The sequence below is a fragment of the Heterocephalus glaber genome, unplaced genomic scaffold (assembly GCF_053883595.1).
Source record: "Heterocephalus glaber isolate CG9 unplaced genomic scaffold, H.glaber_assembly_v1.0 deba00001472, whole genome shotgun sequence".
Taxonomy (NCBI): domain Eukaryota; kingdom Metazoa; phylum Chordata; class Mammalia; order Rodentia; family Bathyergidae; genus Heterocephalus; species Heterocephalus glaber.
This window is the reverse complement of record NW_028258315.1, coordinates 69,908,545-70,024,161: the sequence shown is the minus strand read 5'-3', so window position 1 is coordinate 70,024,161 and position 115,617 is coordinate 69,908,545. Positions and strand designations below refer to the sequence as shown.

The following is a 115,617-nucleotide window of genomic DNA, read 5'->3' as shown; positions in this document are numbered from 1 at the left end:
CGTGGACTGAGTCAGGACTGCTCGGTTCCAATGCAATGCAGCCTTGCGCCCCCGGGAGCGCGGGTTTTAACGCAATGACCCCAGTGTGAACTGGGCGGGGTTGGAGCTGTGTCCGGGGCGCGCCGGGCTGGGGCTTATGGACTACATGTCCCGACATCCCTCGGGCAGGGGTGGGGCAGCACGGGAGCAGAGCCGGAGGCCAGCCAGGGCCAGGCGTGCGCAGTGGTTCTTGGGAGTGGCAGGGCGGGTCCTCCGGGGCTGTCAGCGGTGGCCTCCGGCGCCCGGGCTGGAGAGGCGGTGGCCATTGGCTGAGGGGTGGGTCGGTGGGCGGGGCCGGGTCGTTGCTAGCTAGGCTGAGCGGGCGGAGGCTGGCAGCCGGTCGGGGAGGCACGGTCCGGGCTGCTGCATTTCGGCCTGGACATGGCAGCGACGCCGCTGAAAGTGTGCATCGTGGGCTCCGGGAACTGGTGAGCTGCGGCGGGCCGGCGGCGCGGGCTCCGCCTCCAGGAAGCCCCATTTCCCGGCGGCCGAGTGCTGTGCGTCCCCGCCGCGAAGTGGACACCGGGCACCGCGCTCAGGGTGGCAGGGCGGGCGACCTCGCAGCCAGGCTGGGCATTGCACACCTGGAGAGGCCGGGAGGAGGCTCTGGTCCAGGAGGCGCGGGCCCACTGAGGGCAGCGTGGAGGGAAGGCACCGCGTGCCCCCGAGCACCTGTCTGCGCCCTCGCAACCGCTCAGCGAGCGCACCGGGGACACCAGCTCGCCAACCCCGGGTGTTTTGCGCAGCACACTAAGGGCGTTCTGCATTCTCCTTGGCCGATAGCCTGGGTCGAGTGATTGAAGGAGACGCGAGCTTTAGTTTTGGTGTTAGGGAAACCGAGGCACGGAAGGCTAAAAGGGCTCTTGTTACCCTGACCTCAGACGGAGTAGGAGCTGCCCTTAAAGTTGCGGGTCTCACCTCCGCTTCTGATATGTCCAGTATCTTCATATCTTAGTAACGTTGTATAAGGAAGAAAAATCCAAGTTCCAACAGGCCTTGCTGTCAGGGACACTGAGCATTCTCCCCTGGGGAGATGTTTGCAAAGCTTTTCGGCTCCCCTGGGCTTTGACTTTAACATTTATAAAGCACTTGTGCCAGGTGTTCTTCCAAGCACCTTATAAATGTCAGCTCTCTTAGTATCCTTTATCAGACGTACATAGGGGATTCGTGGTATGTTTGGGTGAATGTAGAGGAACGTGGGGAGGAATGGAAGCAGAATATAGCATTGGCATTTTCAAGCTTCCATTATTGTGCCCTTTTGCCACATCCGTGGGAGTGGTACAGAACAGTTAAGAGTCATGATGTTCTTTCTCTTTCTGTGCATCTGTTTACCTATTTTTCTTCCTGTGGTTTGACTCGTCACCATTCAGGTTGCTGGGAGTGCTGTGGGAAATGCTACTAGGTATTTGGCCTTAGTCTTCCTGCTTTAAGACTTGGCCCAGAAAGTACTTCTTGGAGGAACTACCTGGTTCTCCACTTTCTATCCAAGCAAGCCCAGTGACCTCTCCCTGGGCCCTTACTGTTGTTTTCTATCTATATATTGAAATGATTTATCTAATTATCGGTTTCTACTCCACCCCACCCAATTGTTGAGACTGGCATCTTACTGTAATGCCTGCAATATGCTAAGTAATATTAATAAATGTCTGAAAACTAATTTTACGGGGGTGCTTGGGATTGAACCCAGTGCCTTTCACATGCCAAAAACATACTGTACCACTGAGCCACATCCTTAGTCTTCAAACTAATTTTTAAAACTATAATTGCATTTGATTACATAACACATTCACTCTGTGTGTGTATATCTGTACTGGTAATTGAACCCAGCACTCTGTCACTGAGCTGTATCCCCCCAGTCTACATTCAAAGTTGTTTTGTTCATTTGTTTATTTGGTTTTTGTACTGGAAAATGAGCCCAGGGCCTTCACACTGAGGTACAATCCCAGCTCTTTATTTTTTTTAAATTTTTAAGACAGAGTTTTACTAAGTTGTTTAGGCTGAGCTTGAACTTGCTATCCTCCTGCCTCAGCCTCCTAGAGTGCTGAGATTACAGGTATGTGCCACCAGGCCCAGCTAACATTGATGTTTTTAAAAATCAAAAGATATCCAAAAAATAGTGAACCATCCCCTGTTAACATTTGTCTTCCCAGCTGCCTTTTCTGAGAATATCAATGATATCAATCTGTTCTGTCCTTTCTGGAGGACAGGTTCATTAGGTGCCGCATTTATGTTGACATATTCTTGTCTCTGTCTACCCTGCAAGTACAAGGGTATTACGTGCTTTTGGAATGCTAATTGTTGGACCACAACAGAATGTTCTGCACAACATTTAATGAAGTTAGTATGTGTCCACTGCAGAGTTTCATTTGACTTTCAGCTTGGCTTTGCCGGTTTTGATCTCAAGGTTGCTTTAGTGAGATGTCAGCTGAGCTTTTGGCTGTTCTACTGGAAAAGCACTTATTTAGGACATGTTCTTTTAACATGTTTACTCTCCTGTAGAATTCCACAGACAACAGTCCCTTCTAATTTGCAAGGTACAGGTAGAAGTACCACAGCTTTGCTATGGTGGATATGGGCCTCAGCAAGAGTAGTGAAACAAACTTCTGCACCCTCCACTGAGATTTGGCTGCCCGCCCAGAGCTTCTTCGTTCGGATAGATTTCATTGTTTTCTTGGCCCACTCCAGTCACAGCACATGGAATAGAACTTGGCCAGTGACACTGAAGCAGAGGAGTTGAGAAATGTGCTGATGAATTGGGCTAGCTCCCTGGCTCCCTTAATTACCAGATCTGATGGGAACTGTTGTTGGCTTCTCTGTCGCTGCGTTGGGTCCAGAGCCACCCCAGTCCTAGAGAGGATCACAACCTCCTCAGAGAGATTCAGAAATGTAGGAACATAGGAACATAAGACAACATGGAGTGTTCAGCTCTGACTTAGTAGACATTTGGGTGGTCACCCAGGTAGGTACTGTGATCTTCAAAGATATACAGGCACCCCTAACACAGTCCCTGCCTTTGGGCCACCCACCTTCAGGTCTCAGATTAATTGGAAGATCAAAAGAAATACAGAGTGGAATGGAATATTCATCACAAAGTTAGACTTTACATTGTAAATAGTATTTCTTAAACAGTGTCAGAGACTACTTATCTCAGAGTTGTCAATGAGAGTAGACTTGCTGAATTGAATTCCTAGAGGGTGGGACAGATTTTTGTCTAAGGCCCTTGAGCCTTTTGGAAGTTTTAAAAACACGTCACCACAAGCTGGACCTACCTTCCAGAACTGGCCCTTACCTCGGGAATGCAAAGTTGCCTAAGCAGTATTTACACTTGGGACTCTGAAGTAGCTCCCAGTGCATATGTAAATAAAAATGTTGTTACTTATAAGCTCTGCACACTGAGTACCCTCCCATGTCACCTGTCATCTTTGGCGATAAATCTAGCTGCTTGCCAGGGAGCCAGGAAGGACCTGGGTTGTGTAACATGCCCTTGTTCTGTCCTTTGGCGAACTTCCTTTGCTCTGGACAGGTCAGAGAGAGGAGGCCAGAGGAGCTCTGGTGCCTGCAGCTGAGTCCTGCCATGCTGTCCACTGCTGGGGTCTGGAGGGCTCTGCCTTAACCTGCCTGACTTGTCATGGCAGATAAGTTGAAAAGGCAACAAAAGCTTGGAGGGTTTCTCCAAAGATGTCAATTCTTTTTTTTTTTTTTTCAGTACTGGGGATCAAACTTGGGTCCTTGAGCTTGCCCAGCAGGTGGCGAAACCACTGAGTTAAATCCCTGGCCCTCTCCAAAGATGTAACAAAATTTGTTCACCAGTGCCTTGGGAAGATTACTCAGAAACAATGCAGATTCAGTTCAAGAACTAAAACCTCAGGACCTCTGCTGGATCCAAAACTACACCTCAGGCCTCCTTTGGTAACAGGGTAGGGCAGTAGCAGAAGGAGGGGCTTGAGAACCCAACACCCTGGGTTTCTCCCAGGCTTTGGGCAAACAACTTTTCTGTATGATTGGTACTGGCTGCTTAGGATTATTATTAGTGTTACATGAGTGATCTGGGAAGAGTACATGGTGTTAGCACTCACTTTCCGCATCTGTGACCAGAGCTATCATGAAGTCACAAAATGGACCAGGATGGAGTTTGGCCAAGGGGAGAAGTAGAGGATGGGAGAGAAGAGAAAACACAATGAGTGGCCAGTTGGCAGCTGGAATTTTCTGGGAGTTGCTGTCTCTTTCCCTCATTTTCACATCAGCCTTGTACCCTGACATTTTCACTGCACCTGAAGGTCAGGAGAACCTTAGCCCACCTTGTGCAGGTGCAGACGTGGGGCGTGTGACTTGGCTGGGACTCGCTGAACGAAGTGCTCTGGCTCTTCACCCACCTCTGGGACCCACTTGCTTGTGCTCCTCACTTGCCGTCATGCTTCTTGCTGCACAGATTGCTAAGAGCAGTCTGAGAGATTAATTTAGCTCCTCAGTGGAAGAAATAATCCCTTCCCTGTCAGCAGGCGGCAATGACACCCCTCTGCTGTGGGAGTGGGGGGGGGGGGGCGCGGAATTTGACACTGAGCATAGGTTAGACCCGAGCTGGGAGAAGGCTCAGAGTTACTTCTGGGCCGGGCTGGGAACATTTGTATAATTAAAAGCAGAAAGTGCTGCTTCATCCTCTGTTTCCATCACCTCCCCATTTGTTCAGTGTAAAAGCCAAGAGGAATATTCTAGGAATACTCAGGACTTGCAATTTTCTGAACCCCAGCCTTCTTCATTTTTTTCCACTTTCTGTTCTCCCTACCAGGAATAATAATAATAATAATAATAATAATAATAATAACAACAACAACAACATCCACCACTCACAGATTGTCTTTTGTGTGGCAGATATGTACACATTTTACTTAAACCTCATTACAAGCCTGTGTGATACAATTATTATCCCTATTTTAAATGGCAAAATTGAGATTAAACTTGCTCAAGGTCAAAAGTAAATAAAATGGAGTTCAAACCCAGATCCTTCTTACTCCAAAGACTATATTTCGATAGATTACTATTGTTTTTGTGAGAAACATACTTTTACTTGAGGCCAGATCTCATTTACGTAAAAATGTTGCGTATCTACTCTACCAATAAAATCTCAATCTAATACTCCACTTATGAGAACTAAAATTGAATGAAGCCTTAAAAATAGTTGTTCAGTTTCCCTCCAGAGCAGATACTGTATTTCTTCTCCTGGAGACGTGGCAGATGATGATAGTTTTCTATTTATCTATCTTATTTCTTTGTTTCAGTGTTTTTCTTTGAGATAGGGTCTCACTATGTAGCCTAGACCAGCCTTGAACTCTTGGTGATTCTCCTGTCTTAGCCTCCTGAGTGCTGGGGTTACAGGCATGTGCCACCATATCCAGCTTGGTTTTACTTTTTATTTTTTTTGAGTCAGGGTTTCACTGTGGTTCAGGTTGGCCTTGAACTCACTATGTAGCCCAGGCTGGCCTCGAATTTGTGGCAAGCCTCCTGCCTCAGCCTCCTAAGTGCTAGGATTTTTTTTGTTTGTTTTTTTGTTTTTTTTCTAAGTGCTAGGATTACAGGCATGTACTACCATGCTTGGCTCCTTAGTCTACTTTCTTATGACAATTTATCTTCTTTAAATTAATCTAGCAAATTAATTTAGAATTTTATTTTTTTGTGTGGTAATAGAGATTCAGCCCAGGACCTCATGCATGCCAGGCAAATGCTCTACCACTGAGCTAGATCCCCAGTCCTTTTTATTTTTTATTTTGAGACAAGGTCTCACTAAATTGCCCAAGATGGCCTCAAATGTAATGATCCTGCTGACTCAGCCTTCAGAGTCGCTGGGGAACAACAGTCATGTGACACAACACCCGACATTTAATGAGTTTTTGAGTGTTGTTTATCAACAATAGATGGCTTATAAGTGAAATACACATCAAAATGATTTTTGGAAAGGCAAATGCACCACATGCACACACTAAAATGCCTTGTTCCAGATTACTCTGAAGCACAGACTTTTCCATTAGGACAATTTATCCTGTGTCCATGAACAGCAAGGGATAATTGATATAAAAACCTTATTTTTGCGTTAATCTCCAACTTTTACCTGTTAATCTCAGTTACACCTAAGCTGGGTGGACCTCTTAAGTCCCCTTGGGTGGAAAATTTATATGTCCACTAAAGCCTTACATGTGTTGGGCCAAGTAGTATCCCCAGGTCTCCCGGGTTACAAGAGGGCTGTGTTTTCTCACTGGCTAGGCCACCTTTTCCCCATCCCACCCCCACCCCTGGAGACATTGAGAACTAAGGTCAGTGTATGGGGAGTCTCTAGGCTCAGTTCCTTCCAAACTGGGAGTAGGAAACAATCAAGTATCTATCACTGTTTGATGATCTACCTCCAGACTAGGTGGCATCAACAGCAGTCATTAATGAGCTTGTGATTTGGGGGGTCCACGGTTTGGGCTGAGTAACCTGGGTAGGTCATCTGTGGGTCTGTCCTGGGCTAGCTCACGGCTGGCCATCTGAGGGGTAGCTGTGACACTTGGTCCTAGATGGCCTCCTCCCCATGCCTGGCAGTGGATGGACGGCTTCAGCCTGAGAGAAAGGAGGGACCAGCCAGCCCTGTGTCTTACCTTTAGCAGGCTGCTTGTGCTTCTCCACGTGGTGGATGGGTTCCAAGGAAAACAAGAGAAGAAAAACCTTAATAAGCTTAATGAGCAACTTTCAGGCTTCTGTCTGATGCTTTTCCAGTCTGAATTAGTGAGATTCATGGTCTAAATTAGTGGCTTTAAACTTTGTTTGATTTACAACTGACATACAATTTAATCGAGACCCAGCATACTTCATATACAACTAGAAACAAAATGTTTCACAGTAGCAGATGTTATTGGGGTGAAGTACTCAGATATTTTCATTTCTCCTGTTTCGTTTATTTCAGTACCTGCCTAACCCAGTTTGAGAAACACTGTTTTACTAAAACAGTTTCTTATTCTCCTCATTGCAGCAGGAGTGCTTCCCCAGGACACATGTATATTCTAAGAAAGCTATATCCGCATTGATTATTTCTACAGGGTTTTCCCAGAACTGCAAAAAGGAAGTGGTTTGCAAGGGTTAAGAGCAACAAAGGACCAAAGGTCTAGAATTTGTGTTTCTCCGTCTACAGAGGAGAACTCTGATTTAATAACTTGAACACTGGTTGTCTGTACAAAAAATATCCTCAGGGTGAAATGAGTAATTCCTGATAGAAATATCTTCAGGCATCTGATTCCTTTTTATCTACATTAGATTGAACCTTTGTAACCTGGGTTTCTTGAGTGGATCCACTGTTGTGCCCAGATTGTGAAGTCCCAGAGACCACCAGGAGACCGTTTCCGATGTAAGCACACAAGGGTCGTTTATTCAAGCTTAAGCAGGGACTCTCAATTGTCACCGACGCAGCGGATCGAGATTGAGAGCCCCGAGCCTCAAAACTAGCAGGGTTTTTATTGAGTATACAACAAGCTTTGCTTGTTAGTAGCCAGGTGATTGGTTAATACTAAATACATATGAAGTGTAGGGTTTTGATTGGTTAGGCTTAGGGGGGGTTAAGGGGGTTACGTATAGATTTTTGTGAGGGAGAAAAGGGGCAAAGATTAACGGCCGGTTGTTACATACTGATCGTTAGCAGACCCACTAATGGCCGCATCTATCTTGTGTGGACAGTCAGCTCATTAACTGCTTATCCTACAGATAGTGTGCCTGGAACGCTCTCTCCCCGGGTACACAGGTGGTTGGGTAATAAACTCAGGAATTTCAAGTGGTGAATTCCTAGTTTAAGCACAAATTTGAGAGAACAAAGGAGACGGCTCCAAAATGGAGTCATTTTGGTCCCACATTCCCCCCTTCTCATGATGCTATAGAGGGCCAATCATGGGCCTCTGGGGGTTAATTTTATCAAGTCGGTAGGAATTGGCTGGTATTGGGACCTGAGCACCATTAACTGAACAGCGTTAATTTGTTTTTTGATGAACGAAACTAGTCTATTGAGTATACAAGGTCTAAAGGTCAACAGTAGTAACACGATAAGCAAGGGGCCTAGCAGGGTAGAGATTAGGGTAGTTAGCCAAGGGGAAGAATTAAACCAAGATTCGAACCAGTTTTGAGATAGTTCTCTTTCTCGCTTACGTTTGGCGATGCCCTCCCTAACTTTAGCCATGGACTCTTTGACCACTCCTGAATGATCTACATAGAAGCAACATTTTTCACCTAAGGCAACGCAGAGTCCTCCCTGTAGAAGGGGGTGTCTCGTAATATTGCCCTGCGAATTACATGGTTGTAACCCAGTGTTTGTGAATTGACCGGGGGGAGGGTACACCCCTTTTTTGTTTCCCCACATTCAGGCCTTCCCCGTGACTCTAGGCTCCAGTGTCCGATATCCCAGCTGCCAGTGGCTAGCCGACAGAGATCAAACTCTAGAGCAGGCCACCAGGTTAATGGTGGGCTCACTTTGGACGAGCTGTTAATAATGTCACCTGTGGCGGTATTGATGATCATCCAGGTCAAATTTAGGGGAGCATGTGGGTTCTGTCCTCCTAAAATCGGTGTCAAAAGTACAGTTACCACAATCATGACCGTCGACGATGCAGCTTGAGTTTGAGGGGATTGTCTTGGTCTTTGGACACCTGCCATGATGGAACGAAGTCCTCTAGGACAGCGTGAGGATCTGCAAGGCGAACGTGGGTGTAGTGCACCCACAAGGCAATCCCGTCGACCTTGAGAGTGGTGGGCGTGGTCAGGACTGTGACGTAGGGTCCTTTTCAACGGGGCTCAAGGTCCTTTTGTTGGTGTCTCCGGACGAAGACCCAGTCTCCTGGTCGATAGCGATGGGGCTTGGGAGGCAGTCCAGTTTGATATAAGGCTTCTAATTTAGGCCAGATATCCTCGTGCACACTTTGGAGGCTTTTTAAAGAAAGTAACAACTTTTGGTCATCAAATTTAACAAGCACATTTGATTGAAGGTTGGGAATAATGGGAGGGGGAATTCCAAACATGATTTCAAAGGGAGTTAATCCCATCTTATAGGGTGAATTGTGTACCCTATAGAGGGCGAAGGGAAGGAGAGTCACCCAGTCACCGCCAGTCTCTAAGGTTAATTTAGTTAAGGTCTCTTTTAATGTTCTATTCATCCTCTCTACCTGTCCTGAACTTTGGGGTCTGTATGCACAATGTAATTTCCAATCCGTCCCCAATATCTGTGCTAGGGTTTGACTCACCTTGGAAATAAAGGCGGGTCCATTATCTGATCCTAGCATTACTGGAAAACCATACCTTGGCAGGATGTCTTCTAGCAGTTTCTTAGTCACACTTCGCGCTGTTTCATGTTTGGTAGGAAACGCTTCTGTCCATCCTGAAAAAGTGTCTACAAAAACTAACAAGTATTTATAACCATACCTTTCAGGTTTTACCTCGGTGAAGTCCAATTCCCAATAGGCTCCAGGTCGGCTTTTCCTCAGCCTATTTCCTGGGTTGGCCCTATTGTGGGTGGCATTTGTCAATTGACAGGCTTTGCAGGTAGCAACAATATGTTCAATTTTAGAATTAGCATCACGGATCTTAATTTCAGCATGTCTCAGGAGATCTTGCATTTTTCGAGCGCCCATGTGGGTGGTCCGGTGCACCTTGGAGAGAACTTGTTCTCCCAGCGCTTTAGGCAAGATGACTTTACAATCAGAAGATTTCCACCACCCGTTGAGGCACTGAGGCATAGGTAATTGTTTTATCCAATTTAAATCTTCTTCAGTGTACTGGGGTTTTTTTGGTAGGGCTGCACTTCCCGGATCGGGCAGCTGAGTGGCCAGTGTCAGATTAATCTTTAAGGCTATTTCTCGGGCTGTCTGGTCAGCTAAATTATTTCCTCTGGCAATTGGAGTGTCGCCTTTTTGGTGTCCTGGGCAATGGATAATGGCTAATTTTTTAGGTAGCCAGAGGGCTGTTAAGAGGGCAAGGATCTCCTCTTTGTTTTTAATAGTCTTTCCTTCAGCTGTCAGGAGTCCCCTTTCTTTGTAGATGGCCCCATGGACGTGTGCAGTGGCAAAGGCATACCGGCTATCTGTGTATATATTTAACTTTTGGCCCCGTCCTAGAGTCAATGTCTTGGTCAGAGCTATGAGCTCCGCCCGTTGTGCTGAGGTCCCGGTGGGCAATGGTTCTGCCCAAATGACCTCAGTCTCTGTCACCACTGCTGTTCCTGCATACCTGCGGCCATCACGAACAAAACTGTTCCCATCAGTGTACCAGGTATCATCTGTATCTGGCCATGGTTGGTCACTCAGATCTGCTCGAATTCCATGTACCTGGGCTAGGATGTCTGTGCAGTCGTGAAGCGGAGCCTCCAAGTTCGGGTCTGGCAACAGTGTGGCTGGGTTCAAAGCAGCCGGGGCCTGAAAGACAACTTGGGTTGGATTTAGGAGTAAGCTCTGGTAGTGGGTCAGGCGAGCATTACTGAGCCATCGATCCGGAGGCTGTTTTAGGACTCCCTCAATAGCGTGAGGGGTGGTCACACACAGTTCTTGGCCTAATGTCTAACTTGTCAGCATCTTTGACCATTAGAGCCACTGCTGCAATCATTCTTAGACACGGGGGCCATCCTGATGCAACTGGATCAAGTCTTTTTGATAGGTACGCCACTGGGCGGCGCCATGGCCCTAGATGCTGGACCAGGACGCCCTTAGCGACTCCTTTGTTTTCATCAATGTAAAGGTGGAATGGCTTAGTAATATCGGGCAAGCCCAAGGCTGGTGCCGTCAGCAAGGCTGTTTTAATTTGATCGAAAGATTTTTGTAGCTTTTCTGTCCATTGAAAAGCCTGATTGTCTTTGGTTGCCTCGTAAAGGGGCCTTGCGAGCTCTGCGAACCCCGGTATCCATAGGCGGCAGAAGCCCGCCGATCCCAAGAACTCTCTGACTTTTCGAGGAGAATCTGGTGTGGGTATCTTAAGAACTGTCTCTTTTCTAGCATCCGACAGCCATCTCTGTCCTTCCCTAAGCATGTACCCCAAGTAGCTTACCTCGGGTTTGCAGATCTGGGCCTTTTTGGCGGACGCCCGGTACCCCAGTTCTCCTATGACTATCAAGAGTCTCTTGATTCCACTTAGGCAGTCTTTCCGCGTTTCAGCTGCTATGAGGAGGTCATCTACATATTGTAACAGAGTTAGTTGGGGGTTCTGGAGGCGAAACTCACCCAGGTCTTCATGTAGGGCCTCGTCGAAGACGGTGGGAGAGTTTTTGAATCCTTGGGGTAATCGGGTCCATGTCAGCTGTCCGTTGAGGCCTTGTTCTGGGTCACTCCATTCAAATGTAAAGATGTGTTGGCTTTTGGGTGCTAGCGGAAGGCTAAAAAAAGCATCTTTGAGATCCAAGACTGTGTACCATCGGTGGCTCGGGGTAAGTGAACTCAAAAGGGTGTATGGATTAGGCACTGTGGGGTGGATGTCCATAACCCTCTTGTTCACTTCCCGGAGATCCTGCACTGGCCGATAGTCATTAGAATGAGGTTTTCGAACTGGCAACAAGGGGGTGTTCCAGGCTGATTGACAAGGCCTAAGGATCCCCTGAGCAAGCAACCTCCTGATGTGTGGAGTTATTCCCTTCTGGGCCTCTAGGGACATAGGATATTGGCGAACTTGTACAGGATCTGCCCCAGGTTTTATTTCCACGAACACTGGTGCTCTGTGTGCAGCTAACCCCATGCCTCCAGTCTCTGCCCATGCTTGTGGGAACATGGTGAGCCATTGTTCCATGTCAGGATCAGGAGGGGCCCTTTTCTGATGTAGCAGATATTCATCTTCTAGGTTTATGGTTAGTACCTGAATGGGCCTTCCCTCCTGATTAAGGACTTTTGTGCCCCCGGGTTGGAAATGAATTTGAGCCCCTAATTTAGTCAGTAAGTCTCTTCCCAATAAGGGGTAGGGGCAGTCTGGTATAATCATAAATGAGTGGGTTACTTGGCCCACTCCCAAGTCTACTGTTTTTTGGGTTGTCCATGAATACTTTTTCATGCCTGTAGCTCCTTGAACCCAGGAGGTCTTATCAGAAACATGGCCACATGGTTTAAGTAGGACCAAATGTTGAGCCCCTGTATCCACTAGGAACTCGATAGGTCTCCCCTCCACTTTTAGGGTTACCCTGGGCTCGGGGAGGGGTGCCGAACCCCGTCCCCCCTAATCATTTAATTCATCCATAGCCAGGATAGGGGCCTTGGGGCGTCCTTCCTGTTGTTTCTTTTTGGGACAGTCTCTGGCCCAGTGTCCATACTCTTTGCAATGAGCACATTGATTTTTCCCCAACTGGGGGCGCTCTCTGCGTCTCTCTTTGTTTTCTCCTTCCACCACAATCTTTCTTAGTCTACGTTCACGTTCCTTCTGTTCTCCCGCAGTGGCAGCCAGAAAGATCCGAGCTAAGTTTCGGGTCTGGCGGTCATCAGCTTTTTCTCGTTTCTCCTCTGTGGTTTCTCTATTGTTATACACTTTCTCTGCCACTGCCACTAAGTCCTGAATACTCTTTTCTCCTAACCTATCTACTTTCTGTAACTTTCTCTTAATGTCTGGCACCGCCTGGTTGACAAAATGTATTATTACAGCTGCCTTTGTCTCAATTGCTTCTGGGTCCATAGGAGTGTACCTACGAAAAGCTTCCTGAATTCTTTCTAGGAAAGCAGCAGGGCTTTCATCTAACTTTTGTTGTATATCCCCTACCTTAGCCAAATTTGTAGGCTTCCTCGCTGCTGCTTTCAGACCTTTTAATAGAGCCTGGCGATAGACCCAAAGCCTCTCCTTACCTTCTGCCGTGTTGAAGTCCCAGTTGGGTTGGGACAGAGGAAAAGAAGTGTTGATAGTGTCAGCATTGGTGGTGGGTTGACCATTGTCACCAGGAACCAATTTCCTGGCCTCATTCTGGATCCTCTCTCGTTCCTCAGTGGTGAACAGGACCTGCAGAAGCTATTGACAGTCATCCCAAGTGCGCTGATGGGTAAACAAAACAGTTTCTAACAGGTTAATCAAATCTCTAGGGTTATCAGAAAAATTGGCGTGTTGTCGGCGCCAATTATAAAGATCACTGGTAGCAAAGGGCCAGTAATGATGAGGCTGGTTTCTATGTTCATCAGGGGGCCCTATTGCTCGCAGCGGGCAGACAGTTGAGTCTGCCGGTCCTGCCGGCGAGGCGGCGCGCCGGTGACGAGTATTTTGGGCGGGACCATCATGGTTGTCGGCGGCGCCCCGGGCGGGCTCCCTAGTCCCGGCTGGGACTGGGTCACCTCCTCCAGCCTGCTGTGGCGGAAGAAAGGGGAGGGAATAGGGGGGAGGAAATATAAGATCTTCTTCGGTCCCTCCCTGGAGGACAGGGTAAAGTGGCGCGGTTGGCTTGGTTTCGGTTTGTTTTTCATCCGCGCGCTTTTTAGGAGCCTTTTCATTGGCCGTCAGGATTAACTCCGGTTGCTGCTGCTGTGAAGGCAAAAAAGGCTTAACCCATGGGGGTGGGTTAGAGATCAGAAATTCCCAAATGGCAATGTAGGGTACCTGGTCGGGATGAAGGATGGCTTTACGAACTCTGCGTATAATTTGCAAATCAAAAGTTTCCTCGGGGGGCCATCCTGACCCAAGGGTGGGCCACTCCGAGCTACAGAGGGTGATGAACTTAGCCTTTTTAATTTTTAAACTTAGGTTACGAGCGCTCTCCCTAACTTCCTTGAAATGATCTTTCAGGAGGGAAAGAGGGGTAGTCACAGTCTGTCCCATCGTCTCAGTCCAAGTCAGTACAACACACAGACAAACACAACAGAAAGAAACACGAGAGACAAAACCGTCCTCCGCCTGATCGGAGGCAATGCAAATGGGACGACGGCCTCGTGCCGTGCCGCGGGAGCGACCCGCACCGTCCCTCCAGGAGTCTCACTGACTCGTACTCTTGGGGCACTCCGTCCCCACCAGCGGAATCCGGAACGTCTTCCAGGATCCCGGGTCGGCGGCCCTTGCAGCGCGTCCGCCTAGACCGTCTGCCGACCTTCCCAGAAAATAGGCCCAGACTTTACAAACACAAAAAACACTCACCAGCCGGCATTGACCCTCCGGTACGGGAGTCCTGAAGGTCTTGGGATCCCGGACGAGCCCCCAAATGTTGTGCCCAGATTGTGAAGTCCCAGAGACCACCAGGAGACCGTTTCCGATGTAAGCACACAAGGGTCGTTTATTCAAGCTTAAGCAGGGACTCTCAATTGTCACCGACGCAGCGGATCGAGATTGAGAGCCCCGAGCCTCAAAACTAGCAGGGTTTTTATTGAGTATACAACAAGCTTTGCTTGTTAGTAGCCAGGTGATTGGTTAATACTAAATACATATGAAGTGTAGGGTTTTGATTGGTTAGGCTTAGGGGGGGTTAAGGGGGTTACGTATAGATTTTTGTGAGGGAGAAAAGGGGCAAAGATTAACGGCCGGTTGTTACATACTGATCGTTAGCAGACCCACTAATGGCCGCATCTATCTTGTGTGGACAGTCAGCTCATTAACTGCTTATCCTACAGATAGTGTGCCTGGAACGCTCTCTCCCCGGGTACACAGGTGGTTGGGTAATAAACTCAGGAATTTCAAGTGGTGAATTCCTAGTTTAAGCACAAATTTGAGAGAACAAAGGAGACGGCTCCAAAATGGAGTCATTTTGGTCCCACACCACCCAGTGATAGGAAGTGCTTCGTGTAGACTGGACTCCTTGACTCTCACCGGACTCCTTGACTCTCACGGTGTGGGTTACCTGTTGAGACTCTGCACGTGCAGTTGCTTTGAAAACTGTGAAATGTAATATAAATGTTAGAAATTACTATGGGTGAATTTGTATTAGCACGTATAATCAGGTGAGCTGGCATTCATGTTTCCCTGACACAATGATTTGCATCCATTCTGGTCTCGTTGTTAATAAGCTACCCTTTTAGTCTCCAGAGGATCTTGTTTTAAACAGTAAATCTTACAGTAACCTACTTACAATGAATTCTTGTGAGTCTGGGTAACATGGTTCTATCTTCAGAACCAAGACCAGTAGTGATGCCGAATGGATTTCGTCTCAAATGCTGGTTGTGGTTGTTCGGTGATGGCCCCATGGAGTTGAGTGTTGAGAAGGATTCTGAGGTGAGGGTAGCTGTGGCAGCAAAGGGCACTGGGACCTGTCCCAGTGGCAAGCTAGAGAGGGGTTAGTGTGTGGCCTGGTAGCAGCTATGCAAAATTAGTTTGGACTAGTTTACTTCTATTAATACTTAATACATACTTTGTGGACTAAGTTACTTTTACCAAAGTAGAGCCTATCTGTGAGGCCCTCCTTGACACAAGCCAGTTCATGGCTAGTTTTTTTGTTTTGTTTTTTTGCAGTACCTGGGATCCAACTCAGGACCTTGTGCTTGCAAGACAGGCACAGTGCCACTAAGCTAAATCCCCAGTCCTCATGGCTAGTTTCGAGTCACAGCTACACAGATGTCAAATTCAGCCATAAGGACTAACACTGTTGGACCCTTACCATAGACCAGGCAGTCTGAGCACTTTGCGTGTCACCTCAGTGAATCCTCACAGCCTGAGGTGTTGTTGACTTCCTAATTTTATGGACAAGGAGCCTGAATCAGAGGTCATACCATGTGCTCCAAGTCATACAGCTGCCAAGTGGTGGAGTGGTTGGATGTCTCTGCTTTCCTACACCCACTGATTTATCTGTTTATCACTATGCAGCCCACAATGACCTTGAACTCTCAGGGCTCCTCCTGCCTCAGCCTCCTGAGTGCTGGGATTACAGGTGTGTGCCACCATATCCAGCTACACTCACTTGAAATGTAGCTATTGGGACTTTTTTTTTTTTTTGGTGGTGGTGGTGGTGGTGGTACAGGACTTGGGCTTCACAGATGCTAGGCATGCACTCACCACGCAACCACATCCACAGTTCTTTTTATTTTGAGACAGGGTCTTGTGAAATTGCCCAGGTTGGCCTCAAACTTGTGATCCTTCCGCCTCAGCTTCCTAAATAGATGGGATTACAGGCATGTACCACTATCCCCAGCTATTGTCACCTCTTGATAGACTTTTGGGTGTTTCTATTCTTTTGCAATTACTAATAACTGTTAACAGTTTTGCAGTGAATAACGTTGTACTCATCCATCTGCAAATATGTCTGTAAAAGCCAGAACTATTAACACATGAGAAGTGACTCAGTTTTGATTTGTTATTCTAGTTTCTATTTTGTAGTCAGTCAAATACATACTGGGAAAGTGTCTCGAGGGTAGCAAGGGCTGGAGAAGGGTTAGGAATGTACACAGAAAGAGGTTTGTTTGCTCTGGGTTGCCCAGCACTTCTGGGGTAATGCTCAGAATGGAAAGCTGAGATTTTGCCTCATTGAGACTCTGGTGGATGTTTGGAAATAGTTTCCAGTGATTCTTGCAGGGCAGGAACACATAGTCTTTCAGTTATTGTAACAGACAGCAGGTACCAGGTGGCTATTAGAATTTGCACTGCATGGTTCCTTTTCGTTATTAAATGAAAGACCTGCAGGATGTTTTACCCACAAAGCTTCGGCTACAGTGTACAGTATGCTTGTTTGGAGCACCAGGAACGAGGTGATTCTCTGCTATCCACCCTTAAGAGTAGTGGTCCCGGAAGGCAGTTTATGAGACCATGACTTACACATTCACTGCAACCTCATGGGTTGGGTTGCCCTCCTGAGCAGGCCAGGGGAAGGTTAGGGTTAGGTGTCTCCTGCTACATATGCCTTTGATTCTGTGATTTGAATGTGTCACTGAGCATTCACTCAGATAAGCATTTTCCCCATAGTACACAGAGTTGATGGCATGGCTGACCAGGTCACAAACAGATGTTCTCGAACAGCCCGATGGAGGGACAGGCCACCCAGATTGCCTCCCTCTTGGTGGTTCTGCAGAAACATGGAACTAGATATTGACTAAAGTGCGACTTAGCGAGGTGAATCTGTGGATTCCATTTCCTCCTGTAGTTTGTATTTGCTGATTGGCTAACAGGCCTGCTGAAACTTGTCTGCTTTGGTTTTGGAATCTGTTAAAGTATTGACAAAGATGAGAATGATTTATAGTCAAAGTGTTAGCAAACTTCAGTGATACAGATCTATTTTGAAAAACAAAAGTAAAAGGAATATTATAATACCGTTCACTTGTAACCCTACCGACAAGAAAGTGATGTATTCCTTCAATACTTCTCCAGCTTTCTTTTCTTTTTGTAGTACTGGGGATTGAACCCAGGTCCTCACACATGCTAAGCAAGCTCTCTACCACTGAGTTACATCCTCAGCCCTTTTCATTCCTTCCCCACACACCAGGGATTGAACTCAGGACCTTGAGCTTGCGAGGCAGGCAGCAGAACCACTGAATTAAATGCCCGGCTCCCCTTTTCATTTTTGAAACAAGGTCTCATAAAGTTTCCCAGGCTGGCTTTGAACTTTTTATCCTCCTACTTTAGTTTCTTAAGGAGCTAGGATTACAGGCATGTGGTTTTTGCTTTTTAAATTCTGATAAAATACATATAATATACAATTTCCCATCTTAACCATTTTTAAATGTGCAGTTCAGTAGCATTAAGTACATTGATATTGCCATACAACCATTATCTAGGACTTTGCAAAACTGAAACTAAATATTCATTAAACAACAATTCCTCATTCCACTGTCCCTTGTACACCAGCAACTACCCTTCTACTTTCTGTCTCTATGACTTAAAGTAAGTGTCCTGTACATGGGATCATATATCACTTGTCCATCTGTATCTGGCGTATTTCACATAGCATGTTTTCAAGGTTGTACCTATTATAGCATATTCCAGAATTTCCTTTTTAAGACTGAATAATGTTCCAGTGTACATATTGTATGTGCCATATTTTCTCTGTCTGTTTTTCTGCTGATGGCCACTTGGATTCTTTCTACCTTTTGGCTGTTGTGAATAATGCTGCTTATGAAAATGAGCATCAAGTATCTATTTGAGTCCCTTGCTTTCAGTTCTTTTAGGCATATACCGAGAAGTGGGATTGCTAGATCGTATGGTAATTCTATTTTTCATGTTTTGAGGAACCACCATACTGTTTTCCACAGCAGCTCTACCTTCCAGAACTATCAATAGTGCCTAAGGATTTCACTTTCTCCACATACTCAAGAACACTTGAGGTTTTGATAGTAGCTATCTAGTGACTGTGAGGTAGTGTATTTGTTAACTGCAAATGATCACATGGCCTGTACAATTTTGCGTCTTGCCTTTTGTTAAATGTATCATTCTATGGTAAGCATTTTCCTCTATAATAGACTGAAAGCCTTTTTCATCTGCCTCCTTTTTAAGTGAAGTTGTTGACATTGATCTTTTTCCTCTGTAGTATGGAAAATAACTTTTCCTATGATTTTAAGCTTAGAAAGCTTTCTATCCAAAGATCAAATGAACATTCACCAAGTTGAATCTATTTTTAAAATGTTTCATTTTACATTTGCATCTAATTCTTTGGCATTTGATTGTACTTTAAAAGCCCTTTAACTGCAAAGTATTAAACAAAATGTTCACAGTGGTTCTGCCTGGGTGGTGAGATTATTCATAATTCTTTTTTCTTCTTTTATATATTGCTTTTATGAGAGAAAGAATAGATGTTATTTAGGCAAAAATTGGCTACCTTTTTCTCTTACCCATGCAACCATAACCCAGATTGGCACTAGGAGAGAAAGAGGCATGAAATGCGGAGAATTTGGCTGAGCCCTTGCTAATTCTCTTTCCTGGACCTCAGTTTCCTCCTAGGTAAAAAGAGAGATGAACTGGAAGGTCTTTTCTGACCTTGAAAGGTTCTGCATCCTGTAAAGACCAAGGACCACTGAAATTTGTTCTGTTGGGCTTGGGCCAAACTTGAGAGGTGGGCGTTCCCTGGCTGATGAACGCATCTGCTACTACCTGATCACTGACCTTGGTTCCAGAGGCTTCCTGAAAATCTCCTCAACCTTTCCCCCAGGTAAGGCCCACCTGGAGGCCTCACCTGGTTGTAGTACATAGGCAAGGCCAGAGTGATAGAGCAGCCCCCTTCATACAGCCTTGGCTCTGTCTGCTTCACGACAGTAGTTACTTGCTCACTATACTTTCTTCAAAGTTTACTTTAAAACAAAACTTAAGACCACTGCAGTAAATACTACAAGTAGAAGGTAATAACAGCAGCAAAACTTATAGCATGAAAACAGAACATTGTGATTAAACACTTGCCAGATAACTGCTACCTCCCAAAGCTCAGAAACTGAGGAGGCCTCTTCACATGTTGTGAAGAAGGGAAGTTACAAGTTCTGGGGAGATGGTGACGCATCCCAGCACTCACCTGAGACATTCTTCACACTCTCAGGACCATGAGAGTTGAAGAAGTCACAAGTGAGTCAGCATCATGTGGTTCTGTGTGTACAGGTAGCACTCAGCTTTGAGGGAACCCCTGGTTCCTGTTCTTCCTTTGAGAAAATACTGGTTTCAACCAAAAACCTGGAAGGGAACTTAAAGGTCATCTTCTCTCCTGTCATTTTGTAGATGGATGAGCTGGGCTAGGTGTAGAAATGGCAGCTCATGCCCTTGACCCAGGGATAGAAAAGTCCATGCTTGACTGTACTTCTACAGTTTCACCACAAGTAGCTGAAACATGGAGATTCCACCAGTGTGGCTGTGGGACATCATGGCTAATTCATAGATAAACCACCTTCGAAGACTGTCTGTTTATCTATTATGTGTATGTATGTGTGTGCATGTGTGTGGTGCTAAGGTTGGAACTTCGGCCCTCATTCTTTCTCCTTCCTGGTTTTATCAGTAACTCCGTTCATCACTCATTCACTCATTGTCTCAATGGCAAATACTTCCTGAGCACCTGCTGTACACAATGGTATGGATTCAGCAGAGAAAAGGCAATGTGCTCATCACTCTCAAAAGCTTACCACAATGACTTCTGACAGACAGCCTAAATAGTATTTGGTAGACCATCACCTACAGGACAGACAGAATGTGACGCTGACTCCTAATACTCCTAATACTAACCATGATTATTGGAAAAGGTGGCTGTTCTCGGGTTATGCTTTATATTTCAAATGTCCCTATATCCAGAAAGGATTTTAATAACTAGGATTAAGACCTGCTACTCCCACTTCAAGATTAGTATACAGCTAATATTTTGGCTGTTACCCTCCAAAGTCTGCCAGGGTCCAGTACATGATAGGACCCTGCAACTCTGGTGAGTCAACCTACCCACCAAGCAGGAGGATTGCTGGATCCCAAATGACAGGAGTCAACTAATGTGCATTTTGCAAGAAGGAGGGTCACTAAAGAGGGAAATGTTCTCCATGCTTCCAAGGGAAGCCATATGGTCAAGCAAGACTGTGACCCATCCTGGCTAGTGGCACAACTGGTAGAGGGAAAATCTAGAGGAGTTGGGAGGTTCTTCACATGACATCTGAGAAGCTTTAACTGACCCTGACAAATATAAATACATATATACATTAATTTTGATTAACACAGGTCTTTGACTTGGTTTTAAATATCCAGTAGGAAAGTATAATAAAAAGGAGTAATTAATAGCAATCTAAAAACAGACAAAGTTAGGTTAGATACAAAAAGAGACTCCAAACACTATGCCAGTCCCTACTGCCAGTCTCCAGCTGCATCTGTAACATCTTAACCTACAGCCATAATAGTTCATGATTCCCAGTCCCACTACCTCTTCCAAAAGTGTGTCCTTCAGCCTCTCTTAGTTTATTGCCATTATATTATTTCAGTGTACTTTTAGGTACCCTTCAAGTGAAGATTTGGCTTGTATAGATGCACCTATGGGATAAAATGCCAATATAAATATTCTAGCTACTAATGTTTGTTACCTTTGAGGTATGAACTTTCTGTTACTGATTTCAGACTTTATATGTTTACCTTATCTGGTACTGGTCACTACAAAAAGGCCTTCAGGTCTACAAAACAGAGGCCAGATCAGATTCCATGACATATGGAAAAAATTTTAATGGCCCAAAGGTCGCAAAAATGCAGATATCTTAATTTAGTTTTTTCCTTTGCCATTGTTATAATTCAAATAGGAGAGATGGATTTCTTTGACAAAACAGGGAAAAGTCGGTATGCTTTAAAATTTCACCTGTTGCATTTAAATTAACACCTCTTGTTCTCTCTTTCAGATAATCAAAGGATGATGGTTCATCAAACAAAAAACCCATATTTTTATGCCTCTTTTAGATCAGTCAGAGTAAGACTTTTGACCCTTGGGTAGGCAGCCTGAAACAGCCCTAAGATGATGGACCTTCAGCCCCTTCTGCATCCTTAAGAATAAAGGATCAAAGCAGGAGGAGGCGGGAAGAGGTAGGATAGAAGAAATAAAAGATGGTGGAGGGCCAGAGATTTAGCTCAGTCATGCTGCCCCCTGCCTCACAAGTGCAAGGTCCTGAGTTCGATCCCTGGTACCAAAAAAAAAAAGATAAAGATGGTTGAAAGGAGATAAGGACTATCATAATTTATAAATTGTACATTAAGACTGCAACTTCAGGATGCAGAAACAACGCCAGACACACTCAGCCTTCTATCTTTGATAAAGGAGCCAAACACCCTCACTGGATGAAAGATAGCCTCTTTAATAAATAGTGCTGGAAAAATTGGGTTTCAACTTACCAAAGATTAAAACTAGACCTATATCTCTCGCCATGCACTAAACTAAAAAAGAAATAGATTAAAAAATCTAAATATTAAAATAGAAATAGTGAACCAGTTGGAACAGAGGTTAGGTAGAACTCTTGAAGACATCGGTGTAGGAAAAGTTTTTATGAACAAAACCTCAGATGTCCATGAACTAGCACAAACAATCAACAAGTGGGATCTCTTCTTATTAAAAAGCTTCTGCACAGCAAGAGAAACCACCAGCAGTGTGAAGAGACAACCCACAATGTGGGAAAAAATCTTCACCTGCTTTTCCTCAGACAAAGGTCTACTATCTCAAATCTGTACAGAACTTAAACAAATCAGACCTCCCAAATTTAAAGACCCAATCCAAAAATGGGCATCTGAAATGAACAGACATTTCTCAGACAAACAAGTAGAAATAGCAAAAAAAATGTTCAACATCACTGGTCATTTGAGAGATGCAAATGAAAACAACGCTGAGATTCCACTTCACTCCAGAAAGAATGGCTGCTATCATGAAATCAACCAATAGCAAATGCTGGCGGGGCTGTGGGGAAAGAGGAACCCTGCTCCACTGCTGGTGGGAGTGTAGACTGGTGCAAGCACTGTGGAAATCAGTATGGAGAGACCTGAAAGACCTAGGACTTGAAGTCCCATTTGACCCAGCTATTCCACTGCTGGGGATCTTCCCCAAAGAATTAAAAGAATCATACCACAGTGATATATGTGCACCTATATTCATAGCAGCACAGTTTATGATAGCTAAAACTTGGAAACAGCCCAATTGCCCATCAACTGGAGACCAGATAAAGAAAATGTGGGTTTTAAAATAAAATGGAGCACTACTCAGCCATAAAAAATGAGAAATTAGAGACATTTATAGCTAAGTGGATGCACATTGAGGTGATACTCTTAAGTGAAATAAATAGGACACACATGTATAAATACCGTATAGTTTCTCTGGTGTGAGAAACTGAAAATGTAAATAAAGACTAAAAGTTATAATAGGTAATGTGAGATAGGAAGAAAAGGGGCAAAGGGGAAGGAAGTGGGAGGGGTAGGGGAAAGGAAAGAAGGGAATGGAATTAATATGAGAAAATGGAAAAATAGGAAGAAAATCTTTGTAAATAGGGAGGACTGGAGGGGTTGAAGGGAGGGCTGGGCAAGGGTGAAAATAAGAACCAAGCCGGGGATTAGCTCAGTGGTTCTGGCACCTACCTCACAAGTGCAAGGTCCCGAGTTCGATCCCTGGTACGAAAAAAAAAAGAAAAAAGAAAAATAAGAACCAAGAGAGATTATGTAAAGGTGCAATGACGAATGTCATTATATTGTATACCTAAAGTGTACCAATGATTAGAATGAATAATCAATAATGCACATAGGAAGAAAAGGTCCAGAGGGGTAGGGGTAGTGGGAGGGGCAGGGGAAAGGAAAGAAGGGAAAGGAAAAATGATGAGAAATGAAAAAAATGGAAATAAAGTCTTTGTAAATAGGGAAGGGTGGAGGGGTTGAAGGGAGGGCTAGGAATGGGGAAAGAATAAGAACCAAGATGCATCATGTAAAGGTACAATTCCCAATGAGAAATGTAATTGTGTTGTATACCTAAAATGTACCAATAAAAAGAATTTAAGAAAAACAAAAAACAAAAAAAGAATTTCATAAAAATATATATTTCGGGGGCCGGGGATTTGGGTCAGTGGTTTCGCCGCCTGCTACGCAAGCGCAAGGACCCAAGTTCGATCCCCGGTACCAAAAAAAGGGCCCTTTTTGTGGCTGTTAAAGTGTAAAGATTGAAATGCTAGGATGAATTAGCATTGGGTTAGAGTAACAGATGCATCAGGGAGTAAGGACAATTATTTTAACATGTTCTGCATCAGCTTCTTCCCCATACCACTCCACCCCATACCCCGCCCCCCATCTCAAACTGTCTTGAGAATAATTGTTAGAAAATAGGTACAACAAATGCTCTAACTCTGGAATTTGTAAGATGCTCTTTCTGGCATGTCTTCATTTGCTCCTCACACCAGGAAGGTTTGTTTGTTTTTGCAGTATTGAGGATTGAACCCAGGGCCTTCACACTGAACTACATCCCCAACCCCTTTTTAAAAATTTTTTATTTTGAAACAGGGTCTTATAACTGGCCACTTAAGTTCATATGCTCAGGTTTGTTTGCTTGCCACTGACCAAATAAAAAGAGGCCATTTATTCTGGTGAAAGGGAATAAGGATTTATTCATAGTTGGCTCTGAGGAGATGAGGGATTCATCTGCCTTGAATCACTGTGTCCTGGTGTGTCTAGGGTCTTTTAGAGCAAGGAATATGAGAGAGGAAATACAGTCAAATAATAGGCCTAATCACATTGGTTTCATCTCTTTTAAAACCCAAACTCCTGTGTCCAGCACCTGCATGTCATCTAGGCTGAGTTGAGGGGTGGATGGTCATGCTGGAGGAAGCCATTTGTCTCCAAAGAAAAAAAATAACTTAAAAAAACAAACAAAAACTTTTCAAGTTCCATTTTGCTATCCCAGTTACAGTCTAAGTTGCTGAGACTGGCCTCAAACTGGAACTCCTCCTACCTCAGCCTCCTAGAGTGCTGGGATTACAGATGCACACCACTATAAACAACCACAGCAAGGTTTTGTAAAAAACCAGAATTTCTCAGTTCAGGGTCCTGAGATGAAAGCTGACTGGCTCAGCTGGCATTAGGTGGCCCCACCCCTGTCAGAAGATTGGGATAAGTTTTATGAGGGGGGCATAAGACAGAGCTGCCACCTCTGCCTGCAGCAAGGAATCATCTGAGGACTCACGCTAATTAGTTAGATTGCTCTGCTTCCCTGTGGCTGTGGAGAAATGGCCCATTATCAAAACTTGTTAGCTGAATAGAGATGCAGATGAAAGGGAGCCAGGGCTAGAGGCCTCCTGGATACTGGGAGCAAGGAGGGTTGCAGACTGCTCAGGACCTGAGCTTCAGCTCTGATTTTGCTCCTTTCTGGAATCCACTCAGATTCTTGTCTGCCATTGTGATTCCGCCTTGGGCCTTCTGCAGTTCAGAACACAATTTATTTTACAATGGCTGTGTTTTAAACTGTTTGATGAAATTGAAATAGCCTGGTTTCCTTGGAGGATTCAAAACCCTCTAGAATCTTTTTTATACTTCTAGGTCAATTTCTCTTCTGCCTATGACACTCTTCCAAGATAGGTTGATTCTTCCTGGTCTTGATGAGTGGTGCATCATGCCAAATTCTGGGGCTTTCCTGGCCCCAGAGGGGTGGTATTTCTTGGTGAGAAGTAAGTCGTAAGTGGCTTGAGCTTGACACACATCGTACTTTGAGCAAGCTGAGTGCCTAAATCAGAATCAAAATGCACATCTTTTGAATTTTAATCAAATGCCTTTTTCCTTTGGCCAAAATGAGGTTAATTTTTCTTCTATCCCATGGTTTCTTTTGTAGGGGTTCAGCTGTTGCAAAAATAATTGGTAATAATGTCAAGAAACTGCAGAAGTTTGCCTCCACAGTCAAGATGTGGGTCTTTGAAGAAACAGTCAATGGGCGAAAATTGACAGACATCATAAATAATGACCATGAAAATGTAAAATATCTCCCTGGACACAAGCTGCCAGAAAATGTGGTAAGACTCTGGGGTGGATAGTACATTTGCTTCATTCTGCAGGTTATGCTGGGTTGAACAGTACTTGGAGTCTGGTCATGGAGAAGCTATTTCTCCTCCCCAGTTCTTGTCTACAACCAAATACTTGGTAGACTGGTGTTCTTGACTCTGAAAACAGACTGCTTATTAGTTTGCTAGGGCTGCCATAACAGAGTGCCACAGAATGGATGGTTTAAACAGCAGAAATTTATTTTCTTATAATTCTGTAGACTTCAACAATTCTGGAGGCTTAACATCTGAGATCCAGTTTCTCCTGGGCTTGAAGATGTCCTCTTCTTCCAGTGTCTTCACTTGGTCTTCCTCTGATCCTGTAGCATAGCAGCCTCTTCCTATGAATCATACTGAGTTAGGATGTACCCCCACTGACATCATTTTGAGTTAATTACCTCATTTTTTATTCATACTGGCAGTTGAACTCAAGGCCTTCATACTGAGCTACATGCACAACCCTTTTTATTTTTTATTTTTTGAGACAGGCTGGACTTGAACTTGTGATCTTCCTGCCTCTTAATCATCTCTTTAGATACAATCACATTCTGAGGTACTGGGGTTTAGGATATCAACATATGAGTTTTGGGGCTAGGTAGTATACTCCATAACAGATTTCTTCCTTGGTATTCAAGGTACAGGCCACATCAGAGCTAGAACGAACAAGTTTGCCTTCAGCTGTGTGTGTTCCCCAAGTAGCTCCTTTTCTAAGAGCGTGAAACTTTGATTAGCTCCCTGTGCACTGGACTGTAATTAAAATCAGGGATACAACAGAGATAGAAGACAATGGGAAACTATAAGACTGACAGTTTAAAATTTAAGTTTATTAGGTCTGGGAGAGAAAAATAGGTTATTGATTGTCCTTGATCTACAGATTTGCAGGGGAAAAAAGAAATGAGCATGGAAAATGCCATAGGTGTATGCCCTGCTGCATGTCTGGGTAGAATTTATGAACTTTGTTGCCAGATTCACCTCTTGGGCGCTTTCTGTAATAGTCCATTTGAAAACAAGATAACTATGGCTACCTGATGCCTGTGGGTTATCTGAGAAACTTACCTCCTTTGCTATTAAAACACCTTTTGCTGCATATCGTACCAGGCATTCATAAGCATGTCCTGTGCATGAAAAACGCAGTGTTGGATGCTGGGAATGGAAAGAGGGAGATGATGACATTGCTTTCCTCAAAGAGTCAAGCTTGGAAACTTGTTTGTAAGCCAACACATGTGGGGAAGTTGGAATTAACAAGGCCTAGCTTCCTGAAGATTTTTATTTGGTCATTAATGATACAGTCAGTGTTAGTTAGTACCAGGTAGTACATATACTGTCCATTTAATCCCATCAACAACACTCTGAGGTTGATAGTGTTAGTTTTCGTATTGTAATGATGATTATGATTGCAGAGGGGAAAAAACCAGTGGACTTGCTCAAGGTCCTATAGCTAGGGCTGGTGGTGGGATATGCTTCCTGATGGGCTCATTGCTGAACGTGCTGAATCTGTTGGCTTCTAGATAATAACTTTCTCCTCTGTGTCACTGAAAGAGGATGAGCCAGCATTTGCCCCCAAGTGCACCCTAAGGGTGCAGTTGGTGGGGGGAAGGAAGAGTCCCTAGGACTGTGAATTTGGAAGTTGGTTAAGTGTCCGATGGAAATAAAAGGCATTGAGGGTCACTGCTAATCCATCCTTAGGGTAGAAGTTCTTCAGAGCTTTACTTTTTATCATAGTTTTTCCGTCTTTTCTGTAAACCATATACCTTGTGATGTCCTTTTGTGACAGTCCCCTGTGCATCTGCCTGCCTGCCTCCACCCAGCCCACATGTGTGACCCTGATTTTCTAGTTCTTTCCAACTTTCTAGGTACCTATGGTACCTAGCCTGATGCTTTTCCTGCACTTGATACTCAAGCAAAATCAGAGGAAAAGACTCTGCTGAGCAGTTCTGTGAAGCTCAAACTCGTGCTGTCCACAGGGACAGTGAAGGGGAGGAGTCGACCCTGAGGAACCAAGGACCAACATCACCACTGACAGATGGAAGGGAAAAGAGAAAGGAGAGGAAGTCCACTCCCAGGACCCTAGTGATGTCCAAAGCCTTATAGGTTCATGAAAATGAATATATTCATTCTCCAGAATGGACATTTGTGTGATTCCCAATTTTTGCTGTTATGGACAATGCTCCTGGGAACTACTTGGATGTATCCTAGGAGTGGAATCCCAGGACACAGGAAATGCAGTCTTCTACCCAAACTTCTGCTAACCACCTAAAAGGCTACCTTTTAACCATTTTTATTCATGTGAATTCGAGGAGAAGAGGCATGCATTTCTGTCAATACCGGGTTACCATTTATAATATCTGTCTATTAATGTGCTGACTTGAGATTATGATTCTTTTCTGCTTGGAGCCCCCAAACTGCTGCCTACCTGACTCTTCCCCAGGTTCACCCTTATTGTGTGACCCCTGCCCCCACAGGAACTTTCTGTAACAATGACTTTAACACTGTCCTTGACTGTGCACTGAAAACAGGTCTGGTCTGAATTTATGATTTCCCCTTAGACCTGAATGGAAAGAGCATGTGTTACTTACTGTCATTGCAAGATGAAGATTGTTGATCCTATTTTATAGCTCTGCATCATGAGCCTGTGTTTAGAGCTCATCCAGATAGAGGCTCTTCTGCCTTTTTGCTCCAGCTTTAACCAGCCTCACTGTGACAGTAGGATTTATGATCACAGCATCCTCTATGAAATACTGTTGCCATTACCTCTCATCTTTGTCTTCTGAGCTCTGCCATCATTTTAAAAACCCATTTTACTGTGATATAATCCATGGACTAATTGATGCAGTGTTATTTGGTTTTATTTTGTTTTGTTTGTTTGTTTTTTATATATAGCTGTGGGCAACTATCATCAGTCAATTTTCAAACATTTTTATTACCCCCCAAAAAAACCCTTTTATTCTTTAGTAGTCACCTTTGATTTTTCCAGTTTGCTCTCCAGCTCCATAGATTTTCTTTTTTTGTTTTTCTCCTGGCACTTGCATTGAACCCATGGCCTCATGTATTCGAGGCAAGTGCTGTACCACTGAGCTACATACCTAGCCTGATTGGCCAGTTCTTGACATTTCATATACAGTAGTTGGTGTCTTAAGCAGTTATTTCTCACTGCTGGGATGAAATATTGGATACGTACAAGTTAAAGGAGGAAAGATTTATTTTAGCTCACAGTTTGTCAAGGTTTCAGTACATAGTTGGCTGGCTCCAAGGCAGAGTGACATGGCAGAGGGGAGTGGTAGGGGAGAAACAGTCCATAGCATAGCTGGAAGGAAGTGGTAGCCTTCCTTCTGCTTTCTCCTTTATTTCATACAGGCTACAAATTTGTTGGTGCCACTCACACCCAGCATAGATCTTTTGTCTTCAATAAATCCATTCAGCCACACCCAGAACTACACTAATGTAATCAGTGCACTAATCCAGTTATCACATGCCCATAATCCATATTCACACACCCTAGATCCAGCCATCTCAGAAAAGCCCCACCTATGAGCATATGAGGCTTTGGTGGGAGGGCATCTAGATAAAAGACTTAATTGATGGCATCACACAATATGTGGTCTTCTGTGATTGTCTTCTTTCACTTAGCATATTTTCATTCTTGTCCATTTTGTGGCATATGGCTGAATATTATCCTATTGCATCAGCCTTATTCCATTTTCTGTTGCTATAACAATACTGTAGACTGGGTAATTTACAAAGAAACTTATTTCGCTCATGTTTCTGAAGGCTGGGGAGTCCAGGGACATGGGAGCATCATCTGATGAGGGCCTTCATGCTACATCAGAATAAGGCAAAGGTGAGGGGCAAGTAGGGGTGCACTTGCTTTATAGTAAGCCTTTCGTAGTAAGTGGTGCACTCTCATGATACCAGCATTAATCCTTTGTGAGGCTCTGCCCCCAGGATCTAGTCACCTACTAGGCCTCACCTCCCAAGACCACTATGTTGGAACTCAGACTTCCAATGAATGCATGCATCCTCTCAACCCTAGCATTGTGAATGTACCACATTTTGTTTGTCCATTAGTGGATGGACATTTGCGTAGTTTCTTCTTTTTCACTATTGTGAACAATGCTGCTACGAACCTTCATGAACAATATTTTGTGAAAATGCATGTTTTCAATTCTTTTGAGTATAAACCTGGGGGTGGAATTTCTGGGCCCTAGAATAACTCTGTTTAACTTTTTGAAGAACAGCCAGACTGTTTTACAAAGTGGCCACATCATTTTACATTTCCATCATAGTGTGAGAGGGTTCCAATTTCTCCATAGCCTCATCTGCACTTGTTATTATCTGCCTTTTTAATCTTCACCATTTAGTGGAGGACATGGTGTTCCATTAGTGGTTTCAGTTTCATTTGCCACTTGGCTAACAACATTATGCATTTTTTCATGTGCTTATTGACCATTTCTGTACCTTTGGAGAAATGTATATTCAGATCCCTTACCCATTTATAAAATTGGATTGCCTTTTTATTATTGTGTTGTAAGAATTTATATATTCAGGCCTCTTTTCAAGTATAATTCATAAGTATTTTCTCCCATCTTATGGGTTATCTTGTCATTTGCTTGATAATGTCCCTTGAAGCACAAAACTTTATTTTTTTATTTTATTGATTGATCAATTGTGGTACTGGAGATTACCCAGGGCCTTAACATTGAATTATGCCTCCAACTATTCTTTATCTTTTTTTTTTCTCTTTTGAAAAATGTTTTTTCTTTATTCATTCTTGATCAGGCTCACCAGTACATGTGTTATTGGCAAGTACTATGAATCCAGCAAATTCCTACAGTTTTGGTATTGGTGCCTTCCTGCAGTTTGAAAGAAAAACATTTATAATTTCAAAATTACCATTTGATGAAATTGTTAGTTTTAACACTTGCCCTCATCACATGCTGCTTTAATACTGCTTTACTAAAGTCATCCACTTCCCTATTGTGCCATCATTCATTCCAGTGCCCTTCAATCTTGAAATGCATTTAAAGAACAAATAACCCACACGTCATATAATCAGATATATTACAAACGTATATTAAGGTGATGGTGCCCTGGGTTTCCTACACATGAACATACTGAGAAAATAGTATACCCACTAGCCTTGTCACCATTCCTTATCTTGAGACAAAGTCTTGCTAAGTAGCTGAATTGCCCGGGTGGACTTGAAGTTGAGATCCTCCTGCCTAGCAAAAGTTTTAAATTTGGAAGTCCAATTTATACTTTTTGTCTTCCCTGCTAACTCTTTGGGTATGATTTCTTTCATAGATCTGTATTCTCTGCTTTTCCGTAGCACCTGGAGTAGTGCTTGGCATTATTTGTGGTCTTCATAAATGCCAGGGATAGTGGAAATGGCAAAGAACAAAATAGGTGAAGAGTCTTGTTTCAGTGTTTTAGATGATATTCCATTGGAAATAAAGTTAGACCAAGACAATTAAAATATTGACCATTTATTTATGGGTAATAGGGTTGGAATGATATCTATTAATTTTGGCTGAAAGGCATCTGAGAATTAGAATACCAGTTCAGTGGGAAGCCTTGGTATTCATTCTTTTCCTCCCTGGGTTTAGCTTTTTAAATATTCACTAGAGGAGTGGTCCTCACTAGTGTTTTTCATATTTTAGCATTCATCAGAATCCTGTGGATAGCATAAGGGCTTCCTGGGCCTACTCCTGGAGCTTTTGATTTACTGGGTGTCCAGCCCATGAACCTGCATTTGTCTCAGCTTTACAAGCTGTAGTGGTGCTGCTGGTTCATGGCCTACACTTTGAGAATCATTGGAGTACATGATAAGTTGCCATTACTTTATATAACACTGGGGAACCTAGTGTGGTTAACAGCTAGTTTTCCAGAAGCAATCTCACTTACAGAGAGTGATGTGTTCCTGTAAGAATCATAAGAAGCTGGAGGTGGTGGTGCATGCCTGTAATCCCAGCACTCTGGAAACCTGAGGCAAGAGGATCTTAAGTGACTTAGGGAGACTTTGTCTCATAATAAAATATTAAAAAGCCTGAGGATGTAGCTGTATGCAAAAGGCTCTATATTCAGTGTCCCATGGTGGGGAAAAAAAATCCCAAGATAAGGTTGTCATTGTCTAAGGATCATTTTTCTATGTGTGGAGGCAATGATGTGAAGTTTACCTATGATTCTGGCTGCAAGTCAGGAGTACTGGAGGGAATTAAAATACTTTTGTGCCTCTACAATTCTCAGGAACTATTTTGCTTTGTTTTACTCACAGTACTCTGTTTAATCTAAACACTCATTCCCCGGAGGATGTAGGGGAGTTTATCCTTGTGTCCAGTTAGCTGCCTGGTGAAAGATCCAGGCTAAGCTTTCTCACCTGGCCCACGGCAGTAAGACCATTTTTAAACCATGCCCCTCTTGTTAGCTCCCAAAATTGTGTCAGCATGGAGAGTCATAGATCCTAAGAGACCCTATTTGTATCTCTTCTTTGGATTCTCATTAGTTGTCTTTCATTACTATGATATTGGTTTGGAAAGGCATGCAGTAAGGTTCATGGACTTGAGTGGAGAAAGTGTTCATTTGAGTAATGGGGAAAGTCATTTAATACTATATATTTTTAAGGACATAAAGTATGACTTTAGTTCTATAAATGTAATTTTAGATATTTCTACAGGCTCAGAAAAACCTGGACAAAAATGTATCAGTATATTTATAGTGGTTATTTCTAGTTCTGGGATTAAGAGCATTTATTTTTCTACCTGCATTTTTTGGTTTTTTTAAAAATTTGATCCAGTGCATTAATTTATAATTATAAATGAATGAAGAAGGCTTTTAAATTTCATTTGGCTTTAAATACTATAAAATGGCATCTTGGAGGGTCAGGAGGTAAGTCAAGCTAGGATAGGGAGGGAGGTTTCTCTTGCCTGCTCTGATGAGGTAGAAGCTTATTAAGCACACACACTGCACAGTGGTAACTATTACAGATGACATAAAAGAACCATCGGGCTTATCCACAGATTTTATCAGTTTGTTTCTAATGATGTTTATTCATTATTGTGTTTTAATTAACTTGGATCCAGAGCACTGAACTCCTGAATGTCTAAGCATTAAGCAACCAGCCCTGATTTATCTGTCCTGCGTGCCCTTGTAAGGCAAGCTCTGTTGATCTATGTTGTCTTTCCTGACATATTTCCTGATCTTTAGAGATGGACAGCCTCAGAAAATTTTTAGGTAAGAAGCTCGCAAAATTGGTCTATATTTCCAAAGCAGTGCTTTGATTATTTTCAGAGCAGAAAGGTAGGGTGCAGACTTAGCAACAAGTCTTATTCTGAAAGATGAGATTCAGATTACTTTGTTAGCTGAAAAGAACTTGTTCTGATACCATGTAAGAGAAATAATGTTCTGTGAATGCACTACGTGCACCATACAAATGGAGCTTAAATTGCATTACACAATTGCGTCTGTACATTTGGCCCTGAGCAGTCCACCAAGGGGAATAAAGCGACATCTTTACATGCTGTTGAGCCCACAATCACATTGCCTTGAAGGTTATTCTACCTGCAAGTTTTTCTTTGATTTATTGAAGAGGGATATGTAAGAGACAGGAGGAAATCTGACCAGCTAGCAGCTTCTTTGAGAAAGTTTTTTAACAAGGGGTGTGGGAATGGGTTGACGTCTTCAATGTTAAGGATTTATAGGAGGCAGGTCAGTTTTTCTGGTGAATAATCTCCTTCATTTGTTAAAGTCTCTGTGGTTTCAAAACACTGTCATTATTTGACTTATTTGGGAAATGCTCTGTGAAGTGGCTAGGTAGGAAAGCGAATTCTTATCCCCGTTTTATTTAGATAGTGACTGAGGTAAGTAAGTGAAGCTAAGTCACTTGCAAAAGTGACGCAAAAGTCACAGCTGCTCAGTTGCAGGTGTGGACTCACACCTTCACACCTACATCTTTTCTTTCTGATTCTGGTGTTATTTCCATTTCACCATGTTGAAAATACCCTGAAATGGAGGAAAGGGAGGGCTGTGTGTGTGTCTGGGTGTGTGTGTTGGGGGTGAATTGGGAAAAAAGAAACAGCAGGCACAGAGACATAGGTTTAATTAAAGTTCCAGCTGCTAATTCCAGCTGGAATTAAAGTTCCAGCAGCTGTTTAATTAAAGTTCCAGCTTCCTGAATCAGAGTAGGGACCACAAGCCTCTTACCTAAGCAATGGTAGTAACCCATGGGGAGATGAGGGATCAGAGTCCTTACAAAGGCCACTGGATGAGAGGGACCACAGGCAAGAGTGAGAGTACAGTGAGCCTTGCCGGTGAGGACCAGGCAGGCAGGGCAATCATGGGTTGGGCTGGGAGGTTAATGGGAACAAATAAGGAACTGCTTTGTGGCAGGATAGAAACTCCAGGTACCAGAGGACTAATAAAAGCAGTATACTATTGGTGTAGGGCAGTGTATTGGTTGGCTTGCCTGTCACTGGGACACCTACAACTTAAAGGAGGAAAGATTATTTGGCTCACAGTTTCAGAGGTTCACTCCAGGATGAACCTTGGCTGGCTCCAGGAAAGGAGCATCATGGCAGAAAGGCAAAGTGAAGCAAAGCTGCTCACTTAATGGAGGCAGAGAGCAGGAACAGCGCCCAAGTAGAAAGGGCCAGGAACCAGACACAGTGTGGTCCCAAGGTCACGCTCCCACAGACACACCCAGAGTGTACTTTACTCATCCCAAGCTCTGAAGCCAATTAAGTGGACAATCCAGCTCAACTGTGACAGGCAGGAAGAAGGTGATCCTTTTTATGCCAGCACAAAGGGTCTTGGTCAACACACCCATTACAGCAAACAAATTAACAAGAGAAAAATGTAACAGATTTATTTGGTCTTTAGTCTACATGATTTTGGAGCCTTCAGAATGAAGACCCAAAGATGTGAGGCAAACTGTCCATTTTCATGCTTAGTGAGGTGTGGACAGCATGTAAGAATATGATTGGACACCAAGGATGTGGTCTAATGGCAATGAGCAGAGATGTGGGAACCCAGCAGGGCCTGGCTACTCAGAATCTTCCAGCTTCTCTGCGCAGCATTTCTTCCTTCTGTCATGGAACAGGATTCTCTCTGGGAGTCTTACAATATTGTTTTAGTTACTTGTTGCTGAGATAAAATACCTGATACCCAGTTAAAGGAAGAAAGGTTTATTTTGGTTCACAGTTTGTGGCTTCTATGGTTTCAGTCCATAGTTAGGCTCCAAGGCAGGGTGGCATGGCAGAGAAGCATCACAGAAGATAAATAGTTCATGCCATGGTACGTAGGAGGTAGCAAGCAGCAAGCCTCCCTTTCCCTTTTATCCCATCCAGGCTACAAGCCACGCACACCCAGGGTGGGATTTCCCATTACCCACACCCAGAACTTTGCTAAACAAATCAGTGGAGTGAACCAGTACCACACACCCTTAATCCCAGTGTCATACCCCTAATCCACATTCACACACCCTAAATCCAGGAACCTCCAAAAAGCCTCATGTATGACCCCATGAGACAGTGGAGAGACATCTAGATACAAGCCATAACAGACATACTTCCAAAGTAGATTGGGAATTTATTTATGGGCATCTTAGAAAGGTGGGGGAAAGTTAGACTAACATATTTAGGACTTATGGATGGCTTTGGGGAAAGTGTGTTCTGAAGTCCATAATTTCCCTTGAGAAAAAGGTTTTGTTTTCTGGGGGTTTGTTTTGTTTTGTTTTTTTGGGTTTTTTTTAAATGAATCTCCTAAGTTGCACAGGCTGGCTTTGAATTCTTGGCCTCTAGAAATTCTTCCACCACAGCATCCTGAGTAGTTGGGACTATGCATGTGTACCTCCATGCCTTGCCTACCTTGGGGAAGAGAAATTCTAATTTCTCTGGCTCCCCTGGAAGTGGGGGTAGGGAAAAGAGGGGTGAGAGGTCAGGGAAAAACTTTGCTTCTGAGACTGATTCTGAGGCCTTCACTTGGGGGTGTTATATTCTCAGCCCCAACATTGGTAACAAACCCTCCCCACAGTGGCTTTCCAGCCTACACCCCAATCTAGAGAAGCCTGCTGAAGAAGAAACCAGGTTTTCCCTGCCTTGGAGAAATCCAGGTAGGGCTGGTTTCAGGTGTGTTGGCTTAAATGATGTTGACAAGTCCCTGCTTTTTCCTCTGCCTGCCACAAAGTTAGCTTTATCCATGTGGAGCCTCTTGGTGTAGGTTCTCCCTGAACATTTTTGCAGAGGTTGCAGTAGCTCCCAACTCCACGCACGCTGTTCAAGGAAAAGATCCAGAGCCACCACAGAAGAGAAAGGAGACATGTGTAACCCAGAAGCCCCAGCAAGCATCTGCTGGTTTCTTCATGATAGCTCTCTTTGTTTGATGAGCCCATTGGTTTGAACAAGTTAAGTGCCATCCCCAGAATGAGACTCAAATTTTGACGTTGAGTGTGATAGCTTTTGAAAAGAAACTTAGAGGTGTTTTTCCTAGAGAGGAGGGGATGGGGTGGGGCAGTCCATGACAGCCGTCCTCCTCATCTAATAAGGCCTGAGGGTATGAAATAATTCCACACTGACAGAGGAATAACTCTTTTTCTCCCATGGTTGCAGGTTGCCATCTCTAACCTCAGTGAGGCTGTACAGGATGCAGACCTGCTGGTGTTCGTCATCCCACACCAGTTCATTCACCGGATCTGCGATGAGCTCACTGGCAGGGTGCCCAAGAAAGCACTGGGAATCACCCTCATCAAGGTAACTCCTGTGCAGTACAGGCACGACACACATCACTAGACATCAATTGGTGGCAAATTTCATTCCCTCTCTCATCAGCTTGATATGTGGAGCTAGAGAGGAGATGGTGGCAGTTTTCTGTTTGTGGGTATTTTTTTTCCCCAGTACTGGGCATCAAACCTCAAGCCTTTACACTGAGCTACATCCCTATCCCCTTTTATTTATTTATTTATTTATTTATTTATTTATTTTAAAAAACTTTTTTTAATGTAATTTTTTTTTTTGGTACCAGAGATCAAACTCAGGTCCTTGTACTTGCGCAGCAGGCAGCAAAACCACTGAGCTAAATCCCCATCCCCTGTTTTTTTTATTTTGAGACAGGAGCTTGCTAAGTTGTCCAGGCTGGGCTTGAACTTGTGATCCTCCTGCCTCAGCCTCCCAGAGTGCTGGGATTATAGGCATGTGCCACCACACCCAGGTATTTTGTGTTTTTAAAAATGCCTAGAAGGTAGTAAATAAATATCCCACAAGCCTAATTTAGGTCAGTTTAGGAGACAAAAGCCAGACTGCTTCCTTTTGCAGCAGGCCAGCATTGCAGGGATGTGGGGAGGCTCTCTGATGAGTTCCTCTCAGAACATTGTCACCCACTCAGTAGGGCTCAGCCTGTGTCAGTAAATTACCAGTGGTTTGCATCAGCTGGGAAACCAACCAGCATTAATTCCCATTCCTGGATATATACATTCAAGTTCGAGCTTTTTAAAACTAGAAGTCCTCACAGTGCCTCCAGGATTTTATGCACTTAATTGCTGAGGAGAGGGCTGACCTTTGCTTTTTTTTTTTTTTTTTTTTTTGGTACAGGGGATCGAACTCAGGTCCTTGCGCTTGCGCAGCTGGCGGCAAAACCACTGAGCTAAATCCCCAGCCCAACTTTTGCATTTTTATTCCTTTTAACCTCTAACTGAAATGGACATTTCTTTCATTTTTGAGTGTTAGCTGCACCTAGAGTTTCAGTAACTGTAATATTAGCAGGACTTGTGTCCATTTCTTTGACATTTGAAGGCACAGGAACTTTCATATTATGTTATAGCAGTGTCAGATCACTCAAGATCCATTCTTTTTGTTGTTGTTGTTGTTTTTCTTTTTTTGGTTCCGGGGATTGAACTCAGGACCTTGCACCTACAAGGCAGGCACAGGGCCACTGAGCTAAATCCCCAGCCCTCAAGATCCATTCATGTTCATTGATACCTGGAAATTATGGTCATCATTAGATACACTATGTCATCTTTTTCTAAGTGCATGAATAAAACGGTGTGTGTATTGCTTTATCACCCATTGGGGTTTTTAACATTTTGATAGCTATTTGAATATAATTGGCTTTCTAGATAACATATATTTTGTTTTATGCACATGAAATTCTGAAAGGGAGTCCATAAGCATCATGGCCCTCCTCCTCTTCCTCTTCCTCTCCTTTCTCTCCTTCTTCTTTGATCCTGGGTATCGATCACATTCTATTTCTTAACCTGAGTAGTGGGTATTTTTATGCTTTTCGTTTTATTGTTCTTTACACATTACATGTGCAGTATATGTTTTCTCTTATAAATAACAATACTTTTCGAAGCGTGTATGCCATTGGATAGCTGGATGTAGATTACATGTAAAGCAACTGTCATGCCTCTTTGGCTTGGTGGTTTCCCTCCTAACTTCTTGCCATCCTTAGGGCATCGACGAGGGCCCAGAGGGGCTGAAACTCATTTCTGACATCATCCGTGAGAAGATGGGCATTGACATCAGTGTGCTGATGGGTGCCAACATTGCCAGCGAGGTGGCTGCAGACAAGTTCTGTGAGACCACCATCGGTAAGGGCCGCCAAAGGGCTCAGGAGCAGGGGTTTGGTGCTAGAGCGTATATATTTCCATTTCAGGTGTTCAGTGGGCTCTTCCGAGCCCCTCTTATCCCAATGGTGGGCAATCAGTGGGGTGGGGATTTTATGTGAGGAGGCCATTCTGTGGAGCTGAAGTGTTTCAACAATCTCCAGAATGAATGTAAAGTCCAGGAAACCATCTGACCAAAAGATTAGACACAGACTAGCAAGGCTGTTCATACCAAGGAGCAGGTGGCTGCATGCATGGTGGAAGTCCATTAGTAAATCCAGCTTTACTTACTACATATTAAGTAAATAAACTAATCATAAGATAGCATGTGACTAACAATAATAAAAAATCAGTAGTAGCACTAATAGAAGGATCTGGGTATGGTGGTGGGACACACCTGTAATCCCAGCACTCAGGAGGCTGAGGCAGGAAGATAGTGAGTTCAAGGCCAACATGGAATATAGTGTGAGTTAGAGGCCACCCAGGGCTACACAATGAGACCTAAATCCAGCTTTTCTTTACTGGTGGCAATGCCAATGCCTGGGTCCTCATTAATTCCAAGGAGAATTTTTAAAACTAGCAGGAGCCAGGAATGGGGCACATACCTGTAATTCTAGCACTCTGGGAGGCTGAGACAGGAGAATTGCAAGTTTAAGCCAAACCTGGGTAACTTAGTGACTTAGTGAGACTCTGTCTCAAAAGAAAAACTGGGGGTGTAGTATAGATCAGTGGGAAGGCCCTGTACCAAAAGAAAAAATCCCAAGTACCAAAAGGAAAAAAAGATATGGTGGGAATGGTCCCAGTTTTTAGGAGAATAAACTAAGGCTCAAAGAAAAAGCTACCTGCCCCAAGGTCACACCCATAGAGAACCCAGCTGTATATGTGCTGCCGAAGCGAGCACATAGGGAACCCAGATGTAAATTGGGTTCTCCTAGTTCCTGAAATAGTAAACTTTTCTACTCTTAAACATTGTGAAGTAGAAATGTTATTCTCACCTTGATGATGTGAAAAATTCTCATTTCTCTAAAAAGGGCATTGAGCGTTTTCAAGTACCCGTGGACTGAATTAACAGATGCATTGCTAGCAAAACAATATTATTATTATGCTCCTCTCTCACCCTTTCTTTTTCTGTCTTCCTGACAGTCTCATGTAGCCCAGGGTGGCCTCTAACCCACACTATAGCTCATGTTGGCCTTGAACTCACAATCTTCCTGCCTCAGCCTCCTGAGTGCTGGGATTACAGGTGTGTCCCACCACCATACCCAGTTCCTTCTATTAGTGCTAAATACTGATTTTTTATTATTGTTAGTCACATGCTGTCTTATGATTACTTTATTCACTACCAATTTTTAAAGCCTATTAACATATATTTTCATAGCGGCATAATATATCATCAACAGTTTCAAGTTTGAACACTTAAAACTTTTTGTTTTGATTTTTTGAGACAAGGTCTTCCTGTGTAGTCCAGTCTGGCCTTAAACTCATTACATACCCAGGCTGAGCTCTAACTTGTGGTAATCCTCCTGTCTGAGCATCCTGAGTGCTGAAATTACAGACATGCACTACCAAGCCCTGCAAAACCATTTTTTTTTCTTTTCTTCTCTTTCTTTTTTTTTTGTGAAATATTTTTTGTAGAGTAGAAGTATCTAAACAATGTACAGAAGTATAGGGAAGTTCAGACTTTCCCTCTGAGGTCTTGGTAATTGAGTCTGCTGAGATGAACTGGCAATAGATAGATTAATCTTTTAAACATGCACATGTGAAACTCAAAAGAAGTGCCTGATGGGTGAGGCTCATGTACCTTCCTCATAGGGGAGAGGAGAGGGGTTGTGCTGACTTTAGAAAGGGGGTAAGTGATTTTCAGGGGAGAGAATGAGTGGGGCAACGTGCCTCTGGGCTCTGGGTGTGGTGTTTGATTTTCGTCTCTTCCTCCATCAGTGACACTTCAGTAAGAAGGTTAGAGTTGACTGTGTTCCTCTTTGGTGGATCTGGCTCTTTAGGTAGAGAAGGGAAACTCAGAGGTAGCCTTGCAGTTACTCCTCCCCAGGTGCTCTTAATTATAAACCCAAAATGTCTCAGTTTGGGTGCCATTTTCTGAGCTCCAGTAGAAGAAACCAAGAATGGCCTATTAAGCTGCCAAAGTTGACATTTACAGAAGTGATACAGGGGGAAAAAAAATTTAGACAGCATGTGAAGATAGAAAATTAGAATTAAGATTATTATTTCCTAGCCAATTCCCTTTTCCCAGAGGGAATTACTTTTAACAGTTATTAAATATCTTTCCAGAAAATTATTTATACATGCGTGAGTACATCCTCGTATAATATACATAAATAGTATATATGTGTTTTATTCTTCAGTCAATTTTTTTAAAATTAATTTTATTGGTACATTTTAGTTATACAATATAATGACATTCATCATTGGAAATTTGCACCTTTACATACTCTATCGGGTCTTATTTTTTCCCCCTTCCCTGCCCTCCGTACAACTCCTCCATCTCTCCCTATTTACAAAGACTTTGTTTCCATTTTTTCATTTACTCATATTAACTCCATTCCCTTCTTTCCTTTCCCCTAACCCTCCCACTTCCACTTCCCCTTTGCCCCTTTTCTTCCTATTTCACGTTATCTATTACACCTTTTAGTCCTTATTTACACTTTCAGTTTCTCACACTAGAGAAACTATTTGGTATTTACACATGTGTGTCCTATTTATTTCACTTAAGAGTATTGTCTCAATGTGCATCCATTTAGCTATAAATGTCTCTAATTTCTCATTTTTATGGCTGAGTAGTACTCCATTTATAAAAAAGCCACACATTCTTTATCAGGTCTCCAGCTGATGGGCATCTTGGATGTTTCCAAGTTTTAGCTATTACAAATTGTGCTGCTGTGAACATGGGTGCACATATATCACTGTGGTATAATTCTTTTAATTCTTTGGGGGAGATACCCAGCAGGGGAATAGCTGGGTCAAATGGGACTTCCAGTCCTAGTTCTTTGAGGTATCTCCATACTGATTTCCACAGTGGTTGCACCAGTCTACACTCCCACCAACAGTGGAGCAGGGTTCCTCTTTCCCCACAGCCCTGCCAGCATTTGTTATTCGTTGATTTCATGATAGCAGCCATTCTTTCTGGAGTGAAGTGGAATCTCAACGTTGATTTCATTTGCATCTCTCGAATGACCAGTGATGTTGAACATTTTTTCACATGTTTATTTGCCATTTCTACTTGTTTGTCTGAGAAATGTCTGTTCATTTCAGATGCCCATTTTTGGATTGGGTCTTTAAATTTGGAAGGTTCTCTATAGATTATAGATAGTAGACCTTTGTCTGAGGAACAGCAGGTGAAAATTTTTTCCCACATTGTGGGTTGTCTCTTCACACAGTAGGTGGTTTCACTTGCTGTGCAGAAGCTTTTTAATAAAAAGAGATCCCACTTGTTGATTGTTTGTGCTAGTTCATGGGCAACTGAGGTTTTATTCATAAAATCTTTTCCTCCTACACCAATGTCTTCCAGAGTTCTACCTAACCTCTGTTCCAGCCAGATCAGCATTTCTGTTTTAATATTTAGATCTTTAATCCATTTTGATTTTCATTTACTTCATGATGAAAGATATAGGCCTAGTTTTAATTTTTGGCAAGTTGAAGCCCAGTTTTTCCAGGACCACTTATTAAAGAGGCTATCTTTCCTCCACTGAGGGTGTTTGGCCCCTTTGTCAAAGATGAGATAGCTGACTGTTTGGAGTTGTTTCTTCATCTTATAATCTGTTCCATTGGTCCTCAGGTCTGTTTCTTTGCCAGTACCATGCTGATTTTATCACAGTAGGTTTGTAGTATAGTTTCAAGTTGGGGGTTGTGATACCCCTGCCATGTTTCTCTTGCCTAGAATTGCTTTTGCTATTGTAGGTCTCTTCTTGTTCCAAATGAATGGATTTGTTTTCAAGGTCTGTGAAGTATGTGCTGGAATTTCAACTGGGATTGCATTGAATCTATATAGCAGTTTTGGAAATATGGCCATTTTCACTATGTTGGTTTTTCCTATGCAGGAGTGAGGGATGCCTTTCCATTTTTGATATCATCTTTGATCTCTTTTTTCAGAGTGCTATAGTTTTCAGAGTAGAGGTCTTTGATTTCTTTTGTTAGGTTGATTCCTAGGTATTTCAATTTTTTGGATGCTATTGTGAAAGGAATTGTTTGTCCCATTTCTCTCTCAGTGAGTCTGTTGTTCATGTACAGGAAAGCTACTGATTGTTGTGTGTTGACCTTGTATCCAGCTACTTTACAGAATTGGGTTATTAAGTCTAGAAGACTTTTGGTGGAGTTCTTGGGGTCTTCTATATACAGTATTATGTCATCTGTAAATAATGACAATTTGACTTCTTCATTTCCTATCTTTATTCCTTTTATTTCTTTCTCTTGTGTAATTGCTGTGGCTAATGTTTCCAAAACTATATTGAACAGGAGTGGAGATAGTGGACATCCTTGTCTTGTTCCTGATTTTAGTGTGAAGGATTTCCGTTTTTGACCATTTAGTATGATATTGGCTTTTGGTTTTTCTTTCTTTTTTTTTTTTATTTGGTACCAGGGATCGAACTTGGGACCTTGCACTTGCGAGGCAGGCAGTGGAACCACTGAGCTAAATCCCCGGCCCTTTTTTTTTTTTTGGTACCAGGGATCGAACTCGGGTCCTTGTGCTTGCAAGGCAAGCAACAGAACCACTGAGCTAAATCCCTGGCCCGGCTGTTGGTTTTTCATAGATGACTTTTATCAGATTGAGGTAGAGACTGTCTATTCCAATTTTTTGTAGGGCTTTTAACATAAATATGTGTTGGATTTTGTCAAGTGCCTTTTCTGCATCTATTGAGATGATCATTTTTTTTGTCCTTGGCTTTATTGATATAGTGTATTACATTGATTGATTTGCCTATGTTGAACCATCCCTGCGTCCCTGGGATGAGTCCCACTTGGTCAGGGTATATATCTTCTTGATGATCTTCTGCATTCTATTTGCCAGTATCTTATTAAGGATTTTTGCATCTATGTTCATTAGTGAGATTGGCCTATAGTTCTCTTTTTCAGTTGGGTCTTTCTCTGCTTTGGGGATCAAGGTGATGCTTGCTTTGAGGAATGAATTTGGGAGTATTGCTTCCCTTTCAATTTCATTGAATAGTTTAAACAGTAGTGGCAGTAGTTCCTCTCTAAATGTTTTGTAGAATTCAGCAGAGAAGCCATCAAGACCTGGGCTTTTCTTAGTTGGTAAGTTTTTAATTACATTTTCAATTTCATTGATTGATATTGGGTTGTTTAGAATTGTTAGGTCTTCTTTATTCAACTTTGGTAATTCATACTTATCTAGGAATCTGTCCATTTCTTCTGTGTTTTCCATCTTATTTGCGGATAGATTCTCAAAGTAGGTATTGATGATCCTCTGGATTTCTGCTGGATTCATTGTAATTTCATCCTTTTCATTCCTAATTGCCTGGATTTGGACCTTTTCTTTCCTTTTTCTGATAAGGTTGGCTAAAGGTTTGTCAATTTTGTTTATTCTTTTGAAGAACCAATTCTTGGCTTCATTGATTTTTTTTTTTTGTATCATTCTCTTAGTCTCCATTGCATTGATTTCTCCTCTGGTCCTTATAATTTCCTCTGCTGTATAAGCTTTGGGTTCGTCCTGCTCTTCTTTTTCTAGAAGGTTGAGGTTCAGGATGAAGTTGTTTAATTTGTCTCACTCTGTTTTCCTAATATGAATATTCACTGCTACGAATTTCCCTCGTAAGACTGCTTTCATTGTGTCCCATAGATTCCGATATGTTGTATTATCATTGTCATTTCATTGTAGGAACTGTCTGATTTCTTCTTTAATTTTCTCCGTGACCCATTGGTTATTCAGAAGTGTGTTGTTCAATTTCCATGTGTTTATGAAATTCTTGCGGTTTCTTTTGCTATTGATCTCCAATTTCATTGCACTATGGTCTGATAATATACAAGGGATAACTTCATTTCCTTTGCACTTACTTAAGCATGTTCTATGAGCAAGTATGTGGTCTGTTTTGGAGAACGACCTGCATACAGCTGAAAAGAATGTGTATTCTAATTTTGTAGGGTGTAGCACTCTATACATCTGTTAAGTTCATTTGTTCAAGAGTTTGATTGAGTTCTAGTATTTCATTGCTTGTTTTTTGTCTAGTTGATCTATTTGTGACAGGGAGTATTGAGGTCCCCCACTACTATTGTATTAGTGCTTATTTGATTTTTCATGTCTGTTAGTGTTTATTTTAAGTAGTTGGGTGCACTAGTATTTGGTGCATATATGTTTATGATTGTCATCTCTTCCTTTGGATTGTTACCTTTACAAGGATGTAGTATCCTTCTTTGTGACTCTTAATGAGTGTTGTTTTGAAATCTACTTGATCTGCAAAGAGGATAGCTACTCCTGCTTTTTTTGGGTTCCTGTCTCATGGAGTATTGTTTTCCACCCTTTAACTTTCAGTCTATGAGTTTCTTTTTGAATTAAGTGTGTTTCTTGTATGCAGCATATTGTTGGATTTTGCTTCTTGACCCATTCTGCCAATCTATTTCTTTTGATTGGTGAATTGAGACCATTAACATTGATGGTTATAACTGATACATATTGACTTATCCTTGTCATGACTTTTTCTTTTTGCTGGATTCTCCCCTTTTGTGTTTAATTTCTTGTCGTGCCCCATGGATTCATTCTGCTGGGCTTCCTGGGCTTGTGATCCTCATTGTCTTTCCCTAAGACATTGTGTAAAATTTTTTGTAGTGCTGGTTTGGTATTCATGAAGTTCCTAAGGTGCTCTTAGTCATGAAAGTATCTTATTTCACCATCAATTTTGAAAGATAGTTTTGCAGGTACATCATTCTGGGTTCGAGGCTGTTTTCCTTTAGAGCTTGGAATATGTCAATCTAAGCTCTTCTTGCCTTGATGGTTTCTGCTGAGAAGTCTGCTGTGAATGTGATAGGCTTTCCTTTGTATGTGATTTGTTTCTTTTCTCTAACTGCTTGTAGAATTTTGTTCTTCTGTTGGGTTTCTAGAATCTTAACTATTATATGCTATATGTAGATTTTTTTTGGTCAGGGCTAGTTGGAGTCCTGTGTCCCTCACTTTTCTATATGTCAAGTTCTTTTCCCCTGCTTGGGAAGTTTTCTGCCATCACTTCTGTGAACAGTTTTTTTTATGTCATCTGCGCTCTCTCCTGTTTTTTCATTGACTCCAATCAGTCTTGTTATTCTTTGCATCATCTAGCAGCTGCTAGATTGATTTCTTATGGTCCATTACTATTTTAAAGAAATTTTTCTTTTCCTGGTCACTAATTGCAATCTTATCTTCTATATCTGAAATTTTGTCCTCACATTGGCTCATTCTTCTGCATAGTCTTTCAATGTAGTTTTTAATCTCCTGGAAGTCTGTTTGCATCTGTTTTATAGATTCCATTTCTTTCCTATGTTGGAATTCCATCATGTTCCTCAGCTCCTTTATTTTTTTATCTGTGTCCTCTCTACATTTATTAATCATGTCTTGTTCTATGGGCACAATCTCTTCTGTTAGCTGAGAAATTATTTCTGATTTCATTTTTTCTAGATCCTCTTTCATTGCCAATTCAGGGAGTCTGGATGGTTGAGTATCAGATTGTTCCATCTCATTCCCCTTTGGGGTTGCTTTAGGTGATCTGGGAGTCTGGTTTTGAGACTTGTCTAAGTGTCTTCCTATTTCAATGGAGGGGGGCTGCATATGTGCTGCTGGTGCCTGTGCAGCTCACCTCCTCAGCACTGGGGGCGGTGGTACGGTGGCCCAGAAGTTTCACCTCCACTTCGCTGGGAGCAGCTCTGCTCCTTGGCCTCCAGTTAATGTTTTTATGCATCTGCAATTTTTGTGGGGTTTTTTTCATACTGGGGATCGAACTCAGGACCTTGTGCTTGCCCGGCAGGCACAGTGCCACTGAGCTAAACTCCTGGCCCTATCCATCTCCCATTTTGATAGAGCTTGTGAAATCTTTTTTTCAAAAAGATTAACAAGTTATTTCAACTCAATCCTATTTGATGCTAGTCCTTTCCTAGTTGGTTGGAAATGACTGATTATTTGATTGTTTGTAAGGCTGAAATTAATCTCTGGTCTCTGATTTAAACTTTATACCTACCTGCAGATTTTGGCTAGCATGCTTACCTGCCACTTGCTCTGTCTGTTGTAGGAAAGTTGCCAACTGGCTGGATTAGGCTTTTTCATTTGCAAAGACACACTACTGCCTGGAGTTGTACCTTTTGCCCTCTGGCTATGTCCCCAATACATCCCTGACCTCTCTTTGGGTTGTACTGCAGTTCTCAGCATTGTGGAAGACAATGAAAGGCTAGCAAGTTTCCCAGATTAAAGATGGCTGGTGAGACCTAGCCACTAACTGCAGCCCAGGACCCTGGGCTGGGTCCTAGCTGGGGAGGGAAGGTGGCTGCGAAATACAACCTTGGGGTGGCTGGTGAGATGTGACTGTGGACTTGTGTGTTAGATAATAGAATCACAGCAACACAGACTTTCCTGCATTTGATAATTACACTGTGGTTTTCCAGATCTCCTTTCTTGATGACATGAAGGACCAGCTAATTTTTAATTATGATAGATTCAGAAATCTTGATCCACCTGTGTTTTCCTAACCCATTAGGTTACAGATTTCCCTACAAGAAGAAATCATAGCTGTAATCCTAGCACTGAAGGAGACTGAGCCAGGAGAATGGCAAGTTCTAGTCCTGCCAGGGCAATTAGTGAGACCCTGTCTCAAAAAATATAAAGGACTGAGGATGTAGTTCAGTGCCCCTGGCTTCAATTCCTAGGTCACAGCAACACAACCAACCCCCCACCCCCCCAAAAAAGCAGGAAAATGGAAGGATTTTTAGTGTACTTTGAATTGCTGTCATGGTGAACAACATTCCTTGTGGTGAGATCTCCCTTCGTGTGGGCTTTACCATTGAATCTGACTTAATCATTCCACAGATATTTTTCAAAGCCTATTATGTGTCAAGCATGGCACTAAATGTCCAGGATACATAAGCTCCTTGTGGAGCATCTCTGCAAACAAACATGGAGTCAGAGACTGAAATGAGGCTTTGGAAGTTGAATTACCTAAGTTGATCACTGAAAGTTGGCTTGACAGATGAGATTTTCCTGTCCTTCGGTTCATGTTGAGTTTAGGGTATCCCTTCCACGTGACTCTTGGGCTTGGTTCCTGCCTGCCACATCATTGCCTATGACTGCTAGTCATAATACAGTTAGTGCTTTCATACCCATGATTTAAAATAACACCCAGCACTTAGGAGACGGAGGCAGGAGAATCACCCTGAGTTTAAGACTAGCCTGGGCTACACAGCAAGACCCTGTCTCAAAACAAAACAAAACACACCACAACCCCCAAAACTACCAAAATAGTAATTCTTTTTTTTTTTTTGGTACCAGGGATGGAACTCGGGACCTTGCGCTTGCGAGGCAGGTACCAGAACCACTGAGCTAAATCCCCGACCCCCAAAATAATAATGCTTAAAATGTACATTTGAGAAAATGTGAACTTGCCATAAATCAAGCCCACCTTTCTGAAGGACAGTTACTTGCAGCCACAGAGGAGCCCACAGACCCTGCCCTTTGTATCCATGGCAGACTTGAGCCACTTCCTCCACCTGGGCCTCAGGGAGCTCACAGCAGCGACTGAACTTCCAGCTGCAGACAGTGCAGGCAGTGACTTGGGCACCCTCCCTCCCTCCCAGCAGGCTGGAGCAGGGCTTGTCCTGTGGTGAGGGACAGCAGAGGCACAGGACAAGAGAACGCTCTGTGGGGCGGGGACAGACTCACCCGCCAGATGAGGAAGCAGCATTGCACAGAGTCACCTAGGCGCCTGGTGGGCTGTTGAAAAGAGGAAGCGCACAGGTTGCTCAAGCAGACACCGTTCCAATATTTGGAAAAGGAGAACTCAGCTGAATAAGATAATGGTAATGTCCTGTAGAACAGAAAACGAGTTTCTGCTTATTGGGCATGGATATTTTAAATGTTTTATTATGGAACATTTTAAAGAACTAAATGGGGTAAGATAGTGAAACAAACCTTTTATATCCATCATTGGAAATGGTTCGCTCTTGGCCAGGCTTATTTCATGTACACTTCACCTCTCCTGGGCTGACTCTCTGTGGGTGCTGGGAGCACACCCAGGGCCTGGTGCCTGCTAGCCAAGTGCCCTACTGCTGAACTACATGCCCAGCCTGATTTTGACATTGACTGTATTATTCCTGGCTGTAATTTTAATTGTTGACAATCTTGCCCCGCCATTGGAAGTGCATATCTGCATATACCTGGATCTTTGTTGCTATCTTTTCTCTTCCCACAGCCAAGAGGTGGCCTAGCACAGAGTCAGAGCTTGGCCCCAGAGCCAGAGCAGCATATGGGTTAAAACTTGGGCTCAGCTTTCTAGCTGTGTGGCCATGGGAAGTTAGTAAACTCCTCTGGGCTATAGTTTCCCTGTCTGTCAGTGTAGAAAATCATAATCCCAAGCATGCAGATGTCCTCTGACTCCATGCTGTCTTTGGGATCTGTGAATGTTGTTATGATCCAAAGACCTTTTCCATATGATTCTTATATAACTTCACAACCATTCTGTATTTTTTACTGTATTTCCCCAGGACCATTATTTTACTCTTGGGGAGCCGAAGCTAGAGGAGGTTCAATCAAAGGTTTGCAAAGTTGTCTTTCCCTTGGAATCACCTGGGTGACAAATGGCAGAGGAATGAGACCACCTTAGCAGGCTAGTGGAAGGCAACGAGACACAGACGAACCTGGGTGCAGGTCGACTGAGGGTGACAAAGCCGCCAGTGACAAACAAAGGACAGGCAGAGAGTTTTATGGGGGATTGGGAAAGGGTCTGGCACATCTGTCACATACAGAGGTCAGAGCAAATATTTGCAGCTGGGGTCCACACAGTGATAGAAGTAGATGTATGGATGTTTTCAGGTAACTTGGCACCGGGAAGCTGTTGTGCTGTACTTTGTAGTCTTATCTCTTTTCTATATCACCTGTTCTGTGTTCTGACTGCCTGAGGAGGCACAGCCTGTATCTAGGCAGAGCTGGCACAGCCTGGGTCTGGTCTTCAGCCACTGGAAGGAGCAGTGTGTTTTTCTGAGGGCTGCAGTGTTTTGTGTCTGCTAAAACTGTAGCTTGGAATTAACATATTTATTAACCAGGTTATGGCCAGATCAAGCTTGACACTGGGGAGCCCCCAAAACTACCGATGCCTGCTCTATTCCAGAGACTGTGATTTAATGGGGCTGAGATGTGGGCTGGGTGCTGGTGTTTGTAAAGATCCCCCAGGGATTGTAAAGTACAGCCGAGCTTGGGGACAGCTGCTTTTCTACCTGGGGGCAGGCAAGGCCCAGCACCGGAGTCCTCCATGTGCTTCCTGCCATCCCTGTGTGGAGCCGTTGGCTCAGGAGCAGGACTAGGATGGGAAATCTTACAGTCCTGACTTCAGAGCCCGGTGGGGAGAGTGGGTTTGGTTAGGCCCACCTGCACCCCACCAGCCAGAGCAGATTTTATATCAGACTTTCTGTATAAGGTTTTACTTTTATTTCTGTTTGCTTTTCAGTCAGAGGTCTCCAAAACAAAGAAAATTTTAAAAAATAATAAATATATGAAAACCACTAACCATTCAGCATATTCCAGGCACTCTCCCCCATAGAGGGGACTATAGCAATAGCAAAAACAGGTACTTTTGACTGCATTTCCATCTTCCAAAATTAGGAAAACAGAAAGTAGATTATAAGATCCACACACATTATATTCCTTTATATACATATATATGTATATATGTATGTATGTTTGTGTGTGTGTGTGTGTGTGTGTATGTGTTTTTTGGGGGGGTTTTTTTGGTTTTTTTTTTTAAGGAGAGAGTCTTGCTAAGTCACTAAATTGCCCAAACTGGGCTTTAATATGTGATCTTCCTACCTCAGCCTCCCAGAATGCTCAGATTACAGCCTGTGTCACCACTATATTCATCAATAAACTATATTCAAAAATTATATTTATTCAATAAACTAAATATATGTGTCAAATTATAAATAATCCTCTGGTAAATTTATGGGATAGCTTTATTTTCTATTTCTGCTCCTAGATCTGTTCTAAATTTTTTGCAATAAACACGTTACTTTTGTAGTAAGAGAAAGGTTACTATTTTAACCACTGTTGGGTATGATCATTAAGATTAGAGACTGTTACTAATTTCTTTGTTTCCTAACCTTTCAATAGGCAGCAAAATCATGGAGAATGGGCTTCTCTTCAAAGAACTTCTGCAGACTCCCAATTTTCGAATTACTGTGGTTGATGATGCGGACACCGTTGAACTTTGTGGTGCTCTTAAGGTAAAGTCAGCCTTGTTATTCTGACCTGAGGAGAGGGGCTATGCAAGGCCATAGCTGCACTGTTGAGTCTAATCCTGAAGAATGGCTTTTGTGTTCCACAGTGGCTTTGGGGAGGAATAGTGAATTGAGAGCCTTCTTTGTAACACTGTTCTGTCTTTCCTGGGTGCTGAGTTCCTCTTTTATTCATGGTTTGCTTTTGTTTGTAACTATGGGAGAATTGTGATGTTTTTATTTTGTTTTGTTTTTTCTTTTATCCTATTGCCTCCCTCCCTTAATGACCCTTCCCGTCCCTGTGTACAAAAGCTTTGTTTCCATTTTTTTCCTTCTATTTTCACCTTTTTTTCTCGACCCTTCCTTCCTTTCTCCCTCCCTCCTCCCGTGTTCCCCTTCCCATTTGAACATTTTCTTCCCATTTCCCGATATCCATTATACATTTTAGTCCTTATTTCCACTTTCAGTTCCTCACATCAGAGAAACAATGCATTATTTAAACATGTGTCTCCAATTTATTTTACTTAAGAGCATGGTCTCAAGGTCCATCCATTTAGCTATAAATGTCTGAAGCTCATCCTCCTTAGTGGCAGAGTAGTACTCCATTGCTCCACTGGATATAAAAAAATACATTTTCTTTATCCATTCATCGATTGACAGGCATTTGGGCTATTTCCAAGATTTAGCTTTTACACACTGTGCCACTATAAACATGAGTGTGCATATATCGCTGTGATATGATGTTTTAATTCTTTTGGGAAGATACCAAGAAGAGGAAAACTGGGTCAAATAGAACCTCTAGTTTTAGTTTTTTGAGGAATCTCCACACTGATTTCCACAGTGGTTGCACCAGTCTACACTCCCACCAGCAGTGGAGAAGGGTTCCTTTTTCCCCACATCCCCTTCAACATATGTTATAATTGTTCATTGATTTCTTTTTTTTTTTTTTTTTTTTGGTACTGGGGATTGAACTCGGGTCCTTGCACTTGTGAAGCAGGCAGCATAACCATTGAGCTAAATCCCCGGCCCTCATTGATTTCTTGATAACTGCCATTCTTTCTGGAGTGAGATGGAATCTCAGTGTTGTTTTAATTTGCATTTCACAAATGACCCATGAGGTTGAACATTTTTTCATGTATTTATTTGTCGTTTCTAATTCTTCATCTGAGAAGTGTCCATTCATTTCAGATGCCTACTTTTTGATTGGGTTTTTAAATTTGGAGAAGTCTGATTTTTTCAAGTTCTTTATATGAGAATTGTGGTGTTTTGTCCTTTGGGTAGGTGGCACCTCTGGAGTTTGGTGTTCCTGGGGTTTTATCCAAGAGCAAATGTCTCTGTTCCCTCATCTGTTTTATAGGTATGTTATCCTGAGCAGGAAAAGGAACTTGTTCCCTCTGAATTCTGCTGCTCTCCTGGTTTGGTGGTTTGGTTGATGGTTCTTTTTAGGGAAAAAAATAGCCTGCTGCTGACAAGAGGTTTTTCTAAGAATAAATAGTTAATCTTTGCACTCCAGAGGGAAAAGGGCAGGTTGAAGACGCAGTCTTGTGTGATCGGCTGTTAGGGAATGTTGGAGTCAAAGTCACAACAAACATAATCGTAGGTCCAGTTGGCAGATACTCAGAGTTGATGAGTGGGGAGCCTGCATTCTACAGAACAGAGCTAGTGTTCCCAGAAGGCACTGGGATTGTAATGTGATGGCAAGGAAACAAGAGGGAAAAACTGATTGGTTAGCGTCGTTACTTTTAGTTTAAAGGTTTAAAACAGAGGATTTCATTATTATGCTAGCTCAAGAAGAATGGACTCTCCTTTCAGGAATGGAATTTCTTTTTCAGGAAAGCCTGGCCTGGTTCAGAATCTCTGAGTCCTAAGATTTTCAGTGTGATTAAGTTGTACTAACCATGAGTGACTACTTTGGTTTGATCTGGTCTGTGGGGAGGGAGCTCAGTCCAAAACGTTCCGTGCCCTAACTTTTAAGTAATAATAGGAGGTAAAGGGATAAGTGTCTGCCCCTGTGTTCCTGACTCACCCACCCTGTCTTTGTTTTATTTTGTTTTTGAGACAGCGTCTCCCTGTGTATTCCAAGCTTGCCTTGAACTCCAGGTGATCCTCCTGCCTCAGCCTCTTGAGTGCTGGGACTACAAGCATGTGCCACCACCTGGCAGTTTGGTTTTTTTGAGACAGGATCTCACTGTGCAGTTCAGGCTAGCCTTGAACTCACTATGTAGCCTCAAACTCTTGGAAATCTTCCTGCCTCAGCCTCCTGAGTGCTGGGATGACAGGCATGCGCCACCACACCTAGCTGTTACCAGTGCCTTTGAAAGCCTTGGACACAGTCTCTGTCCTCACTGTGGGAAACAGCTATCAAGCAGCTGTGCTGCAGCATCTACCTGGCCCTTCCCCTCTGTGAGCCAGAGTTGCTGTAGCTGACATCTACCAAGAAAAGAAAAGGAAAAAGCAAACAGTTCTCAATAAGAATACTCCATTTGATTCACTTTTGAGTCATCTCTTCTACAGCAAAAAGCTACTTTTTAGCCATCGGAGCACACCTAAGGAAGGAATTGACAGTGTGGCTTTGACCTGGCAGTGTCAAGTGAGAATTGCCAAGATTGAGAGAATGCAGAGAACACCAGAGTCCAAAGAATGCCTTCCCCCTGATTATCGTAAATTGTACATCTTTTTTTTTCTAGTCAGGATCTAAAACCACTTTCTAGAATTAATATTGCATGTGGTCACGATACACAATGAGCGCTTCAGAATTAAAGTCAGTTAAAGGCCTGGGCTCCCCGGCAAGCAGCACGCATCTGTATTCTACGTTTTCTTTTTTTTCTTTTTTTTTTTTTTTTGGTACCAGGGATCGAACTCCGGTCCTTGTGCTTGCGAGGCAGATGGCAGAACCACTGAGCTAAATCCCTGGCCTGTGTCTGTATTCTAAATGTGTATGTAGAGGGATATTCGTTACCTTCTGCACAGGCCCTGTTACACTTAAGATGCCAGCTTTGGCAGCTTTGTTTATTTTTCGTTGGTTGAGATTTTTATGTGTTTCTAATAGTTCTCCATTAAACTAATGACCACTTGACAGCAGGAAGCATTGAGAATGCCTAATTGCTCAGCCCCGGCCACTGCCACTGAGCTGCTCCAAAGCTGTTAAGTGACTGGATGTTTTTCAATCAAAGAAGCTGTGAAATTCTGCCCAGAACAAAGGGTGCTTGGTGAGAAGATTCTAGATCGAGGGTTCAGGAAAAGCATCTGCTAATGGGAGCCCACGCTGGTCTTGTGTTTGAACTTCAAATGCCTTTTCATTTTTCCTGGCAGGAAGCCTGTGAGTGGATTTGTGCCACTCCCGTGACAGAGTGATTTTCGGGTGCAGGCAGGATGGAGCTGGAGGGCCACTTACTGTTCCTCCTCTTTCACTGTCCTCTACAGGTTGCCATCAGAGCTAGAACTTTTTTTTTTCAAACAGAAGCCAGTACAATGGTCATTGAAACCAACTGAGGTAGGCTAGAAAAAAGTAAAGATAGGTAGAAAGGAGCCAAGGAAAATCATAATTTTAAGATTGTACTTTTAGGAAAAACGGCAATTTCAGGGCACAATAGTTACTCAAGCCTTTTTCCCTTTCAGGAACACCCCTTTCCCCCATCTCCTGCCAAAAAAATCTTAAGGGACTTAAGGCACAGTAGGCCTGTGAATTGGGCTCTGGCCCTGTGCTGTGCACCTGAAAATCACCCTTCTTCCTGCAGACCTCCATGCTCGGGGATGCAGCAGTGTTAGTAGGCAGCAGATCTCAACTTCAGACACACAGCAATGAGCCCGTAGTCCCAGCACTCTGGCAGACTGAGGCAGGAGAATTGTAAGTCTGAGCCCATCCTGGGCAGTTTAACACGAGCCTGCCTCCCTCAAAATAAAAACAGACTGGGATGTAGCTCAGTGTGAAGGCTCTTGGTTCAGTCTCAGCACTGCAGAAAACACACACACACACACACACACACACACACACACACACACACACACAAGCACTTTGCATTCTGACATAGCCTGCCCGGTGGGTAACTCAACAGTAGAATATCATCCACCTTGAAGACACCCAGAGACCACATAAATATACCCAGCTTCAGACCATAATGTGCCTCTGTCTCCAGGGCCTACATTCTATTCTCTCTGAGTATGTACTTTTGCAATTCTGCCTGATAAACTATTTTGTCTCTCACTGAAGTGGTTTGAAAATTATTTTCTGTGATGAAAGTAGCAAACCTACAACCTACCCTGTGGGTAGGGTAAGTTGAAGTCCCCATCTCCTGTTTGGGGACCATCTGGTGTGTGGTGACACAACCATTGTATCATACAGCTAAGGAGAGCGAGCGGCAAAGTGTAAATGACTGGTGAGCAGCAAGTATTGGCACAGCTGGAGTGGCATCAGCAGTTTAAGAATCTTAGGTGCTCTCCCATTACTGTGTACAGCTTGACTTTTCTGGTTTGTATCCAGACATCATGGACAAAAGGAAGCTCTCCCTTGCCAGAGCCTGCCAAAGTGAAGACAAATGGCCCAGTGTTCCTTTCATTACATAAATAATAGTTTTGTCAGGTTTGACTGATTATAAAAGCAGTCACGGTCATTGTGTTCCATACAACAGAGAAGTACAGAGAAGAAGTGAAAATCGCTGACCCGCCTATGACCATGACCTCTGCTCAAGTCTGCTGCATGCTCTTCCACCCTTCTGAGCACATGACATATATGCATGTCTCCTCTAAAAAACAAAATCTAGGCCTCACTGTTCAAGTAGTTCAGTATGTTTTACTTTTTCACCTTAACAATTTTAGTAATCTTCTCCCTACTAGCCAATAAAAGAAGTTCATAATCTTTTTTGTACTCGAAAGCATGAGGGCATGTGACTTACTAAGAGAAACAGAAAACAGCTCCCTAGAAGGATAAAAAAATCCAGAGGAATTATGTGTAATCATTTTGTACCAGTACTTTTTCTGCCTTAAAAATTCCTTTCATCTCTTCACTATTAAAAAGCTAGCTCTTTTAATCAATAGGAAAAGTATTTTTTGTTTTGAGTCTCATTATGTATTCCAAATTGACCTTGAACTCAATATATAGCCCAGGCTGGCTTTGAACTCCCAGCAGTCCTCCTGCCTCAGCCTCCTGAGTGCTAGGATTACAGGAGACTGCTGTCATACCTGGCTTGAAAGCATTCCTTTTTTTTTGGTACCTGGGGATCAAACTCTGGTCGTTGCGCTTTCAAGGCAGGCAGCGGAACCACTGAGCTAAATCCCTGAGTATGCATTCTTTTTTAAATAACTTTATATAAACTGTAATCATGTAAACTGAATCTATTTAAAGTAAATAATACAATGGCTTTTGACAGTAATATATTGTCAAAAGACAAAACTACACAAATATAGCTATGGGTCTAATTGACTTTTGAGACTCTTGAGTGCCAGCCTTGTGCCTTGTCTCTAGGGCCTTGGTGTGAGTGAGAGAGCAGGGCCTGTATAGTCCAGCGTGTGGCCACTAGCTAGATACAGTGATTTATGTTTACATTCAAATTAAGTAAAATCTTTTCCACAGAAAGTGATTATTTATTGTTTATAGAGCAAAATGAGATGCTTTCATAATCTTTTATTTTGTAGTGAAAATAGAACTTTTAGAACTTTCCTAAAATATGCTTTTGTCACCTGAGGAAGCAGCACTTCAGCATGGGAAACCTCCAGAGGCAAGTGCCGGGCTGGACGACACAGCTCACAACCCCCAACCTGTGACAGGGCTGTTTGATGGGCGCAGCCACTGCTGCGCAGCAGGGCTTGCAGATGTGGCTGGTGTCTCCTTGCCCTGCCATCTGTGGTGCTCCTCCTCCTGCAACCCCTCTGGGCTCTTTCTCGCCACTCCCCACCTTGCATTCCTGCGTAGGGCCTTCCTTCATTAGTGAACATGAATCCCTGGGTATTGTTCAGTTCCCTTTGGCAGAAAGGGTGAAGGCCTGGAAGACAAGCAGTGGTAGAACTTTGTGTGTTGGGGTTTGTTTATTTCCATGTTATCCATGAAGGCAGCTAGAGTGGCCTGGGTTGCCGTCAGTGCCAGCTGCTTGGAGTTCTCCAAGTACAGTGGAGAACAACTCAGGTTCCACAGATGGAACAAAATAACAAGGCGAAACAGTAGAAATGCTTGGCAAGGGTGTTAAATTTTTTTTTTTTGGTAATTTTGCTGTGCTAGGGATCAAACTCAGGGCCTAGACCATGCTAGGCAAGTGCCGCATCACTTAACTCTATCTCAGCCCAAGGTTGAGCCTCTTATTAGCATCACAGAGCCTGCGCAGCAGAAATGCTAACACATGCACCAAGGGAGCTTGTTTTGAAGGGATGCCCTGCTCCACATCCCCAAAAGCAGGTATGCCTTTGTGCTTCAGCCCAAGGCTGCATCCAGCTCAGCAGGGCCGATGTCCATGCCTACCCTCCCTCATCCAGAAGGTAAGGTCCATTCAGCCCAGAGGGACAGCTAGGAGCTAGCAGCAGCAGGGCTGACCCTCAGCCACGTGAGGAGCACTAGTGTTCCCCATCTTGATCTGGATGTGAGTCATCTGTGAATGCCCGTGCATCTCTGCTTTTCATTCTTGTCATAAAACTGCTCTTGGGGTCCGCTACACCAGGTCTCAGTAGCAGCACACTGTCCTCATGCCTCAGCATCATTGCCTCTCATTAAGTTTTTAAAATTAAAAATTCAGTTTCTGAGTCACAGTCACCACAAGAGAAAGGCTTAGTGGCCACACGTGGCTAGTGGTGACTGTGTTTGATAGAGCAGAAACTTGTTTTGGACATTGCAAGCTAAGACAGCTTCCTATCAGTGTGCCCAGCTTGGTGGGACAAATGTGGGCTTGACTTTGACCTCCCATGGCACCTTTGCCAGGCCTCTGCAAATAATGCATGGTACCGTTCCCGGAATACCCCATGCTCTACAGACAGTGTGTCCTCTGAGGTCAAGTGCATTAGGATCTGGCCCCAAGAAGAGTCTGTTAGACTGGCAGGAAGCATTGGATCGTGCCTGGGTTCCAGTGGGGAATTCTCCCTAGGTGGTGGTGCAGGAAGAAGCATAGACTGGTCCTCTGGTGTTTCATTATTTCTGTGGATGGTAGGAGAAAAAGAGGAATTGATCCCTGTGCATTGTGCCCCAATTCAGAACTGCAAAGTCTGCACTTCAGGGGTGGGTGATTGCCTGAGCATTGCCCTAACCCAAGAAATGAGAAAGGTCTTAAGCACGTCTGTCTTCTGGAATTCATGGTACTTTTAGCTACAAAGAGTTTAAAGCAGATTTAAATGCCCAGTGGATAATGATAACGTTCACAGCCCAGTGATCTCAGAGGACATCTGCTCAAATGCTATTCAAACACGCTCTGACTAGCTCTGTGTGTTTATTTATCTTTTGACAGTGATAAGTGGTGGAGGGAGAGAATGAAGATTTCAAGTTCCATCATAAGGCGATTAAACTGGATGGGGGTCCAGAGACCTCTCAGAAGGGAGTTTGCCTTGACGTGGGCCCCCTGCTCCCTGGTGGAAAGGTTTGCTGTCCAACGGAGACCTTGAGGTAGTCCAGGTCCATGTTCCCCTCAGTGAAGGGTCACACAGGAGCTGAGAGGTCTCCAGGCACCTTCGTCTGCCTACCCTGCTTGCTCACCTGCGTGCTTGTCTGAGTGCCATGGTAAAAACACTGTTTGTGCCCATAGTGCCCTGCTGGGCTGTTGCAGGGCCAGAGCTCCTCCCACCAGATCTTGTGGTTGGTAGGCCAGTGGTTCCTGTTAGGAAGTTTATAAGTGGACTTGATGTAGTCGCCTCTCAATGGCTCTCCCTCCCTGGCCCTCAGCAGCACGGAGGGGTGTGATGTGTTCCCTTCTTTCACTATGCATGTGCACATGTGTACCTCATACACATGTGAAGCTTAAATGATTTGTTAATGTGTGAAACATTTAGAAGAGTTCAGAAAGGTTAACCATTGCTATTATTTTTCCCTGGTGTCATTTCTACTACTAAGCTGCCCGTTTTTACCTCGCCTCCTCTACCCAGGTGGCAGAGGTGGAACTGTAGTGGCTCATATGGCAAGGTCCCTCTGACCCTGGGGTTGGGCGAGGGATCAGGCACAGCACAAAGGACCAACGTGGGCCAGGCCCTGGGAGCATGTTCTTTTTGGCTCCAGCTCTCTTGGGGCAGAGTATTCGGCCAGCCAGGGTTGTGCCAGCCCAGAAATAGGAGGACAGGTGCACATTTCAGCACATCCTGAGCATTATGGAGACTGCAGCCAGCCTGGTGCAGCTTGCTGTAAGCACTTAGTGGCCCCCTCCTCTGTGTGCAGGAGCTGGGGCTGAGCGGAAGTCCTTGTTCACTCAGTCAGCCTCTAGACATTTCCTGGAACTGGTTGTCAGGTAACCAAAGGGTCACATTGTGATCTGATGGGGACACAGGGACACAGTGCAGAAGTATCAGAGAGCAAGTCCAGCAGCCTCACCACTTGGCCAGTGAGTCTAGTGCTAAGCCTAAGCCTCAGGCACATTGCCTTGGCAACCTTAATAGAACCATTCTCACCCTAACTGGCCTCAGGGCTTCTACAGTTAGACGCCCCCCTCCCACATGTCTCTAGGTGTCACCCTGTTGCCCCAATACTATCCCACCCTCTGTAGCTCCAGGGCAGGATATAATGTACCAGCTTTCCTAGAGGAATGTCACCCCCAGAAAGATTTTGAAATCCTGTCAAGGCCCTAAATTTTACATCTGAGGCAAAGATGGCCCAGAGAGGAGACTGACTGGCCAGGGTCACACAGCAGTGAGGCCCTCTGGGTATCAGTGCAGTGCACCCCCTGTGGCTCCTGTGGTTGTTGGGTTCTGGCTATTACACCAGCAGTGGTGCCTGGCCTGGCTGGTCCAGCTCTTAGTCTCTGCCTGACACCACCCTGGAGGTCCAGGGTTCCTCCAGAGCAGAGCTGCCAAACCAGAGCGTGCCTTGCCCCTCAGCATCTCCCAGGGCTCCTTTCATACTGCCTCCCCCCCATCCTAACACGATGCTGTCAGACATGAAGAGTGCGTTAAGAATCTGGGCGTGGTAGTGCTCACCTGTGATCCCAGCATTCTGGGGGCTGAGGCAGGAGGGTCACAAGTTTAAGGCGAGCCTAGACAACATAGAGACCCTGCCTCAAAAAAAAAAAAAAAAAAAAGTGCACTAACCCAGGAGTTGTCACCTCTGCTGTCATCGTGCCTGAGTCTGGTAGTTCCGGATGATGCATCTGGGGGTGGGCGAAACCTACAGTCTGCAATTCCTTTGTGGTGGAAAGGGTTGGGAGCCTTTGCAGATACAGAGGCAGAGATCCCTCCGCCCCTCACTCCCCAGGGTCTCAGAGGAGTGATTGGCTTGGAAGCTACTGCTTGCATACATACCCTCCCCGAGAGATGGTCCAGGACTGCTGTGGCACGCATGCCACAGCAGGCTGTTTGTATCATTGAAAGCTCTATCATTGATCAGCATTGTCGCTGATCTGAGACAAAGAAGTAGCATGAATTTGTCCAAAACCTGCATGAGTTGCTGTCAGCTTTCTGATCATTTACAGAATTTTCCTACTTTTCTCTTTTACACTGACAGTGAGAGGAACACATCCAGCTGACTAGGTCCCTGAGGCAGAGAACACAACACACTTTGGGCCTTTCCATTCTCACTTTCTGTTTTCTAGCTTTCTCTTTTCTGTGCTACCTGGCCAGATCTGCTTCTCATGGTGAACCTGGCCATGACAGGGCCCATCACAGTACCAAAAGCTTTGTGAGAGCCAAGCTCATGCCTGTAATCCCAGCATTCCGAAGCCTGATGCAGGAGAATCTCAAGTTTGAGGATAGCCTGGGCTATGTAGAAAATTCAAGGCTAGCCTGGACTACATAAGTAAGACCAAAAAACAAAAGAAAAGAAAAAACTGTGTGTATACCAGAGGAGATGTTTTCACTCTTCATTTCATCCCATTTTTTGACTTATCCTTCAGATTTTATTTTATTTTTTATTTTTTGGTACCGGGGATCGAACTCGGGACCTTGCGCTTGCAGAGCAGGCAGTGGCACCACTGAGCTAAATCTCCAACCTTCCTTCAGATTTTATAGGTCTGATGTTTTGAGAATTGTTATTTTGGTAATAAGCTGGGATTTTTTTTAGGAAAAAAATTTTAGAAAATTCTTATTTTCACTTATTTCCCATTTGTTGCTGACTTGCTTCCTGTTTTAAGAAGACACAAATCCTGTAGAGTCACCAGGTATTATTGAAGAATGCTAATGTGGTTGCACAGAGTCACAGTACCTGTGCTTTTCCTGGCATTGAGTGTTTCTAGAGGAGCAGCGGGTGAAGTGGAAGGGACCGGGAGCCTGAGGTCCACTGGAGTCCCACGTGAGTCCCCGGTGTGGTTGGAAGGTGTTCCTTGTCCTATGTGGTAGTCTGGCTTTTATGTACAACTCAAGACCCAGCTCACAGGCCACCTCCTCCACTCAGCCTTCCCTGCTTTGAGATGAAGCTGGGTCCTGCTGCTGGCCAGTACTCTCTCGCTTGTGTCTTGTGATGTGCGTTGGCATCTCTTAGCCAGATTGTCGGTCCTTGAGGACAAGCTGTGTCTCATTCTGTCTGCACCTTTCCCTAGGGACACCCTCTTCCTCTACATCAGCAGCTCCCCAGGGCCTAGTCCCTGCTGGGCACACACATGTTGAAGTGAAATTTCAACTTTTCAGTACCTTCTGTGGAATAATTATAGTTATTTGTGCACATGTTTTATTTCTTTGAGGGGGGGCAATTGGTAGACATTTTCTTCCCATAAGGGCCAGATAGAAAATGTTCTAGGCTTTGTGGGCCGTGTGGACTCTAGTGTAACTGTACTTACCGCCTGAGGTGGTGCAGAAGTGATGCAGATGTATATAAATGAGTGGGTGTGGCTGGGTTCCCATAAAACAGTGCATACAAAACGAGGCTATGGTCCCTTACATTGCCAACTGCTGTTCAGATTATGTGTCAGCTTCTGAAGGGATGGGCTCTGTGTCTAATTTGCCTGTGTCTAGCAGAGGCCATGTAGAGTGAGTACTCCATAAATATGCACTTAGAGATTATTAAATCAAACAAAAGGCTGAACCTTGAGCTGCGCATACTCAGACCAGCATTTCATTTCCTGGGCCACACTCCAGAGAACTGCATGCAGTCCCTAGAGGACGTGTGCCAGGATGTCCATTATAGCACATTATAATGGCCCCAAGCTGGAAACTACCTCATGCCAGCTGACAGAAGAAGGGGTGAATAAATCACACTATAGCCACCCCATGGAACACTGTGCAGCAATTCAAGCAAATGTGCTATATGTAAAAATGTGAATGCAGCTCACAAACCTGATGTTCATTGAGACAAGCTAGACACAAAAGATGGCCTGTTGAACAGTTTCACACATAGAAAGTTTAAAGACAGGTAACACCAGTCTGTGCTGTGAGAGGTAAAGACAGTGGTTGCCTTTGGTGGGGGAGATGTCCAGAAAGGGTCCCCGAGAACTTTCTGGGGCATGGGTTGCACTGTATTTGGGGGTCAGGGAGCCAGCTATGTGGGTATGTTCAGAATACTGTAAAAATTCATCAAGCAATACATTAGAGTTTGTATACTTTCTGTATGAATGTTATAGTTGAATAAAGCATTCAGGGTTTTGTTTTTTTTTTGGTACCAGGGATCGAACTCAGGACCTTGCGCTTACAAGGCAGGCAACGGAACCACTGAGCTAAATCCCTGGCCCAAAGCATTCAGTTTTAATAAAAACAACCCAAAGGCAAAATAGTCCATCCAAACTGTGTTTAACCCAAGACTGTTATCAGCCATTGTGAGTCTCTGGCTGATGCACCTCTACCCCTTTGTTCTGTAAATGGGAAGGTAAAAGGCCTGTCCCTTTCGTCTTCTGCCCTGGTACAGAGGTAGAGCCAGTGTCCCCCACGTGGCCCCCTCTGCATCCTCACGCACTGGCGTGTCATAACACATCCTGGGCTTTACTGTCTCCCGTGCAGAACATCGTCGCCGTGGGAGCTGGGTTCTGCGATGGCCTCCGCAGCGGTGACAACACCAAAGCTGCCGTCATCCGCCTGGGCCTCATGGAAATGATCTCTTTCGCCAAGATCTTCTGCAAGGGCCAGGTGTCCACAGCCACCTTCCTGGAGAGCTGTGGGGTGGCCGACCTGATCACCACCTGCTATGGAGGGCGGAATCGCAGGGTGGCTGAGGCATTCGCCAGAACGGGGAAGGTACCCCCCACCCTCCCATCCCTCTGTCTCCACCCCTCAAAGGTCAATGTTGTCCCTGCTCTTTGCTCACCCTGGGTGCTTTCAAGGGACTTGTCTAGTCTTTATATTTCTTTATCTTTCTTTGGATTACAGGAGGGATTAAAGCCCTCCTCCCCCACTTTCCTCTCAAAATAAATGGTTCTCTACTCTTTACTCTAAATTGTTTTTATCCTTTGCTTTTAAGACCATTGAAGAATTGGAGAAGGAGATGCTAAACGGGCAGAAGCTCCAAGGACCTCAGACTTCAGCAGAAGTATACCGCATCCTCAAACAGAAAGGACTCACTGACAAGTAAGCCCACCCCTCATCGTCTGTGACAGCAGCTCCCAGCAGAGGAGTGCCACTGTTTGACAAATGGACCTAGAACTTTACTCAATTAGTTGAGTCCTCTATGTGATGTGAATATCTATGGCAGAAAATATCTACCTACCCCAAATACAAGTGTTTACACAGTATAAATCTCAGCTTCAGTGAGAATACCTATAAGGAGTATCACAAAATATGAAGCTTTAGATTCTAGTTTGTCCTATAGGATGTTCAGGAAGAGCTACATGCTGTAAGTTTTCAATTTTTCAAAAATAATAACTTTTTTAAAATAAAAAGATATAACTATGTGAAGAAAATGTCATACAGTTCAGAAAACAAGGAAAGACAAGCTGTCCCAGAATTCTGCTGTCCAAGAGAGAAGGTTGGGTGCACAGCCTTGCCATGTCTGTGTTGTGTGAGTGACTAGCCAGCTGGATCTATCTTCTCCTTCCCTTCTGGGCCAGGTCTCTATAAGGTGGGCTGGTCAGCTGATTGACCACCCGATTGAGGAGGAAGCCCTGCAGCACCACAGGCCACCTAACCTCTCCAAGGCTGCTGTCTGGCCCTGTCTCTCACACAACCCTTCATCCTGCTGTTACTAATCTCCTCTCCAGGACTATGATGCCAGCACTACCTTCTTCAGCCTTGCACAGCATACCATGTTAGCCAGCTTTCTGTCAGGGTAACACATACTTATCATAAATCAACATAAAAAGGAATTGTTTACTTTGGCTTAAGGTTTCTGAGGTTTCAGTCCATGGTCACTTAGCACCGTCACTTTGGGACTGTGGCAGAACTGTACATCGTGGTTGAAATGTATGGCAGAGGAGACTATTCACCTCATGGAGACTGGGAAGAAAAGGGAGATAGGAAGGGCCAGGTTTCATATCCTTTTCGAGGGCACACCCCAATGACTTAGCTGCCTCTCACTAGGCCCCTTCTCCTAAAGGTTCCACCACAGGCTGGTGACCAACCCTTTAGCACATAGGTCTTCGGGGCACTTCAGAGCCAAACTATAGCGATGTGTCTCCTGACCTCCCCCCAGGACTCCGTGGGAGAGGGAAGTTTGTCCGTCTGGGGTTGCAGTGTGGGCAGCTATATTGATGCTGTTACTTGGGACTTATCTAGAGTGTATGCTTCTCTTAAGCCAGGAGATGGTTTGCACATGACGTCTCTGGTGGCATCTTCACTCTTGCTCAGCCCAACTGTCTGCCGGATTCCACCATGTACCTCCACCTCACCCTGCACCCAGCTCCCTTCATACCCAGTCAAATTTAGCAGCCACAGAATTCCTCACTGAAAATTTCAAATAGATGGAGCATTAATTTTCCCTCTTTAATTTGTACCATATTTTTCTGAAATGGCTTTTAAAACCAGCCAGGGGAAGTAGAGTTTTGTAAACAGGCTACCAGAGAAGGGGAAGGATCTTAAATTGTGACTAAGAGGAAGGCATCTTTGCCATGCATGGTTTTCCTACCTGCTTAGTGGACACTGCTGTGTTGGTATGTGGTAGTGCTACTTTAAGAACCATTGAGTGGGGTAACCCACTTTCTGGTCCCCCTTCTGTCTCTCTTAGACAGAAGCTTTTTTCTCCCAATAAATGTTTCCTACTCTTGAAAAAAAAAGAACCATCGAGCATTTATCAGGATTTTTATTTGATTGATGATTGATTACAGTATGTGGTGGAGCTTGAACTTGTGGTTCTCTTGCTTCAGCCTCCCAAGTAGCTGGGAATTACAGGCATGTGCTGCCATGCCTGCTCAGGAAATTTTTTAAAGTCTTGAAATCCTTGGGTGTTTGGTGATGGCGAGAGTCTCCCAAGCAGAATTTTCAAGCGGCCTCTGTGTGCTACCAGGTGGTGCCTTTGTCATGATTCTGTGGATGGGCAGGTTGCCAGGCACTGGTCTGTATCTGTCATTAGGCCTGTGGGAAAGGCACCGGGCCTGGGATGCTGGGAGTGGTGGCTGCCCAAAGTAAGGCAAACCCGCTCCGAGCACATACCTCCCCAGTCATATGCATTTAGTTCTTCCGATTAGAAATTGAGCCAGGTGCCCCTGTGGTGAATGGCGAGAGGCTGTGCTCAAGGCGGTGGCACCTTCTTCAGGGTTGGAGGGCCGGGGCCAGGGCCACCCTCTCCGGCACCCCTTGCCTCCTGAGCCACATGGGCAGAGGCCACATTCTTCTGCCAGTCACCTTCTGTGCTGCTCTCACCTTGACTTTTTTATCCCCTACCCTCTATTCTTCTTCAGGGCTGTAGAAGAAGAGAGCAGGAGGGCAACATTCAGGGCTACCTTGTGACGTAGGAGCCACGTGGTCTTGGGGAAGTCATGTTTTTAGCTGTACTGTGCCCCAGTGGCCTTGTGTACAAATGAAAAATTATGGCAAAATGACCGCCATGATGCCTTCTACCCAAGTGCCCCAACTTGGAGGCCTCCAGCTCTTACAGAATGAAATAACAAGCCTGCAGGTTGGTGTGTGGGCAGCTGCCTCCGGCTACTAGCTGGCCAGCTCTCTAAGGGTCTTCAGGGTAGGCCTGTCTGGGCGTCCTGCATAATGCACATCAAGAGCCCCCACTGGCAGCCTGGCCTCTCCAACAAAGCCTTCTCCATGTCCTCCTGCCACAGCAAGCTGTGCCTGCTGGGAACTCATGGTATGGACCTGTACATAGCACACATATTCTGAAAAGAACCACACAGCAAGTACTTTACTCCTTGCAGGCCACACGCACGAGTCTCATCACTTCTTTTCCTCCTCCTTTTTTCTTTCATAGCCACTAAAAATGCAAATCTCATTCCTGGCACGCAGGTGACACAAAAACGGCACAGGCCAGAAGTGGCCCTGAGGCTGTGGCTTGCCAACCCTGGGTTTAGACAGTATAGATCCTGTGTGCTCTGTTCTCATTTATATAAATGTATTGTTTTACTTTTAATCTTCAGATTTGGAGGGGAAAGCCTTTGGTTTTAAAAAAAAAGCTAGAATGTACAGAAACGCATGCAGTATAAAGCGAGTCCTGACTTCGGCCCTTGATGTGGGAGTTTCCCAGTTTCTAGGGTACCTTTCCTTCAGCCTTTTGTTTATGTGGTGGTGGGGGGGCTCTGTGAACTGCTCTGTCTCTTGCTTTTCTTCCCCCTAGGGTTTGTTCTGAAGCTCAGTCCGCATCTACACAGAGATCTACTTTAATGACTGTGGATTACTCCACTGGATGCAGAAACTAGTTTATTTAGACAATCGACTCTCAATAGACATTAAAGCTGTTCAGGGTTTTCTGCTGTTATAAAATGTGCTGTATCAGCCTTCGTGTGTGTGTGTGCGCGCGCGTGCGTGCGCATGTGAACATAAGGTATTTGCACTCACTTGCTAGAGCTATCTCATAACACAGCATCACAAGAGAAATGTATTTTCTCCTAGTCATGGAGCCTGAAAATCTGAAATCAAGATGTTGGAAGGGTTGGCATATTCAGACTCCTCTCTCCTCGGCTTATAGGTGGTTGTCTTCTCACTGCATCTTTACATCATCTGGCTATCCCTGTCTGTGTCCTAAAGTTGTCCTATAAGAGCACCTCAGTGCCTTCATTGTAACTTGAGTGCCTCTTTAAGGACCTGGTGTCCAGACAAAGCTCGTCCCAGGGTCCGGGGATGAGGACTTCAGCCTATGAACGGGGAGAGGGGGAGCGTACAGTGCAGCCCCTGGCAGTGTTGCAGGCTCCTGGGGGCTGGGCCTTATTCACGGCCTGCAGCCCCACACACACCAGGCCTGAAGCCTGAACACCTTCAGTGTCCCTTGGTGGGATGGCTGACTGCCTGGTGTATGTCAGCTCTTTCCTATGAGGGGTTATCATTTATCCTTTCACGTTATTTAGAGAATTTCTCAAACAGACCTAATTGGTCTTGTAGCATTTTATGTTATAGAAAATAACATATAAATGAAGTGTAGCTTTGTGGCTGAGTGTTGGCTCCGAGTCAGAACATCCCTCAGCTTCCTCATCTATAAAATGGGAGTCATATTATTTCCTACCTCATAGGATGGCTGGGAGGACTGAATGAGTTGCTTAAGAAATCCCCCTCCCACACACCCTCCACATCTCATTAACATTGCTTCTACAGAATACATTTTGGAAATGCTGGTTTTAGAAGCTGGAAGAACTTTCAGCTGTAAGAGCAATGCTCTGCTGTAGGAGGGAGCATGGAGGTGAACTTTAGTGATGTTGGCTCAGTGGCTGTGGATGAGAATCTGTATGACCTTTGTGCCTCCTCTGGAACCTCAAGGTGGCTGCAGCAGCTCCAAGCATGACATACTCACACAGCTGCACTTGGGAAGAGCAAGAGCAGTCTAGGTAGCAGTTTCTCCTCCAGTGCCTCTCAGGGAGAGTAATGTCTTCCCCAGAATCCTCAGTGAGAACTAGGTTGCTTGGATAATTCTAGGTGGGTCGGGAATGGTTTTAGGTGGCCAATCATCACCTGCCACACAGCTTTGGGGACATACACTTTGTTCTCATCTTAGGAACAGGGAAACTAAGACATGGAAGCACAAAGTGAGAGAGCTGAAACTTCTAGGCTTTACGTTGAATTCACAAGAATTACTCAATGCCCTTGCTGGGCACTGTGCCAGGCACTGAGGGTGCAGTGATGAACAAAGTGGCCTCAGCTCTCTCCACAGGGAGCTTACCGTCTGTGAGCCAGGGCCATCCTGTTGCTGTGGTTCAAAGCTGTCCATACCTATCAAGTTCTTTACCATACACTTGATATGGAAGGCATCTGATACACAGGCCTGCATGGCCAGCCCCATTTCACAGATGGGGAAACCTCATCAGAGGCTAAGTAAAACTTGCCCAGAGTGTACAGGCTGAGGAGTCAGATTTGATTCAGTCTACTGAGTCCAGAAAATAACATAGCAGTCCTCACCTTAAAAACCTCCCATGATAAAAAAAAAAAAAAAAAAAAAAAACCTCCCATGATGGATTCTCATAAAGACATGTAATATCCTAGGACTGTTTGTTCTTCTTAAATTAAATTGTCATTAAAGGATTCTACTCAGATAATTTTCAGGATGCCCTTTATGGCTCTATTGATTCTGTCAAGCTCATTTTGGGCTGTGTGTGTGTGTGTGTGTGTGTGTGTGTATTAAAAAGCCTGATTGAAATTTGAAATTAGTTATTTTTCTAGTAATTTCTGCCTGGAAAAAAAACTTGCTGAGCCGGCTGTACCCTGGGATATTCCCTTTTCTTTCAATGGATTATTAGCCCACTCCTTTGTGGGAAGAAAATGCAGAATAAGTCAGGCTTCAAGCATGAGATCGGGCCTTTGCTAATTGTGAATCCTAACTTGGATCCTTGCAGGAGTTCCTGGCCTGAATTATTTATGGCGATGTGTGGGTTGCCTCATTGTCATCCATGGATGATCCTTTTTAGAGAAGGGAGAGCAATACCTCCTTGCAATTTAAAATTCATTCTCCAATCTTTTAAAACAGTGACAGAAACTTGGACTCATCCCCATATTTGGCCATGATGCTAAGCCACAGCTCTTTCTGTAAATGAACCACCGTGTGCTGGGAGGGATGACCATGTGACTTGTGTGACCGTGTGCTGCAAGCTTAGCAGGCAGAGGGTGGTCTAGGTGGTCCCAGGGTCTGGCAAGTGCAATGCAGAGTAGAGGCTCTGCACTCTGCAAACCAAATAATAAAAGGACCGTGGAAAGCGGTCCCTGTGTTTTGCAAAGTAGCATACAGTACTTTGCTGCACTGTTAAGCAACACAGAAAAATGGGTCTGTTTTAGGAGATAAACCAGATGGCCTAACCTTGTCTTTTTCCCATTTCCTCCCACCCAGGTTTCCACTGTTTACCGCAGTGTATCAGATCTGCTATGAAGGCAGACCCATCTCAGAGATGCTGTCCTGTCTCCAGAGCCATCCAGAGCACACCTAAAGTGAATCATGTACCAGCCTGGGAACCATTCTGCCCCTCCCATGTGGAAGCGAAGACTTGGCAACAAAATGTTTGCTTGATTGTACTCCCATCATGAATATGTATGAATTATTATAAGTTCATTTTTTAATTAGAGGCAATTCATTGGCTAAGATGTACTGGACAACAACTAAACACATGTGAATGTGTGTGTGCATGTGTGTGTGTGTGTGTGTGTGCATGTATATGTGTTCATTGTTTATGAGTGTTTCTATGAACCAAAATTATAGGTCCTTTTTAAATAGATTGCATTTAAAATTTCCCCACTATGTAGTCTATATGATTGGCATTATCTCAGCTAAATTTTTTAGATATGATTCATATGTAATGTTTTTTCTCATTTTTGATGATAAATTTAACCAGCAGTAAAATGGTAGGTTGGAGGAGAAAGATCACCATATGTGCTCAAAGATCACCATATTTAACTTTTAAACACTATCTCAAAGCCAGCATAGTCAACTACTTTGATTGTGGGTTGATCTTTTTTCAAACAATTAGGTATTTTAAATTAGAAATCCATATTTTCTCTCGCTGCAGTTTTCTGCATTCTTTAGCCACCTTTCTCTTCATTAGCTGCAAGAACGTGCTTCTGTAAAGATGTAGCAGTCGCAGAAGTCAGAAACTCACCTGGGATTTTCCTGCTGTGAATGACACGGTCCTCCAGTTAACAAACACTTGTATGATGCTCTGTGTTAGGTGGTGCTTTTTTGCAAAGATTTATCTTAAACCTCATGAATCCCTAAGAGGGGGCTGCTGTTGTTCCTCTTATAAAATGGAGTCACTGGCACCTGGTCACTGGGTGAGCAGAGACAGAGCCAGGAGTCAAGTGCAGCGCACTTCCACCCCACCAAGGTGCAGGACCTTCTAAGCTGTCCCCAGACTTACCTGACCTCAGGCTCACAGGTTGTGGCAAATGTCCACGCAGCCTCTCCTGAGGCCACAGGAAGGCTTCCTGCTGCTGGGAATTGTGTAGGTCAAAGTCTCCATGGTCACCACTCCAAGTATGATCCCCAGTCCACCAGCATCAGTTTACCTCTTAGAAACGCACATTTTGAAGCTTGGCGTGGTGGCACACCTGGTATCCCAGCTACTCAGGAGGCTAAGGCAGGAAGATTACAAGTTCAAGTCTAATCTAGACAACTTAGCAAGATCCTGCCTCAAAATTTTTAAAAGGCTGGGGGTGTAGCTCAGGGGTAGAACACTTGCTTAGCATGTGTAAGGCCCTGGGTTCAACTCCAGAACCAGGGAAATAAAAGCAGATTCCCAGGCCCCGTCCCAAACCTCTGAGGTGGCATCTGTTTCAACCCCCTTCTGTGGGTTTCCGATGCTCACTAGAATGTGAGAACTACTACTGTAGAAAATTTACTTTAACGCGGCCATCCTCAGACCATCTACCCAGAATGTCCTGGGCTCCAGTGAATGTTCGAGAGTCTCCTGAAAGGTCAAGTGACTTAGAGACGCTGCACACGCACAACCCTCTTGAAGGTGTAGAATGTATGTTAGGATGCCAGTGGAACCTGTTTGCTTAACCAAGCAAGCCCCAAACATGTTAGACTTTGGAGATCTTTTGGCAAAGAAACTAAACTAGCCAAAGTTTCTAGGGAACACTGCTGTCAGTGAAGGTGACATTTGGACAACTCAAGTAGACCCTGTGAGAAATGAAGATGAATAACTACCTGTGGTATTGTTAGTTCTGGACTTTACAGCTCAGGTCTGCCATAAATCTTTGATGAGGCTTTAAGGTGACACCGGCAAGTATATAACCAAGTAGATGCCAGCCTTGCTGAAATGCACATTATGTGGATAAGTGCTTTTAATTCTAGAATTAAAATGGGAATTACTGTATCTTCTGAAATGAGATTCGTTTCAGAATAGCATTCCAGTTATCTTGCATAGCATTCCATAAGTATTAAAAGAACATATGAATGTCACATATATATTCATCATGAGTTTGTGAGATTTTTCGCTTTCCCTTCCCCACCCTGGATTTTTTTTTCTCCTATAACTGAAATGACTATAGAATAGATTTTTGTGAGTATTTTAAAACTTACCTGAAACACTTTGGGGGCATTTTAAACTCCCATACACAGAAGTGTGTGAAAGCACACAAAATGCTACGAGCTTCAGCAGTTTTAGTCCCACTGTTAAGTCAATCAATTTTGCTTCTCTCTTGATAAAATTTTTTTAAAGTTTGTACATAGGTAACAAAGAATTACTTTTTAAGACATAAAAAGGGCTGAAAGTTCATTGTGTCTACTAAGTAGGATAATGTACTGTGAGGAGTTAGGGTTTTGTGTGTTTTGTATATTCTCATCTGCATTCCGCTTCCTACTCTGGGTTTTGTACTTGAGTGTTTTTTCTTTACAAATGCCCTCTTTCCACTCTAAAGTCTGCTGATTGCACCTCTTGAACATACTTTATAATTATCTGCACATTATGGAAAAAAGTAAATTTTATAAGTTTATGCTCTACTAATTGTAGATATTTATTACTCTACGAGTCATCTATTTTTATAACTACCTGTGGTCTGTCATTTATTTTGATTCAGATTTCTTACCAGTTATGGTAATAGGGAGGGAGATACCTTGATTAGAAACTTACTATCTAAGCCAATCTGTGAATGTAAAAACTACACTGTTGCCTTGCTATCATCTACCTTAGTAGTGTGGAACAAAATCCCTGTTTGAAATCCATGCTAGGGACGGACTTGAGCTGGTTTTTTCATTTAACTCTTAATGATAGCCTGTGGCATTGGCTCAAGGAGGGAGTTGTGGTAAGGTGCCAGATTTTTCCAGTAGTTCTAATTTTCTGGGCTTTTACTTACATGTATACTGTAATTGTTTACAGACCATAGGTGGATGGATAATTTAAAAGCTTGATTTAATAAACATTTAACCCCCGCACCTGTGCCATGGATCCTATTTTTTTTTTTTATCAGCCTGTGTATCAGTCAGTGCTTACTAGAGAAACAGAGTTAATGCAAGATACACAAATATATAAGAATTTATAAGATTGGCTTACAGTGGCCGCCGATAGAGTCAGGTGTGGAAGAGTATAAAAGGACTGTCAGTGTACTGGAGATCCAAAAGATCCAGTCAAAGGCCTGGAGCTACCATAGTGTCCCATGCGAGTCTGTATCAAGAAGCTGAAGGGTCTGCACTGGAAGCCAGGAGATGACATCCAAGGTGAAGGTAAACACTGGAGCTCCTCCAAAGAAACAAGTGATTCTTCTTTCTTCATTTTCACTTCATGCCATTTGGGTGGCAACCACTTGGCTACTGTCACTCACACCGGGTGGGTCTTTTGTCTTCAGTAAATCCCTTCAGCCACACCCAGAATGATGCTGATCCAATAGTTGGATGTTTCCTTCTCAAGGTGACACAATCAGTTAATTATCACAACTTGGTTAATAGCCAGCTCTTTTTTTTTTTTTAATTCTGATTTGTGTTGCATTACCAATATCAGAGGGATTTTGGAAAAGAAAGGCCTCAGCTCTTATTTCAGTCTTCAAACACACTTCTTTTCATTGCTCACTTTTTGAGACAGGGTCTCTCACTGTATTGCTCAGTTGGTCTTGAACTCCTGGCCTGAAGCCGTCCTTCTACCTGAGTTTCCTGAGTAGCTGGGACTACAGGTGTGTGCCACTGTGCCTGGCCTAGTGATATTTTTACATGTTGTAATAGTAGATGGAGACTTTCTACCACCAGTCATGTAGTGGATGAATGAACTTGAAATCCTGTCTTCTCTACCCCCAAATACCTAGAAAATCTAGGAATATACAAGTATCCTTGTTTAAGCAGGGCTGATCTTACCAAACTGGGAGGGAAATCCCCAGGACCCTGCAGCAGACAGGGACTGATTTTGAGAGCAGTGAAGTTTATGGTAGAACTAGAGCCCCAGAGGCCATACTGGAAAAACATGGGCTAAGAAAACCCAGGTATGGCACAAACAAGCTGGGGTCCAGGTAGAGAATCATGTTTCTCCAGACCATTTTTCAAACATCTGGGATTCAGCATCACAAGTTGAATTGAGGTTTGCATTTTTATATCCAAGAAACCATAAGCAAAAAATTACATAAAAATTGGAACCTAGGTCAGTAATACCAGTAAATAACTAACGGAAGCAAACACTGGCCACTGCAGAAACGCACTTTCCATCCAGGATCTGTGAGTTTCCTATAAATAAATAGCCCCACTGAATATGCACTTAAAATAACAAATTATAGGATAATGACACATTAATTCATTATGGAATGAAAGTCAATAGATTTTCAAAACAAGAATTAGACCCCAAGGATTTCAGATAATTGAGTAACATGATAGACTCTGAAAGATATTTTTAAAACTAGACATAAAAAATAGATTTAAATAATATTTATCAAGAATCAATAGTGTTTAAATGTTTACCCTACTCAAAGTGGTCTACAAATTCAATGCAATTTCTACCAAAATACAAATGACGTTCTTCACAGGACTAGGAGCAAATCCTAAAATTCATATGGAATCACATAAAATCCCAAATAGCTAAAGCAATCTTAAGCGAAAAAGAACAAAGGAAGAGACACTAGACCACTTCACTTTAAAATATATTACAAAGCCACAGTAACTAAATCAGTCCAGTATTGACATAAAAATAGACTCAAAGATCAATGGAACAGAACAGAGACCTCAAATAAACCCATGCATCTTCAGCCAACTGATTTTCAATGAAGATGTAAAAACACACATGGGAGAAAGGACCATCATTTCCATAAACGGCCCTGGGAAAATTGAATATGCACACGCAGAAGAATGAAACTAGACCCTACCCCTTACCAAATGCAAAAGTCAACTCAAAATGGATACAGACTTTAAGACATGAAACTAGAAGAAACCGGGAAAAGCTTTCAACAGAGTAAAGAGGCAACCTACACAATTGGAGAGGTATTTGCAAATTATAACTTTGACAAGCAGTTAATATACAAAACATGTAAGAAACAAAAAATTCAATAGTGAAAAATGGGCAATAAAGCAAAAATTGACATTTCTCAAAACATACAAATGTGCAACAGGTATATGAAGTAATGCTCAATATCACTAATCAGAAAAATGCAAATGAAAACCACAGTATCAAAATGTGGGGGGAAAAAACCCAACCAGGTAGATTTTTAAAGGAACCTGTTAGATACCTATTTTATAGCTGCACAACTGATACTAGCTAAATCTTGGAAGCAGCCTATATTCCCATCAACAGATGAATAAATGAAGTAAATGTATTTATACATAATTACTCAGCTATAGAGAAGGATTAATTTGAGTTATTTTTAGGAAAATAGATATAGCTTTAAACCATTATGCTAAGTGAAATAAATCATAGGTTAAATATTACATGGTTTCTCTTATATGAGAACTCAAAAGCATAAATAATTTTATCACTTCTCGGCCTTTTGGCTAAGATCAAGTGTAAAACCATAAATAATTTAAGCAAGAGCCGGGGATTTAGCTCAGTGGTTCTAGTGCCTGCCTCACAAGCACAAGGTCCCAAGTTCAATTCCCGGTACCAAATAATAATAATAATAATTTAAGCAAAATAAAAGATAATAGGTTATAGGAAACTGGGAGGTAGATCTTGTGCAAATGGGAAGGAGATCTAGGAATGGAGAGGGAAAAAGGATTAAGATGGGACACATACATGTACCAACTCCCTGTGATGAATGTATTTATTATGTATCACAAACAGATACGGATAAAATAATTCACTGCAATAAATAAAGCAAGCAGGTGAAGCACTTAAATAAATGCAACCTATTAGAACATGTAGGAATGAATATATTCGAGTTGTCATTGGACACATGGACAGATTCAAGTATACATTTGGTGGAGGTGGAGAAGGAACTAGCAAACTGGAAATAGATGTGAAGGTGTAAACAAAGTAGCACAAAAATTTGAATGTAAGAGGTAAGTTCAGGATAAGCTTTAGCCTATGTCTGCTAGGAGTTACAGAAAGAGGGAGAGGCAATTTTGGGGGCAGGAAAAGCAGGCTGAAATTGTCCGGAATTAGTGGTGTACATTCTGTTTTATGTAATTTTCCATAATATATGACTGATAAGTTAATAGTGAATGTCTTATTTTAAAGAAATAAGTTGTATAAAGAATCTGTACACATACAGTCTACTAATTGCTGAAGCTCTGATTGGTTCGAGTTGCTGACGAAAGCCATGATGTTCCCTTTGGTGGGAATGGGAGGCAGCTGTGCAGAGCTGCAGAAAGACCTAGATTCTAGCTCTTGCCTAACCATTCAGTCCCTATGACATTTAGCCAAATCAGCCAAATCTTCTTTAGAGCTTGTCTTCATTATTTTTCTCTTGTTGCTGTGATGAAATACCTGATACTCAACGTTAAAAGGGGGAAAGGTTTATTTAGCTCACAGTTTGTAGAGGTTTCAGTCCATAGTTGTCTGGCTCCAAGGCAGGGTGGGATGGCAGAGGAGAAATGGTCCATGGTGGGAAGAAAGTAGCAAAGCAAGCAATCAAGGAACAAGACCAGCCTCTTTCTGTCCCTTATATTGTATCCAGGCTACTGGGATTAGGGTGGTGCCAAAATGATCAGTGGATTGATTTAATAATCACCCGCCTTTAATCCTAGCACCCTGAATCCTCCCATTGCACCATGAATCAATCACACACTCTAGATCCAGCCACTTCTGAAAAAGCCCCACGGGGCTTTGTGGGAACATCTAGACACAAGCTGTAACAGAGCTGATTTTCCTCACTGATAACCAGGAACAGTATCTCTGCAGCCTGTCTCAGGGGATGGCTACAGAAGTCAGTAAAAAAACAGGAAATCTCCAAATATTTAAGGAGAAAAATCACCATGGCAGTAGCTGCTGTGGCAAAAACAGTGCTGTGTGGTCATTATATTATTTAAAATCTCTGAAGTTGCACAGTTAAACTACATTTTCCAGCTTTCCCAGCAGTTAGGTGAAACCATGTGATTGAGTTCCAGGTGAGAATAGAGAAAAACTGCCACTTCCAGCTATTATATTCAGTTTTAATTCTTTATTCTGTCTTCTCCTGTATGCTTCTCCTCAACATCCAGGCTGACCTGGAAGCCGTACACTAGAGGTTATAACTTGTTTCAGCCAGGATTCCTGTGAAACAAGTGCATAAAATCCTCTCACCCTCGGTCCACAGTGGCCTGTGATAGGTGCAGAAGTCATTGTACTATTACGTCACTAAGATTTAAGGCTTTTTTGTTATAGCAGCAACCATAACTTACTCAGATGTATTACTAAGGAGTACGTCCTTCTCTAGGACTAATGCCAACAAGCTCCAGGATCAACACTTGTTTCCTTGACCCTAGAGAAGCGGTTCTAAGGTGGTAATGTCTTTGAGTTGTCTTCCTCCTTTCAAAAGCTTTTAATTAGGATGTTCACTAGATCTTAGATAAAGCTGTGTGCCAGCTGCCATCTGGAAAACCATGACTGGCTGAAAACAAAAAGGAGTAGCTCTTCAGCTCCTCCTCAAAATTTAAGGAATCCCACTCTGAATATTACACATTGTGAGTGAAATAGCACCACTGGAAAAGTACTTTATCATTGTACTTAATGTACCCTGTAATTTGTCAAGTGGGCATTATTTGAATTGTTGCACTTAGAAATGATTTTGTGCTGCAAAGTGGTATTTATAACTCTTCTTTGTTATTGCTCATATTTATTTTTAAATAATTTATGAACAGGTAACATAGTCACTAGGTCCAAAAATAAAGCTCATTTCCCAAGTAGCTACTGTTATTTCTAATGTTCTCTTCCAGCATTTTGTTTTACATACATAAGCAAATATATATATACATATATATATGTTTTTATTTCCTCTCCTTTTTTTTTACACAAAATAGAGCTTAATACACACATAATTTCATGTCTCACTTTTCTCACTTGACAAGCTTTCGTTTTAGTTGCTTTTTTTTTTTATGGTACCAGGGATTGAACTCAGGTCCTGACGCTTGCAAGGCAGGCGGCGGAACCACTGAGCTAAATCCCTGGCCCTTTAGTTGCTTTTTAACAACTGTGTTAAACTTTTTCTTTTGAAATAATTATGAGCTCATAGTGAGTTGCCAAAGCAGTAGAGAGGTCCATGTACCTTTCACCCAGTTTCTCCTAATATATTAACACACAGTTTTTAAAACTGTAAATTAAAACAATAGTAACAAAAACCCTTATAACACCATTCTAAGCACTTTGCATATGTGGATTTACTAAGCCCTCAAGTTTATTATCTTATATATAGATGGGTCAACTAATGTGCAAGGAGGCTAAATAGCTTGTCCATGACAGAGACAATAGAGCCAGGATTCATAGGTTCATAGGGCCAGGATTGGAACGCAGCAGCTCAGCCTAAGAATCTGTTCTTTTTTTTTTTGGTACCAGGGATAGAACTCGGGTCCTTGAGCTTGCGCAGCAGGCAGCGAAACCACTGAGCTAAATCCCCAGCCCACTTTATTTATATTTTTATCCTTTTATTGGTACAATTTAGGTATACAATTTAATGACATTCATCATTAGAAGTCTGCACCTTCACATACTCTCTTGGTTCTTATTTTTCCCCATTCCCCTGCCCTCCCTTCAACCCCTCCATGCCTCCCTGTTTACAGAGACTTTGTTTCCATTTTTCCATTTTCTCATATTAATTCCAGTCCCTTCTTTCCTTTCCCCTAGCCCTCCCACTTCCCCTTTGCCCCATTTCTTCCTATTTCACATTATCTATTGTACCTTTTAGTCCTTATTTACACTTTCATTTTCTCACACTAGAGAGACTATTTGGTATTTACACATATGTGTCCTATTTATTTCACTTAAGAGTATCGCCTCGGGGCTGGGGATTTGGCTCAGTGGTTTCGAAGGTGCAAGGACCCAAGTTTGATCCCTGGTACCAAAAACACACACACACACACACACACACACACACACACACACACACGAGTATCGCCTCAATGTGCATCCATTTAGCGATAAATGTCTCTAATTTCTCATTTTTTAGGGCTGAGTAGTACTCCATTTTATAAAAATAGCCACATTTTCTTTATGCAGTCTCCAGTTGATGGGCATTTGGGCGGTTTCCAAGTTTTAGCTATTACAAACTGTACTACTATGAACATGGGTTCACATATATCACTGTGGTATGATTCTTTTAATTTTGAGGGGAGATACCCAGCAGGGGAATAGCTGGGTGAAATGGGACTTCCAGTCCTGGTTCTTTGAGGTATCTCCATACTGATTTCCACAGTGGTTGCACCAGTCTACACTCCCACCAGCAGTGGAGTAGGGTTCCTCTTTCCCCACAGCCCTGCCAGCATTTGCTATTGGTTGATTTCATGATAGCAGCCATTCTTTCTGGGGTGAGCTGGAATCTCAGTGTTGTTTTCATTTGCATCTCTCAAATGACCAGTGATGTTGAACATTTTTTCACATGTTTATTTGCCATTTCTACTTGTTTGTCTGAGAAATGTCTGTTCATTTCAGATGCCCATTTTTGGATTGGGTCTTTAAATTTGGGAGGTCTGATTTGTTTAAGTTCTTTATAAATTCTAGATAGTAGACCTTTGTCTGAGGAACTGCTGGTGAAGATTTTTTCCCACATTGTGGGTTGTCTCTTCACACTGCTGGTGGTTTCTCCTGCTGTGCAGAAGCTTTTTAATAAGAAGAGATCCCACTTGTTGATTGTTTGTGGTACTTCATGGACAACTGAGGTTTTGTTCATAAAATCTTTTCCGACATCAGTGTCTTCAAGAGTTCTACCTAACCTCTGTTCCAACTGGTTCAGTGTTTCTGTTTTGATATTTAGATCTTTCATCCACTTTGAGTTTAGTTTAGTGCATGGTGAGAGATATAGGTCTAGTTTTAGTCTTTGGCAAGTTGAAACCCAGTTTCTCCAGCACCATTTATTAAAAAGACTATCTTTCCTCCAGTGAGGGTGTTTGGCTCCTTTGCCAAAGATGAGGTGGCTGAGTGTGTCTAAAGTTGTTTCTGCATCTTCTCATCTGTTCCCCTAGTCCTCAGGTCTGTTTCTTTGCCAGTACCATGCTGTTTTTATCACAGTAGCTTTGTAGTAGAGTTTCAAGTTGGGGGTTGTAATGCCCCCTGCCATGTCTCTGTTACCTAGAATTGCTTTTGCTATTCTAGATCTCTTCTTGTTCCAAATGAATTTGTGGATTGTTTTCTCAAGGTCCATGAAGTATGCTGCTGGAATTTCAACTGGGATTGCCTTGAATCTATATAGCATTTTTGGAAGTATGGCCATTTTCATTATGTTGATCCTTCCTATGCAGGAGCAAGGGATGTCTTTCCATTTTCTGATATCATCTTCAATCTCTCTTTTCAGAGTGCTATAATTTTCAGAGTAGAGGTCTTTGATTTATTTCGTTAGGTTGATTCCTAGGTATTTCAGTTTTTTGGATGTTATTGTGAAAGGAATTGTTTGGCCTATTTCTCTTTCAGTGAGTCTGTTGTTCCTGCAGAGGAAAGCTATTCATTTTTGTGTGTTGACCTTGTATCCAGCTACTTTACTGAATTTGGTTAAGTCTAGAAGACTTTTGGTGGAGTTCTTGGGGTCTTCTATATACAGTATCATGTCATCTGTAAATAATGACAATTTGACTTCTTCATTTCCTATCTTTATTCCTTTTATTTCTTTCTCTTGTCTAATTGCTGTGGCCAATGTTTCTAAAACTATATTGAACAGGAGTGGAGACAGTGGACATCCTTGTCTTGTTCCTGATTTTAGTGTGAAGGATTTCAGTTTTTGACCATTTAGTATGATACTGGCTGTTGGTTTGTCATAGATGGCTTTTATCAGTTTGAGGTAGAGACCATCTATTCCAATTTTTTGTAGGGTTTTTATCATAAATGCATGTTGGATTTTATCAAATGCTTTTTCTGCATCTATCAAGATGATCATATGGTTTTCAAACTTGGCTCTGTCGATATAGTGTATTACATTGATTGATTTGTATGTGTTGAACCATCCCTGCATCCCTGGGATGAATCTCACTTGGTCAGGGTGTATGATCTTCTTGATGATCTTCTGCATTCTATTTGGCAGTATCTTATTAAGGATTTTTGCATCTATGTTCATTAGTGAAATTGGCGTATAGTTCTCTTTTTCAGTTGGGTCTTTTTCTGTTTTGGGGATCGAGGTGATGCTTCCTTCCAGGAATGAATTCAGGAGTATTGCTTCCCTTTCTATTTCATTAAAGAATTTCAACAGTAGTGGCAATAGCTCCTCTCTAAATGTCTTGTAGAATTCAGTGGTGAAGCCATCAGGACTTGGGCTTTTCTCAGCTGGTAAGTTTTTAATTACTTTTTCAATTTCATTGATTGATATTGGATCATTTAGAATTTTTGGTCTTCTTAGTTCAACTTTGGTAAATCATACTTATCTAGGAATCTGTCCATTTCTTCTGTGTTTTCTATCTTATTGGCGTATAGGTTCTCGAAGTAGGTATTGAAGATCCTCTAGATTTCTGCTGGGTCTGTTGTAATTTCATCCTTTTCATTCCTAATTGCATGGATTTGGGCCTTTTCTTTCCTTTTTCTGATAAGGTTGGCTAAGGGTTTGTCAATTTTGTTTATTCTTTCAAAGAAGCAACTTTTGGCTTCATTGATTTTTTTGTATTGTTTTCTCAGTCTCCATTGCATTGATTTCTGCCCTGATCTTTATAAGTTCCTCCTTTCTATGGGCTTTGGATTTGTCCTGCTCTTCTTTTTCTAGAAGCTTGAGGTTCAGCATCAGGTTGTTTAATTGGGCTCACTCTATATTCCTAATATGAGTATTCAGTGCTATGAGTTTCCCTCGTAAGACTGCTTTCATTGTGTCCCATAGATTCCAATATGTTGTATTGTCATTGTCATTTAATTGAAGGAACTGTCTGATTTCTTCTTTAATTTCCTCTGTGACCCATTGGTTATTCAGAAGTGTGTTGTTCAATGTCCATGTGTTTATGAAATTTTGTGATTTCTTTTGCTTTTGATCTCCAATTTCATCTCACTATGATCTGATAATATACAGGGGATAACTTCAATTCCTTTGCACTTACCTAAATATGTTCTATGAGCAAGTATGTGGTCGATTTTGGAGAATGACCTGTGTGCAGCTGAAAAAAATGTGTATTCTGATTTTGTGGGGTGGAACACTCTGTAAACATCTGTTAAGTTCATTTGTTCGAGAGTTTGATTCAGTTCTAGTATTTCATTGCTTGTTTTTTGTCTAGTTGATCTATTTGTGACAGTGGGGTATTGAGGTCCCCCAGTACTATTGTATTAGTGCCTATATGATTTTTCATGTCCATTAGTATTTGTTTTATGTAGTTGGGTGCACTAGTGTTTGGTGCATAGATATTTATGATTGTCATCTCTGCCTCTTGGATTGTTCCCTTTACAAGGATGTAGTGTCCTTCTTCATCTTTCTTAGTCAGTGTGGGTTTGAAATCCACTTGATCTGCCAAGAGGATAGCTACTCCTGCTTTTTTTCGGGTTCCTGTCACATGGAATATTGTTTTCCACCCTTTAACTTTCAGTCTATGAGTTTCATTTTGAATTAATTGTGTTTCTTGTATGCAGCATATTGGATCTTGCTTCTTGACCCATTCTGCCAGTCTATTTCTTTTGATTGGTGAATTGAGACCATTAACATTGATGGTTATAACTGATACGTATTGACTTATTATTATCATGACTTTTTCTTTTTGTTGGATTCTCCCCCTTTGCTTTTAACTTCTTGTCATGCCCAGTGGATTCATTTTTCTGGGCTTCCTGGGGTTGTGATCCTCATTGTCTTTTCCCAGGATTTTTGTCTAAAATTTTTTGGAGTGCTGGTTTGGTATTCACGAAGTTCCTAAAGTGCTCTTTGTCATGAAAGTATCTTATTTCTCCATCCATTTTGAAAGATAATTTTGCAGGATACATCAATCTAGGTTGGAGGTTGTTTTCTCTTAGGGCTTGAAATACATCACTCCAAGCTCTTCTTGCTTTGAGGGTTTGTGTTGAGAAGTCTGCTGTGATTGTGATAAGCTTTCCTTTGTATGTGATTTGTTTCTTTTCTCTAACTGCTTGTAGAACTTTGTTCTTCTGTTGGGTTTCTGGAATCTTAACAATTATATGTGTATGTGTAGATTTTTTTTGGTCAAGGCTAGTTGGAATCTTGTATGCCTCACCTATGTGTATGTCAAGTTCTTTTCCCCTGCTTAGGAAGTTTTCTGCCATCACTTCTGTGAAGAGTTTTTTTATGTCATCCGCATTCTCTCCTGTTTCTTTATTGACTCCAATCAGTCTTATGTTATTCTTCTTTGCATCGTCTAGCAGCTGCTGGATTGATTTCTCATGGTCCCTTTCAATTTTCTTAAAATTTTTTTTCTATTTTTTTGTACCCGGGATCAAACTTGGGTCCTTGCACTTGCGAGGCAGACAGCAGAACCACTGAGCTTAATCCCTGGCCCCCCTTACACTTTTAAAGAAATTTTTCTTTTCCTGGTCACTAATTGCAATCTTTTCTATTTCTGAAATTCTGTTTTCGCATTGGCTCATTCCGCTGCATAGACTTTCAGTGGAGTTTTTAATCTCCTGGAAATCTGTTTGCATCTGTTTTATGGATTCCATTTGTTTGCTATGTTAGGATTCCATCATGCTCCTGAGCTCCTCTATTTTTTTATCTGTGTCCTCTCTAGAATTATTAATCATGTCTTGCACTATGGGCATAATCTCTGCTGTTATCTGAGAGATTATTTCTGATTTCATTTTTTCCAGATCCTCTTTCGTTGCTAGTTCAAGGAGTCCATGTGGTTGAGTATCAGAGTGTTCCATCTTGTTTCCCTTTGGGGTTGCTGTAGGTGATCTGGAAGTCTGGTTCAGAGGCTTGTTTACATGTTCTCATTTTGATGGGGGGTAGGGTTTGCTGCTGGTGCCCCTGCAACTCACCTCCTCTGTGCTAGGAGCTGTGGCATGTTGACCCGGAAGCCTCCTCTGTGCTGAGAGCTGTCCATATCCCTTTAAATACATACATTTTATATTATAACTTTTCCCTAGTTTACCAAGGACTCTTAGGTGTTTCCTGTGTTCCTCTTATTACAATCATTGCTGTAATAAACATTCTTGCACAGGTGTGTCTGCTCACTTATATGAATAACATCTTTTATGTATAAAATCCTAGACGTTGAATTGCTGACTCAGAAGTATGTGTTTTGTGTGTATACCCACACATGCACACACATATGTATACTTTTTTTCTGTACTGGACATTGAACTGCGGGCTTTGCACATATTAGGTAAGCACTGCACCATTGAGCTGTATCCCAGCCCTTTTAAAATTTTATTTTAAGACAGGACCTGAAAAGTTGTCCAGCTTAGCCTTGAACTTGTGATCCTCCTGCCTTAGCCTCCCAAGTTGCTTAGATTAAGTAGCTGGGATTACAAGTATGTGCCACCATGGCCCCCTACTGTTTTATGCTTTTTTAGACACTGCCAAATTCCCCCTTCAAAAGGATGGCTGCACTTTATGTTTTTGACCTCACTTTTAAAAATTACCTTATAACCTCTATTAGCAATTTCTTTACAGGAATTCCTGATAAATAAATAAATAAATGAATCTCACAGATGTGAAATTTTATATTTATCAAGAATGTATAACTCCTGCCAGTTTCACTATAAAAAGTAAAAATTTTGTTTTATAAAACTACAGTTTTGTTGAAGCAACTCTTTTACTAATAGTTGCAATAGTAGTGCTGAAAGTCTGTAGTTATGGAATGGTTTGTGTTTGGGAGCTGTTTACTAGGAATGTTGAAACAAGAAACCATTTTTTTAAACCCACAAATTCGCTGTTCAGGCAAAACCCCAGAAGGCCCTTGTTAAAACGAAACAAACCTGGCTGAATTGGTATAAAATAGATCCTTTTCTGGGGCGTCTTGGTCCCAGTGAACTGGGACCCCTGCGTCCACTAGAGGGCGCTCTCCACAGATGACATTTCCCCGGGCAGCTGCCATCTTGTTTAAAAAAAAAAAAAGGATCATTATTCCTGAGAACTTTGATCAAGTTTTTAGGTGGATATATATTTATGATCTGAGCTCAGTTAGTGCCAGGGAGGCCTCCGCTGGCGAGGTTTCATTCTGACTTTTAACTCAAGCCGCACCACAAATTTTGGTGGACAGCAGTGTTACTTCCATCCTCTTAGACATCTGGCTGAATTTTGTGGCTTTTGGATCTCATTCCCTTCCCTAGTGTTGGAGACTCACTTACGAACATGTTTGCTAAATTTCTCTTTTTTTCTCTCTCATTCTGACACTGATTTTCTGACACAAGCAGAAACACTTGCTTCCTGCTTTTTGCTCTTTGGAAAGATCCCAGTAACACACCTGGGGAATTACTTCCACGGAGCTCTTCCATGCTTTAAGAAGAGTGGTCAGGCATTAAAGGAAAGCACCTCGGCATCCTGCTCTCTCCTCTGGTTTGCCAGTGCACCATCTTTGGGTATGGTACCATTTTGACTGAGAGTCTGTTTACCACTAAGTTAGGGAAGTTTGGGCTTCAAGACCCTGACTTGTACAAGTCTTTTATTCTTTGCGTGTGTGTTCATGTGTGATGAGGCGGGAGGTCAGGTACTGGGTTTGAATGCAGGACCTTTGCACTGAGCTACACCCTCAGCCATTTTTTGAGACACAGTCTTACTTAAGTTGCTAAATTGCCCAGGCTGGGTTCAAGATTGCAATCTCCCTGCCTCAGCCTTCCAGAGTTCTGGGACTTCAGGGTATAAATTCTTTCTAAGGGCCTGTATTGAAATTTTTTGGGTAAATTTATTCTCTTTTTCTCAAGGTGCATTCTCTTGCATATGTTTCTGGCCTCTTAAAACAAGTCCATTCCTATTTTCAGGGATGAAGTCAGGTGTGGATTCAAACTCTGGACTTCTGTGACCTTGGCCCAGTTATTTAACCTATCAGGACTTTAATTTTCTTGACTATAAATAGTTTACCTCACCAGGTTTCTTGAGAAGTCAGAAAACATGTAATTTGCTTTTCACAATTAATTCTCTGATTGCAAGATGGGAGGAACCTGGGGGAGAAAGGGCAAGTCCCTGTTTGGTTTGAATGGCCTGGGACCTTCTGAAGGAAGCTGGAAAGCATGCTGGACTCCAGATCCAAAGGCAAAGCCAGGCATGATGGCACACACCTGTAGTTCTAAGGAACTTGAAAGGCTGAGGCAGGAGAATCCCTTGAGTGCAGGAGTTTGAGTCCAGCCTGGGTGATGTACTGAGATCAGAGGGAAGTAAAAGCCCAAGCCCCAAAAGAGCTAAATAGGTGAAGTGTTCTGGGGGAGACCTACACAAAAGTACACATTTCCTTTCTTTGAGAGAGTTTGTAAATCTTGCACCGCATTTCTCAGGATTTTTTTTTTCAGGATTTATTCATACCGGGATCTGATTTGATCCTTGCAGCCACAAGCGTGAAAGCCACTAGGAATCAATTAACTGATGCATTACCCAGAGTGATCACTTGAGGGCAGCACTGTGCAAGGGTTACTCAAGCAATACCATTGATTTCAAGACGTCTTAAAGGCACATCTGGTGCTAAGGGAATTTGTGACTTGGGCATTGACCTAGCATGGGAAGTGAGCGAAGGTTTTCCTGCGGTCGAGACCTTGAATCATGTAGTAGTATGGGAGAGAATTATATGGGGTAGGGAGAAATGTTCCAAGAAAAGGGAATGGCATTTGCTAAGGTCCAGCAGTGGCCGAGAGCTTAGTGAGGAAGGGAGGAATGAAGGACTGTGAGTGGGACGTGGGAAAGGAGGGTTAGAGCTCACGCCCAGCTCCTACTAACAGTCCTGGAGAGGACTCTGCGCCAAGCACTTTCCCATAACTTCTTCCTTTTCAAGGCAGGTGGTGGCTGTCCCATTTTGCAAAGGCACGGAAGTGTGACTACCACCAGCCCTCCTCAGGCCACTCTCCTTCCCAGAATGCCCCTTTCTCCTCCTGCCACTATGTCCTACCTCTCCTTCAGCACATGGGCCTGCTTTCTCTTCAAGCTGTGTGTATTGCCTGTGTGCGTTCCTGTGTGTATGTGACTTGGGACTGAACCCGGGGCCTTCACTCTGAGCTACATCCCCAGCCTTTTTTTATTTTTATTTTTTAATTTGATGCAGGGTCTCACTAAGTCGTTTGTCCTGCCTCAGCCTCCCAGAGCTCCTGCGATTTTTTGCATATGTTCTGACCTGCCAACTGGACTGTATTTCCGGGAGCCAGAGGTTCCGCCCAAACTTCGTTGTGTCGCCAGAGATGACCTCTAGGGGGTGCTACATTCCAGTTAGTTCCTGCCAGGAAAGAGGCGCAGCAACAGGGAGATGTGGCAGATTTCAGTCCCGGCCCCAGTTGTTGAACCCTCTCTGAATCCATGCCTTTGCCCATGAGGCTTTGCAGAGTCGACTTCCTGGCCCCAAGTCTAGATTTCACCTTGTGAATTGCTGCGCCAATGCAGCGTGGCAAAAGCAGTGATGTGCCAGGTCTGAGCAATATAAATTGTATATTTGTCAACTTAACTTTCTCCTATTCCTTTACTCTCTCTTTAGTCTCACTTCTAAGAAAGTATGAATAATATTTTAAACATTTTTGTTGCATATGGTGGCTCAAATTCATTTTTTGTCTACTATCTTTCCATTATATGAGAAAAACCCATAGAGTTATTTGTTTACCTATTGATGGGATTTAGGTTATTTGAAGATTTTTTTACTAATACAGAAGAAAAAGGACAAATATTCCTGTGCACATTTCTGGTAAACATGGGTGAGTCTTTCTCATGAGTCCCTATTAGCAATTCATGGAATACACACATCTTCAAAGTTACCAAAATATTGCTAAATTGCTTTCCAAAGGTATTGGACCAATCTACTTTCCCACCAGGAGTCTACGATGTTTCTCATGTCTCCACCTTGGACACTGGTGTTGCCGTTGTCATGCTAATATTTATAGCCTTTTGCCAATTTGATGGGTTGGAAATGGTATCTGGTTAATACTTTAGTGTTTATGTCCCTGATTTCCAAGGAGATTGAGGCTCCTTTCTTTTCATGGGCTCTCCTGGCTCCTTCTTGAGAACTGGCTATACTATTTTCTGATTTCCAGTTGAACTATCTGGCTTTTTTTTGTAGTCAGCTGTTCCTGAAAGTCTTTTTAATCTTTATATTTTATATTACATAGAGTGTACAAATATAAAGAATATGAAATATATAATACATTATAATATACATTCTTTGTATATTTTACTTATATGCACCACAAAGATCTGATGAACTTTTTCCATTTAGTTTATTGGTACATTTTCGGTATACAGTACAGTTATATTCATCATTGGGATCTTGTACCTTTGCATGATGTATCTTGGTTCTTATTTTTTCCCCATTTCCCCTGCCCTCCCTTCACCCCCTCCACCCTTCCCTATTTACAAAGACTTTGTTTCCATTTTTTTCTGTTCTCATATTTTTCTTTTCCCTTCTTTCCTTTCCCCTATCCCTCCCACTTCCCCTACTCCTTTGTACCTTTTCTTCCAATTTCACAATGTCAATTATGCATTTTGATCCTTATTTATACTTTTAAGATCTGATAATTTTTTTGTATTAAATTCTTTTATTGGTACATTGTAGGTATACAACACAATTACATTTCTCATTGGGAATTGTACCTTTACATAATGCATCTTGGTTCTTATTTTTTCCCCATTCCTAGCCCTCCCTTCACGCCCTCCACCCTTCCCTATTTACAAAGACTTTATTTCCATTTTTTCCATTTCTCATCATTTTTCCTTTCCCTTCTTTCCTTTCCCCTGCCCCTCCCACTACCCCTACCCCTTTGGACCTTTTCTTCCTATTTTACATTATGGATTATTCATTCTAATCATTGGTACATTTTAGGTATACAATATAATGACATTCATCATTGGAAATTTGCATATTCTCTCTTGGTTCTTATTTTTCACCCTTGCCCAGCCCTCCCTTCAACCCCTCCAGTCCTCCCTATTTACAAAGATTTTGTTCCAATTTTTCCATTTTCTCATATTAATCCCATTCCCTTCTATCCTTTCCCCTAGCCCTCCCACTTCCTTCCCCTTTACCCCTTTTCTTCCTATTTCACATTACCTATTATACATTTAGTCCTTATTTACACTTTCAGTTTCTCACACCAGAGAAACTATTCAGTATTTACACATGTGTGTCCTATTTATTTCACTTAAGAGTATCACCTCAATGTGCATCCACTTAGCTATAAATGTCTCTAATTTCTCATTTTTTATGGCTGAGTAGTACTCCATTTTGTTAAAAATCCACATTTTCTTTATCCAGTCTCCAGTTGATGGGCATTTGGGCGGTTTCCAAGTTTTAGCTGTTACAAACTGTACTACTATGAACATGGGTGCACATATATCACTGTGGTATGATTCTTTTAATTCTTTGGGGAAGATCCCCAGCAAGGGAATAGCGGGGTCAAATGGGACTTCCAGTCCTAGTTCTTTGAGGTATCTCCATACTGATTTCCACAGTGGTTGCACCAGTCTACACTCCCACCAGCAGTGGAGCAGGGTTCCTCTTTCCCCACAGCCCCACCAGCATTTGTTATTGGTTGGTTTCATGATAGCAGCCATTCTTTCTGGAGTGAAGTGGAATCTCAGCGTTGTTTTCATTTGCATCTCTCAAATGACCAGTGATGTTGAACATTTTTTCATGTATTTATTTGCTATTTCTACTTCTTTATCTGAGAAACGTCTGTTCATTTCAGCTGCCCATTTTTGGATTGGGTCTTTAAATTTGGGAGGTCTGATCTTTTTAAGTTCTTTATAGATTCGAGATAGTAGACCTTTCTCTGAGGAAGAGCAGGTGAAGATTTTTTTCCCACATTGTGGGTTGTCTCTTCACACTGCTGGTGGTTTCTCTTGCTGTGCAGAAGCTTTTTAATAAGAAGAGATCCCACTTGTTGATTGTTTGTGCTAGTTCACGGGCAACTGAGGTTTTGTTCATAAAATCTTTTCCTACACCGATGTCTTCAAGGGTTCTACCTAATTTCTGTTCCAACTGGTTCAGAGTTTCTATTTTAATATTTAGATCTTTAATCCATTTTGATTTTAGTTTAGTGGATGGTGAGAGATACAGGTCTAGTTTTAGTCTTTGGCAAGTTGAAACCCAGTTTTTCCAGAACCATTTATTAAAGAGGCTATCTTTCCTCCAGTGAGGGTGTGTGGCTCCTTTCTCAAAGATGAGATGGCTGAGTGTGTCTGGCATTGTTTCTGCATCTTCTAATCTGTTCCACTGGTCCTCAAGTCTGTTTCTTTGCCAGTACCATGCTGTTTTTATCATAGTAGCTTTGTAGTATAGTTGCAGGTTGGGGATTGTGATACCCCCTGCCATGTCTCTGTTACGTAGAATTGCTTTTGCTATTCTGGGTCTCTTCTTGTTCCAAATGAATTTTGGGATTGTTTTCTCGAGGTCTATGAAGTATGCTGCTGGTATCTCAATTGGAATTGCATTAAATCTATATAGCAGTTTTGGAAGTATGGCCATTTTCACTATATTAATCCTTCCTACCCAGGAGCAGGGGATGTCTGTCCATTTTCTGATATCATAAGATCTGATAATTTTTAAAACAGCTTTATTAAGATATAGTTTAGGAACTGGGGATGTAGTTGGTGATAGAGCACTTGCCTAACATATACAAGGCCCTGGGTTCAAACTCCAGCAAAGGGAAGAGGATATACTTCACATATCCTATATTCAAGTTTTTACTGCAATTGTAGAACATTTTAATAACCTCAACAAGAGACCCCATAGCCTCCGTTACTCTGCTGTTCCCGTGACCCCAGTCCTAAGCAGCCACTAATCCACCTTCTGCTCTCTAAAGATGTCGATTGTTGACACTTCATATAAATGGTATTATGCAGTGTGTGGCCTTCTGTAACTGGTTTCTTTCATTTAGTATTTTTCAACATTCATTCATGTTCTAGTATGCATTAGAACATCATTCGTTTTATGATTAAGTATTATTCCATTATACTATATTCTGTTTACTCACTCATCCGTTGAAGTAATGTTTGCAGAAAAATGTAATTGAAATCAGAAATTTGGGGAGGGGGCTAGGAATTGAACCCAGGGGCTGTGCATGATAAGCAAGTGCTCTACCACTGAGCTACCACTCCGCCTGAAAATTGTTCTTTTTTAATAGCTTTTGATTTCTGCTCATGTGGTCTGATTGCTTACTCTGTCCTCCTCTCATACACCATAAGAAAAAAATTTTGACCAGACAATAAAAAGGCTTTCAGGTGTAGTCCACAGTGAGGCTCCTGGCTTGCCCAGGCCATACTTAGGGAGGCAGACAAGACCCTGTCATCTTAAGCAATGCCTGTGAGGTCAGGAGATTCAACGTCACCCACAGCTTGTTAGACACATGGCTCTGCAGGCCCTGCCCCACCTGGGTGGATGTGAGATTTAAGGCAGTGCCAGGTGATTGCCGTGCAAAGTCCAGTTCAGAAGGCCTGGCTCTGTGGTGCCATTTCTCCTGCTGGTCCCCTCGAGCGTCACTTGGGAAGCTTGTAAAAGGTGATGATGGTCCCATCCCAGTGGTCCCCGCAGTGCTGGTCTCAAGTGGGTCCTGGGCTCAATGTTTTCAGATCTTCCCAAGGGACCTCACTGAACAGCCAGACCCGAGAACCCCAATGCAAACACCTTTTTGGAACAATCACACCTTTTTTCCCCTTGTAAACCACTTTAATTTGAGAATATTTAGCCCACATGTTTCAAGCCACCAGCTTTGCAACTTGCTCAGCAAAGCTGAGCACACAGCTCTCTGGGAAGGGTCAGTATGTCCCCTTTGTAAGGAATGACAGTGCGGCGGCAGGCAGACATGCCTGCTCCCCCTGACCTCGCTTCCTGAGTCAGTGCTCCGGTTCTGTTGACAAAGATGTCTGTGTTTCCGAGAAACACAGCTGAAGCTCCTCAAAGGGCAGCTGCCACGGGTGTACTGCATTTGTTTTTTTGCTTTTTCCTTTTTTTGTTCATTGTCAGTATCCAGTTTACAAATTTGCACTGTGCGGAACGACTACTACTTTAAGCACTGTTCACCCAAAACAAACATCTTCTTTGCTCTTACCAACAGAAGAAATACAGTAAGAACAAACATCTTGGGTAGACAACAGACTTGTCTTTTTAAATAAACCCAAACCCGATCTTATCTCTGCTAAAGAAGCTGTGACAGCAACAAGCTGTCAAACCTACTTCCCTCTCTTCTTCTCATCTCCCTGAGGGTTTCCTTCCATGCATTGGCTTCCCAACGCGTGTGTGTGTGTCCCATCATGTCCCTGGCATCTCGTACCAATAACTACAGCTAGCATCTCATGGGTGGGGAGGACTTTTCAGCCCTGACCTCTCACATCCACAGGATTCTGCACTTTCCGGAGGGGGTGGGGGTGCCCCCTGTCATTTACATCCTGCCATAATCTGTCCTAGGTGGTGTTCCAGCAAGGTCCCAACACCATGGCTGAGGCGACATTTTGGAGTAAAGGAAACAGGCAGGGACCGGGGAGTGTTTGTCTGGTGAGTCCCGCGGTTACCAACTCAAAGGTACACGTGCGAGGTCCTCTACACTCTAACTCCAGGGTTTTCAGCCACCTCAGAGATTGCGTTCCCTTCCCTTCTGGAAGGGAGTGACCACGTAAGAATCAAAGGCCCCGAGGTTCCTGAAATGTACACCAGGCCGGGCACTTACAGGTATCAAATAGCCTCTTGGGTCCTCCCACATGCAGCTGAATTACTGAGCTGTTAACTTGATTGCTTTCTCTCATACTGGGCCAAGGAATCCTGCTTTATTTCCCAGATACCAAGTGCTAATTCTCCTGTGTTTGTGGCACTTGTCTAACTCCAAATCTGGAACATTTCCCTAGAACAGACTCCTTGGTGGGCTTTAACCTGGTAGAGTCCTCATCCTCACACGGGGCGGGGCGGGGGGGGGGGCGGATATCCATGGTCCGAAACACCTTTGATCCAGCAACTGCGATCTCTGTCCAGGGTGGTGAGTATTGATGAAAGCCAGTGTGCTTGCTCAGCCCTGTGGTCCCATGGACAATTACTCCCTTTTCTTTTTTTATCTTTGCTAAAGACTTTTGCTTAATTTGCTGGTAGGCTGCCTTTCTGGTCACATTACAGATCTGCACCTGTGAGTGTGGGCCTGGCCTTTGTAAATAACAGCCTGTTCTTTTCTTTCAGTCAGTCTGCCTGCTCCCCTACCCTGCCTCTTAAATTTTTTTAAAACTAGTTCCATTCTTTTAAATTAGAACTCTAATAAATAATTCAGTTAGCTGGCCTGATATCCCCACCTCCTGGACGTGGTAGTCCAAGTACAATGTTTATTGGCAATTTCCACAGAAGCCATTTGAGCCCTTTACAGCAAGATTTGTTTTCCCTCTAGAACAACTGATCGCAACTTCTAAGATGTCTCTGATGTCCTTTGCAAGCTCCAGCCTGTGTGTTCCCACATAGGCTCTATTGACAAGGATTCTTTCAGCTGTAGTACTTCCACCTACAGAAGAGTCTGTGTTCTTGTAGGTTCAGAGAGCTTCTTTGCTGGTTTCTATTATAGTGCTTTCTTGAACAACAGACTAGGTGTGTGTGACAAAAAACAAGGGAAACAGTGAGCAGTGGATTGATTTCCTCTGATCATCCTAGATTTCTGGGTCTGGCTGTTGGTCTGTCTGTCTCTCCCCAGCCTCTACCTGCCATCTCTCTTCGATGCTGTCTTCCTACTGCCTCCTTTTGCTTCTTTGTTCTTCACCACCTCATCCAGCCTCCCTCACCCTAACACAGCACCATATGTAATCCCAAGCTAATTGAACATAATACATTTTAGTGTTCTCTGTTATTAAAGGTCAGTAGAATAGAATAATTTCTTTCCCCACTTCAAAAAAGGGAAGGGATGGTAATTAATATGTTTTCTTTTCCCTCTTGAGTTTTTAATTGTCGCGTGTATGGTTTTTTATGTCAAAATTTCAAGCATCCTGTATGATCCCACTTTTTAAATTTTCCATTAAACTGAGAGCATTTTCTCATTGTATTAAATATCCTTAAAATGTATTTAATAATTTGTAAACTGATAGCATTTTTAATGTTTTAATTTGGGGATATATTATCTAATTACAACCATTGGTGAATTGCTAACAGTAGAATTATAGGATTTAAAGGGTGTATTTTCAAAGCTCTCAATAAATATGACCAAAATACCTACCAGTCATGTAGGTGCATCCAGTTCACTGCTTATTTATCTGACATGGAACAATGTCTTGGAAAAATAAAACTGCCCATTTAATAAGTGAAAATGGTATCTTGATATTGTAATTTGCGTTTTAGTATCAGTGAATTGAAGATTCATGGATAATGGCGTTTAGAAAAGGAGGATGTTTATGTATAAGAAATAAGAGGCTCTCAGAAGGAATTGCTCATCCAATCAGGTCATTAAAGCCAAACACTGCAAAATTACCAAGGCTCCTAAATTTATAGTTGGTGTGTTCATGACAGAAAACTAACAATTTTCTTACAGGGTTGTCATTTCTGCAAAGGTTGTGGCAGAGCTGAAATGGGAGCAGAGTGAAAGAGCGGGTCAGCCATGGCCATCACGTGGCTCTTGTGGTGACAAGGATACGGATTTCCTTAGGCCCCTGAGCCCAGATGCTCTTTCTGTGTAACAAACTACTTCAGAGCCGAGTTGATGGGGCAACATTATTACATCGCAGAGGGGCTGTGGGCCAGGGGTGGGAGCAAGGCCCAGGCTGGGCAGCGTCCCTATTCCCCTGGTGTTGGCTGAGCTCTCTTGGGGTGCTCAGCTGATGGGATGGGCTGCAGTATCCATGATGGTGTCACTCACACGTCTGGTGCCTTGGTGAGGGGACTGGACAGCTGGACTCAGCCTGACCTCTGGACTGAAAACCTACAGGGCCTATTCAGATGGTGTTGGCTGGGTCTTCAGACTTCCCTTGTGGTGGCACAGGCCTCCCTCAGTGAGTGTCCCAAGAGAACTGCACAGACAGAGCTGCATGGCTCTTCTGACCCAGGCCTAGAAGTCTCATGCTACTACTTCCTCTGCATTCTGTTGGCCATAGAATGTGGTCAGCCCAGATCCAATAGATGTGGGATGACTGCCACCTCCTGCTAGGGTAGGGGCAGGGTCACACTTCGGGGAGCATGTGGGACAGGGATCTTGCTGGAGCCAGCTTTGGAACATTCAGTCTACTAAGAAAAAAGAGGATTTATTGTAAAAACACAAAAGGATAGAATCAGGAAAAGGTCACCCACCAGACAGCCTGAGGAGGTTCTCCAAGAGGAAGTGGAAACCTCAAGTCACCCCATCCACAGAAAAAGTTTACTGACTCTGAGTCACAGAATTTTCAGGACTCATCAGTAGGAGGCACAGAAAAGATTTATTTAGAAAAAGTATACACTGAGAAGGAAGTACAAAGAGTCACAGAGTGATATGCATTATGGCCTGGAGATGGGAGTATTTATGTTTTGTGGGGGAGAAGTCTGTGGAATTTGTGAATTTATAGAAAACACAGGTTCAGTCTCTTAGGTGAAAGGCAATGAATGGCCATTTCTATGGGTGGCGGCCCATTCACAAGTGAGCACAGGCCTCAATTTATAGGCTTATTGTATCTTTAAGGCCTTTAGCAATTTTTTTGGGGGGGTGAGGTTCATAGCAGGGAGAAAGACATTGTAACCTTGATTAACTTTTGTGTTCAGAAGCTGCAGTTTTTCTGACTCCTTTGTTTTTCCTCCCTACCTCAAGACCAGTGACAGCATCTCTGCCTTCCCTGCTTGTTTGTTCTGCTTTCTCTGATCAGGTTTCCCTGGTCTCCCTGGAGATCCCTCCCCACCCGCCTGGCCTGTGCCCTCCTTTGGCCTCTCCAGCCTTTCCTGAGCTCCCCCTAGAAGCCTTGAAAAATTCCCAAGAGGCTGACTGGCTGAGCTCAGGTATCTCAGCAATCTTTGGTCCAATCAGCAGGTGGAATGAGTGCAGGCAGTTCTTACACCTTCGGATCACCTGCGCAGCTTTTAAAGCTATAGTCTTGACCTGGAGCCCACCTGCAGATTCAGATGGAGTAAGTTTGGGGCTGAAGATTTAGGAAAGATATTGCTTTAGAGAGGTATGCAGTAGGATAGAAGGAATAAAAACAGATAGAGAGGAGATAAGGCAAATTGTAATTTTGAAATTGTGCTTTTAAGAAAAACTGAAGCTTTGGGACACAAAACTTACGCAGTCCTTTTGCCTTTCCCTTAAATTCACCCAAAAAAATTCCTAGGAGCTGGGCATGTTGGTGTGCACCTGTAATCCCAGGACTTGGGAAGTGGAGGCAGGAGGATCACCATGAGTTCAGAGTCAGCCTGGTCTACATAGTGAGTTCAAGGCTAGCCTGAACTACATAGCAAGAAACTCTGTCTCAAAAACAAAACAAAATGAAACAAACAAAAATCCTAGGGATTTTAAACACACAATATGCCTGGACCTGGGCTTTTCTCTGTGCAAAAGGGCCTTTCACCTGTAATAGGCCATCCCCTTTGACCTGTGAAATAAGTCTTTCCCCTATAGAATGGACCATTGTTTTTCACCTGTAAACTGAACACCCTCTTTCTATAGATTTCCACTCCCCAATCTAGTTCCAGGCCACAATGTGCCTCTTTCTCTTGAGGGCCCACACTTTATTCCTTTTGAGTGTATGCTTTTAAAATTCTGCCTGATAAACCTCTTACAGATGCATTTTGAAAATTCTTTTTCTGTGACCAAAGTCAGTTAACCTGCAACCTGTGTCCTGGATGGAGTGGGTTGAGTAAGGTTCCCATCTCTGCTTTGGGGACACTTCGACCCTGTCCAGTGACAAGTGATGCCCATATTCCTCCCACAGTCAGGGGCTGCTGCTGCTGTAATGGCATGGGGTGAGGAGGGTCTGATTCTTCTGTGTGTAGATATTCAGTTCTCTTGACATCATGTATAAGAGACTTCTTTGCACACTGAATGGTCTTAATACCCTACTTGAGAACAAATTGAGTATGCATACAATTAAAACCTTGGTTTGTGTGAATAATTTGTTCTACCAATAAGCACTTGATTATCAAAGGAGAGAGAGAACCAGTTGTGATCATCTGTCATTGCAAGACATTGCTCATTTATCAAGTTAAAATTTCTTAGAAATGTTTGTCTAAGAGAAGGACATAAAAAGAATAAGGATAGGAAAGGAAGAAGTTAAACTCTCATTATTTGCAGATAACATGATACTCTACATAGAAGAGCCCCAAAACTCCACCAAAAGACTTGCAATTTTTTGTGGTTGTAGTTTTTGTTTTTGTACCAGGAATTGAAGTCAGGACCTTGTACTTGAGAGGCAGGCACAGTGCCACTGAGCTAAATCCCCAGACCCAAAGACTTGTAGATTATTAACTAAATTCAGTAGTGTATCTGGATACAAAGTCAACACTCAAAAATCAATTTTCTGCACATGAATAACAAACACTGAGAGAAAAATTAGGGAAACAACACCTTTCACAATAACATCGATAAAAATAAAATACCTAGGAATTAGTCTAATGAAAGAAGTAAAAGACCTCTACATTGAAAACTACAGTACTCTGAAAAAGGAGATCAAAGAGTATATCAGAAAATAGAAAGATATCCCTTGTTCTTGGATAGAAAGAACAAATATAGTGAAAATGGCCATACTTCCAAAATTATTATACAGATTTAATGCAATCTCGATCAAAATTCCAACAGCATATCTCACAGAGTTAGATAAAACAATCCTAAAATTTATTTGGAAGCAGAAGAGACCCAGAATGCAAAAGCTATTCTGGGCAACAAAGACAAGGCAGAGGCATCACAATCTTTGGCTTGCAATTATATTATATTATATTATATTATATTATATTATATTATATTATAATATATTATAGCTACTGTGATAAAAACAGCATGGTACTGGCAAAAAACCAAACAAACAAAAAAACCAGACCTGAAGACCAATGGAACAGACTTGAAGATACAGAAGCAACACCAAACATGCTTAGCTGGCTAATCTTTACAAAAGGGAAAAAAAATTCACTGAAAGAAGGATAGCCTCTTTAATAAGTGGTACTGGAAAAACTGGCTTTCCACTTGCCAAAGACTAAAATTAGACTTGTGTCTCTCACCACGCACTAAACTAAAATCAAAATGGGTCAAAGATTAAAATTAAAATAGAAACACTAAATCTGCTGGAAGAGAGAATAGGGAGAACCCTTGAGGACATAGAGGTAAGCAAAGATTTCATAAACAAAATCCAGACTGCATGGAAAATAATACAAAGAATCAACAACTGTGATCTCATCCTATTAAAAAGCTTTTGCACCACAAAAGAAATCACCAACAGAGTGAAGAGACAACCCACAGAGTGGGAAAAATTCTAGCCAGTGTTCCTTAGACAAAGGACTAATATCTAGAACATACAGAGAACTGAAAAAAATCAAACCCCCAATTTAAAGACCCAATCAAAAAGTGGGCATCTGAAATGAATACACACTTCTCAGATAAAGAAGTACAAATGCAAATAAATATATGACAAAATGTTCAACATCACTGGTCATTGGAGAGATGCAAATTAAAACAACACTGATATTCAATCTCAATCCAGAAAGAATGGTTAATACCAAGAAATCGACCAACAACAAATGCTGGTGAGGCTGTGGGAAAAAAGGAACTCTGCTCCACTGTTGGTGGGAGTGTAGACTGGGGCAACCACTGTGGAAATCAATGTGGAGATTCCTCAAAAAATTAAGATTAGAGGTCCCATTTGACCCAGCTATTCCTGTTCTTGGTATTTTCCTAAAAGAATTAAAAACATCAGGCCAGGGGCCTGCCCATACCATCAGTAAGTCCACTCTGATCCTGGAGAGCAGCAGTGTGGACGAGAGCTGAAAGGCTGCAGGCAGATCCTAGCCAGGGCCCCAACCAGACACCAGTAGCTCAGGCACACAAGCCCAAGCCAAAGGGCTGCCCAGAAAAGAGCTGCACAGGTGCACAAGCAGCAGCCAGAGTCCCACCCCATACCATCAGTAAGTGCATGGCGATGCCAGCCAGAAGCCTTCTCAGACACCAAGGTCTGGAGTGCACAGTCCCCCAGCCAAAGGTCCTCCAAGACAAAGTTACACAGGGGGGAAGGCCCTAGCCAGAGGCACACCTAGATACCATCCCAAGTGTGCATAGGCCCCAGCCAGAAGCCTGCCCAGACAACAGGTCAGCTCAGGGACTCAGAAGACAACCATTCTGAACTCAGGAATTGGTACACTGGTAAGCAGCAGTAAAAAGGTTTCTCGGTGGCTTGCTGAGAGTTGAAGACCACTGGGTGAGCAAAAAGTTGCCTCAACAAAGGCACAGCAAGCAGCACCTGTCAAAATGAGAAGACACATAAACAAGTCTCAAAACCAGGCTTCCAGATCACCTAAGGCAACCTCAAAGGGAAAAGAGATGGAAAAATCTGATACTCAACAACCTGGGCTCCTTGAACTGGCCATCAAAGAAGATCTGGAAAAAATGAAATCAGAAATAATTTCTTTGATAACAGCAGAGACTGTGCCCATTGTGCAAGACATGATTAATAAATCTAGAGTAGACACCGATAAAAAAATAGAGGAGCTGAGGAACATGATGGAATCCCAACATAGGAAACAAATGGAATCCATGAAACAGATGCAAACAGATTTCTAGGAGATTAAAAACTCCATTGAAAGCTTATACAGCAGAATGGGCAAGTATAAGGATAGAATTTAAAATATGGAAGATAAGATTGCAATTAGTGACCAGGAAAAGAAAAATTTCTTTAAAAATGGTAATGAACCATTAGAAATCAATCCAGCAGCTGCTAGACAATGCAAAGAAGAATAACATAAGACTGAGCAGAGTCAATGAAGAAACAGGAGACAGTGCAGATGACATAAAAAAAAAACTGTTCACAGAAGTAATGGCAGAAAACTTCCCAAGTAAGGGAAAAGAACTTGACATACAGATAAGTGAGGCATACAGAACTCAAACTAGTCGGTACAAAAAAAAAAAAAGAACTCAAACTAGACATGATTAAAAAAAATCTACACATAGGCATATAATAGTTAAGATTCCAGAAACCCAACAGAAGAAAAAAATTCTGCAAGCAGTAAGAGAAAAGAAATAAATCACATACAAAGGAAAGCCCATCAGAATCACAGCACACTTCTCAACACAAACCCTCAGGGGAAAAATAGCTTGGAGTGATGTATTTCAAGCCCTAAGAGAAAACAACCTCCAACCCAGATTGATGTACCCTGCAAAACTATCTTTCAAAATTGATGGAGAAATAAGATACCTTCATGACAAAGAGCACCTTAGGAACTTCACAAATACCAAACCAGCACTCCAAAGAATTTTAAACAATATCCTAGGAAAAGATTATAAGAACCACAACCCCAGGAAGCCCAACAGACTGAATCCATCTGGCATGACAAGAAATTAAATGCAAAGAGGGAGAATCCAAAAAGAGAAAGTTGTGACAAGGATAAGTCAATACATATCAGATGATTCACATAAGACTCCAAACAGATGTAGAATTTAAAGAGGGTGCTACCACCCTCTCAGGGTGATATCTCAGGGCACTCAAGAAATGCACCTCTGATCTGGTGCTCCTCTCCGCAGTTCAGCCAAGTGGTGTGAAGCTCCTCAGCTGTGTTCCGGTTCCTGCCCACTGCACGATGAGGTCCTGGGAGCAGCTTGGAGCCCTGCCTTCATCTGGTGCTCTGCTTAGCCATGTGGGTGCCTGCAAGGCCCAATTCCAAACACCCCCACCCCCACCCCCCCATCCACCGCTGCCTCCCAGCTCTTCTGCTACTTGGTCCCACACTACAGAGGCACAGGGGATTATACTTCACATAGTTAAATGTGATAGATTAATAACTACCACAAATTGTCATTTTTCTAAGCTGCACTTGATGCTATGGTATTGCTAATTATAACATTTGGCCTAACATGTTGTGATTGATCTAATCAGTTTTCCTTCTTGGTATGAGGAAAATAAAACAGCCTCAGAGTCATTAGAGCCTCAAAACCTAAACACAAGCCATATCTGGAAGACATCTCTGAAAAGCAATCATTCCACAAGGGTTTTAAACACAAGCAACAAACATACCTGCATTAAGCAATTTTGAAATATCAACCCAGGAATTGAACCAAGGACAGTACAAAAAAAAAAATTAGAAGACATTTAAGCAAGGCACAAACGCAGGCTTCCACACCACAAAAAGGAAATTCTGGGGGAAATGAGGTGCAAAAGTCAGACAATCAACCACCTGGACACCCTGAACTGATAGCACAGGAAGTAACAAAGCAGATACATGAGGCTGTAGAAAAATTCAAAGCAGAAATAATCTCCCAGATAAATACAGAGATGGTGAGTAGAGTGAAAGACATGATTAGAGGCTCTACAGCAGAAACAGATAAGAAAATAGATGAGATCAGAAACATGCTGGAGGCCATGAATGCCAGCATAAGAAAGAAATGGAAACCATGATCACCCAACATAAGAAAGAAATGGAATCCATGAAACAGATTCAAACAGATATTCAGGAGATTAAAAACTCCATTGAAAGCATGCAGAGTAGACTAAGAGAATCTGAAGACAGAATATCAGATATAGAAGACAGGATCACAGTTAAGGACCATGAAAACAGAGATTTCTTAAAGATAGTAAGGGACCATGAGAAATCAATCCAACAGCTGCTAGATGATGCAAAGGAGAATAACATAAGACTGACAGGAGTCCATGAAAAAACAGGAGAAAGTACAATTGACATAAAAAATCTCTTCACAGAAGTAATAGTAGAAAACTTTCCAGACAGAGGTGGAGAATTGGACACACAGAAAAGTGAGTCATATAGAACTCCACCCAGCCATGATCAAAAAAATCTACACCTAGACATATAATAGTGAAGATCCCAGAAACCCAACAGAAGAATAAAATTTATCAGGCAGTTAGAGAAAAGAGACAAATCACCTACAAAGGAAAGCCCATCAGAATCATGGCAGATTTCTCAACACAAACCCTCAAATCAAGGAGAGCCTGGAGTGAAGTATTTCAAGCCCTAAAAGAAAATAACTTCCAACCTAGACTGTTGTATCCTGAAAAATTATCTTTCAAAATCAATGGGGAAATTAGATACTTTCACAACAAAGAACACCTGAGAAATTTCATGACCATCAAACCAGCACTCCAAACAATTTTATGCAAAGTCCTAGAAAAAGACAATGAAGGTCACAACTCCATGAGGGCCAACAGAGAGAAGACACCACACAAGGTAAGGCACTAAAGGGAAAGAGGGAAAAATAAGAAAAGAGCCAACAATAATAAAACATCATGGCAAGAATGAGTCAATATCTCTCAATTATAACTATCAATGTTAATGGCCTCAATTCACCAATCAAAAGAAACAGACTGACAGAATGGATTAAGAAGCAAACAGCAGCAATATGCTGTATATAAGAAACACACCTAACTCAAAAGGAAATTCATAGACTGAAAGTAAAAGGATGGAAAGCAGTTCTCCACGTGTCAGGAACACAGAAAAAAGCAGGCGTAGCAATCTCATTTGCAGACAAAGTAGATTTCAAACCAAAACTAATTAAGAGAGACAAAGATGGTCACTACATCCTTGTGAAGGGAACAATCCAAGAGGAAGAGATGACAATCCTAAATATTTATGCACCAAATACGAATGCCCCCAACTATACAAAACAAATATTAATGGACATGAAAAACCAAATAAACAATAACATAATTATAGTGGGGGACCTCAATACCCCTCTATCACAAATAGACAGATCATCTAGACAAAAAATTAACAATGAAATTCTAGAACTGAACCAAGTTATTGAACAAATGGACTTAATAGATGTTTACAGAGTGTTCCACCCCGCAAAATCAGAATACACATTCTTTTCAGCTGTACACGGGTCATTCTCCAAAATAGATCACATGCTAGCTCATAGGGCAAATCTAAGTAAATGTAAAAGAATTCAAGTTATCCCCTGTATATTATCAGACCATAGTGCAATAAAATTGGAGATCAATAACATAAGAAACCACAAAACACCCACAAACACATGGAAATTGAATAACACACTCCTGAACAACCAATGGGTCCCAGAGGAAATTAAAGAAGAAATTAGACAGTTTCTACAACTAAATGATAATGCCAGTACAACACACAGGAATCTGTGGGACACAATGAAAGCAGTTCTACATGGGAAATTCATAGCAATGAATGCCCATATTAGGACAACAGAGAGAATTCAGTTAAATAACCTAATGCAGAACCTCAAGCTCCTAGAAAAAGAAGAGCATAACAAACCCAAACCTCATACAAGAAAGGAAATTATAAAGATCTGAGCAGAAATCAATGCAATAGAGACTAAGAGAACGATACAAAAAAATCAATGAATTGAAGAGCTGTTTTTTTGAAAGAATAAATAAAATTGATAGACCTTTAGCCAACCTTATCAAAAAAGGAAAGAAAAGGCTCAAATTCATGCAATTAAGAATGAAAAAGGTGAAGCCACAACAGATCCAGCAGAAATTCAGAGGATCATCAATACCTACTTTGAGAACCTGTACTCTAATAAAATGGAAAATACAGAAGAAATGGACAGATTCCTAGATACATACAAATTGCCAAAGTTAAATGAAGAAGATATAGAAATTCTAAACACACCAATTACAATGAGTGAAATTGAAAATGTAATAAAAAATTTACCAACAAAGAAAAGCCCAGGTCCTGATGGCTTCACTGCTGAATTCTACAAGATATTTAAAGAAGAACTATCTCCATTACTCTTTAAACTCATCAAGGAAATTGAAAGGGAAGCAAGGCTTCCAAATTCTTTCCTGGAAGCAAGAGTTACTTTGATTCCAAAACCAGGGAAAGACCCAACCCAAAAAGAGAACTACAGACCAAGCTCCCTAATGAAGATAGATGCAAAAATCCTCAACAAGATACTGGCAAACAGAATACAGAATGTCATCAAGAAGATCAGACAAACTGACCAAGTCAGATTTATCCCAGGGATGCAAGGATGGTTCAACATTCATAAATCAATAAATATAATACACTATATTAACAGAACCAAAGACAAAAACCATATGATCATCTCAATAGATGCAGAAAAGGCATTTGACAAAATCCAGCACCCATTCATGATAAAAACGCTCCAGAAAATTGGAATAGAAGGTATTTATCTCAACCTGATTAAGGCCATCTATGAAAAACTAACAGCCAATATCATACTAAATGGTCAAAAACTGAAAACTTTCCCACTAAAATCAGGAACAAGACAAGGATGCCTACTGTCACCACTTCTATTCAATATTCTTCTGGAAACATTAGCCATAGCAATCAGACAAGAGAAAGAAATAAAAGGAATAAAGATAGGAAAGAAGAAGTGAAACTGTCATTATTTGCTGATGATATGATACTTTACATAGAAGACCCAAAAAATTCAGTCAAAAGTCTTCTAGACCTAATTGACAGACTCAGTAGAGTACCTGGTTATAAGGTCAACACTCAAAAAACAATAGCCTTCTTATACGCAAATAGCAGACCCATTGAGAGAGAAATTAGGGAAATAATTCCTTTTACAATAGCATCTAAAAAAATGAAATATCTAGGAATCAACCTAACAAAGGAAGCAAAAGACCTCTCCACTGAAAATTATAGCACTCTGAAGAAGGAGAGTGAAGAGAATATAAGAAAATGGAAAGATACCCCTTGTTCCTGGGTAGGAAGACTCAATATAGTGAAAATGGCCATACTTCCAAAATGTCTATATAGATTTAATGCAATATCAATTGAAATTCCAACAATATACTTCACAGAACTAGAAAAAACAATCCAAAAATTTATTTGGAAGCAGAAGAAACCTAGAATAGAAAAAGCAATTCTAGGCAACAGAGACATGGCTGGGGGTATCACAATCCCGAACTTGAAACTATACTACAAAGCTACTGTGATAAAAACAGCATGGTACTGGTAAAGAAACAGACCTGAAGACCAGTGTAGCAGATTAGAAGATGCAGAAAAAACTCCAGACACACTCAGCCACCTCATCTTTGACAAAGGAGCCAAACACCCTCACTGGAGCAAAGATAGCCTGTTCAATAAATGGTGTGGAAAGACTGGATTTCAACCTGCCAAAGATTAAAACTAGACCCATACCTATCACCATCCACTAAACTAAGATCAAAGTGGATTAAAGAGCTAAATATCAAGACAGAAACAGTAAACTTGCTGGAAGATAAGTTAGGTAGAACTCTTGAAGACATTGGCATAGGAAAAGACTTTATGAACAAAACTTCAGTAGCATGGGAGCTAACACAAAGAATCAACAACTGGGATCTCATCTTACTAAAAAGCACTGCAAGTGAAACTACCAACAGAGCTAAGAGACAACCTACAATATGGGAAGAAATTTTTAGCAGCTGTACCTCAGACAAAGGTCTACTATCTAGCATATATAAAGAATTGAAAAAAATCAGACCCCCCAAATTTAAAGACCCAATTCAAAAATGGGCATCTGAAATGAACAGACATTTCTCAGACAAAGAAGTAAAACCAGCAAATAAATATATGAAAAAATGTTCAACATCACTGGTCATTCGAGAGATGCAGATGAAAACAACACTGAGATTCCACCTCACCCCAGAAAGAATGGCTGCTATCAAGAAATCAACCAATAACAAATGCTGGCGGGGGTGTGGAGAGAAAGGAACCCTTCTCCATTGTTGCTGAGAGTGCAGACTGGTGCAGCCACTGTGGAAATCCGTATGGAGATACCTCAAAGAACTTGGAGTAGAGGTCTCATTTTACCCAGCTATTCCCCTACTGGGTATCTTCCCCAAAGAATTAAAAGAATCATACCACAGTGATATATGTGCACCTATGTTTATAGCGGCACAGTTTGTAATAGCTAAGGATTGGAAACAGCCCAAGTGCCCATCAACTGGAAACTGGATAAAGATGTGGTTTTTTTATTAAATGGAGTACTACTCAGCCATAACGAAACTAGAGACATTTATGGCTAAATGGATGCATATTGAGGCCATACTCTTAAGTGAAATAAATAGGACACACGGGTAAATACCAAATAGTATCTCTAGTGTGAGAAATTGAAAGTGTAAATAAGGATGAAAAGGATTAAAACAAATCATTGATAATTTGAAATAGGAAGAAAAGGTCCAAAGGAGTAGGGGAGGTGGGAAGGGAAGGGGAAAGGAAAGAAGGGGAAAGAAAAATTATGAGAAAAGAAGAAAAATTGAAACAAAGTCTATGTAAACAGGGAAGGGGGGAAGGGCACATAGGTAATGGGGGAAAAAGTAAGAACCAAGGTACATCGTGTTCAGGTACAAACACCCAATGATAAGTGTAAATGTATTGTATACCTAAAATGTACTAATTAATATATAAAGAAAAAATACATATCAGTTATAACCATCGGTGTTAATTATCTCAATTCACCAATCAAAAGAAATAGACTGGCAGAATGGGTCAAGAAGCAAGATCCAACAATATGCTGCATACAAGAAACACACTTAATTCAAAAAGAAACTCACTTAATTCAAAAAGAAACTCATAGACTGAAAGTTAAAGGGGGGAAAACAATGTTCCATGCAACAAGAACTCAAAAAAAAGCAGGAGTAGCTATCCTCTTTGCAGATTAAGTGAATTTCAAACCAACACTGACAAGAGACAAAGAAGGACACTACATCCTTGTAAAGGGAACAATCCAAGAGGAAGAGATGACAATCATAAATATCTATGCACCAAACACTAGTGTACCTAACTATATAAAACAAATACTAATATTAGGACATGGAAAATGAAATAAGCACTAATACAATTGTAGTGGGGACCTCAACATCCCACTGTCACAAATAGATCAACTAGACAAAAAAATAAGCAACAAAATACTAGGACTCAATCAAGCTCTTGAACAAATGAACTTAACAGATGTTTACAGAGTTTTCCACCCCACAAAATCAGAATACACATTCTTCTCAGCTGCACATGGGTCATTCTCAAAAATGGACTGCATACTCACACATAGAACATGTTTAAGTAAGTGCAAAGGAATTGAAGTTATCCCCTGTACATTATCAGATCATAGTGTGATGAAATTGGAGATCAATAGCAAAAGAAATCACAATAATTTCATAAACACATGGAAATTGAACAACACACTTCTGAATAACCAATGGGTTACAGAGGAAATTAAAGAAGAAATCAGACCGTTCCTACAATTAAATGACAATGATAATACAACATATTGGAATCTATGGGACACAGTGAAAGCAGTCTTACAAGGGAAATTCATAGCAGTGAATACTCATATTAGGAAAACAGAGTGAGACAAATTAAACAACCTGATGCTGAACCTCAAGCTTCTAGAAAAAGAAGAGCAGGATGAACCCAAAGCTCATACAAGGGAGGAAATTATAAAGATCCGAGCAGAAATCAATGCAATGAAGACTAAGAGAAGGATACAAAATATCAACAAGCCAAGAGTTGGTTCTTCGAAAGAATCAACAAAATTGACAAACCCTTAGCCAACCTTATCAGAAAAAGGAAAGAAAAGGCCCAAATCCATGCAATTAGGAATGAAAAAGGTGAAATTACAGCAGACCCAGCAGAAATCCAGAGGATCATCAATACCTACTTCCAGAACCTATACACCAATAAGATGGAAAACACAGAAGAAATGGACAGATTCCTGGATAAGTATGAATTACCAAAGTTCAACGAAGAAGACCTAAAAATTCTAAACAACCCAATATCAATCAATGAAATTGAAAACATAATTAAAAACTTACCAACTAAGAAAAGGCTGAGCCCTGATGGCTTCACTGCTGAATTCTACAAGACATTTAGAGAGGAACTACTGCCACTACTGTTTAAACTCTTTAATGAAATTGAAAGGGAGGCAATACTCCCAAGTTCATTCCTTGAAGCAAGCATCACCTTGATCCCCAAAGCAGAAAAAGACCCAACCGAAAAAGAGAACTATAGGCCAACCTCACTAATGAACATAGATGCAAAAATCCTTAATAAGATACTGCCAAATAGAATGCAGAAGATCATACACCCTGACCAAGTGGGATTCATCCCAGGGATACAGGGATGGTTCAACACATGCAAGTCAATCAATGTAATACACTATATCAATAGAGCCAAGGACAAAATCCATATGATCATCTCAATAGATGCAGAAAAAGCATTTGACAAAGTCCAACATGCATTTATGATAAAAACCCTACAAAAAATTGGAATAGACAGTCTCTACCTCAATCTGATAAAAGCCATCTATGAAAAACCAATAGCCAATATCATTCTAAATGGTCAAAAATGGAAATCCTTTACATTAAAATCAGGAACAAGACCAGGATGTCCACTATCTCCACTCCTGTTCAATATAGTTTTGGAAACATCAGCCACAGCAATTACACAAGAGAAAGAAATAAAAGGAATAAAGATAGGAAATGAAGAAGTCAAATTGTCATTATTTACAGATGACATGATACTGTATATAGAAGACCCCAAGAACTCCACCAAAAGTCTTCTAGACTTAATAACCCAATTCTGTAAAGTAGCTGGATACAAGGTCAACACACAACAATCAGTAGCTTTCCTGTACATGAACAACAGACTCATTGAGAGAGAAATGGGACAAACAATTCCTTTCACAATAGCATCCAAAAAACTGAAATACCTAGGAATCAACCTAACAAAAGAAATCAAAGACCTCTACTCTGAAAACTATAGCACTCTGAAAAAAGAGATCAAAGATGATATCAGAAAATGGAAAGACATCCCTTGCTCCTGCATAGGAAGAACCAACATAGTGAAAATGGCCATACTTCCAAAACTGCTATATTGATTCAATGCAATCCCAAGTTAAATTCCAGCAGCATACTTCACTGACCTTGAAAAAAAATCCAAAAATTCATTTGGAACAAAAAGAGACCTAGAAGAGCAAAAGCAGTTCTGGCCAATAAAGACAACTTAGGGGTTATCACAATCCCCAACTTGAAACTATACTATAAAGCTTCTGTGATAAAAAAACAAAAACAAAAAAAACCGCATGGTACTGGCAAAGAAACAGACCTGAGGACCAGTGGAACAGGTTAGAAGATGCAGAAACAACTGCAGACACAGTCAGCCACCTCATCTTCAACAAAGGAGCCAAATACCCTCACTGGAGGAAAGATAGCCTCTTTAATAAAGGGTGCTGGAAAAACTGGGTTTCAACTTGCCAAAGACTAAAACTAGACCTATATCTCTCACCATGCACTAAACTAAACTCAAAGTGGATGAAAGATCTAAATATCAAAACAGAAACACTAAACCACTGGAACAGAGGTTAGGTAGAACTCTTGAAGACATTGGTGTAGGAAAATATTTTATGAACAAAACCCCAGTTGCATGTGAACTAGCACAATCAACAAGTGGGATCTCTTCTTACTAAAAAGCTTCTGTACGGCAAGAGAAACCACCAACAGTGTGAAGAAACAACCCACAATGTGGGAAAAAATTTTCACCAGCAGTTCCTCACACAAATGTCCACTATCTAGAATTTATAAAGAACTTAAACAAATCAGACCTCCCAAATCAAAGAGCCAATTAAAAAATGGGCTTCTGAAATGAACAGACATTTCTCAGACAAAGAAGTAGAAGTAGCAAATAAACGTATGAAAAATGTTCAACATCACTGGTCATTCGAGAGATGCAGATGAAAACAATGTTGAGATTCCACCTCACTTCAGAAAAATGGCTGTTATCATGAAATCAACCCATAACAAATGCTGGCAGGGCTGTGGGGAAAGAGGAACCCTGCTCCACTGCTGGTGGGAGTGTAGACTGGTGCAACCACTGTGGAAATTACTATGGAGACACCTCAAAGAACTAGGACTGTAAGTCCCATTTGACCCAGCTATTTCCCTGCTGGGTATATTCCCCAAAGAATTAAAAGAATCATACCACAGTGATATATGTGCACCCATGTTCATAGAAGTGCAATTTGTAATAGCTAAAACTTGGAAACAGCCCAAACACCCATCAACTGGAGACTGGATAAAGAAAATGTGGTTTTTCTATAAAATGGAGTACTACTCATCCATAAAGAAGAAGAAATTACAGACATTTGTAGCTAAATGGATGCACATTGAGGTGATACTCTTAAGTGAAATAAATAGGGCACACATGTAAATACCGAATAGTTTTTCTGGTGTGAGAAACTGAAAGTGTAAATAAGGATTAAAAAGTAAAATAGATAATGTGAAACAGTAAAAAAAGGGGCAAAGGGAAAGTGGGAGGGGTAAGGAAAAGGAAAGCAGGGAATGGAATTAATATGAGAAAATGAAAAAAATGGAAAAAAGTCTTTTTAAATAGGGAGGGGTGGAGGAGTTGAAGGGAGGGCAGGGGAATGGGGAAAAAAATAAGAACCACGATAGGGTATGTAAAGGTGCAAATTCCCAATGATGAATGTCATTATATTGTATAACTAAAATGTACCAATAAAATTAATAATATAAAAAAGAATTAAAACCATCATACCACCCTGCTATATGCACACTCATGTTTATAGCAACACAGTTTATAATACCTAAATCTTGGAAACAACCCAAATGCCCATCAACTGACAAATGGATAAAGAAGATATGGTTTTTCTATGCAATGAAGTATCACTCAGCCATAAAGAAGGATAAACTTGAGACATTTATAGCTAAATGGATGCACCTTGAAGGTATACTCTCAAGTGAAATAAATCAGACACACATGTGTAAATATTGCATTGTCTCTCTGGTGTAAGAAACCAAAAATATAAATAGGGACTAAAATGTATAACAAACCATGTGAAAGAAGGAAAAATTGTTCAAAAGGAAGAGGGAACTAAAGAGGGGGGAGGGGGAAAGGAAGGAAGGAAAAAATGAGAAAAGAAGAAAAAAATGGAAATGGGGCTTTTATAAATAAGGAAGAGGAAGAGGGTGAAGGGAGGAGAGGGGAATGGGGAAAAAAGGAATCAAGATACATCATGTACAAATACAAATGCCCTATGATGAATGTGATCATTACGCAAATTAAATTGTATCAATAAAATTAAAACTAAAAAAAAGAAACGTTTGCTTGTCTTGTGGAACACTTGCAGACCAAGTAACTGAAAAGCCATAGTTTTACTGAATATATTTATCATATGTAATATGACGTTTTAAAAACATCTCTACATTGTGGAGTAGCTAAAATGAGCCGATTAACCTATGCAATTTTTTTTTCTGGCCAGTACTGTGGATCAACCCCAGGACTGAACGATATCCAGCCTTTTTTATTTTTCATTTTGAGACAGGGCCTCACTAAGTTGCAGGGGCTGGCCTTGCACTGCTATCTTCCTGCCTCAGCCTCCTAGGTAACTGGAATTACAGGCAGGCACCACCATGCATCTGATTTTTAAGATCAGCTTGTCAGCTGCTCCAAAAAAGGCTGGCTGGGATTTTGATATGGGCTACACTGAATCTGTAGATCAATTTGAGGGACACTGCCATTTTAACAATAGTACATCTTCAAATCCATGGAGACGGGATGCCTTTCCTTCAATGTCAGTAATTTTTGTTAGTAGTGTTTTATGATTTGAGTGTACTAGTCTTAAGCCTATCTTCTTAAATTTATTCTCAATTATTTTATTCTTTTTGATACCAGCATAAATAGAAGTTTTAAATTAATTTTATTTTCATTGCTAATATGTAGAAATACAATTGATTTGTGTATATTTATTTTATATCTTAAAGACTTGCTGAACCTTTATATTAGTTATAATAATAATAATAGTTATATGATAATAGTGGATACTTTATGAGTTAATATTTACAAAATTAAGTCAACTGCAAATAGATGCCATATAATTTAGTTCTTCCTTTCCAATTTGAATATCCTTTATTTCTTTTCTTGCCTAATTAGCTGTGGGTGGCTTGTTTTATTTTGTTATTTTTTTATTCTGGGTCTTGCTATGTAGTCTAGGCTGATCTTGAACTTACATTCCTCCTGCCTCAGCCTCCCAAATACTGGGATTACAGGCATGCGCCACCATGCCCAGCTGTGGGGTATTTTTGTAAATACTCTATCATGTTTAGGAGGTTCTCTTCTAGTTTTATTTAAGTGTTTTAGGTTTAATTTGGAGGGGGCAAGTACTGTTGTTAATCATGAAAGGGTGTTGGATTTTGTCAAATGCTTTTTCTTTATCTACTAAGATGCTCATGTGGCTTTCCCCTCTTTATTCATGTGGACTATTACATTGATTTTCATATTTTGCCAACCTTGTATTTGTGGGATAAATTCTATTTAATCATAGTGTGTAATTCTTATTTGTTGCTGGATTATATTTACTGGTATATTTGATGATTTTTAACTCTATGTTAATAAGAGATATTGATCTGTAGAGTTCTCTTCTTGATATCTCTCTCTCTCTCTCACTCCCTCCCTCTCTGCAGTTAATATCACAGGTAACAATGGTGTGATAGAATGAGTTGGGAAATAATCCCTTTTCTAATTTTTGGAAGAGTTTGTGAAGAATTGGTATTCATTCTTTTTCTAGTGTTGGTAGAATTAACCAGGAAAGTCACGTGGATCTGGGATTTTCTGTGGCCAGTTATTTGATTACCAACCCAAATATCTTACTTGTTTACAGTTCTTTTCAAAGTATTCATTTTGAATCATTACACAATACTGTGTCAGATAGAGTTCCAATTTCTTTTGGTAGGATTAGGCATTGAGAAGAGGGAAAGGGGCTACATTTTCTCGCTCATGCAAATGTTCCTTCAACACAGTTACTGAGCACCTCAGTTGTGCTCTGTGCTAAGTTCTGAGTCCACTGAGAAAAAACCCAGCCACAGGAACTACTCTAAGGGCTGAGGAGTAGATGAATTGATTTCAAATCTGAGTGTGGGTTGTTACCTGTCAGGGGTGAGAGAAGTCTGAGCAGGACTCAGTGGTGTCTGAACTTTTCTTTGCTCCAAACAGCAATCCCTTGGAGTCATCTTTGCAGGTTATGAAGGGCTTTCACTAATAAAATCTTCTTATGATAGATTCCTAAGAACTTCTCAGAAAAGTTCTTGTCCTCTGTGCAAAAGATAAGAAAGACCAGGGTTCAGTAGGTCAGTATGAATTCAAACAGGCAAGGCACTAGGAGATTCAAAAATGGCAAGGTTCTTGCTGTCAAGGACATTTCAATCTGAGACAGATAGGAGGCAGAGGTGTTCCGGCATACAATGGATATCTCCACAGAGAAGGGGGAATCAGAAAAGGGGGAGGACCATCAGCGGGGAGCTCAGAAAAGGTGAGCCCCATTAGCTGTGGCTGTGAGCAACCTAGCCATTAAGCCAGGGAGTCACAAATGTCAGAACAGAGGTGACCCTATATCCTAGTTTTCTGGAATAATTTCAGTCTATTTCTGTTTAAATTACCTGTTTAAATATCAGTGGCACCCTTTAACACCTGTTTGATATTTGCATAGTTTCAAAGAATTTCCCTAAAAGAAATGTAATGTTACAGTGGAGACATGTGGCAGAATCTTAACCCAGTGACCAGGGTTAATATTATCACTAATGGTGCAAGTGGACATCACATGCCTCCTGATAGGAGATGCCAAGAAGCACTTTTGTGATATTCTTGCCGCAAACACATAAACTGAGTCTAATCACCAAGCAACATCAGGCAAACGTAAATGGAGGGACATTCCACAGTATAACTGGCATACAGTGGAAAAATGTCAAGGTCATGAAAGACAAGAAAGACTAAAGAACTACTCTAGATTAAAGGAGACTAAATGAAAATGACAGCTAAGGGCAATGCATTTGTCTTGGTTTCTTTTCTGGTGCTATAACATAATACCCCAGACTGAGTCATTTATTTCTTATACTTCTGAAGGCTGAGAAGTCCAATATTAAGGTGCCATCCTCTAGAAAGAGTGCTCACTCCCGAGGGAGCATTCAGAGAAGCAAGAGGCTGTGTGCCCCAGGTCACACAGGCCTACATGCCTGCCATCACCCCTGGAAGTGTTTCTGTTCTTTTGGTGCCTTCATTACCTAATAATGCTCAGCCCAGGGAAACCAATAGTCAGAAGTAAGATTCTTAAACCAAAGCCAAAAAAAAAAGGAAAGAATCAGCCTTCTTGTGGTCATTTCAGCTTCCCTGTTGGGTAGGCCAAGGTCTCCTAGAGCCCAATTCTCTGGCCATGTCCTGGGTAATGTGTGGGCTAAGTGGTTGCTGGAGAAAATGAGGTGTTTTGTTTTGTTTTTGGGTACTGGAGATTGAACCCAGGGCCTCGCACCTGCTAGGCAAGCACTCTACTACTGAGCTATATCCCAGCCCTTTATTTTATTTTGAGATAAGGTCTTGCTAAGTTACCTAGGCTGTCCTCAAACTTGTGATCCTCCTGCCTCAGACTCCCAAGTAGCTGGGATTACAAGCGTTATTGTGCCTAGCTAAATTGTATTGTCGTTTTCCAAACTACAGCCTCATATCTGTTTTGTGAGTCTCTTAAAATCCTCTGGGGCCAGATCAAAGTATGTGGACATTTTGGGCAGGCTACTAATTTGACATTTCCTTGAGCTGATATCCTGTAAATAAGCTGATTTTCTTATTCATGCACAGGCAGTTTGACTGCTGGCTGCTATAGAGTTAATAGACTTAAAATAGGGGGCAAAAAATTTCCTCTGGGTCCAAAGTCCTGACTCTCTCTTCATTTGTCTTTTGGGATTTTCTAAAGCAGATAAATATCTTTAATATCTGTTACAGAATTAAATTATTCCTGTTATTCAGTTTATCACTTGCTATAATCTATCTGGACCGCGCCTCACTCTGGTATTTATTTTATTTTATTAAATTGCTCCTCTTCATCTCTTCTTTGCATTCTCATTCAAGTGCATTTACCTAGCACTTCCCATATCACTTCCTGTTATGCATAGTATATCCTTGGATATGAAGCTACCTTTGAAAGATATGGAGAACTGGAGCCAGGGATTTAGCTCAGTGGTTCCGCTGCCTGTCTTGCAAGTGCAAAGACCCGAGTTCGATTCTCAGTACAAAAAAAAAAGAAAAAGAAAAAAATGGAGAACCATTTAATGTATGAATGCATTCAAAATACATGTAAGTGGTAACCTAATTTTGACTATATCAGAATCACCTGGAGAAAACACAGATTCCTAGGCCTCAACCCCAGGGCCCACACTCAGCAGGTCTGCAAAGAGCCTGAGAGATGCTACGTTTTGTTTTTGTAATTTTAAAAATTATTTTTATTAGTACATGATGCAGTAATAATGATTACATTCATCATGGGAGTTGATACGTGTATATAACACCTCTTAATTATTTTTAGTTCCTCTGCTCTCCCCTTTCTGCCCCCTCCTCCATCTCTTGGTCTTTTCCCATTTGCAAGAGACCCTACATTTGTAACAAGTTCTCTGGGAATACTGAGGCTGCTGGTCATTGGATCATATATTGAGTAGCACTTTCTAGATCTCCCTCTAGCTTCAAAGTTTCATCATTCAACATCATATATTCAAGATCTGTCCATATTATTGTGGATACCTTTAATTTAGTTTCATTGTTACTGGCAAGTCCAAGAATTCTATGGTTGGCCTCTCTTTAACAGTGTATTAGTCAGCTTTCCAGTGCTCTGACAAAATACTTGAGAAAACAACTTGAAGGAAAGATTTATTTTGGTTCGCAATTTCATAGCATTCAGTCCATGGTTACTTGGCTTGCTGTTTCTGGGCTTGTGTAAGGCAGAGTGTCATGGCAGAAGGCATGATGGAACAGAGCTGCTTACCTTACAGTAGCCAGGAAGGAAGGAGAGGGAGAGAGAGAGAGAGAAGATAGGGACCCAGTATATCCCTAATCTTCCAGTGACTTGATTCCTCCAACCAGGTCCCACCTCCTAAAGCTTCTACCACCTCTCAAAAGCACCAACAGCTGGGACCAAGCCTTCAACACATGAGCCTTTGGTGGACATTTCAGATCCAGACTATAATAGATTACTTTTCTACTCCCCTGGTGATGGCCATCTAGGTTGCTTCCAAGCCCCTACCATATAGGATGCTGCAATGAATGTTCTCCCTCTGTTCTCAGGGACCTAAGGATGAGTCTCTCTGGGGCACAAATCCAGGAGTGGGGAATGCTGTCAGCATGCATTTGCATATTTTGTTTCTCTTCAGTTTTCAGACTGCTTGCTCTCCAAGCTGGCTAAGCTAAACCCACTCCCACACACAGCAGTGCATGAGGGGTCTATAAACCTCCTGGGAGGCATAAAGGACTTTTAATTCAGACAATAAAATAAACCTGTCAATCCCTGTAAACAGCAAGATGACAGCAATATTTTGTTTCAGAATTTTACCTGACCAGCATTGCATGCTGCAAAGAGCCTAGGCAGGAGGTCTGTGCCAGTGAGAAGGAACACATGTGTGTTTGTACCACACACACACACACACACACACACACCCAGAGGTAAACACCCCCCACCCCAGGCCACAGCCTGGGTCAGTACAAGCAGGAAACAG

General features: G+C 42.2%; 1 protein-coding gene across 2 annotated transcripts; it reads left to right on the top strand.

Moving 5' to 3' along the window:
* The first annotated feature begins 219 nt into the window (after positions 1-219).
* Positions 220-71,848, top strand: Gpd1l (glycerol-3-phosphate dehydrogenase 1 like). 2 transcript variants are annotated; one of them, XM_004857823.4, is made up of 8 exons: positions 220-467; positions 25,178-25,355; positions 35,981-36,121; positions 37,818-37,956; positions 50,267-50,379; positions 62,407-62,640; positions 62,864-62,970; positions 68,810-71,848. In XM_004857823.4, the coding sequence occupies exons 1-8, from the start codon at positions 421-423 to the stop codon at positions 68,904-68,906; spliced, it is 1,056 nt and encodes a 351-aa protein (XP_004857880.1). In that variant the 5' UTR covers positions 220-420; the 3' UTR covers positions 68,907-71,848. The 2 variants fall into 2 exon arrangements, with proteins under 2 accessions (XP_004857880.1, XP_021094341.1); XM_021238682.2 differs by lacking the exon at positions 220-467 and adding an exon at positions 21,279-21,414.
* The last annotated feature ends 43,769 nt before the right edge of the window (positions 71,849-115,617 follow it).

Bases quoted from the DNA above. Each gene is read 5' to 3' on its own strand.
- Gpd1l (XM_004857823.4), top strand. From the start codon at position 421: ATGGCAGCGACGCCGCTGAAAGTGTGCATCGTGGGCTCCGGGAACTG. The intron at 36,122-37,817 runs GTAACTCCTGTG...TGCCATCCTTAG, and splicing joins TGGGAATCACCCTCATCAAG to GGCATCGACGAGGGCCCAGA. The intron at 50,380-62,406 runs GTAAAGTCAGCC...TCTCCCGTGCAG, and splicing joins AACTTTGTGGTGCTCTTAAG to AACATCGTCGCCGTGGGAGC.